Source organism: Amblyomma americanum, chromosome 6, assembly GCF_052857255.1.
Source record: "Amblyomma americanum isolate KBUSLIRL-KWMA chromosome 6, ASM5285725v1, whole genome shotgun sequence".
Taxonomy (NCBI): domain Eukaryota; kingdom Metazoa; phylum Arthropoda; class Arachnida; order Ixodida; family Ixodidae; genus Amblyomma; species Amblyomma americanum.
Genome location: NC_135502.1, coordinates 173,735,368 through 173,867,867, shown reverse-complemented (window position 1 = coordinate 173,867,867; position 132,500 = coordinate 173,735,368). Strand labels below are relative to the sequence as shown.

General features: G+C 45.7%; 1 protein-coding gene and 1 pseudogene across 1 annotated transcript; both read right to left on the bottom strand.

Moving 5' to 3' along the window:
* Window positions 1-41,141: 41,141 nt before the first annotated feature.
* Window positions 41,142-84,883, bottom strand: LOC144095609 (uncharacterized; annotated as a pseudogene).
* Window positions 84,884-84,987: 104 nt separating this feature from the next.
* LOC144095608 (uncharacterized) lies at window positions 84,988-115,548 on the bottom strand. Its single transcript, XM_077629282.1, has 3 exons — window positions 115,213-115,548; window positions 114,351-114,579; window positions 84,988-85,259 (listed from the first exon to the last, which is right to left on the bottom strand). Exons 1-3 carry the CDS (start codon window positions 115,546-115,548, stop codon window positions 84,988-84,990), a joined length of 837 nt encoding a protein of 278 aa, XP_077485408.1.
* Between the last annotated feature and the right edge of the window lie 16,952 nt (window positions 115,549-132,500).

Here is a 132,500-nt window from a genome sequence, read left to right as displayed (position 1 = left end):
CTTTGACGGGGACATAAGTGTCCATATGAACAGCAAATGACTGTATGGAATTATGAGCCAGAACAAGAGAGAGGACGCTATAGGTGATTCGGGCGGAGGTAAAAGAACTATATACATCTACTATTTACATTTATCAAATGAGAATACACGGAAGTATATTTAAGGACTCGCTGGAAGACACCGATTAACCTGGAAACCTGCCACTCACTTGCTTTTTCATTCTTTTTTCGTCAAGTCAGCGGCTGCATGTGTTAAAAGCTGGGCTAATTACGTCTCGCTGCTAATTGATCCAGTTTGCATCGAGTAGCCCTGTAATCTACTGCGGGGTTCCCCGTCACTCGAAATCAAAGCAGCAGCCGTGACGTAACCCGGCATGAATGTGATGAAGCCGTCTTTGTTTGAACCATTCGATGGCCGAGGAGCTCTTTCCCTGCTTGTTGGGTTGAACATTTTTCTTCGCGGCGTCAGACGTTCAAAGCTAGAGGGTAGACGTGAGTTACATGTTTCGCGCTCAAGCATCCAGCCCGTCCTCAGGTAGCCTGCATGCCAAAGGGGGAGGCGGGGCTCACTGCCACAGTATAGACATACTCCTTCCAAGAAGGCTAGAAGGGAGCACAACGACTGCAAAGAAATTACGGTGGAGTCCCAAAAAGGCAGAAGTGGGCCGCTTCGCCTGTTTTTCCAAGTGGGGTAACCGAACACCAAGCGTCACTGCGCACCGCGGCGGGGTGCTTGAACTGCCCTTCCGAGTAAACTGCGAAAAACCTCCAACTCAAAATTCGACCTCACCGAATGACGACCTCACTCAACGTCAACTAACGCGTGAGTTTGAGGTCCGGTTTTCTGACCTCGCTCCAAAAATTTCGAGCTGTCGCCGACCTCACCTCAACCTCACCTCACTCCGTGACGTTGAGGGCGACACCGTGAGATCGACACCTCATGACGTTTCCCACCTCTGGTGTCCACTGATCCAGTAAGACAGTCCCACTTGCTACTTAGAGGCTTCACACACAACACACACGCACCGCTGAAATTCGGGGAGTGCGGCTTGAAGCGCTTTCGCACTAAAACATAAGGAGGCATGTGAGCCAACTACTGAACTAGCGCGAATCAGTACTAAATTGACAGCCGTCCTGCAGGTGAAAGAGAAAGTTGACGCTCTAGGTAGCTTGAAGGAGCTATAAAGTCTCGAACTGTCACCGCAGATCACGTCTTCGAAATAAGACGATAATCTAGAAACCTAGAAGTGGCATGATCGGGCATACAAAATTTAAATAAACAGCTTGAGGTTGAGGAAGCAGCGGGATCTGAAGCTGGGGTCGGCCTCTTGAAAAAGGTAGGTAAACGACCTCGAGCAGTACGGAGACGCCAGAACCTTGAGATCCGTGGTCTAAAATGCACAATGAATGATACACGCAGAGACAGAGAATACGGAGTGAAACACAAATGGCGGTTGTAAACGAACTTGCATAGTCCATCAGACTCAATCCGGTCACTGAAAGTGACATTGAAGGCATGCACAAGGTTTGTGCAAAGGAAGAGAAGCCCCGCTTTTTTTACAACCTCACAGCCTTCGAAAGGCGACTCTTGCGTTTGGCGAGCGCAAAAACCATTGAATCTGACTTCCAATACACCTGGCAGTGAAATTTGCGAAATTTTTGTGAGAAGAACCATTCATACTGGAATCCCAATTTCTTGGGAAAATGACCTGAAAAGTTTTCGGTAGCTTTCGATTTTTGAGATCGCTGTTTTTCTTGAAAACGCATAACCCATCATGACCTACATTGATACTGAATCCTTTTTAGGATGTGTTTGATATAAGAAGTTGTTTACCAATTCTTACAGGGGCGTTCAGCTTAATGCTCTAGCCTCGGATGATGATTGCATTGTTGTCTAACCTGCGTTCACAATTTTGCGCATCAATGTTTTCGGGAACTTAGTCTAGTAGTGATACCGATGCTTCTAACATTGATAATTAGAAATGCGTATATCTGACGCGACCTAGGAGGTATATCGATCTACTCAAGAAATGACACTGCCTATCACTGTATTCCTTAGCGCTATATTACCTATGAAGCTCTGTGGGTGAGCAGAGGTAAAATTGTTCAGTGTAGAAGCTTGGGCGAGTTGGTGGCATATGATTCTCAAAACACAGCGAAAAAGAGACGGATGCAGACAACAGGCGTAGACAGGAGCGCTGTGCACGTCTGTTGTTGGCATATATAGGCCTCCTTCAGGTTGTGTGCCTGCACTTAACAACTTTGCTTAAAACGCTTTGGAATATGTCTCCTCTTAATAACTATGAGGTTTTAATTCTTGGTGGCACAAATGTTGACCTTTTGCTAACAACGGCTGTTACCACGAACGTGCTAGCTGACTGACACACAAGTAAAGGATTTGTAACCTTACTCTTCTCACAGACAAAAATTCCCGAGAAGTCTGAAACAATCACTGATGTGTGTTTGCTAATATTGTCTGTACATATGTCCCCTCTAGCGTTTTAACCTTAAGCGTTATTGAACATGTGCCTATAATTTGTATACTTCCAGGTCAACCTGAACAGCACACGAGTAAAATCCACGTTTCAGTTTTGCCGCCGCGGTGGCTCAGTAGTTATGACGCTCTGCTGCTGATCACAAAGACGCGGGTTCGATCCCGGCCGCTGTGGTCGCATTTCGATGAAGGTGGAATCGTAGATATCCGTGTGCTGTGCGGCTTCACTGCACGTTAAAGAACCCCAAGTTGTAAAAATTTCCGGAGCCCTTCACTACGGCGTCCGTCATAGCCTGAGTCGTTTTGGGACGTTAAACCCCCATAAACATATACATAAAAAGACTCCAATTTTCTAGACAATCGATAAAAGCAGCTTATCACAGTTTCGACGCCTTTGGTCTAAAATCGATTGCAGCAATGTTTTGAGAGAAGAGGACCATGTAGGCTATACCGTATACGCAATTTTCGTATCAACGGTTCGAAAACATTATAATGAAGCCTTTTCACAACGTACTCCCAAAATTATAATGAAGCCTTTTCACAACGTACTCCCAAAATTTATTGGAGATCGAGGAAGTCAAGGATTTCGAAACAACTATATGACTGCATACAGCAAAAGGATGACTTTTTCTCATTCTGGTAAAACTACGAACATTGACGTTCTTCGTAAACTAAATGAATTCTGTAATTGTTCTGGGGCCGTACTTATGAAAGCATGAACTGATTATTATGGTGCAATGTTTCTAAGTGTAATGGATCTAAGGGACGTGGAACACTCTTAGCGATATTTTAGGAAAAAGAAAACCAGCATACCCGCCTCACTTCCCAATCACGATGTGAAGTGTGACGAAGCTGTCGTAACTAATACACATTTTTTATCTGTCGTTGCTAGCAAATCTACTTATGGTTTTCACGACGATGCCTGAGTGTATATACCTGTACACAAACAAATTGTACGCTGCAGTCACCAGGCACTGATTTTGAAATAACGTGCCTTATAAGCTCTGTAGGTAGTAATATTGCACCTGTAATTGATTGCATTCCTCCAGTCGCAATGAAAAGGGAGCAGATATTATGGGGCCACCACTAGCACATACACTCAACCTTGTGTTCAAAATAGCCAGTTTTCCACATAAGTTGAAAATGGCGCATGTCACTGCTGTTCACACAGGGGGGTTAGAAAAACAATTTAATTTATCAGCCCATTTCCATTCCGCTGGCAGTGGATGAATACTTTGGGGAAAATATGAATACGCATTTAAAATAGTTTGCAAGCCCCGTGGAAGAAGGTAGCAAGGGGATTGAAGCGGCCCCAGACCAGCACACTAAGTCATATGGCCTGAAAATGTGGCTAAAAAATGTGGTGTCTGTCACAAAATTCGGCGCATCTTCGAAAAAACCCGGCGCTGCGCGTAAGCAATCGCGCCCGCGCGCGGTAAAATAAAACAAAAAAACAGCGGGGGTTGTAACTTTCCACTCAGCTCTCCGGCGCGGCGCCACGGGGGCCATGGCCGCGCGCGGCGTCGATTTTTCTCGAATGTTGAAGTTTTTGCTTGTTGTCGACGGAAAGGGGGTAACTTTGACAGCGTCAAAGTGATACCCTCTCCCCTTCGCTCCCGCACCGATGACTCAGCGTGCCGCGAATGACCTATGGTGAATTCCAATCGCAGGCCCGGAGCGGTCTGCACGCTCTGTGACAGAGCACCTGAATCCGGCGCAGAGCGCGCGACCTCAAATTGCGATTGGAGTACACTTGCTCTGGCCAGAGCATGTAGGTGCGCTCGCGAACTGCTGGCGGAAGTACCCGTCACTCCTTGCGCTTGCCCGCGCTTTTCGCGCGCGTCGTCGTCTGCTTTTCCACCGTTGCTGCAAGAGGTGAAGACTACACCCGCTGCCTTTTTAGATGGAGATGACGCCTGAAGTTTATGACAAGCTACCGCTTTTCGACTCGCTGTCGTCAAGCAGAGCGAGCGCCAGTGCGCGATTCACTTTTGAGTCCATAGCGGCGGGCGAAGGTGATCGTCTGCTACGCAGCGCGGAGAGGAGCCGGCGCGGCGGACGCTACAAGCCGCCGGAACTGGGGGCGCTTCTAGCGCCGCTGAAAAAGGACGTCACGCAAACTTCAGGTCGGATCCGCCGATTTCGGCGGAGCAGTCCCGACTACTCCACGGAGCAATCTCGGCTCGGCAACCGCTCCCTGTCTACGATTGGAAGACGCGATCCGGGGCTCAGATCTGCGTTTGGAATACGGTTGCTCCGAAAAGAGCAGCTCCCGAAGTGCTCCAACTCTGCGATTGGAAGTCACCACTAGACTGTTCTAGAAAGTGGTTTCCGCGCTCGACCAATGGGGTCGCGCGCCCGGCGCAAGAAGAAGGGATTTGTGCGGTTAAAGCAGTGTGTACGTGCGCGCCTGCCTTGGCGCGAAGAACAAACAGACGTGGTCCGCGCCTATAAATGAGGGGCTGCAACCGCCGTCTGCCGTCGGAGGAGCGCGCGCGCCCCTGCGCGCGCGTTCTTCCTTCTTCTTCTGAAACCCTACCTATCCTTCTCTCTATCTGCACGCCGGCAGTGGTTGTGGTGTTTTAACACCAGTCACAGGCCCGTGCATTTTCCTTTCCTCTTCCCCTTTCATCCACTTACTACCGTCTGCCGTCAAGCTTCCGAGAAGCGCGCCCGCTCGACTCCCGGGAGAGCACCACTCGACCAGCCAAGGACGGACCAGCGAGGCAACGTGCGCCAGTCTGCGGATCGGCCCCGTCGTGCTCCTCAGGTCGTCGGACTGTCGCAGTGCCCGGTGAACAAATTGTGTTTTGATTATTTGTCTCTGTGTTAGTGCACTTTAGGTGTAAAGATTTGGTTGAATTGTATCTCTCTCTCTATTGTGACTTTGAATGAGTTGCATTGTATTTGTGAATCACTTTGTATGTGCTCGTACGAGTGATTGTAAATTCCTCTGTATCGTCTCTTAGCTGTAAAACTGTTTTGTTTTGTGAACCTTTGGCTCCGACCCATTCTCTGGCTTGCGTCCGGCGAAAGCTGGGCACCAAACGACCAACCCCTTGTCACTTGGTAGCTGGTCTCCGGCTGAGTTTGCCACGCCGAGTCGAGGGCATCTCCTCTGTGTCCGAGGCCGCTACCCCCACACGCTCTAAGGGTGTCTGGGAACGCACGCAAAAGTGCGCGAAGTGGTGACAGTGTCACTTTGGTGCTTTCTGCTCCGCGAAAACTTCCAAGCTGGGAGGAACGTCTTAGGCAGCACCGAAAAACTTTGGGCTCAGGCACGGTAAGAAGCTTAGCATTCAATATCAAGGGCTGCCGCCATGGTGCGCTCGTTTTCGCTGCGCTAGTGTTATCAGTAGGAGGACATCAAGACATTCAGTCCAAGAGGAAATCTCGGCAGCAGTGGTGTGGGCTGCACGGTGTACGTCCCGAAACAAGGCTTTTTGTCTTTGCTCCAATTTCAACAGCTGACGGTCAAGTGCCGGTCCCTGTCCATGTGCAAGCTCCTTATCTAGGCACACATCAACTATGTACTACCACAGCTGCCGCAAGCCCCATCAAGGGCGCCGTGACATTGGCACGCCTACGACAGCAAATGCATGATCAAAGCAGCACTTCGCATCACTTGGCAGCTGTGATGTGACGGTGCTCGTCCCAGAGCTCAGCCGTCTTTCTGTCTTTATTGAAGTTTGATGGTTTTGATGACATGACTACCGTACTTTCCTTTGTTCCTAGACCTCAGCCGTCTTTCTCTCTTTATTGCAGGTTGGTGGTTAGATTACATGACTACCGCATTTCCCTTTGTTAAGTGTCTACCACAACGCTGCTGCTGCCCATAGCTCTCTTAGATTTTCGATTTTTCTACTGCTCTGTTTTTTTAAGAGCGTTAGCTCTTACTACCGACTGTTGCGGAAATAAACACGCGCCGTAGAATGCTTCTCCCAGCTAAACGGAGGTATAGTTCGATCTCAAATTTCGCACAGAAATGGCATTTGGTTGGCAGAATGGTTTTGTAATAGGTTTTTTTGGAGTACTTACCTGATTCAATCAGCAGAAGTCGGATATCAACATCGTCTGCGACGACGACGAAGGAAATCAAGCTGTTCTCTCTGTGATTCCACCTGTGGCGCCATCTCGTTGGTCGACCGTGTAGATTAAGCAAACGAGAGGGGTGTTTATTAACAGGAAAAGCAGAGAGGTTGGCCTGAAAAACAAATATCTGGCCTGCTACTCTGCTCTGGGGGACGGGAGGAGGAGATAAAAGAAGGTCACGATGGGGGACGATGATGATGGGAGGAGGCAGATGAAAAACTACTTTAAAAAAAAAACAAGGCACACTTTCTGACATCACAAACACCAGACAAGGTCCGTGTCGCTCAAAAAGCGTGAGAGCGCTCGCGTTGCCTTTACAGTTCTAAAACTATCTGGCCAAGCGCCGAGGATCAAATCCTCAGACAGGAGCGATGTGTCCATAGGCTTCAGAGCAGATGCGAGTATGAGTCTTTCACGTGCATACGCTGGACACGCCACTAAAACATGTTCTATAGTCTCTAGCACGCCACATGTGGTACATACCGGGGAGTCCGCTTGTCCTATTAAGTGCAAGTATTTGCGCGTGAATGCCACGTTTAAACGTAGTCTACGGATAACGCATGCAATAGGGCGAGGTATTCCGCGAGGAACTGAAAAGGACATCGTCGGATCTAGCCGTTAAAGGCGGATGTGGCGGGTGTCTGGCAGGGCCCAGTACCTAGCCGTCGCCCTCCTTATCAATTCCGAAAGGACACAGGTTGTGTCCACTATAGAGAACGGTACAGTTGTACGCAGGCCACTGCTTGAAGGCGCTCCTTGCTGCAGCGTCGGCGGTCTCATTTCCATCGAGTCCGCAGTGTCAGGGGATCCACTGAAACACTATACGGTGGCCGTTTCCCTGAGCAAATGATACGAGACTAATGATATCAAGAGCCAGAGCGTGGTAGGCTGTGTGGCGTAGGAAGCATGCTAAAATGTGTAGCGCAGGTTTACAGTCCGTGAAAATGCACCACTCCTGAGGCGGTTCTCTGCAGATGTGGCGAATCGATTCCCGAAGGCCCACAAGCTCTGCAGCGGTTGAAGTAGACTTGTGTCCCAAAATGAATCTGCGGGTCGTCTGTTGTGCAGGGATTGCGAAAGCTGCTGTTGATGCATTTGGAGACGCAGATCCATCCGTGTAGACGTGCACACATTTGTGGTATTCTGACCAGATGTAGGCAAGTGCGAGTTGCTTCAGTCCGCTAACCGGCATCGCAGACTTCTTGATTATGCCAGGGACATGCAGGCAGACTGAAGGCTTCTCTACGGCCGAGAAACGAGATGGCGCACCAGTGCAATTGCCGAGAAAGCGGCCTTTCTCTTGCGGTCGTAGCCGCAGACGATACGATTATCCCATTTTTTTCTTACTGATTCAGGAAAGTACCCGAAACAAATCTGGTATAAAATAATTCTGCCAATCAAAAGCCATTTTTGTGCGAAATTTGAGCTAAAACAATAAGTCTGTTTAGCTGGGAGAAGCATTCTACGGCGTGCGTTTATTTTCGGATCACATTGTACTTACATTTGCTCGTTTCGCGTCCGTGTCTCCGTCCGCTCTCAGATTTCAAGATGGCGGCTGAATCACGTGATCATAGCTGTAGCACCTCAAGTCAGCAAATGTAAGGTCAGAAGAATGCGACAAACCCAAAATGTGACCGCGCGCAGGCCGGCCCGGCGGCTGGATTACACCCTACCGTTGGCGTTACGCTATATATGTACAGTCTGAGAAACTCGTGCCACTTGGGTGTCGCAATTGGTGACGAAATTGCGGCTCATGCGCTGGGCGCAGAGCGTTTGGAGTGGTGGCAAACGAATTGCGCTCAAAGCTGTTAAGCCTTGTGCGTGACGGATTCGTACCAACCTTTGTTCCTCGAAAGCATAATGTCTGTGGGGGGAGGGGGCGGGCGGACCGGAGGTCGCAGAGGGACGCGAGTGGTACCAAACGAATCGCTGTTTCGTGTTGTACACGCTGGTATCCAAATTTATCGAAAGAATAGGTGAAAACAACTTAGCTAACGGTTTTCATTTGATATCGCATTCGCGAATCATTCCTTTTTTGTTATTAATTGTTCTGTTGTGCACTACATGAAATTCGCAGACGCTGCTTGGACCCGTAGCCGGTGGCCAGCGATGGGGCTAATGGAGAAAAGTACATTAATATATAGGCAACCATTTGTGAGGGAGGTCAGTACAAGGGAATTTACAACAAACATGTACAAGTTGGTTATCACTCTAAGCATTCGTAAAAAAGGCAATGAACCTAAGCCAAATAAAATATATACTAAAACATAGAAATCAAAGAAGAACGCGTGGAACTTATGCAAGGAATAGAAAAATGTTAAATGAATGGATAGTATCACCTCACGAAGACAACAGATAATATCGCATCACACAGATCACAAAGAGTACATAATATCACTTCATTCAATCACTAAGAGTGCAAAATATATAACACAAAGATACATCACATCGCACTTAATATGGGTATGTATATGGGGTTACGTGACGGTAATATCAAGCGAACGACATTAAGTTACAGTAGTCAAGTGCAGGTGTGAACTCAAAGTGCTTCATTTATTTGAAGCTGATGATTTTTTTATTGCAACTGAAAAGTTGTTCGGACGCTTTTGATCACACGGTAGACTGTTCCAGATTTTTGTGCCAGTAAACTCCAGAATACGCTCACCATAACCATTTTTTTGCGGGTAAGTTAAAATTTCCGTAGATATGGCTTCGTGTGGCGCGTGACGGGATATTAAATATAAATACATCTAAAAGGTAGGTTGTTACTAACTTTTTGTGGATGCATTCAGCAGTGTTTTTTTTCACAAAGCAGATCAAAAGGTAGCACGCGTAGTTTAGTAAATCATAACTGGCTAGGTTCAGTGTAAGCAGAAAACGACATTATTATAAGCGTTCGCTTTTGTAATCGTCCAATGGGCTCGAGGTAAGGATAGAAAGCGCGAGAGAAAAGAATCAAAATGAAATTTCGCGCCTTTTCTTCATTCTTTAACAGAAGTTGATGGCAGCGAAAGAATACCTTTCGAAATATCTAACGCAATTTATGAAAACTTTCTCACAGAGTTTTTGTCGTCACCTTTGGGCACTCTAGTATGAAGAAATCAGGTTTATTTAAGTGGCTGGTCGCGTTTTTACTGATAAATCAGAATTAGCTAACAGGAGCATTACTTATTTGCATTCTGCGTGTTGTGCTGTGTTTGCATTCTGCGTACAGCCTTCCCATATCGTCGCCTCAGAATTCTAGTAAAGAAAAATGCGCACCGAAGATGTAACGCTCCGGGATATTCTCTAGTTCGACCTGAAGAAAAGAATAAAATAATTTTGCAAAGAGGACCGAATTTTGCGTATCAGCCCCGTTTCAGAGAGAAAATATAGTTGTCGTAAATATGAAATTAATGCATTCGAAGTATACCTCACTTAAAGCATGTTTCGAGCACGTTTCAAACACGTGAAAAAATATGAATGCGGTTTTAGCATCTTGTCAATATATTAAAAGTATTCCCGTAAATATCAAATTAAAGCATTCGAATTATACGTCACTTAAAGCGCGTTTCGATCACGTTTAAAACACGTGAAAATATATGTATGCGGGTTTAGCATCTTGCCAATGTATTCAAAGTGTACTTTCGTAAATATGAAATTAATTCGGTTCAAGTACACTTCAATTTTAACAAGCGGGAAGTCCTTCTAAACATATTTTAAGCACACTTTTAGCTTCCGTAGAACAATCTAGTGCTCCTAATCGCGTTGCGGGAAATGGCCTTTGCATGTTGGCCATGTATTGAAAGTGTACTTTCGCAAATAGGGCATTAGTTCTTCAAAAGTACACTTCAATTCTAACGAATCAGCTGTCCGCGTTAACGTTTTTGCAGCACACTTCAAGCTGCCGTTGAACAGTCTGCGCTCGAAATCGCGTTTCAGGAAATGACATGTTGGCAATGCATTTAAAGTGTACATTCGTAAATACGAAATTAATCCTTGCGTGGTATACTTCAACTCTAAAAAATGGGTAGTCCGCGTAAGCATAATTGCAGCACACTTGAAGCTGCCTTGGAACAACCTAGTGCTCGAAATCACGTTTCCGGGAACAGTGAAAAGTCTCCCTTTTCGTCCTTTCGTTTATGTTAACTTCTAGCAGAAAGGCAACCATCACTCATTTAAACTAAGCGTGGACAGCGTGTTAGCACTGTACCGGCAAGGGCGCCATGCACACCTCCGGGCCCGAGCATGCCAGCGAAAAGGACCCCGACTGGCAGGGCCAACCAGTTCCCATAGACGCTGATGTATTTGTTGGCTGACAGTTCGACTCCTCACCGATGCCTGGCGCAAGTACAGACTAACAATTCGGTTCTAGATTGACCACAGATTCGAACGCGACCACCCCGACGCTTGTGCGACAATTTGGGGGCCCAAAGTCATTGCGCGAATAACGCCTCACCGGGCAAGATAATGCCCCTTCACGAGGGGTAAATATAAGCCAAGCCAAGTATTAGACTTGCCGTAGTAGTTCATGTTTGCTGACGTCACTTTCCGTCGGCATTTCCTGCGTGGCGACATCTTTCACGTTCAGGTCTCGTCACGTGACCTTGCATTGGCAGACTTCTTGATGACAACGCGTTTTATCTGGGATTGCCTGAGTCTTGATGCTTATAAACCAGTTCAGTCATTACTTCTGCTGTTGACAACATTGATCAGTATTATCCGGTGAATCCGACTACCCCACCTTTCGTAAGCCGAGCCGAAGTGAATGTATTTTTAATCTATTAATTGTATGCTTTTAGGGTATTTTTAAAGTAGCGCAGTGTAAGGTTTTTCTGGCAGGCTAGCTGGTGCTTCTCGTTCATGATTAAACTGTGCGAAACAAACGGGGACAGAGACAACAAAACACGTACACACACACAGCGCTCTGTGTGTGTACGTGTTTTCTTGCCTTTGTCCCTGTTTGTTTCGCGCCGTTTAATCGTGAAAGAGTGTGATGTAATTAATTTATATTTTTAGTATACTTTTAATGCGTATAATGTATATTTTTAGCACAATTTTAATATATTAAATGTACATTTATAGTATATTTTTGTTATTTTTTGTGTATATTTAGTATATATTTAATGTATTTCTTGTGTATTTTAAGTATATTTTAAATGTATAATTAATATACTAAGCGGACAGAAAATGCATTTTTGATGCATTTGTCAGAAAGTTGGCAATAGTACTCCTAGCATACTTAGAAAGGATTCATACTGCAGTTTAAGCATAGGGACAAAAAATGCAAAATAGATACGAAATTAATAAACATGTTCGAAATGAATTTTTAGCGCAGCATTTTTTCGCTAAGGGTATGTATATTAAAATATACTGTGGGCGCTAGATGCGGCCGCACATTTATTGCACATCACTTGAGTCCCTATAAGCGGCGACGGCCAGCGAACACGTCCGCTCAGCCTTCAACGTTCTAACCGGCGCGAGCCAATGAACCAGAACGCTAGGAACAAAAATATATAGACATATATGCGGGTGTAGTCCGTGTCCAGGTCGTAGTCCGGTGGGAAATGAGGGCCGCAGGAAAAAAGCAGTTCCGGCGGTCGCGGCTGGGTAAAACGCATCACCCGGGAAGGCGGGGCCACTGGAAAGCAAGCTGAGGAGCTATGAGTCGTCGTTATGCAGCAGGCGAAGCATGGAGACGAAAATGTCAACAAAATCTGGCTGCATCGTGTGAAAATGCGTGCGCTTTCGAAAGCATGCACACAAAGCAACCCATCGAGTGCATGCAACTAGTGGAAAAAGCCAAGATTTGTCGAGCCACAGAGGCAATAGTAATCGCGTTTTCGAAATTCTATAAGCTTGTATAGTTATTACTAACCACTGGCTTCAACTCTCAACTTGCAACTAGAAAACTAACTCTATTAGTTTAAAAGTTAATTGTTAAATATGAGTTGCCCAGTTTACTACTTAAGACGATTCACCTGTTTTCTCGTGTCCGTCAACATAGATAATACCGTCGCGAAGTGATGACCGTAATCCGGGGAGCAGAATGACAGCGAAAATGGCGCCTAAACAAAACTATTCATTTGGGCTGACTTGCGCCCACGATGGACTGAATCACACGGCGGCGGCGTAAAAACAAGCGTGATCGGCGATCGCCGAACAGAAAGCCCGCCGCTGTCGGCCGTGCTCAATTTAAAGCTTATAGCGAACTTTCGAGATAAAGTGTGCAAACTTACCAGAACATTCTGGAACAACGCAGAATCAGCTCTGCCTGGATGCGATTAATCGAGGTAAATCTGGTCGCATCCCGCATCATGAACAAAGCGATAAAGCGGCGTGCCGGAAGTTTTGAAGAATGAACAAACACTGCAAAGATTCGCGGCATTACTCCCCTCTCAAACAAGCATCGACCCGATGCATTAATACAAATAAGGCAACTAGCAACAAATAAAACAGATCGTGTGAATATAAACACAATGTGTGGAAGCACAACGTCCTTAGCGCGCATAGCTTGAGTAGATGAAGCGCACAAAAACACATCACACAGGAAAAGAAAAAACACGAATAACGCGCATAATGGGACTTTGGACGGATGACATGGACAACTTCTGGTCGTACGCGGCGTCGCTGGGATGCAGTAATTGCGTCACGGATGAGTTCATAATCCCGTTCACCTCTGATGTTGACCTTGGGAAGTCCCTGCCGATCTGTTGAAAGGGTCTTGAGGGGAGTTAAATGGGGTTCAGAAATGCTGCTGGTCGGGTAAGAGGGGTCCTTCGTCGCTGACAATCTCGGCAGGCTTTCACATAGTGTGTGACATCGGCAGGCAGTTGGGGCTAGTAATACTTACCTTGAATGCGGCGGAGGGTGCGAGAAAACCGAGATGTCCAGCTGGCGGCTCTTCGTGTGAACCCTGTAGAAGTTCTTCGTGGAGACAAGCAGGTACAACAAGGAGGTAGGTTGTTTTGTTCGCTGCGAAGTCCTTTGTCACGAGGACATCATTCTGTACACAGAAGGAAGACAGTCCTCGCTTGAATGAGGCACGGGGTGAAGAAACCTTGCTTCCAAGTACTCGATGAGACGTTTTAGTTTCGGATGTGAGTGCTGTCGCTGTGCAAAAGAGCTGGGGCTGATGGATCACACGAAGGCGTCCTCATCGTCGTCCGGCGGCGGTGCATCTACAAGGGCTCGCGAGAGGCAATCTGCGTCAGTGTGCTTGCGTCCGGAAGGACGGTGACATCAAACTCCTGAAGGCGCAGACTACATCGAGCAGGACGGCCAGAGGGTCCTTCAAATTGGCAAGCCAGCACAGCGCGTGGTGATCGCTGACCACCTTGGACGGTCGTCCGTAGAGGTAGGAGCAGAATTTCGACTTAGCCCAGATGATGGCAACGCACTCTTTCTCAGTTGTCGAATAGTTAGCTTCGGCCTTGGAAAAGGAACGGCTAGCGTATGCGCTGACTTTCTCCAGCCCGTACCTTTTATGAACGGGGACGGCGCTTGGGCCCACGCTGCTTGCGTCGGTATGAGCTTCAGCATCGGCGTTTTCATCCAAATGCGCGAAGATCGGTGGGGACTATAAACGACGCTGAAGTTCTTTGAAGGCTTCTGATTGCAGCGCTTCCCATTTAAATTGCCCGTCTGCCTTCGTCAGTTGGGTCAGAGGCTCGGCGATGCGCGAAATGGTTTTCACAAATCGTCGGTAATACGCGCACAGTCTGAGGAATCTGCGCACTGTTTTCTTATCGGCCGGCGGTAGAAACTGCTCAATAGCAGCTCTTTTCTGTGGGTCTGGACGAACTCCCACCTTGCTAACGATGTGGCCTAGAAATAGCAGCTCTTCATAGGCAAAGTGGCACTTCTCTGCCTTCAAGGTTAGGCCAGACGACTTGATGGCGTCTAGTACTGTTCGAAGTTTTTTCAGGTGCTCTTCAAAGTTCGAGGCGAAGACAACGACGTCAGTTAAATATACCAGACAAATTTTCCACTTAAGTTCTGCCAGCACTGTAACCATTACTCGCTGAAACGTCGCAGGTGCGGAACACAGACCAAATGGCATCACCTTGATCTCGGAGAGGCCATCCGGAGTGATCAATGCGGTCTTCTCGCGATCTCTTTCATCGACCTCAATTCGCCATTAGCCGCTCTTAAGGTCCATCGGCGAGAAATATTTGAAGTTGCAGAGGTGGTCTAGTGTGTCGACGATGCGGGGGAGGGGGTAGACGTCCTTCTTTGTTATGTTGTTCAAGCCGCGGTGATCAACTCAGAATCGAAGTGCGCCTTCTTTTTCACTAGAACCATCGGTGCCACCCATGGGCTGTTTGAAGTCTAGATGACGTCGTCGCGAAGTATTTCTTCCACTTGCTCCCGGATGGCTTGTAGTTTTCGCAGCGACATACGGTACGGCTTTGAGAGAGAGGTTGGGCGTGCTGATCGGTCATAATGCGATGCTTGGCAACTGGCGTTTGTCGGGCCTTCGGCGATGACGAAGAACACTCGCTGAAACTTCTAATGAGATGCGGATCTGGTCTGGTCCGTTCCGGGACAGGGCTGGGTTAACGTTGAAATTGGGCGAGTTCTCTTGGTCAGGCGGATCTTCTGCGGATGGGTTGGAGAGGGCGAAGGAATCTCGGACTTCGCATATTTCCTCGGAGAAAGCAATCGTCGTTCCTCTGTTAATGTGCCGGTATTCTTCGCTGAAGTTAGCCAGCAGTACTTCGGCCTGGCCATTGCGGAAATGTGCGCTGCCTGTTGCGATGCTGATTCCGCGGTCTAGAAGCAACTGCCTTTTTCCCCTCGTTGGCTTCAGCGTTAATGGCTTTCATGGCGCCCACGGTCACGATAACGCTTGAACGGGGTGGGACGCTCACTTCTTCCTTAAGGACACTCAGGGCAACGTAATTTTCCAGAGTTCTCATCGAAGGGATGGCGTCGTGCGTAGAAAGCGTGATCAGCTTGGATCGCAGGTCGATGGTCGCCTGATTCTCATTAAGGAAATTCATGCCGAAGACCACTTCTAGTTAACATTGCCGTGTTACAAATTACAACGAAGGTCGCAGGATAGGTATGTCCTTTGACAGTCACCCGCGCTGTGCATCGTCCCGATGGCGTAATGAGGTGGCCTCCTGAGGTGCGAAATTGTGGGCCGTCCCAAGCGGTCGTGACTTTCTTCAGCTGCGGCAGCGAATGTTTCATTCATCACCGAGTAATCGGCTCCTGTGTCTACTAGAGCGGTAACATTCCGGCCGTCGATAACTACTTCTAAGTCGGATGTTGTTGCTCTTGCGTTGCGAGCCGTCCTGGGCTTAGAGTCACGGCTTCATCGGGTATGGGAATTGTGGGTAGAGGGTGACGTCGAAGCTTTTCTCGGTAGCGGCGTAGTCGTTTCAAAGGCGGTTCGCGTCGTGGGCGACGTTGTCATTGTATGCGGCGTCTTCGTGCGGCATGGTCGTTGGAGGACCTCCGTTTTTCGCTCGGGAGCAACCTCACCTCCACAGGTTGCTGTCTTTAGTTTCCCTTACACGGACTGAGAGACTTCCCTCGTACCGCGGCTGCATCGCTGTGGCGTAGCGACGCAAAGCGCGAGGTTGGCGGCGATGGTGAGCGCGAATGACGGCTTGGGGTGCACTCCGCTCGACGCAGGTACTCGTCGATTTCCTGCGGAAGTTGGCCGACGTTGGGCGTCAACGGCATATCCTCGATGACCGATACGTCGGTACGGATAGTGACGAATAATATGGTCGGCCTCACCGCAATGGAAGCACAACGGCCGGTTGTCGGAAGTCCTCCAGGCGTCGCAGTTCCTGGTGCTTGAGCGTCGCCCGTAAGCTAAGCGGGCGGGGTCAGGGAGGCGGCGTTCGGGAACAAGTGGTTAATGTCGGAAAGGACGTAGGTGGTGTCGTTGGAGCTAAGAAGTGCGCAGTGCAGCGGCGTCGGTCATGTCCTGGGGTTCTGTGGCCATCGGGGTGCCAAGTGCCTGTTGCGCTTCTTCCCGTACCATAGCCATGAGAGTCGCTGCTTGCGGCTGTGGGAGGATGGCAGATATCGGCATGGCTCGTCGCGCTCCACTTCAAGGATCACTTCCCGCAAGTATTTGTCGCTGGTGGTGGCCGTCGTGTCCGGACACATTGCGCAGACAGCAGAAGGGTAGTTATACTGCTGATCCCGGACATCGAGGGTCTTCTCGATCGTGCAGGCTTCTTGCATGAATTCATCGGCGGTATTTGGCGGGCTGGCGGACGAGGCTGGTAGAGTTGTTTTTTTTATGCCGCGCATTAAGAACTGCTATTTCTTTTCCTTGGTCATCTCGGGGTTGACTTGGCGAAAGGAGCACTTCATCTCTTCTACGTAACCGCGGACGGGCTCGCTCGGAAGCTGAATCCAGCACTCTAGAAAAAATAAGAGTGTGATTTTAGTATTTTTGGGGGTAAACCACTTGTCGCTGAGCTGACACCTTTAGGAGCGCAGTATAACGCTATTCGCTCCAGACTGAGATTTTAGTCCACGACAAAGAGTATAAACGTTATATTCTCTCAAGTGTAAATTTACACCTTCAAAGGCAGTGCAAGTTTACGCTGCCCAAGACTATAGTTAAACCTTTTCATAAAGAATATGTTTTATTCCACGACAAACAGTAAAACGTTACACTGTCTCTAGTGTAATGTTACAATTTGAAAGGCGGTATAAGGTTATGCTGTCGAAGATTATAGTTACACCTTTTCAGGAAGACTATATTTTAGTCCAAAGGGGTCAACTCTTACTCCCGCAGCAGCGAAAATTTATGCCATCAATACCAGTGCAACGTAAGGCTGTCTAAGAGTATTGATACATTTTTTGAGAAGAAGTATGTTTTATTCCAGACAGCATAACTTACTTCCACAGCAGCATAAAGCTATGCTGCTATGGGTTAATATTTATCTCCAGAATGCAATGGCTGGCCTTCTAATCATGAAGAGTAGTGTTTCAATGTGTACACAAGAAGCAGTCATGTATAATGTGTAGTAGTTTCATGTTTTGGTTTAGGCACAGTGCAATAACAGAACAAGATCTTTCACAACTGTAAAGAAAACATACAACGAATGGCCTTTATTTTAAATAATGTTACAGCCAAACTGCTCACAACTCCACCTATTTCTTATCCTGGAGGACCAAAGAGCAGGAGAGACCTGGGCAGCAGATAAAAATACACACGCACTTAATACACTTGGACAACACATGAAGAGACTTAGAAAGACGAGATATTTTGTAATACAGTAATGTAAAAGAACTGAAGTTTTTCGGTCGCAAAATTTATGAAACTACCTGTGCTCAAGTTTTGACTTGAAAGCAAGGAAGAACTAAACCGGCAAAAAAATTAGTTCTCACAATCCCTCGTTTCCTGAAAAAGTAAGGCAGATAGGTCCATGTGCCACAACATTGTGCCAAATTAAGGTTCCATCAGAAAATGGCATCAACCGCTATAAGTAGGTGAAAACCATTTCATGCTCTGAGGCTACTAGATGTGTGCCCCAATAGCTTAGCTAGGGCTGTATAATGTAACAATGGCACTGCCTTGAGAAGAGCATTTTCAGATGCCTCTATATACCATAACGTCCTTGCAATAGCTACATAGAATTTAATTTAATAATTTTTGATGACAGCTAAATGGCGGCTCTAGACATTGCGAATGTGGCGTGCAGTGTGGCAAGCGCACGCAAAAGAAGGCCGCTGATTGTCATTTGATGCTGATTTATCATGTAATCTGGCTCGTCACTACCTCCTTTTTGCACCCTCTAGTGGATATAACCCTGAGAACAAGGCGCAGATAGCCCGACTAAAAAAGGCCCTCCACCAATGGGTCGATCGTTCTCACCACGTGTCTGTTAAGTCTCCTTAGACCTGCTAAGGGTGGACAAGTGCATGGGGCGGCAGATGAGAGCGGCTATGTCATGCAGGCATAGGCATCGATCAGATTTACTAAACCCGCTGCATGGCGAAGGCCTCTCCCATGTCTCCAATTAACCCTGTACTTTGCAGTTGCAAAGTACAGGGTTAATTGGAGAGACATGGGAGAGGCCTTCGCCATGCAGCGGGTTTAGTAAATCTGATGATGATGATGATGACATGCCGCTTCATCTGCCGCCCCATGGCAATGTCACACTAGCAGGTCTAAGGAGATTAACCAGAACGTGGTGAGAATCGATCGACACCATTGGCTGGAGGGCATTCTTTAGTGGGTATTTGCCGCCTCGTTCTCGGGTTATATCCAACTAGAGGGTGCAAAAAAGGAGGTAGTGACGAGCCAGATTACATGATAAATCAGCATCAAATGACAATCAGCGGCCTTCTTTTGGTGCGCTTGCCACACTGAAGAACATCTGCATATGTCTAGGCCGCCATAAGCAGTGCAATGACTGCACAAGGGCTTTTACCCCGCCTTAGTGCCACCACGTAGCCAGTTTACTTTGATGTTGCAGTGCTGTGTTACTTCAGTTTTGTACGCCACACAAAAAAAAATCAGCATTATGGTGAATTTTTTGTAGGCACTTTCTTACTCGGCGAGCCCAGGCTTGGAACTCCACCTCTACTAGGGTAAGGCCTTCAGTTGATAATGCCTGCACTACATACTGTCCAATGTTAGTACAAAGCACGTGGGCCTAAGCTATATGCAGCCAGGCGGGAGCTTTAGAAAATGTGATAGGGTGGGTGCACTCAATGGGGGAAGGCTATACAAAGCTACTGCTCTCACTTTTTATTTTTTTAACTTTGACTGCAATACTTATTATTCTCTTTGGCGCTTGCATTCAGTCGCACTGGTCACTGTCACAACCAAGATACTATGTGTTTCTTTACAGTGATGACTTCAGAGTAATAGTGGCAAAGCTTTGGTTAACCAGAAACGCAGGGTTTTTGGGAAACAATTTATGACTGGCATTATGACTGAGCAGAAATAAAATTCAAACGCAAATAACAACGTCAAGAGAAAGGACCACTGAGGGAACATTGGTCACAATCAGGAAAGCTAAGTGTGAAAGAAATCACAGTTCACCCAAAACGTCATCCCTCGACTGTGTCAATGATGGGTCATTCCAATTCAAACATCCCAGAGTTAATTTTAACTATATCCGATTTGTTCAAAAAAATTCATGTAAAAATTTTGCAACCTGTGAAATCTAAGCCGGATGCCAAAAGAAAATTTAATCATGAGGTGAGCGCAGTTTGAACAATTCGAAAAAATGTGAAACCGGCACCGCTCAATGATCGACCAAAAATCCAGATTTTAGAAGATACATCAGAATTGTTTTAATAACATTTAGAAAAATTCTGGCTTTTGATATGATTCAGATCTTGTATATTTGAACGGTATAATTTTTTCTAATTTAAATGAAATTTAAAATTTCCACTACTTTGACATTTAAAAAATATCAACTCCCCTTTGGAAATTAAGAAATAGTCATATTGCTTCTCTAGATGTCTATTACTCATAAAAAATGTTACAGCTCATGCAACCGAATGAGTCGAAGTGAAATAAAATGCTGAATTTGCAGAAAAGTGCGTTTGGGACCATAAAAACTTGGTCATTTCACTCTGAGGTGGTCCAACTAAATATACTACCAGCGATGGCAAGTTTAGCAGAACAGTTGACTGCGTTTCATTTCTGAAGTTTTAATCGAGGTAATTTTTGTTTAAAGCGAGAATAAAATTTTTGATGTAGTGCTCGTCCGCCGCAAGCTGCGTCGTCTCTTTGTGCATCTTCATCACAGAGCACAGCACAGCCCTCAATCCTAAGAGAAGTTTCTACTGCGGACAGGCATCAGAACATTGTGTAGACGAACAGATAATCGTGGGAAAATATATTTCTTTGCGCTGCCGGGGTGGCACGTGCACCAGTGAGATTGTTATTCAGTGTGTTCATGCCACACTAAGTCACTGTTGTCAGAGACATGACAGACATAATTGGCAGCGCTGCGGATGTAGTGTGTCCGCAAAACCATTTCACTCCACCACATATCTATTCTTCTCAAAGCCTCACTGAGTGTATGAATGAAAACAAAGCGGTATAAAATTAACTGGTATCACTGAAAACAACGCTCAAACCAGTGAGGCACTCATTGTTCTGGACCTCTGGCTATAATTTTCACTGAGTGAGGACTACTTTTTAGGCGCGGAGGGTGTATATGCGATTCGTCCTATGAGATGCATATCGCATCACAACATATCATTTTTACTTCTCGAAGTCTCGATGAGGCGCAGGACAAAAATGTGGCAAGAGGTAAAACGAAGGGCAGGAGGCAGTCACTCACGGTAATCGAGATTTTCAGCATGAAATATTCATGCGGTCACTGTGCTTCTATGGTGGACTACATTTTGGGCACGGACTTGACCTTTGCAAAAATGCGTGCTAGCTTTGGCAGCGTTGCCTGCTATGCAAGAAAAAGAATATACAGATTCATGGAGGAGCCGACTGTGTGCCGGCGCCGCGGTCGCAGTATGTTTTACCACTCGAGAGCAAGGCAGCTCTACGCGATCGGACCGCGCCAGCGCCAGCCTGTCTCGCGTTACCAGAAGCCGTGGTGAGGACTTCGTACCGTTATGTGCGCTCCGAGGCACATGCTTTCCATGATCTTATTCGGACATTAAAAGGACCGTTGTTACGATAGCTGTGCCGGGTGGTAGTTCCTTCTTGTGGCTCAAGCGAGGCAGCACACTGAAAGCTGTAGTTTTGCTGCTCTTGCCTGCCTTATGCCATAGCGGGTTCGTTTAAAATTCAAAAGCGAGTACGAACTCGCTTATCGCATGCCACCCGGCGAATGTCACGCGATACCTGCCTTCCATCCAGCCCTGAACATGCACTACAGTGAGTGAGGGTAAACTGAAGTGGATATGTGGCCATAAATGTGTCATGACAGGTGCTGTGTTACTCGATGAAGCGTTAAAAGACAATGCAACTTGCAGCACGACAGCTCGACTTGAACAAAAACCACCTCAATTAAAACTTCAGAAATGAAAGCCAATAAATTTTTCTACTAAACCCGCCATCGTCTGTATTTTGACCTGCACCACCTCAGGGTGAAATAAAAAAGTGTTTGCTTAGGCTCGGAAACTGACTTTTGTGCAACTTCAGTATTTTAATTCCCTTCGACGTATTCAGTTTCATCAGCTGTAACAGAAATCTAGGTACGCAAGATGGTCATTCTGAGAGGAAGTTGATATTTTTTTAATGTCAAATTAGTAAACTTCTTATTTTTATTTAAACTTAAACACACTTATACCGTCCAAAAATACACGATCTGAATCATTGAAAGCCAGAATACGTGCAAGTGTCATTAAAAAATTGTGCAGTGTTTTCTAAAAATTTGGATTTTGATCATTACTCAGCAGTGCCTGGTTTCACGCCTTTCAGAAATGTTCAAACGGACATCACCTCCCAAATAAACGTTTTTTGGCAAAATTATTTCAGCTCAGATAACGCACGCTGGGACTAGCTTGAATAAATTTTTTTCAACAAACTGGAGATGGTAGAGCGCAATATTTGGGACATTTGGAGAGTGCAGTGACAGATTCATAAATCTTACTTCTAACCAGTCAAACTAATTAGAATCTAATTAGTGCTCTTGGTACACTTTCTGGTCACTTCTTGGCACACTTCTTGGCACGTTTGTATGGCAGCCGGAACCAACTTAGGACTGAGGTAATTGAATTTTAATATTTACTAATGCTTGATTAAAACTCTTTATCCAAATACTCGATTCAAACTCCAGACGTACACACCCAAAGACTGGCTGCCACCGCTCACAAGTGAATGGTGGCGTAGCAAAGCCTCTGCTATCGCTGCCAAAATTAACTGTAGACACGCGCAGTTGCAAAACTGGCTGGCCATGGTTTCACTTGTATTTTGTTGTGTGGTCATCGCTAGCTTACAAAAGCTTCACTTATGGGGAGAGTGGTCTCGCTGGGTTTAGAATTACATATACTTGATACAGGTAAATTTCAATTCATTGTAAGTGTACCTATAATGCCTAAGTGAACATTTTCACAATCACAAAGGCATAAAAAGCAGCAGAATCCAATATTCATGAACTGTGAATGACAGAATGTAAACGGTTTTTAGTCTCTATACGCAGAAAATTAGTTAACACTGCTATCAGTTCATATCCTCCATCAGACCGCAGTATTATGGGAGTACATTGCAGTACCGAAAAAAATTACAGGGAATAAGTAACTGGTACTGCTACTGCGAACTTTCCATCAGCTGTTACAAGCTGGTAACGCAAGACCATGCTCTAATGTTTTTTCGGCTGACATAGCGAATACAGTAACAATAGTTTTTCAGTCACTCTGACCAATGGAGAGCAGGACTGCTGGGTTGTGTAGTCCAATGAGCATTTCACAGAGGCATCTTCTACAATAAATCTGCAGGCACAAGTCTTCACATACAAACATCTGAACATTGCTCATTTCAAAAGCAAATTGTTGAATGTGTTAATAACATCTTATATGTTCAGAAATCTGCAAGAAAGTTTTAAATGATGCACTCACTGAAGAAATCCCAGCTTTCGGAGATTTTCAAAGCGCAAAAAAGGGCAGCTGGGGCCTTGACCAGTGGTGGCAGTGGCACTGTTTGTAGGGCGAGCAGCAAAACCAGCTGCTGGAAACCTTCATTAAATATGAACACGATGATGTAGAACATGCTCAGCAAAATGCATACCATTTTTTTATCACCATAAATATGTAACACAATTTAATGTAAACAGGCCTGCTCATATAAATTTACTGCACAGAAGTACTGTCTAGGAAGACACAGAATTTTATTTCACAGGCAGCATTGTAACAGCTACAATTACATCATTATAGTGAACTAGAATATATTACAGGGGCTCGACCGGGAGGGCGCGTCTACCTTTCCGGCAGCCTGTTGCTCTCTGGAAAGCCACCAGAAGCGCTGCTGCTCTCTTTCATACTGCAGAGCGGCAGCTGAGCCCCCTAGGCATCATAGAGCACGGATAGGCAATAGTCGTTAATGAATGCTTTCGCCTGTTGGAATTGCGTTCCAACAGTGTACTTCATATCCTGGGCCACATTAAAAGAGAGTAGAAGACAGACCCTGGATGCCAAGAACACTGCGAGCAAGTTGCAGCTGGGGTTGCAGCATTTTATGCCACAGCATGCTTGCATTTTTTTTACGAAAAGCGTAAGCCACGCTAGCACCGAGAGTCGTGAAGGTGCACAGCTTAAATTTTGCCAGTGTTAAAGACTGCTTAGTGCACTTTTAATAAACCAAAGTTCAGCCCTTTCCTTATTTCCTCGATTTCTTGGGTGTACCATGTGTTGAGCACTGCATTTAAATTTAACTGCATGTGAAAAATTATGGTACAATCAGACATCGGATTCTACAATTACGCGAAAGCAGTTGGATTTACCCTGGATGATTACTTAGGTGCTGTTACTCTAATGAATGTTTTACTGCATGCTGAGGCATCACACACAAGAAATAATTGCCGCGGAGGGAGGAGTGATGCTAGCAGCAAAAGGTGCTAAATTGACCGGATGCCTCACATTTGGAAAGACAGACTGTCTGCCCCATCAGGCATAAATTTTAATATGCAGAGTGTTCATAATTTAGCTTTACAGACTTCTAAAAATATATATGCACTCAATGCTGAGTGGTGCGTGCGTGTACTGTGTGATGTCAGTGCACGTTCAAGAACCCGAGGTGGTCGAAATTTCCACAACCTTCCACTACGGTGTTCCTCATAGCGCGAGTCGCTTTGGTACGTTAAGCCCTATGAAGCATAAACCATAAGGTTCAAATAAAAGGAAAATGTTTCCGCTTGTAAAACTAACCGTACAATACAAAGAACAAACTTTTAACTTCACAGTACTTCACAGAAAAAAACGTGGCTGATTGCAAGCGTACATGACACCAAATAAACACAAGACGCAGTACTCACGCTTTCTCAGTTCCAGGTTACGGCTGCGAGTGGGGTCGACGCTTAATCACTGCGCCAAAAGGGTCATATATTTATAACTTTAGACTCATAACTTATCGCTTCTGACAGCTGGGTGATTCCAAGAGAAATATTCACTTTTAATTGTCTTAATTATTTCACTTATTATGCGCACGTTATTCAGTAGGCGAGCAGTAAATTTCGTTTTCTGAACATGCTGACATTTGAGGAGAAAAAAAAACTTATAAACGATATCATGGCAGAGGCAGCATTTTCAAGCACAGCTCAATTTCGCTAATTTGCCATGACGTAAGTGTCTAGATATGAAAGCCATAATGTATATATTATTCGTGCTAAATTTTCATTTCAGAAGGAATGTGTCGGGTTTATTCGTGTCATTTTGAGGAAGTTGTCGCTTAGTGAAAAAAATTCGAAAGTGACACAAGTCTGAAATGAGGTTATTTTAGTTTTTTTCTCCACGAATATATAAAATATATCCTTCAAATCTGCACAATAATTAACCATCGAGGTGCTAAAAAAGTATACCGACTTCTATTGTTACTTAATATTGGGAAGTGCAAGAAGTATTGCCCTTAATCTGGCATTCTTGAATACAGTAGTGTTCTTCAAAAATCAAAGGAAAAAAACACCCCATCTCTAATTTTTCTTAATACTCATGAAACAAGCCTCTAGAAGGAGGAAAAAAAGTGTACGAAAGAACGTGTTGCATTATTTTGTTTCCAACAATGTTGTCCAAGCTCAAAGTTGTAGTTTATGAGCATCATTCAGAGCGCCTAAATGATGGCGTGGAAGCAGCAAACGCTCTCCGCTGCTCCAAATTTTCCCCATATACCAAGACTAAGATCTTTTCCATCAAGAAAGAGCATACCTAATACTTTTTGTGTACTGACACCGATCTGTAATGTAAAAAGAATTCAGTAGCACCGCTATCGCTTAATGCAGATAAACAAAAGTTCTCAATGTAATTTTCTGACTGCACAGTACACCCATAAGGTTGTCTTTCATTAAGGAAGCCAACTACACAGTAGAAATGAATGTGGAAGTATACAGCACCATTTCAAAGTCAATGTTTTTTTAAAAAAGATGCCAATACGTGCTTGCCAGAGGTGCTTTACAAATCCACATTCTGTACCTTAGGCTTTTACCATAGGAAGTTTGGAGGCTCTGTGATATGCAAAAGCTTAAAGAAAATTGTACATAAGTTTAAGGAATGCCTACTGCAGCATATCTATCACCAATCCAGGATATACCAGCATAGCCAATCAAAATAAATTAACAGCGGCTAAAAAAGAAACCAAAATGTACTTTTAAAATCAAACGTGAATAAGAAAAGAAAATTAGCCAGAGTATGCCTGCAGTCAAACAACAAGGCGAGGGCCTGGGGACACACACAGCTTCATACGTGCACTGTGCTGTAATAGAATTACATACAAAACTTTTCTTTAGATGCATTCCTATGGGCCGCACTCCCTGTTGTTACCTGCATCCGGCAATAACGCTACTACCGAGTCCTGCTTAAGCCACAAATCAGTGTCTGTCCACAAACAGTATTAGGTATGCTCTCTCTTGATGGAAATGGTCTCAGTGTTTGGATCTGGGGAAAATTTAGAGCAGCAGAGGGCGTGTTTGCAGCTTCCGTCCCGTTATTTAGGCGCTCCTGCTGGTGCTAAAAAACTACAAGTTTAAGCTTCCATAACATTGTTGGAAACAAAATAATGCACCATGTTTTTTCATACTTTTTTTCACCTCCTTCTAGAGACTTGTTTCTAGAGTTTTAAGAACTGGCGATGCGGTTTTTGTACTAAGCTTTTGAAGAACACTATGTTTAGAAATGACACATTTCGGGCAATATTTCTTGCCCATCCCTATATTATATAACAATGAAAGTCGGTACACCCTTTTAGCACCTCAATGTTAATCTATTGTACATATTTGGAGGAAACGTGATTATCATTTGCGCAGAAAAAATTCCTTAAAGTAGTCTCGTTTTGAGACGTGCCGTTCTTCCAGCAAACAAATTCCTCAAAATTGCGGAAATAAGTCTGACATATTCCTTATCACCTGTATATTTAGCAAGAGAAATATATCCATTATGGCTTTCACATCTAGATTCTTACGTCATGGCAAATTTGCGAAAATAAGCTGTGCTTGAAAACGCTGCCTCTCCCACGGCGTCGTTTATAATTTTTTTTTCTTCTGAAATATTAGCTCTTTCACAAAACGAAATTCACTGTTGGCCTACTGAATCAAGAAACCTTAAAATTTGATATAGTTAGGCAGTTATATCTCGCGTGGAATCACCAGGCTTCGTCTTGATAACTGCGGGAAAGACGGGACGAGAAATATTCATCATTTTTGCTCATAGCGCAAAAGAATGGGACACGAGACGAAATAAAAGGCGTATATATACATTATCCGAGAGGGAATTCAATTATCTGTCCTCCCACGTGCCTTCCAGATAACTTTAGTCTTGATAAATCTTTCATTGTCTATACATATAAGCATTTCGTTCGATAAAAAAAAAACAGTTGACAGTTAACGCTTGTTTGTGTCTGTCTTTAGTCTCGTGTCCCGTTCTTGTTGCGCTATGAGCAAAAATGATGAATACTTACGAACTCGCCCGAATTTCCGCCTTGCTGTACGGGACGAGAAAGACCGAAGCGCTCGTGTTGTCCATCTTTAGCCCTGTTTTCAAGACGAACTCATGTCAACAAGCCCAACTTTCTACGCTTGTGCATGCACTGCTTGATGACTTACATGTATCGATGCAAAGTCAAGATGGAAGCAACTTCCACTCTTCTCGCGTGCTCGATTCGCCCTCGCTGGTGGCCTGACGAAGTCGCAGACGCCAAATCGTTGCCACCCAAATCCGTCTCCGCATCAAGCATCCTGAACTGAACACTTTCACCATAGAGGGAACAGTGGAAAAAGACAAGATACGACTAGAAGCAGCTACAGGCAGCAGAAAGACGTCCGTGCAAACACCGAATTGTGCCTGACATGAAGGAAAATTGTGCCCAACGTCCTAACGTACCGCGCCCATGCCGGCGGCAAAGATTGCCTTCGGCTTCGGCTTCCAATGCCGCCAAAATCCAGCTTCTTCGGGCACGTGACGAAAAAAAGTGTTATTCGCAATTTTTTAGCAGTGCCCGCAGCTATCCGCGCCATGGAGGAAGAAGAACTAGGAGGGAGCATGACGTCTCGCTCAGCCTCTGCAAGCCATCCTCCTCTGACGCCGCGGCCGAGGGCCCTTTTGCGCACTGACTCTGGGGAAATAGGGGCGGAAAATAGGCCCTCCACAGTTGCCAGACTGCCGACCAGCGCTTGGATCGTGGTGCTTTTTAGTCTGACGCAACACCGCGAGAGAGCGAACCCGAAACCGAAATTTGGTAAAGAGGTACCGCTACCTTGTCACGTGAGGTCCTATTTCCCATGATGCTTTCCATTATATTTTTTATGACTAGGCTTCAAGATTACGACGTCACGCTCCCTCCTAGTTTTTGTTTTCTCCGTGGCCCGCGTCCACGCGGCGAAAGAAAAAGAAAGGAGAAGCAAACGCTGTTTGGGCCGGCTTGCCGGGTTGTTTCCAAGGTCACGTCCGCTCTTCGGCGCTCCCTCCCCACAGGCTTTGCACAGGGGCAGAAAGGAACGGCGCCAAATTTGCCTCCTTTTCTTGTGCGTGTGGTTTAGGAAATTCCGCCAGCAGCTGAACACAGGCCCGTGGCTGCCTTCGCGTCAGATATCATGGCATTTTTTTTTTGCCGCGACGGCTAGCTTTGTTAAATTGTCCCTAATTCGAGTCGTCCATATTAACGGGGGTCGTATCAACGAGGCACAACTTGTTTTCTTCAGATGTTTCGGCTGACTTGTATTTTTGAGGTAAACTCAGCTTTACTCAAACCACGTGGCTGGCACGCTTACGTGTTTCGAAGAGACTCATGCAGCTCCGGTCTTGCTTTTTTTTCTTGGGGGGGGGGGGGGGGGTTGAAAAAACCCCTTCAAACCCAAAAACTGGTACCGAGGTTGCTCCGAAAGAAAAGGTTGCCCTTCCGCTCAGTGCCCGCTCAGTTCAGTGCGATATCCGTTCTATGATATATATGTCATTCGATGAAACGATGTCCAAGGTATACTTCCGGAATTTACTGACGTCGCAAAACCACAGTCGGAACTGGTTTTTAACGTTCCACCACGGAAAAACTACAAATCTGCGCTATTAACAGCTTCAGCTTTACACCATTAATCTACGATGTCCACAGCATGCTGCGGCCAATAAAGATAGCACCGTCAAGGAATGGCCTAAATATTGCTATTTTCGGACATTGCTATATAGCTGCGAAACAAAAATAAGTGTATAAAAGCGCTCATAACTTTTAAGTGCCCTGAAATAAGTAATTTAATAGAGTACCCCGTGACGGCCTGGCTCATCGTTGCTAAAAAAGTTTCTGATTTCTTTTTATGCGGGTTCGAAATTATTCCGGAGCCCTCCACTACGGCACCTATTCTTCCTTCCTTCTTTCACTCCCTCCTTTATCCCTTCCCTTACGGCGCGCTTCAGGTGTCCAAAGATATATGAGACAGATACTGCGCCATCTCCTTTCCCTAAAAAACCAAATATTATTATTTTTTTTCTTTTTATGCGAAACTAGTTATCGCCCAGCATATTGCAGAGGGCGCCTGGAAGCTGGTTGCGTGTGCCGACGTTGGGAGAGATGCTGCTGCGTTAAAATTGGTTCCATGCTATTTATTGACTTGTGCTTAAGCTGGAAGAATGCACGTGAGAATTCGGAAACTGGTGTTTAAAACGTTGTTTTAAATACAAAAACCTGAGCCCGAACTTTTACGCAGTTAAAAAACGCACCCGCGGGCTTGCACGTAATAACACTGCCATTATTGGAAACGGTCCGTGCGTGTTTGAACATAATATAAAAGTGCTTAGGGAGCCCGTCTCGATTTCGGCTGCCTTGCTTCAGAAGAGTGCACCAATATTACACGTCACGAGCCACAACGCGTCCTCAGAGTGAAGGTTTGACGCAGCTGCGCTAAAAAAAATTCTTGGCTGTTATAATTATAGCTGCATGTCATTGTGCATAACCTGCAAGTATGTATAGCAGATACTATATGTCTGGTAAAGGTGCCCAGATTGCCGCGTCATTTAAAACACTCAGACGGACATCTTTGCTTTCTACAATTTAATTTGAAGCCTTTTCGTCTTTTCGTTAACGTTGAAGTTTTTGATCGATGTGTGGCAAGATTGGTTTCCAGGTCTGGACATAACCGTTGAGTGTCTGTCAGTGCTGTCCAGCTCCCTCATTCATATTCTCCTAGCGATTTCACGCCTGTGGTCCGGACCTGCGGCAGTGTATTCCGTGACTATTCTGTAGTTCCCGGCCAGTTGGTCATAAGTTTTATTCTCATCTAGTTTTGCGCCGAACCTTCTGTGTTGAGTGCTTATGCGGGCGCTCAACCATGGGCCATTCCTCTCTAGGTCCTGAGTTATGTCTCGAGCAAATCGGAGGCTACTCACACTGCCACGATAGAACTCTATCTCCTGCTCTTATCCGAATCCATCGCTCAGAAGGAATCTCGCAAGGGGGCTGGAGAGCGACGAAAAAAATAGCGTCGAGTCGAACTACTTTCAATTCGTGCTTACCACTTTTACCACTTTTATGAAGATAAAGCAGTGTCTGCAACGAGGGCCAGCTCTGTTGAACTAAGTTTTGATACGCTTGAAAAGCGTTTCAATGTGGTGGTGACGCTCTCGTGATGTAGTTCTTTGTAAAGTGGTTTCCACTGACATCAGTTTGGACGAGAATATGAAAAGCAAAGAAATGAGCTTCAATATTTGTGGAAATAATCGTTGCAAGAATACAGGTGTTAACAAGACAGAAAGCAGTGAAAAAAGAGCCCCATTTTGTTTTTCTAAGATGCCGTGACGTCACGGGAGTCATTTTTGTCGCAAAGGCTACCTTCCACTGCGTACGCGGAAAAATGTTGGCGATAAGCGGATTACGGAAAGCGTATTGCCTTTCACCGCCGCTATCTAGCCCCAGAGGTGGCGGCCGCTAGGACGTTGGTGAAAACTGTATTGTGAAGAATACTACGGATGTAGGAACTGCAAGCTAATGAAACATGCAGCGAATCACAGGACAAAGCCACTAAGCAGGTACCAACTCGTTTCTTACCCCCCAGAGAGGAGTGCAGTGTGAAAAGATCGGGAGAGGAGCTTCCTTAAAAGTAGCACATTTAAAAAGGGCTGCATTATAAGGGGATTCCATGTCAGCATGTCAGCAATAGGAGCGGTGTTTTTCAAAAGCAAGGAAGGGTGCACTTCTCATTCACGGTTTTATCTCCTCCTAGAGTTCTTCTTTCTCTTTTCCTTCTTTATATACGCGTTTCCACTTTCCGCCACATTGCTGGCTGGACTGCTTTTTGTAGCTGGCGCTAAAATTCGTCGCGCCTGTGCTTTAACTTCCGGCGCTCTAACTTCATTCACCCCTCTGTACCTGTTGCCCGAACAATGAACAACCGACACACCACGGAACGGCGACGAAGGTCTCTTGCTCTTCTTGCCTAGCCTCTGCTGCAGACAGCACGCGACGATCCGGAGTTTTCCTTCTCAAGAAGAATTTGAGGTGTCGTTTGGGTTCGAGTTCTTTTAGTTGGAAAACAAGCTTTCCGGAAAAGATGACTTACTGGTATCTGCAAGTGGTCAGTTTAAAACTTGCAGAATAGTAGCACCCTCTTCAATATAGCACATATTTTTCAAACGAAAACCCTTGTTCACATTTCCGCATTCCTGTTCGAAAAGGAAGAGGGAAGATGCTTTCTTATCTGTATGAGAGGGAAGTTGTTGAAAGGACACAATGAATAGCCAAAAGTTCCAGTGAATCCGAAATTTATACTGACTCTCCTCCTCCTGTTCGCCTCCTGTAGCAGCACTGGTCTCAAGCTTATCCACAATAAATACTCGCTCTCTCTGCTTTTGTGTGCAGAGCATGGCTGCGAGCGCTAGGAACAGGTCGAGACAGGTACAATGGTGCACCATAGTACCCTTCGGCAGCTGCCATTTACACTCGATCTCGAAAGTTGGTGGTAACCTGTGGGGCTTCAGGTTCACTGAGATTAAGGGGCATCACTCTCTCTTCTTTTATAAAAAGAATAAAATGGAAGGCGATTGACTCACCTTCCCTCTGTTGGCAGAGAAGGAAATTAAAAGGCTGTCTGTGAAGGAGAATTATCGGTTTCAACTTTCAAAATTCCAGAAAAGCTGACAAGAAGTTGCTTTCCGGTAAAAACCCTCGTTCATAGACTCGTTTTCACTTCCTGCTCTACTCACAACCGGGGCTAGCGTTAAGAGAGATAAGTCAGTTTTCGGGAATGGAGAGGGGTATTAACCTTAATCTGTGCAAACCTGAACTCAAGATGGTTCCCATCGGTTTTGGAAAACTGGAAAACGCCGCCGCGACGAGAGGCGGAGTCGGTCTGGCCGAGCCGGCGGAGGCTGACGCGCTCGGAGCAGAATCGACACATGCTCCAAGTTACCGCTGGTGTGGTCGGGGTGCGCCGAAGCCGCCGAACGCGTCGGCGGTCAAGCGCCGTTGGAGGGTAGAGGGTCTCGCTGTGGCCAACGTCACGTCGCCGTGCCGCACGTGCACGTTACGTCGAAGTATAAACGCGTCCCGCGTACTACCTTGAGGATCCAGCTTTACATCGCTGAGGGTGTTCACCGCTTAAGAACAACTTGCTTCAAGGACGCGTTCACGCAACTGCCCTCATCCGACGTTCATTACAAACAACGTTGATCACTGCACCATCTTAAAGCTTTAAGCGAAATAATGTGCCACCTCGTATTTCAGAAATGAAGAAATACAAAAAGCTTGATCCGCTCAAGTTATGATCAGCAACTCTGGGAGGATATAAACAGAAAGGCTTCCATAAAAAGCTTTTCCTTCTTATAAGACATTTTGCTCTAACTTGAACGTAGAAAAAATGTTTTTTTTTATCAACTAGAACTGCCACGCTTCAGAGTTTACTTCTTAAAGGCCAAATTGACCGAAATTTTCCCAACATCAAAAATGTTACTTTTCAATAGTATACCTCTGGGGTATGTTACCAGCAAAATATTACTCCCCAGATTTCAGCGGTTACTGCGCAAGCGGCATGCAAAAAATCAGCATTTTTAAAACCGAAACTGGGAAAACGAGCGCCATTAGCGCGTGCCGGAAGTGACGCATGTTTGAGACAGGAAGTCCGAAGAGGCGTCTGCTTAAGGGGGCTGATGCAAAGCTCCGATAACGGCTGCTCACGCAGCTTGTGCTTTGCCTGACTTTTAAATACGAACGAACACATGACAGCGCCTTTTAACATCAACATTAGAGTAAAGCACCGGAGAAAGTTTATGTACGGTAGATTTGAAAGCATTTAACCTCGGCGAAAGTACTGCCACTATCGCATCACGCTGCTAATGAGCGTTGTTTACCCGGCAGTATTTGCTTCCAGCTTGTGCAAAGTTTGGACACCATCAAAAAATGAATCATAATCTATTATAGCCCGAATGCAAATAGCAGATTGCATCTTCAAGTTGTTTCTACATTCAGACGCGTGCGTGTGTGCGCTGCGGACGTTTCAATAAAAAAAACCTTCCCTGCTCTTTAACTCCCTTTTTCTCCCCATTAGTAATAATCTCCCGCCTTGTGCACGGCAAATGTAATTACACCTAACGAACGCGAGATTATTGAGTGACTGTAATGGGTGCAAACTGATCATGCAAGTCGGAGAGTCGTTCATTGTAAAGTGCAGGAAGAAAGCAGAAGGAAATTTTATAGGCCTCGAAATCACCGTCTTCTCTTTATCTACGAAATGAATACGGTGCCGTTGACAGGCGGGTTCATCCACGGGTTCATCCATCTGTGTATTGGTGCATGCCACTGCGCAGAATGAGCGTAATTTTAGCAAGCAGGGCGCGACAGCGTACCGCATACAAATGTGTTTGTCATTGCACTTACCTAGAACCACTTAAAGCCTGTGTACTCAGGCGATGGGAACGTTTTCCGTATCAGATTTACTGCGCAGCTGGGCAAGACGACGCGGTTCTCGGAACCTAGGCGACCGTACGCCCACCACGCAAACTGCCGGTACGCAGTGTATCTGTATCGACTGGGAAATAATGCAGAATATAGTCCAAGTTACTTAATGTCTGCCACTGCAAAAAAACAAATACCTTACGCATTCACTTCGACGACATCGTGAAAACGCGGATGGTAGTGCTGGAGCTTTTTATACTCGACGTTTGGCCCCCGCCAAAAGGCAGGGGGCCAAATGGCTGTCTGTAAGCTCTGTCGACTGGGGAAGACACGAATGCAATTCAAAACAAAGATGAAGTTGAAACTTTTTTTTTCACAATTCCCGAGGTCCCGTACAGCACGAGTTTGCCTCACAAGGGCAGACAGTGAATGAACAGTTGGTTTGCTGAAATGCATGCGAGAAGCACAGCGACACTGTTGCCCTGACATGAGGGCATGTGAACAAGTTTTTTGCACAATTATTGAAGGCTGCACACTGCCCTCAACATCATAATGTTTCTCGCAAGGCACAGCGTAGCTGTACTCCAACATCGGCAGTGCTCACATTATCTCTCTTTATGGAACTGTTTTGTTTTTGTGTGGAAAGGCAACCTCAAAAGCACGCTTGACGAAGAGCGTAAAGGCGACAGATTGGGAGCCATGACAAAGGACCTTACAGCCCTACAAAATGAAACTTTCCCTAGTGGCTTCAAAATCTGGAAAAGCATTAAAAGCTGTGTGTACACTGCAAAAGAGACTAAGCTGGTGAAGCACTGCAAAAACTCTTTCAATGTTGAATGCCTTTTCAGATAAGGACACAGTCTGGAAACTTTACAGAAAACGGTTGTGTGGGTGAACAGGCATGGCTAAGAAAGACATTCAAGATTAAGATTATGCTTCTCACAGTGGTCATAGATATAAATAACTGGTCAGCACTGAAATTTCAAAGGTGGGTGCGGTAGGTGCACTTTACAAGCACCAGTAGTGCATCAAAATAGAACCTCTCTGGTAGCCCTGGACAATGACTTGCTACTTTCAGATTGTTCAGAGAAGCCATAGCTTCTGAATGCTATCTTTCTAGGGCATGAGTGGTTTCAAAATGAGAATAAAAGTGAAGTCAATGTGACAAAAACACTGCGAATGAACGTAAGAGCAAAGTCTGAAAGCTCCATCAGAGTATACCCAACAAAAAAACATGGTGCTGGCAGAAAGGGAGTGCGAGATTCTAAGAATTTTAGAGTGGTAGCTCAACTCAATGCAAATGTCGAGCACGGTTCTGTGCCTGAATCTGATCTTCATTTAACCTTGGCAAATTCGCAAGGGAAGGTGCAAGAAAGCCGCAGTGTCTCATTTCTCAGTGGAAACCTGAACCCTACCAAGCCTTCCCTGAGGAAAGGAAAGGCGCAGTATCTGTTGCACTTCCCAGTAGACACTGAACTGTGTTGTGAGGGAAGAGAGCAAGGAGGCAGTCAAGGAGGAGAGAGCTGCAAACAGACAACAGAAGGACTTGGTCGAGGATGGTAAGAATATGAGTGCTTTCGCAGCACAAGCTCTGTGTGTAAGATGACATCCTGCTCAGCATCATTGAATGTGTACGTCAAGTACTTTGCATTGAATCCTGGGGAGTCGAATCGGCCATCCCCCATTAAACTCAGAGGCTTATTTGATGCTTCAGTGAGATGGGCATTCTGTTCATCTGTCCACGCCTATATAAAAACGTGGTTGCTTTGCACTTGTCCTCCGCATAACTAATAATATTGAACACATCTGAATCTGGCTTACCTTTCGCACAGAGGGGAACAATACGCACTTCTGTATTTTGAAGAATAGGTCTTCCCCAGGCGTTGCAACTCCAATGCATGAAAGAAGTCGAAGTGATTTTTTGGGGTTCGAGCCTGTGAACAATATAGCCCCTAGGGAGAATAATGACCACAAATAATTTGTAAGAACGGCCATATTGCAAATGTTAAAGTGCTTGGTTTACGTTTTATGGTGGTTTAACATCCGAAAGCGACTCAGGCTATGAGGGACGCCGTAGTGAAGGGCTCTGGACATTTTGACCACCTGGGGTTCTTTAAGGTGCATTGACATCGCACAGCACACGGGCCTCTACAATTGCACCTCCATCGAAATTCGACCACAGAAGCAGGGATCGAACCTCCATTTTTTCGTGTCAACAGCCAAGCGTTACAACCACTCGGCCACCACGGCGGCAATTATGAGGTGCAACTGTATCAAGGGTTGTGAGGAAAATGTGTGTTGACCAAATAACATATTGGCACAAATCAGTGCTGCAACAATGTCAGAGAAAATCAGACAGTGTACACTAATTTACCAGGTAAAACCAGGTGTTTTTCTTTGTAGATTGTGAAATGGTATTTTAAAAGAATGTGTATAAACCAATTGAAAGTACATCAAAGTTTCTTGCTTGCAATAATTTTTGCTGCCAAAATATAGCCATAAGCAGAGATTTAGAAGAGCGAGTTCACGGGCTAGTTGGTACTTTTGCATGGTGGTGGAACAGCGCAAGGGACGAAACACAGCGCACGTGTCTTTCTTTGTTTCTTCCTGTGTTTCGTCCCTTGAGCTGTTTCACAACCATGTACAAGCAGAGATTACTATAAAATATATATTGCTGCTGATTATATATAAATGCCTTATCATGCAATTAAAAGTTGGCTCAGCAATTATGAGGCACTTCAACAAAAATTTTAGAATAAAAGAGTTGATTATAGCAACTGCCACCTTTTGAAAAATTTCATGTCATGAAAATACGTATCTATTATATTGTACGAAGAAGTGGGGTACATGAACTGCCTATCCCATGCATGCACCTATTGTAATCAGAACTATACTAGTGCTCATTCCAGTCACAGGATATACTAACCATAATTATGCAATGGTCAAGACTTATTGTAATTACCATCATAAAACAAAACTACCAGTTAAATCTGAGATATGCCCACGGATTCTACATTACTGTAACTGAAAACAATGGCCATTACAAAAAAATATTAAGCTCAACAGAGATACCATATTAAATTAGCAACGATCAAAAGATGCTGCCCCCATAATACTTAATTCACATACCAGCTAGAAGGATGTTCCCAGCAGCCTTCCTGTGGAGGGATGGCTGACTCTGCCAGGACCACACATGCCAAAATGGGCAGATTGCTGTGACTTGCACCAGGCTACCAGACCTCTTCACTTCAGTAGAGCACTGAGCCAAGCATGTCCTGCAGGGACCAAGGAGCTCTACGAGACAGCTCTTAAAGACGATATATTTTGGCTCTGATAGAACATCAGTGGCCGTAGCTCCAGTTGAGCTGCAAGAATGTAATGAAACATAAATTTGTGAAACAAGCAAAAGAAGAAAAAGCTGATTGCACAATATACACACTTGCTAATTTCTGTTAATGCAAAACTTTCATCGCTTGCATCAAGCTCAGCAGTTGACACACTGTCGGCGGTGCTCTCATCACTGGCTTCACTCCACGAATCACTGTCGTCGAGGTATGATGCAGGCATATATCTATCTGGCACCATATCTATGCTGGGCGTAGAGCATCGGTCCACATTCTCAGAGCCTGTCTCATCAGTTTGCACACCTTCAACAACAAGAAAAAACTGTCATGTCTCAAGTCAAAGTAGCTAAAACTGCCAACATATTACCACAGTGCCTCAGCAGACTGCCTGTCATTGTTCCCTTGTTGCATGTGGCCTTTGGTAAGTCTACCTGAATATACTTGGAAGACTTGGAGGTTGCTGAGTGACCACACGCAGAACAAGTGAACTCTACCTCCATCTGGACATATTCATCTGCAAAAAAAAACGAACACTTAACAGTTCATTAGATAATTATGCAGGGAAGGAATGCTATATGTGCCACTAGGCACACACGGAAACTCCGGATTAGTTTTCACAACCTGGAGGTCTCTGAACTGTACACAAAATTCTTTGTTTATACTTCACTGGATGGTATGGTTTGGTTTTATGGGTTTAACGTATATAACAAAAGAAGAGTACGGAAGGTTTGTAAAACCTAGTTCAAGAAATCAGGCGCTAAAACGGGCAAATAACGTTCTAGCGAGGCTTCTATCATGTACAGGGTCGTCCACTCTTAGAATGCCGTTCCGTGCTGCCGGCGCTCCACGGGGCGCCTCTGGTGGACGCCGTAGAAACTATTGCGCAGGCGCAGTGAGGGCTGCAGGCGGGGCTTCATGCGTCGCCTGCTACAGTGCGCTCTGTATAGCGGTGAAGTGGGCTTCAATTTTGCACTGCGTGCGCATAACACCGATCGGAGAAATGTTTTTGACTAAACAAAAGTCTGCTAAGAAGCCTATCAGCTGCTTTTATTTTGTTGGAGAAACAGTACCAATGTGTTCTGCTTGCACGGTTAATTTGAAACCTACAAATAATGACACTCAGGAGAAAGTGCGCGCCACGCAATAGTTAAAGCTTTGCTACTGTTGCTGCAACGGGATAGAAGCGGCTTATAGGCTTCTCAGCAGTGTTTTGTTTCTCACGTTTCTCCGATAGGCGTTATGCGGACGCAGTTCAAAATTGAAGCCCACTTCACCGCAATAGAGAGCGCACTGTAGCAGACGACGCGTGAAGCCCCGCCTACAGCTCTCACTGCTCCTGCGCAATAGTCTCTCCGGCGCCCGCGAGAGGCGCCCCTCGGGGCGCCGGCAGCACGGAGCGACATTCCAACTAATAGTGGTTTCCATTGGGCGAACAGGAGCACTTTTAACTGCGCTCAAAGAGCTCTCGCTAGTTCCAGCGCCTACCAGTGGTCGAGCAGGTGCAGGAGCGTTGTGTTCCTTTGGCTGAGGAGGAGTGCTTTTGCGGCGCCGAGAGCAGCCGAGAGCAGTTCTGGGTGCTCCGTCGTCAGCGGCGGAGTAACAGGGGAACAGAGGAAGTCACGTGACCTTTTTGACGTCACTTCTGGTTTTATCTTTGGGAAGGCCGAGGAAGAAATGGCGGAAAGCAATAGCGGTGACAGTCGGCCGGTGCCAACAAACGTTATGTCAGTAGCTAAGCGCCGCCGTCTCGACGAGGAGTTGTTAATGCTGTTTGATGAAGACAGCAGCTGCAGCGTCGACTCAGACACAAGCTCGTCTTCGGACAGCAGCAGCAGCAGCAGCAGCGATGACGACGATTTGGCGTTGTACGAGGAGATGTTCCAGCAGCTGTTTACCCCGCCGGAGAAGCGACCTAAGGTCGAGTCGTATCTGGAAAAGACAGTTGCCGCGTATTCTGACGAAGAGGTGAGTCCTTGTATCCCATTTAAAACGGGCGATCAATAAGTTACCTGCGTTTGTTTCATTTTTTACTCACCAGTTTCGCAGGAACTTCCGATTGTCGCGGTCGGTTGCAAATGCTCTTGCAGCTGAGTTCGCGAAATCGCCACACTATCCCTCAAGGACCGATCGCGGAGGCCTGCCCCCAAAGTCGCCTCAAGAGCATGTGCTCTCCTTTTTGTGGTAAGATATTGCAATTTTTTAGTAGCAAAGAAAAAGGAGCTGTTATTTAGGATGCCTGATTGAAGAAATTTAGGAGCAAAAAAGTCTCGGCGCATCTAACCGGGTGCGAAGCCTGAAATTGAATGCAGTAATACGTCGCGTGATGGAGAGTTTAGCAATCGATTTCTCGCTAAATGCTTATACTGCCTGAAAATTGCTTTTAAATGTCACTGCTCTTCCGCAAGCGCCAGGCTCAACTGATCGCATTCTTCCCAAGTGCGAATTTAAATGTATGGGATCACAAATTCGACTTGCGCAGTTTTTTATTATTTCTGTTCTTGCCTGTGCTTCCGTTGTGACATTCAGTGGGAAAATATCGTATGGCAGTACCAAATGTGCCTGATGAACACGTGAAGCTTGTTCAGACAACTGGGCAAATGTGGATTTTTTTCTTTACGTCGCTGCAATGCTTGATGGTTAGATAAGATGCCAGTTTCACGATTTCGTGTTCTTATAAAATTGTAGCATTTTTTTTTGCAGGTACGCTGCCAACAAATCCTGCATACGGGATGTTGCAGGGCGCTTGGAGCTCAGAGAAAGCACGCATCACAGGATGATGTACCGCGTCATGGCGTTTCTTCTCGACATCGCCCCACGCATCGTGACCTTCCCAGATGAGTTGGAGAAGCTTGCCGATGAGTTTGAGCAGGCAATGAAAAAAAATGTCCTACTTTCAGTTTGTACTGTGCGTAGGAGTTGCACTAGTGTAGACAGTTGGGCTTGTTAGTGTGAGATCATCTCAAAAACCAGCTGTTACAACACATGAAGGAAAGAAGGCCTTTGTCCTGTCGCCTTCTTTCCTTCATGTGTTGTATGGGCTGGTTTTCAATATCATAGGAGTCGCCCTTAATCAAAACAGCATTTCACTTGCCATGTATATCACCCTTCAAAGAAAGCTGTGTGCTTTTCTTCACGAAACACATATAACTGATAATATAGTATATACAGGATACCCTTGAATTTAGTTTGAACTGTAAACTTGTGACAGGCAGTGTCGTCTCATCATTTCTGCTGTAAGCTGCATGAAGACGTTGAAGAGCTTGCGAAAGCAATGTTTTCAGTTCGATCACTTCAAAGAGTTAAGGTCTTACTTTCATGTACAAGCTTATATTCTGATAGGTTTGAAGAGTTTGAGCACGACTTCACTTACTACTTTGTTAGGTCTTCTGTTAAAATTTTTACATTTATTTTTTCTCAACTTTTAGATTTCAGGGTTTCCAGACACTATTGGCTGCATCGACGGGAGCTATATTCCTGTTAGGTGCCCTGCTGGCAAGGTGCGCTCAGTCTACGTAAACAGGCACCATTATCCATCCTTGACGCTGCAGGGAATATGTGATAACCGCAAGAGGTTTCTTGATGCCAGCACTGGTGCACCTAGCAAAATCCACGACTCCAGGATCTTCCGACTTTCAAATGTTTCAAAGAGACTGCCTCAGCTCTGCGCCGGAAAATATCAAATTCTTGGGGACGCTGCGTACCCATCTCGAGAGTTTTTGATAACGCCCATCCGAGACTATGGAAGCCTTGATGCCTCTGACAAGGCCTTCAACACCAAACTTTCGTCTACCCGAGTGCTCATTGAAAGTGCTTTTGGGGAATTGAAGGGTAGGTTCAGGCAGCTACAGCGTTCGGACCTCATGACAGTAGACAACATGTCGAAATTTATACTCTCGTGTTGTGTCCTCCACAACATCTGCATTGACAATGGGGACTCACCTGATAGCCTACTTCAGGACATGCGTCTGTGCTCCCAGGATAAAAGTGATCAAACCCCTTCTGCAGTTGAAGTTCACAGTGGCACCTCTAGAGAAGAGAGCCTCTTGCGGGCACTTGCAGAAGTCAAACGAGAAAAAATCAAGGCCAAGATGGGACTAAAAAGGAGGCAGCCACAAAATCTGCCATAATGCAAGCAAGCACAGTGCTAAACGTGAAATAAAAGTTGAGGCAATACTTAAACAAGCCTTGTTTTTGGCCGTGCACAGGAGGTGTATGAAATAAACAGTCATCAAAACATGTTCATTCGAAGTGCACTGTCTTTATTGCCTGAGCCCCAGGGCCTCGCGGATGAGCTGAAGTTTGTCTTCGTGCATCTTGCGACGTTCCTGGCGTTCTTGAGTGCGCTAAGCTCGCCGCTCAGCACGCCTCTTCTCCTTTTCATTTTCCCGTTCTTCCCTGCGAGCCATTCGCTCTGCACTAATAGCCCGCATTTGGTCAAAAAAAAATTGCATCTGTTGCATACGACTGGTGCTAGCGCGGAATTCCCTTTTCTTGACTTCTGCCGACCCTTTTGTGCTGTCCCCACTTTCTGAACTGTTCGTCGCAGTACTGGAGCTCTCATGTAGAGGTGAGGGCGGATCAGCTGAACTGTCAGCGCTTGATGATGCCCATGGCTTGTAGGTCACTCCAAAAGAGTCCCTTTGAACCTCTGGTTCAAGACTGTCATCTATGCTCTGAATTTTTCTCATTTCATCGTCAAATGGGACAGGACAAGGTGAAGCACCTGATTTGTAATTTTTATCACTTGCCTTTTTCTTCTGCCTCATCACCGTTTTGTAACGATTTTCACATTGCTGTGGCGTTTTGTGGCATCCAAGCACAGTGGCCAAATCCTGGGAAACCTGTTTAAAAAGCATCTTCTTGTTCTTAAACTTTTTGAAAGGGCCAACCTGAGGAAAGTATTTGTAATAGTAATCTAACATAAGTTTAGTTTCTCCTGGTGTCCACTCAGGAGCCGAAATAAAGAGAAGGCCAGTTTACTAAACGCGTAAAATGTTTTAAGCAGTGCAGTTGGCACAAGCTCACCTCCACCGCCTCTTTTCACTCCTGGCGCTGGCTGCAGTCCCCTCTCGCCGGCATCGGACCCAGCGGTGTTCTCTGCACGTGAACATACAATCATGGGCGTCCGGAAGAGGGGCGGTGCCCCCCCCCCCCCCCGCCCCCTCGGGAATTACGGATATCATTCATGCACTAGTAGAAAACAAATACACAGCTCTTGATCAGCAATCTTAGGTGATATTAAGTTATCAGATTTTGCTTATTGACTTCAATTCTTTGTTAATTAATAAATTCTAATGTTTGTTCTCCAAGCCTAGAACTAATTTGCTGCTTCTAATTTTTGTTTCATGTGCGCAGTTTAGACCACAAATAGTTCCTTTTTGGTGCTAACCTACTGCCTCCCCCATACCCGGCCATCGGGTGCACCCCCCTGGAAAAAGTTCTGCGGACGCCCTTGCATACAATTGCGACTGCGAAAACTCTGCCAAGCACCTCCTTTCTGCGCCGCAACGTAACCACAAAAATTTGTCAGTTGGCCCACCCGCATAATTAGATGAAGGCAAACAAGCGGATTACTATCGCACCTTGGTTAATAACGTATTTAGTCAAACAGGCATACACAGCAATCTGGGCGCATCGACAGATAAAAGGGGCAATAAACTGCATAAGAAGGTTTGACAGTATAGCGAGAAAGTGCGGCGCCGTTCTCGTCCGTCGTTGCGTCACGCCGCGACGCCCCCGTTATCCGAAATAGTCCATTCGGCGCGAGAAACTGTGAGCAATGAAAGAAATGGACGAAAACAATCGTCAGATATGGCCCCATGCATAGTAGTTATATTCACTTACCGTCGGGTCTCTCTTCAATGTTCTCACGAGAGGCCAAGGCATCGATGGCAGCTGTAGTGAACACAAAGAAAGCGCTGGTTTTAGCGCTGTTATGTTTCGCAGCCAATTTTTAGGATAGACGACGCTTACCTGGTGTAGCAGTTAGCGGTGAAGCATTTACCATGGCCATGAACAGCCGCTGCCCTTCTTCACCCATCGCAAGCTAAAGACGGCGACAGACACAAAACTGGCACGGATTGTTGACTGCCGCGAGCGCGCGACGGGATGCAGACAGCGCGAGCGCGGGAAAAAGTTTGGTCACATGACACTTGACGTCACGCGCTCTCCCGTGCTGCTCTGCTCTCGGGGCAGCGTGCATGTTCCATTCGCGAGACGAGGACCCGCGTACCCTCTGCTCTCGTGCACTACTCCAGCTGCTCGCTGCTCTCGCTCCTGTTCGCCCAATGGAAACCGGCATAAGAGTGGACGACCCTGTACCTAACGCCAATGCCCTCGCGAGCCGCGGCAGCGTACCGCTACAGGTGTACTCCTACAGCGACAGTACATTGTAGTCTATTCATACGACTCACCATGATTTGGTGACACTGTGGCGTTGCTGATAACACCGAGGGCGGTATCTGGGCAGTTTTCGGGCGCGATCGGCGTGGCGACGATTGCCGGAGACGAGCTCGCAGCAGCAGACGCCCTCAAGGCGTTATTCACGATCTAAAATAAAAATAATACATCGCGATAAAGGTTTCTGTGGCGCCCCACTGCGATATCAGGTGTCAATTATAAAGCATACTCACCTCTATACGCCGACGCTTCTCGAAGGGTGGTCGAAGGTTCTAAATGCTGCGCTAGCAGTGAGCGAAAACGGAAGGAATTGCTTCCGGTTTCAAAAGCCGTTTCAGCTGCCTGCACGGCAGACTTGCAGCAACGTCGATGTCGCGCACAAAGTCCTCCGGCTTGAAGTGCGCCGAACAAAGCACGCTTGCCTTGCTCGGCTCCCATCGGTCTCGCTTCAGCGCCAAGACCCATAACTAGCGCAGCTTATCGCACTTTGGAAAACGATGAAGGCTGATGCCCGGAACAGAGTGCGTGTTGGAGCAACCAACAGCGACGCACTGTGTTGGCATGATGACAGCAGTTAAGTCCAAAGCACTTAGCAGTGAGACGCACCACGAAACAACAGCATTGAAGGGACGCTCGTCTACGAGGCTCGCCGCTCCGGCATCGGTGTGTCGGCTGTTTCGACGTCTCAAACGTGCGTAATTTCCGGTGTTGCTTTTAATTGCTTAGCCCGACGCTAGAGTGCTGCGTCGTCTGCTATGAAAATTTTTAAGCGCGCCTAATTAAAACATGGCATGCTTTACAGCCTTGCAAATAAATAACGGTCTTTGCATGGATGTTATATTGGGGGCACAATTAGCCGGCTCGAAATTCTGGTCAAGTAGGCATTTAAGAAAAAAAAAACTGCGTTTTTCAGTAAAAAGAGTCCGCTAGCATGGAGATATTGCGCAACCGCAGACAATGCCGCAGTACTGCTTTGGCCTCCAACATTTCAGTCACTAAACCCAAAGGGCCCTCTAGGAGAAATCCCGGGATGCGTTTTTACGCCATATTTGTCATAAATAACGACACACAGTTCTCAACACGGACAAAAAGGAATAAAAAAGGCGCTACTAAACGTCTCGCAGCAGGTATTTCAAGGGTGCAAAGTTATTCTATGCCTGCCGAGAAGGGGTAAAATTCGAAGTTACCCCTTACTTACACCTTTCATGCACCTTTTTTTAAAGAGTGTGGACTCGAAGAGTCGTTCGACTCTTTCTTTCCTCTCGACACTGCTGAACACCTTCAAAGGGTTCTTCTTTAATAGCTCCTATGTCGTTAGGGACCACTCGTGGTTTTCGTACCACGTACGTGCTGAGCCCTCCAGTGAGAAAAATACGTGTCTAATTTTTGCCGCATCATCCCGCCTGTTGAATGGTGCTATGGGCACAAATTGGTCCAAGCATTCTTCGGGGTCTTCGCCTAGGGATCCACTTAAATTTGGCGACACCTGCGGCTGTTGCAGTATGATTAGAGTCGACATCTTTGGCGTGGTTCTCGTGCTCGTAGCAGCGCCTTCCCGTTGTCTGGTGCGGTCCGGCAGGGTCCCGAACTCAGGCTTCTCTCCCTGAAGACGTCTGCGGGCTCGGTTAACTGCTGGCTCGGCCTCCGGTGCGATGCGCAGAGGGCTGGTGTCACGACTTGACGGGGCCGGTCGGAATATGGAAGTCTACCCAGCACCTCCATGCCACGAAATCCATTATTTTTCTCCTGAAAGCCTATTTTTGAAAATTTTGGAAAGTGTTCGCTGAAACACCCGGTTATATGAAACAGGGTTCATGCTATGCGCTCACCCTGACATCGTGCAAAATGCCGAGATCCCCGAAAAGCTGTGTTGTAACCACCACAGGATGGTAAGTTCTCGAACTAGCCTAGACTTGAAGAGGGAGCGTATGAAACTAGTGAAGCGGAAGCTCAATATCTAGTTAGTGGTTAGAGGGAAAGTAGAGGAATTCAGCATATCGCATCAGAACGTATATTCGGCTTTAACTTAGGCCAACGGCCTTAATGTTCAAGCAGTAAACGATAATCTCACAGCTATGATTACAGATTTCGCCGTGGAAGTATAAAGTATGTTGGTGCTATACAGCTGTACAGGAGGCGCGCGTCGGCAGCCGGCGGAGGAGCGCTGACATATCTGCGTGCAAAAAGCCACGAGAGGAGAGGAAAGGCGCGAAGACGGGGAAATTGAAATTTTGACTACATATAGCTCAGCTTCCACAAAGCGCACCTAAAGAATTCTCGCTGAAGGATATTTGTGAAGCGGCGTCCTCAGCATCTTAGGCACATCGCATCTTTGTTAAGACCCCCTTTCACAGCCCCACAAAGTCTGCTTACGTGGAGGAATGCGAAATCGTGAATTTGAGGAAAGGGAAGGACGCAGTAGCTTTCAGATCTCGACATCTCGGTGGACACCTGAATCGCGCCTTAAAGCGTGCAACTGAAGGTGCATATGTCACCTGTCCAAACCCCTGCCGCAAGTCTCAGAAAGCATGCAATTGAAGATGCATATGCTTTTGATCCGAACCCCCATCGCAAGCTAGCCGCGAACTTGAAAAAAAAACGTCTAAACTATATGCAAGGAGAAATGCTATGACACCACCCAGATTGCTGTGCGATGAACGGTTGCTGAAAGTTTTGGTGAATTTATCCGGGAATACAGCCACCAAATTGTGGTAAACCAGTAATTATATAGCTGGCGTTTCGCCCGCACCTGCCGTATCTGTAGCTGAAACAAGCGTCGTTGTTTCGGCAGATGTGATTTTGCGCAGGGCGGGTCTTTGCATCATTAATTAATAATGACGTCACCGTTTTTCATTTATTTATTTTCAACTTTGCTCATTTTTTTTTCATTACACTGGCTAATTTCTTAATTACTCTTACTAATTAACGGTGCGGCGACATCATTCTTCATCACGGCATTGCGCAGTCGCAAACAATGCCCCTGAAACGTGCCGCTGTTCCCTACGCCGCTGGAGTCAGCGAGGCGTTGAGACGCATTCTGCGCACCTTCAATGTTGACATTGCACATACACATTCAATCATGACAAGTATACACTAGATGGCTAAGCACTTTTTGTCACCCATTTTGTGACCCATGATTCAGTACTTTTGGTGACAAATTACTAGCACTTTTTGTGTCCATAACTTGTGATCATGACTCGTGACTTTGATGACCATCACTCAATTCTTTCCTGAGAAAACAACTCCGGTCATCAGTCATGGCCTCGGACTAATTACTCAATTACAATTACTCAAATGACCATGACAATGACCTGGCACTATTTATATACCAGTTGTCATGCACATTCAATCTTGACTACTATCCCTAGCTGGTGATGTCATATCATGCAACACATTAAAGCGCGATAGTGGCAAACTATCATTCAGCGTTTTTAGGAAACCTACCCACACGGGACGTTATCTCAAATTTAGATCTGTCCACCCAGCCTCACATAAGAGATCGGTTGCTGCCACCTTATTAAAAAGGAGCCAACGCATTTGCAGTTCTCCCGAAGACAGGGCAAACGACTCTGATATGGTGCGGCAAGAACTTTCACGCAATGACTACCCAACATCTTTCGTGGCATCGGTCGAAAAACAGCTATGTCGACCAGAACGTGAAACTGCTGCGTCTTCCCCCCTGAAACGTGCCGCTGTTCCCTACGCCCCTGGAGTCAGCGAGGCGTTGACACGCATTCTGCGCACCTTCAATGTTGACATTGCCCGCGTTCCGACCAGAAAACTGCGACATGCTTTGGTCAATGTAAAGGACATTCTTTCAAAAGAAAAAAAAAATATCTAGGCGTGCTTTACAGCATCCCCTGCGCCGACTGCGACTGCGTCTACATTGGCGAAACTGGAAACTTCGAAAGGGGCCTTAAATATCACAAAAACGACGTCAAAAACAGGAAAGGTGATTCCTGGGCTATCGGCGAACACTGCATATCGAAACAGCACATTATCGACTGGGGCAAGGGACAAGTTCTGCGGCAGAAAAGAGGAAATTCTCTCGCCTTCATCTGGAATCTTTGATTATACAAACGACCTGTCACACATTGAACCGAAACTGCGGAAATCTGACAACTGCTTACGCACGCTTCCTGGTCCTCCTTTTCAAGCATACATAAGCTCGCGCTTCCGCTTCTCGTTTTTTTTTATACTCTGAACAAGGCTACCGTATGGGAGCCGAAACGTCTTTTGTGTGTTCTTTTCTTTGTTGTGGTCCGCGTCTTCAATGTCACATTTTATGATTCAAACCGACGAGACGAGTTTTCGTCCAACTCTTGATTTCGTTCGCAACACATTTTGTTTCCACATTTTGCGTCCACTTTATGAGGGCACGTCAGCTGCGAACATAGCCTAGTAATGCTTTCGCAATAATAATATATTCGCCCGCAAGCTTAAAAATCTGGACCTCAAAAACGGCAATGTTGTTCTCGTCTTCAGTATGATCTTTAGTATTCGCCACTCTGCGGCGCCGGGGCCGGATGGCATAACGTACAAGGCACTACTGAATCTGGACGAAGTCTCCCTCCAGGAACTCACCGAGCTCTTTAATAACAACTGGCACGCTGGGACACTCCCATCAGCCTGGACCCATGCCAGCATGCGATTGATACCCAAACTGGTCAAACCCCTCACCCTTCAAAATTTGCGCCCCATCCCCTTAACGAGTTGTGTCGGCAAGCTTTTCGAGCATGTCATTCTCAATCGCCTGCAACTGTTCCTAGAAACAACAGGCTTTCTCTCCAACGTTCGATTTGGCTTCCTTCCAAACATCTCGACGCAAGACGTACCTTTCGACCTTATAGAGTCTCTCTTTTACACTAAGCGCCGTACAGCCGCTCCGCGAGCCATACTGGCCCTGGATATTCATAAGGCTTTCGACACAATAAGCCATGACCACATCATGACGACATTAGCCACCACGGGCTGCGGCAATCGCATATTACATGTTCGGGCATTCCTTCAAGGACGCACGGCAGAACACCACAGGAATATCGCCTCCCATCCTTTTCCCCTGCCTAACCGAGGAACCCCTCAGGGGGCAGTCCTATCATCCTTCCTTTTAAACATTGCCCTAGCGCCAGTGGCAAAGGCCTTTGCTGCTATCCCAGGGCTCCGCACAGCCATATATGCAGATGATATAACCCTCTGTACAACGGGCGGATACCTTGGAATAGCCCAGGATATCATGCAATCTGCCATAGACATCGCCACCAACCATCTAGCAAACACAGACCTCCTTTGCTCTCCAAATAAATGGGAACTCTTGCAGCTGAAACCCCTCCCTAGTGACCCCCCCCCTTCCTCCATTTAACTGCACATGTACGAGAATCCAGTGCCTATTGTGTCTCAGGTGAAGATTCTCGGCTTTCTCATTAACAACACACTCGATGCAACCTCCACCCTTCAGCTTTTGCAAAGACAGACCAAACAGTTCGCTGCACTGATTAGGCGGGTGGCAGTAGGCAATCATGGGCTGCCTGAAGGGGAGAACCCTCAATATGACAAATGCATTAATCATTAGCCGCATTACATACCACCTCTCATAACACATACTCACTCAGCGCCAAACACAATAGGCAGACATCCTAATACGCACGGCTGACACCTCCACCCTACGTCTTCCACGGACGGCTTGCACGAAATGTCTCCTGCCCACTAGCACCCACAATACCGTGATCTAATTAATAGAGGCTCAACGCACCAACCAATTACTCCGTCTTAGTCGCGCGGAAACAGGACAGCGCCTACTGCGACAGCTGCGTCTCAATCCACCCATTCCTGCCAGAACAAGTCCTACACTTTAAATGATTTCTCTGCGCACGCATAATCACATATATCAGAAGCCTCTACCGCGCAATATGAGCCCTAGCCTCCGTCAGTATAGGCGGCAGGCTCGAGCGAGCTGTTACACCAAAACATACAGCACCCGCTCTGATATACTTTATGTCGACCGGGCAGAAAATTGTAAAGTAGGATTTTTCACGGAAGTCGCTGCCCATGAAGACGGCACCGTGGGGGCCGCCGCCACTATCCGAACTAATTCGCGTGCAAAGGCGGAAGGAGCCACCGTTGCACTTGCGCTGGCCCACTCCACGATTCACAAAAGCATAACCGAAATTTGCACAGATTGCCACGCCGCATACCGCCACTACCTGAAGGGCGTGGCGACGCCGGCCACAAAACGTATTCTTGCCATAGCCACCAGTCTCGACTGAAGGATTACTCTGTCGTGGATCCCTGGGCATGCCTCGATCCCCAGTAATGAGAGCATTCATGCGCTGGCCCGAGAACTCTCCTCCCGGACTCCGGACGATCAGGCGCCCAACCCTGCGCAAGAGGCCCCATCGGTCCTTTATACATATAATCAAATCACCCCATTCTACAAACTCAGCCGCATGTCATTGCCACCACCCCACAGTACCTTGTTGCCCTTATCCAGCGCCACATGGCGACAATTACAGACGGGCGGCTTTATTTCTCCCCACCGTCTCTCATGCTTTCACCCCACCTTTCCTGCTCATTGTAACACCTGTGGCATGCCGAGATCCACACTTTCCACTACCTTTGGTAATGTCCTTCCCCACAGGTAGTACCTCCCATCCACAATCCCACTCATTCTTCTTCCTGGGCGGGTGCTTTGCGGACCGCTCAGCCCGCCGGGCATAAATGGCTGGTGGATCGGGCTTTGTGTTAAGCTCAAGCTCGTGAACTCATGGACCAGTAAGGGACCACCCTGGAAGAGTTTTTTTCGTGTAATAAAAGTTGTTTCCGCCCACCAGCCCGCCCGCCCGCCCGCCCGTCCGTCCGTCCGTCCGTCCATCCATCCATCCATCTCCATCCATCTCCGGTCATGGTGTTCTCAAAGTTCTCAATCCAGCTGTGTGGTCGTTTTCTTCCTTCTGTTGCTGTTGCGCCGCCGTTTTTCAGTCCAGTTCGTGTTTGGGTCGGAATGATCAATTTCGTTTGTCCCTCTCGTCCTAAGAGCGCGCTAAATTTCGTTTGCCTTTGTCCTCCACAAAGCGCACAAGAGCAAATTTGGCGCTCCTTCAACGGTGATTATGCCAGAAAAGACGGGAGATGTTCGAATGCGCACCGCAATTCAGTACCCGTAGAACGATGTCGCGCTTAGACATCGTAAGTTTCGACGCGCAGAACTTGCCTCGTCAATCATGTGATTTTTTTTGGTACGAAAGCACTAGTTCAGTAGCGATCCGGAAAAAGACGTTGGGTCTCTGAATCCATGACCTTGCACCCTTGAGCATTGAACCTTGATACCTCTCAGGTACCTCTAGAAATAAAATTTAAATAAAATTAATGGCCGATTTTGCATTGCTAAGCATGAAACATTGCGCGAAAGCTGATTTTTCAGGTGGACACCACGGTCACGCACCTGAAAGCGCGATTGAGATGTGCTCTGAGCCAGGCAGCCAGGTATGCAGTTTTCCTTTCCTCAAACCCAACGCAGTCAGCGACGCTGTCAACGACGATGCCCATACAACCTAATTAACGCATGCGGCCTATTGCTACAGTGCCGCGTTTCTGTCAAAAATTCAGAGGGCACTTAGGACTGCTTGCGGGCTGTGAAGGGTAAAGCATTTGTGCGTCATCCTGAGCGTTCGAACGCGACGCAGGTTGCTCACCGAGAAATTTAACGAGCACGTGCCTCCAAGTACTGACCGAGGCCCATGCCGCTTAGCTTCGGTGATCGGACGAGAACCGGCGTATTCAGCATGGCATGGCCGATGCCGCGGTGGCTCAGTGGTTTGGGCGCTCGGCTACTGATCCGGATTGCCCGGGCTCGAACCCAACCGTGGCGGGCGCGTTTCGATGGAGGCGAAACGCAACGGCACCGGTGTGCTGTGCGATGTCAGTGCACGTTAAACATCCCCAGGTGGTCGACAATTATTCCGGAGCCCTCCTCTACAGCCCCTCTTTCTTCCTTTTTTATCTCAGTCCCTTATTTATCCCTTTCCTCACGGCGTGGTTCAGGTGTCAGCCGAGATGTGAGACACATACTGCACCAGTTCCTTACCCCAAAAGCAAATTTGCAATTTTACACGCCTTCGAACGCGGATTCCACAGAACGCTGTATCCATAACGATACTGATGAGCTTACGGAGACACTTTTTATCGCTCAGTATGAGCGACTTTCTCAACCAGCAACAGGACTAGCTATTCTATCCAAAGTGGCAATAGAGAATAGCACCATGCACGCCCACATACGTACCATTCCTGTAAATATAGCAGACCGTATAATTATACCCCATTACCCAAAAACGCGCACCCAACCCATGATCAGGGCCACTGTGCAGCCAGAGCCAAGGCCCTACATAAACATCACTCATTTATATACTTACTACTACCTCAAAGGCGTCATTGAAACGGTATAACACAAGCGAGTGTGTAACAGAGCATAACATTGTTTCAATTGATGATTTAAATAGTAATGGGTCAGTATGGAACACTATGTGGACGGGAAAGCCATACCTGTCTTTCGCAGTGCGTCCTAAATATGATGGCAGATGTGCACATGTGCGGGCAGGCGGAAGATAGGTGTGCTTTTCGTGGTTCGGGCCGCTGAGGTTGTGGTAGGCAGGGATGATAACAGAATCGTGCAGAACGTGAAGCAGGAATTATTTAGTGCAAAAAAGAACATTCTTATCATCTATGGCTGATAAAATGCGATCTAAAGCAAAACAATTGTGGCGATGTGAGAAAAATTACAAAAAGACAGCGTTGGGGTTCCGCCTGTTTGCTAAAAAGCTTATACGTTAAATGATGGTACTGCAAACGCTGATGGTTTCAATGTATATTTTCACTCAGCATTCACAGCTTGTCGCCGTGAAGCGGTACCTGAATTGTACGAAATTTTACCTACAATTCACAACAGCGTTTTAAATGAAGCTGGAGTAAAGGCGCCTCTTATGCAGCATTAATCCTCATTCTGCTCACGCTGCAGATGGGATATCGAATCAGGTCTTGAAGCGCTGTTGCCACAGTTATGCACCTATTTTGGTTGAATTGTTTACCAAATCATTAATCACGAATGTAACCGCTGTTTATGAAAATGGTCGTCATGACCTGATAAGGAATTATAGATAGTTTTCGCTATCATATGTCTCTTGTAAAACACTAGAACATCTTATTTATCCTTGTCTAATTAAACACATTATTGGCAATGATTTCTTCATTCTGACCCAGCAAGGATATCGCTCGGACTGATCGTGTACCACTCGACTTACCGAATTCATAAACGACATTGCAAAAAGTCATCAAAAATAACACTCAAATAGTTATTTGGGAGTAATTACTCATTGGCATCCACCAAAGCGCAGCCATACGGCTACAAAGGAAAGCTATGCAGCTTTCTTAGAAACTTCGCAGTTAAAGAAAAATTCGTCCTGGTCAGGGGTTCGAACTCGGAACCACCGCTTCACCGGAGCAGTCGCTCTACCAATTAACCTAACAGGGACGGCAAGCTTCTGGTAGAGCGAGCGTGAATTGATCTATAACGCGAAGTGAAAACAATGTTTGTCAAATGCTTAGGCGAAGCCCTAATGTTGAGTAAATTCGTAATAAGGAAGTAATTACTCATTGACATCCACTAAAGCGAAGCCATACGGCTAAATGTGGTGAAGCGGTGGTTCCGGGTTCGAACCCCGAACCAGGACGAATCTTTCTTTAACTGCGATGTTTTCGAGAAAGCTATATAGGTTTTTTTGTAGCTGTATGGCTGCGCTTTGGTGGATGCCAAAGAGTAATTACTTCCTCATTACAAATTTACTCCACCTTGGGGGGCTTCCCCTAAACATTTGACTAACACTATTCCCACTTCTATTTATTGATCCACTCGCTCTCGCCCTACCATAAGCTTGCCGTTCCGGTTAGATCAATTCGTATAGCGACTACTACGGTGAAGCGGTGGTCCCGGGTTCCAACCCCGGACAAGGAAGAATTTTCTTTAACTGCGATGTTTCTGAGAAAGCTGTATGGGTTTCCTTTGTAGCCGTACGGCTGCGCTTTGGAGGATATGCCAATGATTAATTACTCCCTTATTATAAATTTACTCCTGCTTGGAAGCTTCCCCTAAATAATTGACCAATACTCAAATAGATGCTGTACTCACTGATTTCCGAAACGCTTTTGATGTTGTCTTACATAATAATTTACTTTTGAACAAAGTGTCATTTCTTGGTCTTCCCGATTCACTCTGCGGTTGGATAAAAGATTATCTGAAGACCGTCAGCAATATAACGTCTGAATGGGGTAAAGTCGCGAGCGGTTCATGTTTTGTCAGGCGTGCCGCACGGATCATTACTTCGGCTACTCCTGTTCCTCATTTATATCAATGATTTAACTGCAGGCATTGCGTCGACTGTGGAATTGTACGCGGACGACCGCGTTGTATATGACCCTGTGTCATGATCCGGAGATATGAGCATGTTGCAGCTTGATCTTGAGCAAATTCACTCTTGGTGTGTCAAATGGAACATGAAATTAAGCATATCAATACGTGTATATATAGAATTCACGAACGAAAAGAAAAAGGCCTCTACTTTACTCTACTTAAATAATGTTCCAGCGTAGCGCGCTGACAAGGACAAATAGCTAGACGGCACATTCACTGCGACGTCGCACTGGACATCCCACATCCAGTTAACAATTAAGTGCTAAAGCGGGTCGCCTTTTGCATCTTTTCTAGAAAAACATCAAGTCGGTACCCAAAGCTTTGAAGGAAACTGCACCTTACTAATAGTAGGCCGGTATAAGAATACGAGTGCGTAGCGTGACATCCGTTCACAAATGTTTTTGAAGAGAAGCTAGAGCGCGAAAAAAAAAGGCTCCAAGGTTCGTTACAACCTTCTAAAACTGCGGTATTAGGGGTTCGCTAATCAGATAAAGCCTAGGGTGGAAGCTGCTTTCCCCACGCAGAAAGATGTTCGGATTAAAGTATTCACAGAATGCTAACAACGATAAAACAGGAATTGACATAAACATACCTTTAAAACAACATGATTATCAGTCCAAGAGACGAGATAATGCCAAAAAAAAAAGATCCGGCCATATCAAAGTCGCATCAATGTATGCAACTTTTCATTCCTTCCACGAGCAATGAAAGAATGAAATTCACTCCCGGATGGTATCATCTTTGCACACGATTTTTCATCTGCCATAGAGAACATCTGAACAATGTGATTTATTTCACATTTGCGTGAAACACCTTTTGTATTTGGATACCTTGCTACCTGGTCAATGTGCTCTCTCCCGCTTTTTTTATTTATTTATATATTTAATTATTTATTTTTATTTACATTACCCCTGAGGGCCAGTGGCATTACAGAGAGGAGAGGTAAATATACAAAAACAGTGAGAAAATACAGATGGTTACAAGAATATTTAAAAAGCATCTGAATATACAATGTTAGCTATTGCTACGCGGAACTGTTCATAATTTACAATGCCAGCAACTACTGCATGAAGGTGGTTCCAGTCACGTGAGGTTCACGGCAGGACTCACTGCGAGAAGCATTTCGTGTTGCATGACACAATTTCAACTTTGAGATTATGATCAATACGGCGGGATACATAAATTGGCTGGGGGATGAGGTGATCACGTAAAGCAGGATGATGAAACAGCTTGTGGAACAGGGCGCGACGAAACACTTTTCTACGCGATGTTAGTGTAGGGAGGCAGAGATTAGATTTCATAGCAGTTATACTCGCTGTGTGGTTGTAGTTAGCAAGGATGAAACGTACAGAGTTATTTTGAACCATCTCAAGATGATTAATTAAGTTGCAATGGGCAGGGTCCCATACAGGTGTTGCATGCTCAAGTTTAGATCGTATTAGTGTTTTATAAAGCAATAGTTTGTAATTCAAAGGGACATTCAAAAAGTTACGACGTAAGTAGCCTAGCATGCGATTAGCATTTTTAATTATGTTCTCGGTATGAAGAGACCAATTAAGATTTGAAGAAATGTGAACGCCTATGTATTTATATGACGAGACTGATTCCAATGAGATGTTATCAATGTAGTAGTGAGGTGGGGCGGATGTTTTTCTAGATACACGCATGACTTTGAATTTGTTAATATTTAGCTGCATCAACCAATCTTTGCACCAGTTCCCTATAGTGTTGAGGTCTGACTGAAGTAATGTAACGCCGTTAGCGTTGGTTATTTCTCTAAAAATGACGCAATCATCAGCGAATAGGTGAATATGAGAGTTAACAAGAGAGGGAAGATCATTAATGTAAATTAGAAACAGTAGGGGTCCAAGAACTGAACCTTGTGGAACCCCGGAAGACACCTCGGTAAAACTGGAGTTGAAACCGTTAGCAAAAAAAATTGTGAGCGACTGAGTAGAAAACATTCAATTCATTTCAATAAGTTACAGTCAATATTCAGTTGTTTTAGTTTGTGAAGTAAAAGTTTGTGACATACCTTGTCGAAACCCTTTGAAAAGTCTAGAAATATACAGTCAGCTAATGATGATAGGTCTAGAATATGATGCAATGCATGTGTAAACGATATTAACTGTGTTTCGCAAGAGTAAGATTTTCGAAAACCGTGTTGCGGAGACGTAACAAAGGAGTTAGATTCGAGGAAGTTAAGAAGGTTGGTGAATATTATATGTTCAAGCATTTTACAACAAGTACTGGTAAGGGATGTGGGGCGATAATTATTAGGGGAAGCTTTGCTGCCGGATTTGTAGACTGGAACCACCTAGTTAGCGTTGATTGGTCAAGTGATTGCTGGAAAAGTTTGGTTAGTATAATGGAAGAATAAGCTGAAGTGCTTTTTAAGAACTTTGGGTTAATGCAGTCGTAACCTGGAGCGGAATGAACATTGAGTGCATCAATAAGCTTATCGACACCAGGAATAGCAACAGCTATATGTGGCATGGATACATAGTTGAAGTGGTGAGTTGGGGGCATATGTACATCAGACATGGCTGTAAAGTTGTCAGTGAATGCGTGGTTCAGAATCGTGGCACAAATATCGGAAGGAATGGGGTTGCCTAACGGGTCGAATAAAGCGACGCTATCATCGGTGGAAGGATTAATGACCCGCCAGAATTTTTTCACATTGGTCGTTAACATAGAGGGCAGAACATGCGAGTGGAAGTGCTTTTTAGCGTCTTTGAGCGCCTGAACATACGTGTTGGAAGCTGCCGTATACGAAGCCCAACGCTCACTAGTTGGGGAGAGCTTTGCGATGCGATAGAGCTGTTTCTTTTTGTAAGTGCTTAATGTGATTATTGTACCAGGGAGCGTTTGAGTGGGTGGTAACAGTGCGCTGAGGAATGTATTGTTCAGTGAGATGGGAGACTTTAGTTGTGAACATGCTCCTGTTAGTTTCAGCACTACGGTTATCAAAGCTATCAAGGAAAACATCGATAAAAAGAGACAGCTCATTATCTATCGCATGAAAATTTGCTTTGCTGTAGTCGCGTATAATTTTTTCTTTCGATTAGAATTCGGAGGGGTTAGGTTAATGTTAAATTGCATTAGCAAGTGGTGGCTGATGCCCGGCAGGTATGTAATAGGTGAGGCTATGCCAGATCGATTTGTCAAGATTAAATCTAGTGTATTCGACGCGCTGTCAGTTATTCTAGTTGCTTGTGTGCACAATTGCACTAGCGAGAATACTGAGCACACATCTAAAAATTCGCGACCTTGAAAAGAGAACGGGGACATTAAAGGGGAGTCGGTATTCCATGTTATGTTTGAAAAATTGAAATCGCCGAATATGAATAGTGGGGGATGAAGGAAAGTGTGTTGCGACAATATTAATAGCCTCGTAAAGTTCGTTACTAAACGTAGGCGACGAGGAAGGTGGCGGTAGCATACTCCTATCACTACCCTCAGGTGATTAAGAGTGAGCGCAGCCCATACTATTTCTAGATTAGTCTGGACATGTATACATGATGATGGCAGCTTCCGCAAACGAGAAAACAGGAAGTGGACCTGGAAGAGCCCCAATGGTGAAACTAAAAATGAAATCGACTTCATACTATGCGCTAAACCTGGCATCATTCAGGATGTGTCCGTCCTCGACCACAGAATGGTAAGGTCTAGAATTAGCTTAGACTTGAAGAGGGAACGGAAGAAGCTAGTGAAGAAGAAGACCATTAACGGGTTAGCCGTAAGAGGGAAAGCACAGGAGTTTAGGATAGCGCTGCAAAACAGATATTCGGCTTTAACTGAGGAAGACGGTCTTGATGTTCATACAATGCACGATAATCTGACATCAATAATTACGGAGTGCGCAGTAGAAGTAGGCGGTAGGACAGTTCGACAGGATACCTGGAAGCTATCTCATGTGACGAAAGATCTGATTAAGAAGCGCCAAAGCATGAGGGCGTCTAACCCTACCGACAGAATAGAACTAACAGAGCTATCAAAGTTAATAAATAAGCGCAAGGTAGCCGACATAAGGAAGTTTAATATAGAGAGAATCGAGCATGCTCTAAAGAACGGAGGTAGCCTAAAAGCAGTGCAGAGGAAACTAGGCATCGGTAAAAACCAGATGTATGCATTAAGACACAAGCAGGGCAATGCCATTAGCAATATGGATAAGATAGTTAACGTAGCCGAAGACTTCTACACAGACCTGTACAGTAGCTAATGTAATCAGATCGTTAATGAGAAAGACAGCAGTGCACAGCAATGCGTCATCCCGCCAGTAACGAAAGATGAAGTATAGAAAGCCTTAGGAGCAATAAAAAGGGGAAAAGCTGCTGGGGAGGATCAGGTAACAGCAGATCTGTTGAAGGATGGAGGGGACATCGTGCTAGAAAAACTTGCCACCCTGTATACGCAATGCCTTATGACCTCGACTGTACCAGAAGCTTGGAAGAATGCAAGCATTATCTTAATTCATAAGAAGAGAGACGCGAAGGACTTGAAAAATTACAGGCCGATCAGCTTACTATCCGTTGCCTACAAAGTATTTACTAAGGTAATCGCTAATAGGGTCAGGGCAACGTTAGACTTTAATCAACCAAATGATCAGGCAGGCTTTCGTAAAGGATATTCCACAATAGATCATATTCACACTATCAATCAGGTGATAGAGAATTGCGCAGAATATAACCAACCTCTATATATAGCTTTCATTGATTACGAGAAAGCGTTCGACTCAGTGGAAACCACAGCAGTCATACAGGCATTGCGTAATCAGGGGGTAGAAGAGCCTTATGTCAAAATACTGGAAGATATATATATATAGCAACTGCACAGCTACTAGAGTCCTCCATAAAGTCAGCAATAAAATTCTAATAAGGAAGGGCGTCAGGCAAGGAGACACGATCTCGCTAATGCTGTTCACCGCATGTTTACAGGAGGTATTTCGAGGCCTGAATTGGGAACAGTTGGGAATAAAAATGAATGGAGAATACCTAAATAATCTGCGATTTGCTCATGACATTGCCTTGCTGAGTCACTCAGGAGGTGAACTGCAAATCATGATCAATGAGTTAGACAGGCAGAGCAGATCGATGGGTCTAAAAATTAACATGCAGAAAACCAAGGTAATGTTCAACAGCCTAGCAAGGGAACAACAGTTCACAATTGGCAGCGAGAGCCTAGAAATTGTGACGGAAGACGTCTACTTATGGCAGGTAGTGATAGCTGATCCGCATCATGAGAGGGACATAACTAGAAGGATAAGAATGGGGTGGAGCGCATATGGCAAATTCTCGCAGATAATGAGTGGCAGTTTACCTATTTCCCTCAAGAGGAAAGTGTACAACAGCTTTATCTTACCGGTGCTCACCTACGGGGCAGAAACGTGGAGGCTAACGAAAAGAGTTCAGCTTAAGTTAAGGACCACGCAGCGAGCCATGGAAAGAAAAATGATAGGTGTAACGTTAAGAGACTGGAAGCGGGCAGAGTGGGTGAGGGAACAAACACGGCTTAATGACATCCTAGTCGAAATCAAGAGAAAGAAATGGGCTTGGGCAGGGCATATAATGCGAAGGCAAGATAACCGCTGGTCCTTAAGGGTAACAGAGTGGATTCCAAGAGAAAGTAAGCGTAGCAGGGGGCGGCAGAAAGTTAGGTGGGTGGATGAGATTAAGAAGTTTGCAGGCAAAAGGTGGATGCAGCTGGTAAAGGACAAGGTTAATTGGAGAGACGTGGGAGAGGCCTTTGCCCTGCAGTGGGTGTAGTAAGGCTGATGATGACGATGACATGATGATGGAATATCGTTTGAAATAGCGAGACGCACCCCGCCGCCTTTCTGCGTGCCCCGATCACAGCGGAAGTACGAATAGCGATGAGCATCGAAAAAGATATCAGTAACGCGAACATGCGCAGTGAGCCAAGTTTCTGTTAACACGATGATTTTAGCGGAACAAGTGTCGATAGCTGATGATAGAGTTATACTTGTTAAGAACGCTTCTGATGTTAGTAAAAAGAACCGATACTGATGCTGTGGATGCCTGACCACTACCCCTCGCGCATGCCTAGGACGTGCGATCCGAGCTAGCGGCAGAGGCTGAACTGGCACGTGCGCTGTGTGTATCAATGTTAATTACGGTGTTTGTGTTTGGGTCATACATGTAACATTTCTTGTCCATAAGTAACTTGTAGCGCATCTTATGAGTGGGAGAATCAGGTTGGCTTTTCGCAAAATCGAGAAGCTTTTTACGTGTGAGGAGTGGTGCGACTGAATAATCTTCAGTAAGTGTGACCTTGCTTTCTTTTAGGCTGTTGCGCTTAGAGCGGATCAAATCTTTCGTTTTAAAATTCACAAATTTCGCAATGACTGGACGACATTTGTCAGTACTGAAGGTACCTAAACGGTGCGCGCGTTCAATAGCATGAGGGGAAAGGGAGTCGGAAAGGCAGTTGGTAAGAATAGAAGTCAGTTTTTCTTCAGTGTCCTGCCAGTTTTCGTCGGCATCTGGAATGCCATAGAAAATTAAGTTATTCCGCCGCGATCTGTCATCCAGCTCATCCTGTCGTGATTGTAATGACCTGACATGGGTGGAAAGTTCATCTGTTTGAGTTCGAATGTTTGAAACTTCGTCGCTGAGCTCTTCAATTTTTTTACAGTTTTCCTCCAGGACTTCTAAACGGTTCTGAATATCATTGATTTTTTTTTTCAGTGGCTTTCGGTCCGTTTTTTGTTATCTTTAACGTCAGCTGCTAATTCTGTCTGAGCTATAGAGCTTTGCAGGAAGCGAGTGTGAACGTCCTTTAGCAACTGAAATATAACTTTAATCTGTTCCGCGGTGTCAGAGGGTAGAGATTCAATGACTTGAAGCGAATCCGAGCGTTTGGTAGGGGGCCCAGGATTGCTTTCCACATCGCCCGCACGCAACAGCAAAAGGGTCATAGAAAAACATTCACAGAAAACCTCGCACAACACTTGTGGACACGGCAACAGTACTAAGCAGACGTTATTACTTTTCTTAGTATACAAAGGTAGGGCAGTACGCACCTGCATAGCAAAATGGAAGCGGTTCAGAGCCAGAATGCAAGCACTGTCATCGTGTCCACTGGAGCGGAACTTTCCGTGCTGGCTTCTTATATACTTGGAAGAGGATGATGTCGCTGTCGACCCGAAAGAAGGTTTGCAGGCTAGTTGTACAGGGCCGGGTGCGTCCAGAAGGGGCGTGAAAGCATGATGCGACGAAAGCACATCGTCAGACGCGCAGGCGCGGTGGAAATCCACTGTCGGTGGTGTCGAAGGATGCCATATCAGGCCGCACGAAGTTGCCGATAGCCACGGCAGAAAGACTGCAAGCAGGGCCTGCATAGCAAAATGGAATCGGTTCAGAGCCAGAATGCAAGCACGGTCGTCGTGTCCACTCGAGTGAATAGTTATTTATAATTTTGTTTTATAACGGATTCGTTGGTTTTCTTTGTGCTTATCCTTCTAACATTGTGTTTTCAAGCAACCCCCCTGTTATAACGTCCAACGTGCTGTAGGTATTCGTAATAAATGATAAGTTCTAATAAATAAATAGAATTTGTAATATATATATATATATATATATATATATATATATATATATATATATATATATATATATATATATATAGATTTAAGAGAAGTGGGCACTTCTCTTAAATCTTTATTCTGCGGAGCCAACGCAACCTACGTTTATATATATATATATATATATATATATATATATATATATATATATATATATATATATATATATATATATATATATATATATATATATGTATATATTGTCTTGCGATGTGACGTTGGTTAGTTTAGTTGAATTTGCGATATGGCATGGCATTTTAGTTCGGTGACACTTTCCTTGATAAGAATAAGCATTGTTCTTTTCTGTTGGGTTTAGTGGCGCATAAGCATCTAAAGCTATCATGCGCCAAGCTAAAGGTGTAAGAAAATTGTTTGCTGCACAATTTTACAAAAATGCTAGAAACGTTCGTTGTTAAAGGGCCTAAATGTTAGTTCCTATTAGCTCGTAATGTTGTGAAAGATATTTTACAAATGGCAGGTATTAAAATCTTTAAAGAAGATCGACTCCGCCCGCCCCGGTGGCTCACTGGTTAGAGCGCTCGGCTACTGATACAGAGTACTCGGGTTCGAACGCGACCGCGGCGGCAGCGTTTCGATGGAGGCGAAACGCAAAGGAGCCCGTGAGCTGTGCGATGTCAGTGCACGTTTAAGATCCCTAACAGGAGGAACGCTGAGGGAGCCGATCGGAGAGCACGCGCTCCACGTGGGCTCTGCGAACTTGTAGACTTCGCAGACGCAGTTTTCATAGGTCCGCCATGGTACGAAGCGCACGCATGCCCACTCGGACGCCTGAAAACTAACTTGCAAGCTAACTCGCGAGCTAAAGGCACGCCCACACCATCGCGGCTATCGAGAACCGTAAGGGACGCCGAAAAACCACCTCTGGCACGTCAAACGCGTCGGCGTAGCAGCGCGTCGCTGGCGATTGACCATCTGTGCACATGAGCAGTTTCACGCTGGCAGACATTACACCCGATCATGGGGCAGGACGCTTCAACAGCTAATAGAGAGCTCTAGAATAGGAAATGCATGTTTGCGCGCAGTGAACGAAAGTGTTTTGCGGGTCATTATGCTTTATGTTGCATCATTCAACACACGCAGACTAGATAGCTCCGGTGATAGTGGCGCCATCCGGTTTGAATGAAGAGAGTAATTTCTATAACAAACTGGTGCTCGTTAGGCCTAAAGCTACTGAATCGTCCAGCGAAATAAAAATAGACGAAATTTATAGTCCTCCCGATTTGTTATAGGTAAGATAAGACGAAGCGAAAGTCCCGTACCCTGTTTATAGCAAGGTCACGGGCCGAAAAAAACGCAGTAACACTTCGAAGTAACTTCGAAGCGAGAGGCTCCTCTTCAGAGTGCGCAGCCATGTTGGCTGTCCTTCAGCATCTGCTGGTAAAGGAGTGTAAGCTATGTGTCTGTCGTTACCGTCCGACTTCTTCGACTCTTTTCGCTGCATTCGAACCACTCTACCAGCTTCCGGCGTTTCGACCAATCAGTTGTAGCCGCTGTGGCAGATTATGACGTTTTTTATTATATTACGAACTCGGAATACGAACCTAGCATAACAAACACTACAGCTGCTGAACAACTGAGAGCGATGCAGCAACAGCTTATGCAAGCCCAGGCGCAGCTGATGCACTCCATTACTCACAGTATAGAAACTACGACCAACTCACGCTTGGAGAACCATGAAGCCGGCATCAACAAGCTTTTAGAACTTCTACCTCATCAGGAATTGACTCGCAAGCAGCGCGCAGTTAAGCGCGCATTTCAAACCGCTGCCTGTCGTCATCCAATATCTTCATATCAGCAACATGGCACAGAACGATAGCACGCGACAAGGTCGGCGGCGACGCCAATGCACGACACCAACAGAATCAATTATATCGCAATGGAACTGTTGCAGCATACGCTGAAAACAAGCGCAGCTAGCAGGACATATCGCAAACTTACCTAATCCCCCCATGTCATTGTTCTGCAAGAGACGGAAACAAATCGCATTCATATCCGCGGTTATATCACACGGCGGCCCTTACGCCACGTACGGCAATCCTGACACTCGCATCAATGCCGATGCTAGACCGCACACCGACCAACACGCCCGACAGCAAGGACACTCAATATACCACGATAGAGCTCAGCTCACCCGGGCAAACATATGGCCTCACTATTCTTAACATGCTTGAAAAAGTGATTGCTTGAAAAAGAATTTGCTTGAAAAAGTGAATGATGTGGCCCACTCAATTGAGCTTCCTGAGCTGTGCGAAGGCGATGTGGATGCCGTACACAGGCTTCCCGCGAAACAAGGCAAAGTTCCAGGTGTGCTAGTTCGTTTCACTTCCCAGAAGCTCAGAGATCAATGGTTTTTGAAAGGCAAATCACTCAGAATGTCTGACTCTGAGGTCTCAATCGTAGAAAACCTGACTCGGTTGAACAGAACGCTTCTCGATTCTGCAAAGAAATGGGCTGATGCGAATGCCTACAAGTATGCCTGGCACCGGAACAACAAAGTGCTTGTACGAAAGGCGAACGGGGAACTGGCACACGTGATTCGATGCGATGACGATTTGAGGAGGCTGTTGCAGTGAGTCACTGCTCTTGATTGTAATTAGTTCCTTCTAGATGGCTGATACTTACCTCTCTCCGAATGATATTAATAATGAGGTTCAGGGTCAGTCTAACCATTTTTCAGTGCTATGTTTGAATATTCAGTCTGTTCGCGATAAACATGACATTTTACGTGCATTCCTTGAACAGTTTAAATTCATGTTCTCTGTGGTAATGCTTACTGAGACATGGGTCAAAGACAAAGTTGATTGTCCTGAGCTGCTCATCTATCAGTCTTACTTCCTAAACAGAACAAGCAGAAGAGGTGGAGGCGTTTCTTTGTTTGTGCTTGATAGTGTTCAGTGTGAAAGGGTTGATGAGATTACTTCGGTTACACCTGATTATGAGGTGCTCTCAGTTTGTAGCAATAAGAACCTCTTCACTGTTGTGTATCGCCCCCCGAATGTGTTGAGAACTTTTTTCACTATATGGAGCATGTTTTTCAATTTGCCACTGAATATAATTACACTGTATATATATAGGTGGTGACTTCAATGTCGATATGCATGAAAATACACCCAGAAAGTCACGATTATCACGACTAATGGAATCATATTGTCTTGTAAACGTTGTGGCATTACCTACACGCATAACACCCACTACGGCAACACTTCTTGATTTGCTGATTACAAATAACGCAACAAATGTGCTCTCAACCGGGGTTATTAATTATGCTATTAGTGACCACCTGCCTGTTTACATCGTATGTAATAGTGTGCCTGTATTAAAATCAACCTGTAAACAAACAAATGTAAAAATACAGCAGATCACCCCAACCACGTTAGAAACATTTCGACGCAAAATAATGAACGTCAACTGGGAACCAGTTTTTGCTGCATTGACTGCTGACATAGCGTTTAGTTGTTTTCTGAAGATATTCGCTTGTATATATCGTAACAGTTTTCCGTACAAAGATGTAAAGAAACCAAAACGAGCTCGTAAACCCTGGATTACCTCGCATATTCTTCGAATGATTGCCAGGAAAAATTCCCTCTATCAGAAATTCTTACAAAGTCGCAGTCCAGAATCGTGGGCAACGTTCAAGAGGTACCGAAACAAACTGAACTTAACTTTAAGAAAAGCGAGAAATGCATATCACCTTAACATGTTCGCTGGTCTGACCGATCAAAAGAAAGTTTGGAATAGGTTGAATCGAGTCTTGAACCCTAACTCTACAAATACAATTGACAGTATTACAATGGAAGGCATTAGTTATAGTGGACTCGCACTCGCAAATAAGTTTAATAGCTATTTCAGTGGACTTGTTGATAGTGAACACAACAATATGGCATTGGATTACATTACGAATCATACAAGTAACAGTATTTTTATAACATCTTGTGACGAAAATGAGGTGCTTAATATATATAAAGGCATGAACAATACAAACAGTGAAGGTGCTTTTGGACTGAAAATGAAGCCTGTTATGTACGTCTTGGACATTATCTGCCCAATTTTAACTTATATTTATAACTTGTCTTTGACTACCGGCATTTTCCCTTCGGACATGAAAATAGCAAAAGTAGTTGTTCTTTTTAAAGGTGGTTCGAAAAACGATCTTGGTAATTATAGACCAGTGTCTATATTGCCTATTTTTTCTAAGGGCTTGGAAAAAACAATACATTTACGACTTTCCAATTTTCTTGAAAAATACAACGTGATAACTCCAAGACAGTTTGGATTTAGACCTAAGTCCTCTACTGAAATGGCTCTCTTGAAGCAAAAAGAAATAATTTTAAATAACATTGAATGTAAACAAATAACCCTTGGAATATACATAGATTTCTCCAAAGCCTTCGATAGGATTCATCACGAAACTCTTCTTCGTAAACTTTCTGCATACGGTGTCCGGAACAAAGCACTATCTCTTATCACCAGCTATTTAACTGACCGATATCCGTACGTTTCTATAGATAATCATCGCTCTACTTAAAATAAAATAAAGCATGGTGTACCTCAAGGTAGTATCCTTGGTCCCTTATTATTTAATGTATATATTAAGGATTTAGTACAGATTGACTCCGAAACAGAATACGTAATTTACGCTGACGACACTACTTTATTTCTGACCGGCACCAACGCGAATGATATAGTAGAAAAGGCTAATAGCGTGTTGGGAAAACTTAACTCATGGTCTGAAAAAAATTCCCTACTAATAAACACACGGAAAACGAAGGTGATATTTTTTAGAGCTAAAAATGTCAAATGGGCTGTACATACAGATTTAGTATTGGGTGGTAATATAATAGAAATAACTAATGTTGTAAAAACACTTGGCGTTCACTTCAATGAATTTATGTTATGGGACTACCACATCGAGCAAATAGAGAGTAAGCTAGCTCGCGTTGTCGGCATACTCAGAAGGTTAAAGTGCATGATACCTACTAGGACAAAACTTGTTATTTACCATGCCCTCTTTGACTCTCATGTTAAATATTGTCATTTGGTTTGGGGTACAACGACGCAAACTAATATTCAAAAGGTTTTGACATTACAAAAAAATGCAGTCAGAGCAATTGCGGGCGCCACATACTTAGCACATACGAGTGCTCTATTTGCAAAATACCGCATTATGGATGCAAGGGTTATTCATCAGTACCGTGTAATTCAGCAGTACAAATCTCAGGTACATAGTGACACCACATTTTTTTCTGACCTTGCGAATCTACGGGAAAATACCGCTGTTCACAACACAAGACACTACGAATATTGGTATGTACCTTGTCCACGCACAAATTACGGTTTTCAAACACTCAGGTATGTGTTGCCATCTTTCCTTAATAGAAATGCTTTCACTAATCAATCCATTCTTTCCGTTTCATATAACGCTGTCAGAAATATGTTCTTACAAAACAATGAATCATATCCAACTGTAAAATAAACTAAGTATCCATGTGCTGTGATTAAACTATCATTTGCGTGTGTGTAACAGTACCGAGACTATTCTGGTGATCTGTTATGAAGATATTGTACATATTTGTTATTTCATGCATTCTTTTGTTATTGTTTTACTGCTGCTTGTCATCGCCGTGCCAAGCCGCTACGGGAGATGGGAGCTTTGTCAAGCCGCGTGCGCGGCTTTTTTTCCTTTCTCCTCAGCCATTGTACACACTGAAATAAATGCAAATGCAAATGCAAATATACAGCAATCCTAAAGATAGATCTATTCGGGGCATCCTGGGTTCCTTTCACTCTTCAAACTCCTTGTGGTGGGTGATTTTAATGCGCGTCACATGCACTGGGGTTACAAATCGTATACACCCAAAGGTAACCTCATTGCTACCGCAAAGGCTGCTTACAACCTTGGCCTGATCACAAACCCCACCGTACCCACTCGCATTGGCACAAGTGTCACCCGCGACACCACACCCGGTCTCAGATGGGCCACGCCGAACATAACCGTTAAATCTCCCACGGTGCTCCAAGACAGCCTTGGGAGTGACCACTTTCCAGTCTCCACTACTATTGCTTACGATTCCAAGATTTTCAACCCTCGTTCAGAGCTTCTCACTGACTGGGATAAATTGCGCTCATACTTGCCAGCTGATTCAAACGAACACCGTATTGCCACCGACTGGTGGACAGACCGTCTTGTAGAGGCTATCCAGGCAAACAGCAAACGCATTAAAAATACCTCTACGGCACCACAGGTATTTTTAATAATTTATTTATTATTACCTAAAAGGCCTCATTGAAAGGCTATTACACGAGGTAGTGTGTAACAGGGCGTAATATTTCTTCAATTGATGACTTGAGTAGTGATGGATCAGTATGAAGCACGACGTGGCCGGGTAAGTCATTCCAGTCTTTCGCGGTGCGTACAAAAATGAGGACAGATGAGCAGATGTGCGGGCAGGCGGAGGATAGGTGGTCTTTTCATGGTTCGTGTGACTTGAGGTTCGGTAGGCTGGGATTATATCAGACTCGTGTGGAGACTTGTGGCATAGACAATCTTGCGATGTGACGTCAGCTATTTAAACTTGAGAGATGAGCATTGCGTTTTAGTTTGGTGACACTTTCAAGATAAGAATAAGCAGAGGTCAACCCAGAGGCGCGGTTTTGAATTGCTTCTAGCGTATTAGAAAGAATATTTTGATTAGGGTCCCAGATAGCGCATGCATACTCAAGTTTAGGCCGTACAAATGTTAGCTAGGCTAGTGATTTAAACGATGGTGGTGCTAGACATAACGTTCGCCGAAAAAACCCGAGGACGTGTTCAGCTTCCTTTGAGATTTTTGTGGCATGGTATGACAACCTAAGATCATGCGTTAAAGGAAGACCTAAGTATTTGTAAGTTGTTACAGCAATGATTTCTGAGTTAGCAGTAAAGTACTTGGAAGATGTGTCAGAGTGGAACCTGTGTAAGGAAATAAGTTTTTTTTCACGTTAAGCGACATTACCCATTTATCACAAGTTAATATGCTATCAATGTCGGACTGAAGGAGCTGGTGATAATTGTTAGTGAGTATAGGACGGTAAACAACACAATCATCAGCGAACAAGCGTACGTTAGAGCATATGTCAGTTGGTAGGTCGTTTATATAAATGAGAAAAAGAAGCGGCCCGAGGACCGTGCCTTGGGGTACCCCGGAAATAACAGAGGAGCGGGAGGATGAACATTTATTAGCAAAACAAACTGTTGCCGGTTAGTTAGAGAGTTACGAATCCAGGCAAGAACAAGAAAATCGATATTGAAATGTGAGGGTTTCAAAAAAAGCCGCTTGTGTGGAACTTTGTAACAGGCTTTTTCGAAGTCTAAAAAGAGGGTGTCCACTATAATGTTGAGATCAAGTTTAGCGCTTAGGTCTTTAATAAATAGAGCTAATTGAGTATCACAAGGAAGGCTCTTTATGAATCTGTGCTGGTTTGCGTGAAAAAATTAAGAGAACCTAGAAATTTCATAATGTGAGAGAAGATCACATGTTCCATTAGGTTTGATGGAACGCTACTATTGGATATCGGACGGTAATTGGGACGAAAAAAAGGGCCGTGCGCTGTATTCGGGCAGGGGCGGCTCTGACACCATCTGTCCGTCATCGGTGGCGTGCGAAAGATCTGCCAGCAACTGACAGGTGCCCTCACTGTAGCGCTGCACCGGACATTTGTGATGTGCGGCACTTGTTGTGGACGTGCCCAGCGACGGCTGCTAGTAGAAAACGGCTCCTCAGGGAGGTGGGCCTGCGGTGGAACCGCGAACGTGACTATGAGTGCTGGACTATGTACAATCGTTTTATCAGCAACCACTGCGACTACCTCAGCGCAACGGGTCTTCACTCCTTCTTTTAACTTTCAATCTCCCGCATTCCTTCCCCTTTCTTCACCTTATGTCCCATGGCACACTTTTCGAATAAAAAAAATTGTGACGAGAAGATGAAGGCCCTTTTTTGGTACTGGAATGACTTTACCCACTTTCCTGTCGTGCGGTACAATGCCTGATGAAAGAGATTGCTGAAAGATATGAGACAAGGCACTTGTGACATGTTTTGTGTTTTTTAGTACCTTAACATTAATGTCATCAATACTTGCTGATGAGGTTAGTTTCAAAGAATCAGTTATTTTAACAATACCATGGGGTTCGAATGATATAACGGGTATAAGAGGAAAACCAAAGGACAGAAAATCACGTAGATCCCCGTATAGTTCACGAGCAAATACAGAACTGAAGCTTTTCGGCAACATCCTGTTCGGAAACTGCATCGTCGCGAAGTGTTATTGTGTTCCTAGGGTTAGGATTAATGCATTTCCAAAATTGACGAGGGTTTGTGCGCAACATTCCGGGGATTGTGGTGTTAAAAATGTTTGGTTAGATTTAAAAACTTGGGCGTTTTAAACCTTTTCGGCTTCGTAATATTTTTTGCACGTGCTAAAGTTATTACTTCTTCTGGCTGCCCGCAAAAGCCATTTCTTCTTATTATTAAGGCGTTTTAGTGTATTATTGAACCAAGGGGAAGAAACGCGCTCACTCACAGTAATTGCAGGAATGTACCGCTGGATGAGGTTAATCATTTTATTCTTAATGAGAAGCCAGTTACTCACGGTAGATCTTTGCTCAATGTCAATAAGGAACCAAGCACAGAAATTGTCAAGTCCACGGTTAGTGCTGCTGTAATCGCCTTTATCGTATAAAGTGATTGTTTCGGTTGCTTTTTTTGGTCTTGGCACGTGGCTGAGAAATTTGGCAAGGATTATCACATGATCACTAAGCCCTGGAATATATGAGAGGGGTAATAGTTTCTCTGGATGGGACGTTAGTATCAGATCAAGTATGCTTGATGATTGTGCAGTTTGTCTTGTTGGGGAAGAAACTAGTCGGGTTAAAGCAAAGGTTTGACACGTGTTCATAAAATGATATTCTGCGGAATTTAATGCGATCTCAGAAGGGCAAGACCAGTTTATTGCAGGGAAGTTAAAATCGCCTGATATAAAGACAGTAGCATGCGGAATTTACGAGGTTACACTGTAAATAGTGTCATGAAATAGTGGAAAGAACGAAGCGTCGCTGCCTGGAGCACGGTAAACACTGCCGATTAAAATGGCCGAGAAAGAGGCGGTGGAGCAGATGAATAATATTTCAAGGGGTGAGTCAATTTTTAAATTGATGCATTGAAGGTTGCGGTGGGTGGCTATCAGCACGCCGCCGCCTCGCTTGGCTTCGCGATCGTGTAGAAAAATATCGAATTCTGGTAATATGGCCTGCACTGCTTTGTAATCTATTAGTTCATTAAGCCAGGTTTCAGTTAGGACAACAATATTCCATTGAGTGGCATCAATGAGACTGATGAGGGCTTCGCGTTTAGGAAGAATGCTTCTTATTTTAGTGTAAAGGAAAGATGCAGAGTTAAGAGCCGCGCAGTGCGAGGGACTAGGGGATAGCTATAGGGTGCAAGGTAAAACCTGTTGATAATACTGATGTAATGTGTATGTGGTATTGCCTATGGTCATCCTGTTGTGCCGCAGGGTGAATTTCTCACGTTAGTCTTTTGCAAACTGGACGAGGTTTTTACGAGCTAGGCGGGTGTTCTGGCAACAGTCTTCGGAAATGCTGAAATTGGTCTCTTTCAGTTTGTTTGCATTAGTAAGTACCTGTTCTTTAATTTTCAAGTGCGCAAACCTTACCATTATTGGTCTAATTTTCTTACCATCAAAACGCCCGAGTCAGTATGCTCGTTCGATGTACATTGGTTCGACTGAAACCCTAAGCTTGGTATAACAAAATTTCATAATTAACTTCTCTGATTCCGCCCAATCTTCACGATCGGTATCCTTTGTACCAAAACACAAAAGATTAGGACGACGAGACTGATCCTCAGAGTGATCTATTCTACGCACAAGGTCCTCTAATTTACTTGGGTTATTCTCAGCGAGACACTGGACGCTATCACACTGCTGTTTAAGAGAGCTTAAAGAAGCACAGTCGTTCTCAATTTCAGCAAGTCTAGCTTTAATTTCTTGAAGTACTTTCTCGTGATCAGCCAGTTGGTTAAGAATTACTTTCTTCTAGAATTGATGCCTGACCAGCCTTGATATTGTCCAGTGCCACTAACACGTCATTATTTCTATCGGCGCCACCGCGAGTCGTAGGCCCAGGGCTTAGCTCGACATCCCCGCAAAGGACTAAAATATCGAGCAATACACGTGTGCCCTCAACGTGGGCTCGGCAGCGCAACCAGACTTTAAGGTTGAACCACATCTCGCTCATCTAAGGGAAGCCCTGCAGGGACTTCTTAAGCGCTGGCCTCACCAGCGACACACTCGTAAATTGAGATTCCGCATAGCCGCTCTCACTCGTGAGGCAGAAGAATACGCAAACACGCTAGCCCGCGCAAACTGGGCAACCTTTTGCAACAACCTCAAGGATGCACTAAGTAATAAACGCACGTAGTCTCTCCTACGCGCTCTCTTAGATCCAAAAACCTCTAAATCTCAGACAGGTAAGCACCCAACGTCTAATAAAAATAGAGCTCGAAAAGGGCACAGGCGATATTGGCCAACTACGGGACACTTATATACCCACATCCCTTCAGTCGGCAGATCCACCGAATCTACCTCCACCTAAAACGGAACTTGATGGCGACATTACCTTAATCGAAGCCCGCCGAACACTCTAGTATTAACCCCTCTACGGCGCCGGGGCCGGATGGCATAACGTACAAGGCACTACTCAGTCTGGACGAAGTCTCCCTTCAGGAACCCACGGAGCTCTTTCATAACCACTGGCACGCTGGGACGCTCCCATCAGCCCGGATTCATGGCAGCATGCGATTTATACCCAAACCGGGAAACCGCTCACGCTTCAAAATTTGCGCCCCATCTCTTCAACAAGCTGTGTCGCAAGCTATTCGAGCATGCCATCCTCAATCGCCTGCAACCGTTCCTAGAAACAACAGGCTTTTTCTCCAAAGTTCAATTTGGCTTCCGTCCAAACATCTCGGCGCAAGACGTACTTCCCGCCCTTAAAGAGTCTCTATTTTACACTACGCGCTGTACTGCCGCTACGCGAACCATACTGGCCCTGGATATTCATAAGGCTTTCGAAGCAGTAAGCCATGACCATATCCTCACGACATTAGCCACCACGGGCTGCGGTGCCCGCATATGACAATATGTTCGTGCCTTCCTTCGGGGACGCACGGTAGAACTCCACCTTGGGGATATCGCCTCCCAGCCTTTCCCCCTGCCTAACCGGGGAACCCCTCAAGGGGCGGTGCTATCACCTTTACTTTTTAACACTGCCCTGGCGCCAGTGGCAAAGGCCATTGCTGCTATCCCAAGGCTCAACACAGCCATATACGTAGCTGATATAACCCTCTAGATAACGAGAGGATCCCTTGGAACAACCCAGGATATCCTACAATCTGCCATAGACATCACCACCACCCAGTGAGTGAGGGCATGTCACAAATTTTCCTATCTGTTCCCTTTTACCCTCAAGATAAATGTAAAACGACGTGTCGTGCGTACAAGCTAGCTGCTTTTTATTTACCATAGTGGATCGACGGCTGTAGCGGCCGCCTTCTGTCACTGAAAAGGCACGCGTATTGCGTACAACATTTCCTCTTAAGTACCCCTCCGGCCTTTACAGTGCAGAAATGAGTATGTGAACTATTGTTTTTGTAGTCCATTGTGCAAATAAAGCAGCTTTCATATTACCCCTTTACAGTGGAATCCGATGGGAAACTAAACTCTTGGCTGAATGTTTCTGCTCTCGCATTTCTCGCGTTCCATTTGTCGGCAAAGTGCAAAAGCGCCACTGGACGTTTCCCTGCGGCAACCCCAACGCAGTGACATATTGCCACCGCTCACAGTCGCTACCGAACCGACATCTCCTTCCGGCGTTTTGTCCAATCATGGGCGGCCGCTGCGGCAGATTATGACGCTTGTTATTATGACACAAACTCGGAATACGACCCCTAGTTATTTCTGAGCGAAATTCAGCGGAACGTATTTATTGCTGTTCCGCTTCTTGAGGTGTAATTTGGGGGAGGGGCGGCATCAGGGGTTGGATAAGGGGAAGTAGTGGAGGCTGCTTGGACGCACCACTCACCCTTTTTAGCAGGGCCGGTTCCTTTCTCGGGTATATATAGAGTCCCAGAGTGACTGCGTCTCCTGGATGCGGGCTCCGGAATCACTGGCTTTCGAGGTAGAGGCCCGTGGCTCGGTGGCGTTCGTCTTGGTACCACTGGGCCCCCGAAGTGGTTGAAGTTTAGCAAAATCGCGTTCCAGATTTTTATATCCGGCGTTCACAGTGACCACAGTGTCCTTTTCCGTGTGTGTTTTTGTTATTTTGTTAGTGCGACGGTTCCGGGTTCTCGGTCTCCATGGTCTGTTCCAAAAGTATCTGGGGGGCCATGGTGACCGCCGGTTCTCCTTCGTCAGCGGTTGGAGTGGTGGCCATTCTTTTGTGCTTCGGTTCCAAGGTTTCTTTGGATTGACGGTGAGTGCCTTGCTTGGACCGTTATTCTGATTCACTTTCGTGGGCAGTGTTGTGCTGTTGACGTATTTTTGCGGTTCACTCGGCCGGTCGACTTAGGTTTAATTCTATCTGGGCCGATGCTCATTCCTGGGTCGATGCTCAATCTTGTGCTCCTGTTCAGTCTTCTGCTTTTGCGCAGTCTTTTGCTTCTGCTGAGTCTTTTGGTTCTGCTGCACATCGAGGAGTGTGCTCTGTGCGGCAGCGTCTCCATAAGGATGGCGTAGGATTGCGGCTTCATTAGTTTCGCCTGTGTTTTTCCTTCTTTTGCTGTAATTCTTCTGTCTTGCCAGACAGTTCGTGTCAATGGTGGAGTGGTTGGATGTGTGGCAGACGATGCAGTCGTTTTGCAATCGAGATGTTCTAGTGGAGAATTGTGTATTCCGCAATTGTAGAATATTTTGTCCTGCTGAGTGGGGCAAATGTCAGCACGGTGTCCTGTTTTCAGGCAGCATCCGCAGGCCTGCATCACTGGTCGGATTGGCTTGCACCTGTATTCTATGCCGCTGAGGTAGATAAACCATGATACTGCTTTGCCTTCAAAGGTATATAGACATGCCCCCTTTGTGCCGAAAGGCCTCGCTTGAATGATTTTTGTTTGTTGTTGATAAGTTTCCGTGCAGTTTAGCAATTCCTCTTCTGATGGTATCGGTAAGGCACCGATAATGACTTTACATGAGCTGTCTGGAAAGGCAGCATAAGCATTTGTTGATTATTCCTTTCCTCCTAGATTGATTGCCTGGATGTTGCGTATCTGTTTAGTGAGGTCCGGATCCGAGGTGCTCAGAATAGCGATGTCTTGCTCCGGCTTGACTCTGACCCCGGCATCCTGGGTTAATTGGCGGCTGAGCTTGAACTGCAAAGCAGCAAGTAGTGACCTTCCGGAGTTGTTCTGCAGCGTCACCTCTGTGCATAGACGCATTGCCACCTTGTAATCATCATGCGGCAGCCTCGGTAATTTGACGATTCGTGCGGGTCGTGATATATGAAGGGTCATCGGGAGAATAAAGCAGGAAGTTCGCAGAGCCCACGTGGAGCGCGTGCTCTCCGCTCGGCTCCCTCAGCGTTCCTCCTGTTAGGGATCTTAAACGTGCACTGACATCGCACAGCTCACGGGCACCGTTGCGTTTCGCCTCCATCGAAATGCTGCCGCCGCGGTCGGGTTCGAACCCGGGTACTCTGGATCAGTAGCCGAGCGCTCTAACCAGTGAGCCGCCGGGGCGGGTGGAGTCGATCTTCTTTAAAGGTTTTAATACTAGCCATTTCTAAAATATCTTTCACAACATTACGGGGTAATAGGATCTAACTTTTAGGCCCTTTAACAACGAACGTTTCTCGCATTTTTGTAAAATTCTGCAGAAAACAATTTTCTTACACCTTTCAGCTTGGCGCATGATAGCTTTAGATGCTTATGCGGCACTAACCCCAACACAACACAACAATGCTTATTCTTATCATTAAAGTGTCACCGAACTAAAATGTCATGCCATATCACAAATTTAACTAAACTAACCAACGTCACATGGCAAGACTATATCTATATTACACATTATATTTATTTATTTATTAGAACTTATCATTTATTACGTATACCTACAGCACGTTGGGCGTTATCCCAGGGGGGTTGCTTGCAAACACAATGTTAGAAGGGTAAGCACGAAGAAAAGCAAGGAATCAGTTATAAAACAAAATTATAAATAACTATTCACTAAAAGCGGAAGAGAGCACATTGACCAGGAAGCAAGGTATCCGAATAAAAAAGGTGTTGCGCACTTCACACTCGACGTATGAAATAAATCACATTGATCAGATGCTCTCTGTGGCGGATGAAAAATCGGGTGCAGAGACGATCTCATCCGTTAGCAAATCCCATTCTTCTATCGCTCGTGGAATGAAAAGTGTCATACATTGATGCGACTTTGATAAGGCCGGATATTTTTTTTTGGCGTTACCTCGCCTCTTGGAGTGATACTGATGTTGTTTCAAATGTATGTTCTTGTCAATTACTATTTCATCTTTGTTAGCATTGTGTGAAAACATTAATCCGACATCTGCGTGGGGACAGCAGCTTCCACCCTAGGCTTTGTCTTATTAGCGAACCCCTAATACCGTAGCTTTAGAAGGTTGCAACGAATCTTGCAGCCTTTTTTTTCGCGCTCTAGCTTCTCTTCAAAAACATTTGTGAACGGATGTCACGCTACGCACTCGTATACTAATACCGGCCTACGATTATTAAGGTGCAGTTTCCTTCAAAGCTTTGGGTGCCGATTTGATGTTTTTCTAGAAAAGATGCAAAAGGCGACACGCTTTAGCACTTTATTGTTAACTCGATGTGGGATGTCCAATGCGACGTCGCAGTGAATGTGCCGCCTAGCTATTTGTCCTTGTCAGCGCGCTACGCTGGAACATTATTTAAGTACAGTGAAGTAGAGACCTTTTTCTTTTAGTTCGTGAATTGCATATGACCGCATATTGATATGCTTAAATCCATGTTCCATTTGACACACCAAGAGCGAATTTGCTCAAGATCAAGCTGCAACATGCTCATATCTCCGGATCATGACACAGGGTCATATACAACGCGGTCGTCCGCGTACAATCCCACAGTCGAAGCAATGCCTGCAGTTAAATCATTGATATAAATGAGGAACAGGAGTGGCCGAAGGAATGATCCTTGCGGCACGCCTGGCAAAACATGAACCGCTCGCGACGTTACCCCATTCAGACGTTATATTGCTGACGGTCTTCAGATAATCTTTTATCCAACCGCAGAGTGAATCGGGAAGACCAAGAAATGACACTTTGTTCAAAAGTAAATTATTATGTAAGACAACATCAAAAGCCTTTCGGAAATCAGTGAGTACAGTATCTATTTGAGTTTTGGACAATTATTTAGGGGAAGCCCCAAAGCAGGAGTAAATTTGTAATGATGGAGTAATTACTGATCGGCATATCCACTAAAGCGCAGCCATACTGCTAGAAAGGAAGGCTATACAGCTTTCTTTGAACCTTCGCAGTTAAAGGATATTTCGTCCTGGTCCGGGGCTGGAACCCGAGACCACCGTCCCCTCCTCCCCCGTAAAAAAATCCTGGCTACGTGCCTGGTTGCGACTATGTGTGAAGTACAACAGGAAGGTCTCTGTTTTGTAGTTGACGTTTTCGTATTTACTTGAGCGCTTTTTTATTTCACTTTATATGCGACCATGTTGTATAGAACGGTTTCCGAGTATGAAAATTCGTTTGTGTGAGTCATTATAGTGAGGGGCGTACCTGAAATGCGCACCAGACAAACATTATTTTATTAACGCTTGCATTAGGAAAAATCCTCCTCTCCCTCAGTTTAAAAAAGAAAATTTTGTTCGGGTGCCCCCCTCCGATCTACGTGCCTGACCAAGAACACGCCTCTATCAACGCCCGCAAGAAATCGACGATTGCCTGCGTCAAGATGAGCATGTGCGAAGCGAACTTTCCCGCTCGGCATCGCCGTCAGCCTCGCGATTTACGTCGCCACGCCGCTTCTACGAAGCCGTGGTGCGACGAAGGTACCGCGGCCAGCCTTGGGGAAACTAAAGGCAGCATTCGTAGGAGATGAGGTTGCTCACGAGCGAAGCACCAAAGATTGTCCAGCGACCATGCTACATGAAGACGTCGCACCAACTACGCAGACGCCGCATACAAAAAATTGGTAGTGGCTTAACTTGGCTAACCCTGGGATTCAACAAAAAGAGAGTACGCTTGATCAGCGACTGAGCCTCGTCCATGGCAGCTTCGCTACACGCTCGCGACAGCCGTTCTACATATACCCAAGCGACCACATGGCTATGATATGGTATCATGTGGTCCTATGTCATCACATGGCTGCACATGGATATTCCCGATCGGATATTCTTCATATCAAAAGTCACCGAATGTCAAAGGTCAAAAGTCGAATGTCAGATCTCAAAGATCAACTAAAGGTCATGGGTCAAGGGTTCGACACGTTAACTGCGCCACATACGGTCATGCACGGCTAGCGTCTATCCGTGCTGTGTGTTTAAATTAGTAATTATATTTTATGTTCCTTTATTTTTTGTGCTTTCACTATTTATGTGACTTGCCCTGCCTTGTAATTCGCTGGGCCATGGGCCTCGTCAAGCTGACAAATGCAGCTTTTAGCCCAGGTGTACCACCAGAATTTTTTTTCAGGAAAAAAATTGAATTGAGCTGAAGGTCATGCAAGGTCGATCATCCGGCCTGCGCGACGGCTGCACCACCTAGCGCAGTGAAGCTTTTGGCTTTAAAATGAGCTCGATGCCGACGCCATCCGACTTCAGAGTGATGCCGCCACCGAGAAAAGCACCGGCGACACGCCCTGCCCCATGATTCACAGACCCAAAGAAACCGTGACCCGATGCCAGGACGACGCGCAACGCAGGACATCCGAATTGGACGGCCGTAAAGATTGCGCTCTAGTGGACACATTATTCGGTGATGATCGCAGAGTTCGCCACACAGCGCAGGAAAGTCTCTTGGGACGGCCCACAAATCCGGACTGCAGGTAGGCCACTTTATTGCACCATCTGGACGGTGACCATCGACAGGAATACCTATCATGATGAATTCGTAGTGCGACAGTAATGTTTCCGCGGCGTTATAGTGAGCACCAGGCTATCATCGATCTTCGAGCAGAGCTCTTCGCGCTTTCGACGGACAAAGCCATCCCTTCGATGACATAGCCGCCGTTGTGGCTCAGAGGTTGTGGCAATTGGCTGGGCTGCTGGCCCGAAAAACACGGGTTCGATCCCTGCCCCGGCAGTCGAATTTCGATGGAGCTGAAATTCTAGATGCCCGTGTACTGTGCGGTATCAATGCACGTTAAATAACCCCTGAAGGTCGAAATTTCCGGGGCACTCCACTACGGCGTCCCTCATAGCAGGCGTTCTTTGGGCCCATAAACCCTAACACGACAGAAGTCTCAATTGAGGCTATTTTCATGAATTTTTTTCTCAGCATATATAGAGCATATATTCCTTACAATTCGCACAGGTAAGTATCTAGGGCATAAAAGAGAACGAAGCAACAACATCAGGAACATAGATTTCGATTATAATGAACAAATCTCGCGTCGCGCTGAGCGCCGCTGCATCGGCTTTCATTTTTATATAGTATAGGAAAACAGTAAAAGCATTGCCCTAAATATGGCGTTTTTGAATATTGCACTGTTTTTCAGAAAACTAAGCAAAGAAACCCATCCCCAGTTTTTCTTAAAACTCCTGAAATAAGTCGCTGGAATGAGGCGAAATAGGATACGAAAGAACATGCTCATTACTTTTTTTCCGACATTGCTAACCAAACTCAAACCTGCAGCTTCTCGAACATCGGCAGGCGCGCCTAAATGAATTAGCGCAAACAGCAAACACTCTTTCCGTTGCTATAGATTTTCTCCATATCCCAGGACTGAAACTGTTTCCGTCAAAAAAAAACAAACAAACATACCTAACTACCTTTTATGGGCAAACACCGATCTGTGCGTAAGCAGGATTCGGCGGTGCCGCTATCGCCGGGTGCGGGTGGCAGCTGGGGGTGCAGCCCTTAGAAATGTATGTTATAAAGAAAAAGAGTTTAATATGGTGTTCTGAGTGCACACTGCAGCTATGAAACCATGCGTGTTCCCAGGCCCTCGCTTTGTCGTTCCGCTTCAGGCATACCGTGGTCAGTTTTTCTTTTGCGTTTGACTAAAAATACAGCTTGGTTAGCCGCGGTTCATATATTTTGATTCGTTTAAGCATGTGATAGCTATGCTTATGTAGGCATTGCCTCAATTGTTGAAAGGCAACCCCATAGGTGCACTGTGCAGTAAGAAAATTGCGTTGAAAGCTTTTGTTTACATGCATTCCCATGGGCCGCACTCCCAGTTGTTACCCGCGCTCGGAGATAGTGGCACCACCGAATGCAGCTTACGTCACATATGGAGGTGTGTCCACAAAGAGTAATTAGATGTGCTCTCTCTTGATGGAAAAGGTCTCCGTCGTAGGATGTGTAGAAAATTTTAGAGCGGCTGAGGGCGTGTTCGCTGCTTCCGCCCCTTCATTTTATCTTTCCTGTCGGTGCTCAAGAAGCTACACATTTGAGCTTGGATATTATTTTTCACTTCCTCCTAAGCAGTTTTTTAAGGACTTTAAAAAAAATGAGGAATGGAGTTTTTTTGCTTCTATTTATGAAAAACATTATTATATTAAAAAAAAACAGATTTACGGCAATGCTTCTTGTGCTTCCAAATATTGAGCAACACTGAAAGTTGGTGCACTTTTCTAGCACCTAAATGCTTCTGTAATGTGCAAATTGGAAACAAATGTTCTTTATATTTGGAACAAAAATTCCTTAAAATACCTAATTTGAGACTTGTGCCGTTTTCGAAATTTTTTCTAGGATTCGACAACTACCTCATAATGGCGGAAAAAAGCCTTACATACATTTTCTCATCTGCTGCACCTTTAGCACGCGAAATGTATCCATCATGGCTTTTCTAGCTTGATTCTTACGTCATTGCAAAGTTTTTGCTTGAAAACACACCTCCACATTGTGCATGATGTGGAGGTCCTCGGAAAGGTGGGTTGTAGCGACGACAGAATGGTGAGGTCTCGAAATAGCTCTGACTTGAAGAAGGAACGGGAGAAGCTAGTAAAGCGGAAGTCCATAAATTAGCACCACCATCATCATCAGACTGACTACGCCCACTGCAGCGCAAAGGCCTCTCCCATGTCTCTCCAATTAACCCTATCTTTTCCCAGCTGTGGCCACGGTACGCCCACACACTTCTTAATCCCATCTGCCGACCTAACATTCTGGCGCGTCTGCTACGCTTGCCGTCTCATGGAATCCACTCCATTGCTGTTAAGGACCAGCGGTTATCTTGCCTTCGGATTAAATGCCCTGCTGAAGCAAATTTTTTCCTCTTGATTTCGAAACGGTTGTCATTAACCGGCATTTGTTCCCTCACCCACTCAGCCCGCTTCCGGTATCTTAACGTTACGCCTATCAATTTTCGTTCCATAGGTCACTGCGTCGTCCTCAACATAATCTGATCCCTTTTCATTATCCTCCACATTTCTGCCCCATAGTTAGCGGTAAGAGGGAAAGCAAACGAATTCAGGATATCGCTGCAGAACAGATATTCGGCTCTGACTGGGGAAGACAATCTTAATGTTCAAACAATGCACGATAATATCAAAGCTATCATTACGGAGTGCGCAGTAAAAGTAGGCGGTCGGATGGTTCGACAGGATACCGGCATGCTATTTCTGGAGACGAAAAATCTTATTAAGAAATGCCAAAGCAGAAAAATTTCTAACCTTACGGAGAGAAAAGAACTGGCAGAGCTATCAAAATTATTCAATAAGCGCAAGGATGCCGACATAAGAAATATTAAGATGGAGAAAATCGAGTATGCTCTAAAGAATGAAGGTATCCTAAAGCCAGATGTATACGCTCAGAGAGAGAAATGTCACTAGCAATATGGATAAGATAGCTGAGGTAGCCGAGAGGAAGAATAAACATTTATTTGTTAAAAGGAGTCCGGAGCGGATTGTGGGTGGGATCCTCAGTCCAAGCATTCAGTGACTTCCGCCTGCGCTTTGGCGATGGCGACTGGTGCCTCCTCGTCTTCAAGGGTGCCGCTGGCCAGCGTTAGCTCCCACTGCTCCAGCGCCGCGTTGGGCTGCTTTAAGTGGCTCGGTTTAGCTGAGCATATGTCCATGTAATGTGCACGAATATGGAAATATCGCCTCACCAAGGACACGCATCTGCGTATAAAGTTTGGTGAATGCGGTGTAGGTGGTGGAGATTGGGGAAAGCAAGTGTTTGGATGCGTCTTAGGTGGTAGGAGTCCCCCGGGGAAAGTTTCTTATGTGGCGGAGGGTAGAGACGCCTATTTAGGCGGAGGGTCTCTACAGTAGTGTAGAGTCAGTGTGTCCCGCTCGGTTGATATGGTCTCGTGCTAGGGCATCTCCCTTATATTGCCATTGAGATCTGCATGTTCTGGGACCCAGGTGATGACATGATCATGGTGGAGATGGCCGCCCAGTAGGCGGAGAGCTTTGCGCGGAACACGTCCACCTGTATAGCCCTCCGGCTTGGAGCTTGTAAAAATGTGGGTACCGTGGCGCTGGGTGTCGATCATTTTGATGGTGCTGGCTATTGCAATGGCTTCTGCGGCCGCCGGATTCGGTGCCGTGAAGGACCCTCCAAGATTGAAGGTGCTAAGTCGCGAGTGTTGCCAATCAAACCCTTTAACATCATCTTTTGATCTATTGGTCGAAATCTAGTTTTTTTGTGTTCTAGTTAATTGCGTTTCTTTATTTCTTTTCTATTTATTTTGAAAAATTAATTCCTGCTACTCTGACCAGGTTCATGAAGTTTAATGTGATGGTTTGAATATCTTCTCTAGTTGCCTTTTAATTTACCATGTGCATTACTCTTTTGGAAGAAATGCGAACACTTTTCACACTTGGCAGTTTTCCACTAGCATGGGTCCTGTTTCACAACAGAACCCGGGTGTTCTTGCTGAGGTCAGCAGCCAGGTATGAGGGTGTCGCATAGTTATAATTATTATGTAAGCTTGAAATGTTTTTAGCTCTCATTCTTGATAAATGCAGGCAAATAATCTAGAAACTGGAAACATGGGGCCCATCATCACTGCACGCCTCTTGGAAATGAGATATTTTCCGTCCGAATGATATGAATTAGCAGAAAAAAAATGCCTGGAGAGCAGCCCTAAGCACAATTTTATCCCGTGGAAGCTCAGAGCAGCTTTGCTTAACGATGGCTTTGTGGTCGAAATCTAGTTTTCGTTTGTGTTCTAGTTGTTGACGTTTCACTAAGTCTTTAATCAATATTTTCCGAAATTATTTCTTGCAACTGAGACAAGGTTTAAGAAGTGTATTGGGATAGTAAACTCAAAATGTTTAAAAATCCTCTGGAGATGCCTAGTCCTGGTCAAAAGTCTTAAGGCCACAGCGTTCAGCTGCCGCGAAATGAATGTTGCTGGTATGCTCCGTGTAGCGGATCATTCAAAACACTAGTAAGTCAGGAAGCTTCTCTACCGCAAGAAGAAACCTTCTGCTAGCATTTTAAGGTCACTCGGTCTTTAATAGCGCCGTAATGGCTCCCTTATGTGGCTGCTGAAACGGAAAGCCTTTGGCCTTAAGGCTTCACCAACACTGTACATTACTCTTCTTGCAAATGCGAACACTTCTCACACTTTGCAGGCTTCCACTAGCATGGGTCCTGCTGCACCACAGAACCAAGGTGTTCTTGCTGAGGTCAATGGCCAGGTACGATGGCTTCCAATATTTAGAATTAGTATGTAAGCCTGAAATGCTTTTAGCTCTCGTTCTTGGTAACTGCAGGTAAACAGCCTAGAAACTGTGGAAACGTACGGGGCTCAGCATCAGTGCACACTCCTCGGAAACGTGAAGTTTTTCGTCTGAATGGTATGGAGCGGCAAAAAAATAGTGCCGGCACAGGAGCTCCAGGCACAATTTGAACCCGTGGCAGATCAGGGCAGCTTTGCTTAATGAAGGCTTAGATCACTAGACCACCACCACAACCTCTCACCTTTCATTCTGCAGTTGTTGAAGAGAGATTACCTGAAACTTTAAGCCGGTATTGTGCTTTATATCAGGGCACACTTAATTTAAATAAGGAATAAAACTTGCTGGTTCACTTTGAACGCGTTTGCATTTGATATTGAGCACATAGAAAAGCATTTGTCTCCATCTTAAGCACTAATGTAGCTACATTTCATCAAAATGTTTTTCACATAAGCTTACAAGCACATTGCATGGCTTCTTGAGCAAGACATTGTCAATGGCTAAACGATTAAAAATAGGCACTCAAACAGAAAAAACCACAACATTACTGCAGACACAGGCTATAAAAGCAAGTAAGCAGAGTATCCGCAGTTTCAAAAATTCATTTGGATGCTTGCTGGTTTTCAGGTACTATGGATGGGCAGATGTTTGTGAGGGCACAGCACACCAACACAGTTTTGTCTAGTGAAGAGCACATGTGTCCCGGCTTGCATGTCACAAAGTCGATTGGCTGTACAGCCTTCATGATAGTGCACTTATTACGTACCAGACCAATCACTCGTTCTACATGAATTCGTGCATTCTCAAGCCGTCTGGTAGTTTCCACTTCTAAAGCAGTAAGCTGCCTTGTGCCTTTAGTGAAGACAGGAGTGTGCAGTTCAGCGCAGTAGAGCCCTAAAGTATCGGCTATATCAAGACCCCTGTCTGCAAGGACAACGTCACCTTGTGTTAAATTATCTAAAATGCCACAGTTTTCAGTGATGTGTTTGTCACCTGTCTTGCCAGCCCAGCCTTCTGAAATGAAGGATTTGACTCCTTGTGGGTGAATTCCAATAAGATACTTTTACCTGCCGCCCTTGTAGTTGGACCACGTCTCACTCCTTCCCTCAAGCGATGATGGCCTTTCAATCCTTATTTCAAAACAGTCTTTCATGACTGCCACCTTTGACCAAAAAGAAGCGAGGAATGGCTGAGGCATAGTGTTTTGAATCTCCTGTATTGAAGGCCATCTAATTTGCGGTTTCAAACGCCAAAAAGCTGCGTGCAGCCATTTGTCAAAAATTCTGCTCACTGTCGTGTCTGAAACAGAGAAACGGTACGCAAGATCTTGCATAGGGAAATTCCACTTAGGCTTCATAAGGAACACAATAAATTCCTCAAACTTTCCAAGGCCATCTTGTTCAATGTGCTTTACATGACATTCAACAAGCTCGAAAACAGCAAACAGCATGGAAAAGCTATTGGATCCCGTATAAAACGTAACCTTAGCGTCGTCACCATGAAATGATGACTGACATCTCTACCTTCTTTTTTTCTGACCCTGTGGCACGCAGCTCAGCAGCAAGTCGCTTGTTGTCGTGCTCAACAGCTTGGATGTCTTGTACAGTCATCTCAGTCTGTACTGCTATCTTTGCAACATGGGAATTAAAATTTTTAGCTCTACAGGTTGCAGAAATTGTAATATCTCACTTATGAGAAAGTTGTGTTTTGTGTGTCAGAACCGACCTGCTCTCGGCTCCAGGCGCAAGCTGCAGCTGTCGTGCGGCGGGTCATCGGCAGGCGTCGCCTCTGCAGTGCATTCGTCTTCCGATGACTGGCGCACCGCTGCATCGGCGATAACTTTAGCGGCTGCTTTCTTCTGCCGCGCCTTCATCCGTGCAAACCGGGCGGACATGCCAACAGCTGGTCTTTCGGCGGGCCCGTAACCCAGGGGCTGCGTCGGCGTCCAGTTCGGTTTCGCGTCGTCCATAAAGCCTGAGGGTCTTCCTGGAAAATTTAAAGTTGGTGCCGTGCGCACAATGTTACACACATTCACTCAATTTGCTACGAACATTGTCTCAGCAAACACATAGGCGACGGCGAGGCTCGTGTACCACAGTTATTTACCAGCTGCAGCACCGCGGTAAACATCTCCGACAGCGACCGTATGTAGGCTTATGTCAATCAATAAAGTTTACTTTTTCTCACCTGTGACAAAGTGCTGACCACATACGCGAACGTTGTCCAGGTTTTTCAAGTCTTTCCGGTTGATCCGCGCGAGCCAAAGGCTCCGGCGCTCGCGCTGCCAGATAATCAGTTTCGATAAACAGTGAAGTCCAACGCCCGGCTCGGTGTTTGTTTTCTGCGCAGAAGACTTCCTTCTGCTTGCGCAGCCGAACATGGCACACATCGGCATGATGACACCGTGGAGAACCATAAATACGAACCCACGGATGGACCGCGTCCCCTGTAGGTTTGCGTGGCTTGGCGCTCTGCGCCCGCGGTTCCGCTCAGTACCTAAAGATGGCGGCACGTATCCCAGAAGCCCTCGTATGTGACGTTCGTAAAAACTCTGTATAAGTGGGGGCCCTCGTGCCCTTTTCCGCTCACAAGTGCCGAAAACTATTGCACCGGAAAGTTTCTGCTACACGCTTATCGTTGCTTCTTCACTCTATATGAAGACCGTTTAAACATTATTTAGCTGAGTGGGCTAATTTTAACGATGTAGCGCACTAGTAGAGCGCGGCTATTTACCACTCAAGTTTTAGGTAATAACTTTCTCACGCCGTAAATGTATGAGACGTGATGAAAGGGCGCGTTGTATCATGGACCATAACCAAAAAAAAAAGATTGAGAAAACGGAATTTTTATTCCGATGCAAATTATCATAGAACGGGCATAATTTTCAATAAGCTCCTTTCCACTGGAGGATAAATGGCGAGGCGGTGTATTCGTTGAAGCACCATCAATTGCCACACATGACATCAGAGTGGCAGTCAGAGTCAAGATGCTGTCGCTTAACCGCTGGATGCAAGGCTGTTTCCGGATCTGCAGGCATCACAGCAGGCAAGGAAGCTTGTACACGCTGCATCGCACCGTTGTCGTCGACTTTCGGCCGACGTCACTTGGATGCTTGCTCAGGAGGCTTCCTCTTCCAAGGTGGCTTTCTATGTCTCTCTGGCTGCGTGAGATACTTGGGACTGTTCGGAAATAAGGTAGGAACTGCATCTCTGGAATGCACAGGCCCCTTTTCCGCGTCCAGTAGCAGTCTTCCATCGAGCTCCGCGTAATATGCCCTGGATATCCCGTCCTCTGCAAAATGCTTGGCGCAGACATGGTCAGTGGGCATTGACGTCTGGTCTGCCCTGGGAATTGCACGGCACAACTTCCGGAAAGGAGCATTGACGGACGGAGATTTGAATAATGGCACACGCTCCGCAGAAATCCGGTAGCCCGAATTGCAGTTAGGCACGAAGCACTTTCTTCCCATTGCGCAGCACTCACGTGCTGTGGGCTACTCTGCCGACGATAGCCAAACACAACGCCTTGGTGCAAAATAAAATAACTTGTTAAAAACAGCACAGCAGTGAAGCCGCACACACCGAAATGTGGCAAAAACACGTGCGCAGTGCCGCGCCACGCCGGACCGAGCCGCCCAGCGTGGGCCCGCCTTTTGCAGCGCCATCATCATCATCATCATCATCATTCATTAACCAAGGTTCCCGTAGGGACATTACATAAGATAGTGTCCGACGGTAATATATATGAAAAGGCCAGCAAAGTTGTGAAAACTAGGCAAAGTAACAGAGAAACAAATTAATATAGTCAATCAAAGAAAATATAAAGAAGAAGCCCACACAAATACACACTACAGTTATAGAACGTGCCCAAACAAAGTGTTTGGTCGTTTAACATGAATTAGTTTGAGACAAGGCTATGGAGTTCAAGGCGTATGGAAAATAGAGATTGGAGCGTTTGACGGAGCAAGCACCGATCATTGGGGGACCCCGGAGACTGGTCGTTATCTCAATGCCGAGGTACCTGTATGAAGTAGTTTGAGACAAGGCTATGGAGTTCAAATCAAATCAAATCAAATCAAATGCAGTTTATTTTCCTTCAGAAAGAAATGAACGGAGGAGGCTCGAGCAAAAAGTGAAACATGTTCACTTGATTGCGCTCAAGCCCCCTTTTACATGGCATGCAGTGACGACACACAGGTGGACATTATATAAAGCATTCTCGTGGAATATGGAAATATGAAACAAAGCAAGCAAAACGTACAAGGTTAAACAATATAGAGTGGTTTTACAAAGCTCTCTTGTGGAACTTAAACAATTTTTTATATGTACAGCAAGTACGAAGACAAAACAAAATAAACTGTAGTAATTTACAAACAGAATGGAACGTGCATAGGTACATATTCATAAAGGCAAACGGTTTTGCAACAGAATTGCATGTTATTATTTCAGGTGCACTAATTAGTATGGGTTGTCTGATGCTTGCTCCGACAGGAAAGACCTAATTTTTGAAATACTAATGTGGTTAATGTCAATTCCGTTATGTTCAAGATTGTTTAAAAGTGTTGGTAATGAATGACGTAGCATTTGTTGCCCATAATTTGTCCGGGAATAAGGAACTTTCCAAGGTTCTGAAAAGCGTGTATCACGTACATGTGTTGTTCGAGTTAACTGTGCCATATATTTTAATTCTTGCTGGCTCTTACGAAGTTGTTGTTTGTATCTTTTTGCCAATGTATATAGGTATAGATTATGTACACTTGTTACATTAAGCTGCATAAAATATTCGCCTGTGTGGGCTTGCGAGTCGACCCCTACGATACGCCGAAGGGATTTTTTTTTGGAGTACGTGCAAACGATTTAGATTTGTGACGGTTGTTCTCCCCCAAACAAGAAAGCAGAAACTTATATGTGATAGAATCAAGGCATTGTATATGTGCAGTTTAAATGCTTGTGGTAGGAAAGAGTGGAACCTCGCTAGTATTCCGACAGATTTAGATATTTTTGTTATAGCATAATTAACGTGAGTGTCCCATAGCATATTTTTGTGCAGATATACGCCAAGTGTTTTAACTGAATCAACAAATTCTATTGGTTCGGATCCTAATGTGATATTTAAGAAGTGTGGTGCTTTCGATTGCCTGGGAGTGAACATGACTGCCTTTGTTTTTTTCGTATTAATGTCCAGGGAGTTCGCTTTACTCCATTGGTAGAGATTTTGAAGGATCGCGTTAATACCAGCCTCTAAGGATTGAAAGTTACGCTCGTGGAATAATAAGGTAGTGTCATCTGCATAGAATATATAATGTGGAACAGGGCTAACAGATGTGATATCATTTACGTATATGTTAAATAGGAGAGGGCCAAGTATGCTTCCTTGAGGTATGCCGGTGGTTACAGGACTGTATGATGACATGTTGTTATCTATTGAAACGCTTTGCCTTCGATGTTGTAGATATGATGTTATGAGTGCTAGTGGTGTTCCCCTTACTCCATATATTTCTAGTTTCTTTAGTAATGTTATGTGATTAAGACGATCAAAAGCTTTAGAAAAATCAATGTAGATGCCAATTACTGCTTCTTTTTCTTCAAATGCTTTTAGTATAATTTCTTTCTGTGTGAGCAATGCTAGTTCTGTGGATTTGCCTTTGCGAAAGCCGAATTGTGTCGGTGTTAACAAATTGTGCTTTTCAAAAAAATTGATGATGCGGATATGAATTACTTTTTCAAGTCCTTTTGAAAAGATAGGTAGCAAGGATATTGGGCGATAGTTTGATAAATTGTTGCGATCGCCGCCTTTGAAAATTGTTATTACTTTAGATATTTGCATCTTTGCTGGGAAAACGCCTGTGGAGAGAGCTAAATTGTAGATATGAGTGAGATGTGGTGTAAGCAAGTCAAGTGCACCTTTTATAGGCCTTAGCTGAAGATCGTTTATGTCCCGCGCCGAACTGTAGCGAAGAGAACTAAATGCATCATGGACTTCACTTTCACTTGTGGGAACAAAAAAGATGCTGTCTAAATTTCTAGCAATATTTCCCGTTGCTTCTACACAGTGAGCACTAGTAACCTGGTTGACTAGATGGTTGTTAAATTCTTCAGCTAGCTCTTGTCCACAAATAACTTTCTCATTTATAATTAATTCATGTGTATTCTGACAATGGGGGTTTCGATTAAGTAGCTCATTTAATTTCTTCCACATAACGTCAGATTTTATGGTATGACCCGTCTCAAAGAATAGGTAAAGATACCGCTGTTTTTCTTTCCGCAGTATGGCGTTTGTTTTGTTTCTATATTTTTTGAAGGCTTTCCAATCTTCTGTATCGCGCGTGCTTAGAAATCTATGGAAGAGTTTGTCTTTCTTTTTTATCATTATTAGGGACTCCTTGGTAATCCAAGGTTTGCGTGATTTCTTGAATTTTTTGCAGTAATGAAGGGGAACGACTGCGAATATGCATCTATTAATTTATTTAAAAAGTTATTATATGCATCATCAGCTGATGTTGTGCTATAAACATCACTCCAGTTTGTCTGTATAAGTTTACTACGAAAAATGGATATTGTAGACTCACTGATGTTTTGAATTTTTCTGCTTGGAAGTGATACAGTATTCGTACGTTTAGGTGTTGTCTTACAGAGTAAAACTATTGCCAAGTGGTCGCTGATATTTGATGAAACTGTACCTGCTGTTGTTTCGTGCTTAGGCAGGTTTGTTATGAATAGATCTATCAGTGTGGATGATTTTGTGGTTATCCTTGTGGGAGTCTGAATCATATTACTGTAGCCTTGCGAGAAGAGTGTTGTCTGTAATAACTGCTCAGAGGTGGACGAGGTAAGCAGGTCTATGTTAAGATCACCTCCCAGGATTGTTGTGTAGTCATTCTTATTTGAAAAATCAAGTAAGGTTTCAAGAAATTGAAAGAAACTGCTCATGCACCCATCAGGCGGCCTGTAAATCACAGCGAAAATGTAGGGCTCACTAACTACGGCAAGACATTCGATGTAGTCATTGATAACAGCGAACTGATCAAGTAAGTCACACTGAAAGCACTTCCTAATATTCAATTGAATTCCGCCACCACGCTTTTTCGATCGGTTCAAAAAGAAGGTTTTATAATTTGCATCAATTATAGCATCACATTCTGCTGTAGACCACGTTTCCGTTAACATGACCACACCAAAGGGAAGGTAAAGTTTTCAAGAAAAATATTAAGTATGTCTTCTTTATTACGACTTGATCTTATGTTCAGATGGAAGCATTTAAGACCTCTCATGTTTCCAGATGTGATAAGATTGTTAACTTCAGCAGGCTGTAATGCCATTCTGAATGACAAGATGGGATACTAGATAAGTTGTTGTGCTCACTGAATCTTTCCAATGTCTTTTTCGCATTGTATGCGAAGAACTTTTGACGTTTCATGTCTGCGAGCAAAGATTTTTCCGCCACGAACCCACACGAACTTCCAGTTTTGTTCTTTTTTCTTTTGTTTGGCCAAGCTGAGAAGCTTCTTCAGGGAGGGGCAAAGGTGTTCATTTATGTACATGGGATCGGAGCTATCAAATCCTAGATCTCTGTTTGTGAGGCGAGTGTTTTTGGCCTTTTCAAGAGCGCTGTCGCGTTTGGCGCGGGACTTGAATTGAATAACTATGTTCTTTGTTTTGCCGTCATTACGAGTGGGAACACGGTGACATATCTCAACATCACTGTCTGTGATTGATTCATGGATAGCAATCCCAACTTTGGTAAGGATTTCTGGTATGTTTTACTCTTCTTTCTCTTCGACTCCCTGAATATCCAAGTTCACGTTTCTTGAATACTGTTCTAATTGAACTACTCGCTTTTCAAGCTCCTCATTCTGTTGTTCCAGAGCCGCACATTTCGCTTCAGCGTTATCTTTTTCAGTGCTTAGCTTTGCGTTTTTTTCAACCTCACTAGTAAGTTGCTTTTTCAGTGTTTCAATTTCAGCATGTGCAAATTCAAGACTTTCGGTCAAACTCTTTTGCTCGTTGCGCAGTTCGCGAAGTTCACTTCGTGCATCCCTTTCCAGGGACGCCTGAGCAATTTTTATTTCCAGCTGAAGCTCTGCCTTTAACTGGGTGAACTCTTGTCTTATCTCTTCCTTTAACTTTGCTAGTTCTTTCGCCATCTGTGCAGGACGCCCCACGGCAGACAAGGGTACACACAACTGTGAACAACTTGGCAATGGCGACGACCGAAGCAACAATAATGGGTTCAAAAACTATATCCAAGCACTAACCTGCAGAAAAAGCAAGCTGTGCTTAGGCGATGTTCGTTCCGTGTCGTCGCCAATGCCAAGTGAAGCACCCGGTGGTCGCAGGCGGCTTTTGTAGATTCTGTTGCTGTGACGTCAGAACCGATGCTGGAGATTGCAGTTTTCAGTGATTTGACACGCCCCCGGATCTTTGATCTTCTTTATCCGTCGCTGGTGCTGACACGTGCGGGACGCTCATACAGCGGAAGGCACTGAATCTGGTATCCAGGGCTCGATCTGCAGAAAAAGCAAGCTGTGCTTAGGCGATGTTCGTTCCGTGTCGTCGCCAAGGTGTATGGAAAATAGAGATTGGAGCGTTTGACGGAGCAAGCACCGATCCCTGGGGGACCCCAGAGATTACTCTAGTAGTTTCGGATGTATGATCGGCGATGACAGTGAACTGTTGGTGGTTAGTTAAGAAGCAGTGGATACAGGATAAAGACGGTCGAGTGACAGAGAGGAGTGTTTGGACATCAGACGTTGGTGGGGGACGAGAACGAAGGCTTTGGCAAAATCTAAGCAGATGATATCGGTCTGGAAAGATGAATCTAAATTTAAGTGAAGATCAGTAGTGAGCTCGCAGAGTTGTGTTTCGCACGAAAAGCCTCTCCTGAAGCCATGCTGATTGGTAAAGAAAAAGGAATTCTGATCGAGGTGAGATGCAATATGTGAGTATAGTATATGCTCGAAGAGTTTACACGAGATACATGTCAACGAAATCGGTCGGTAATTCGAGGGGTCAATGCGATCTCCAGCTTTGAAAATTTGCACTACTCTGCTTATTTTCCAGTCCTCCGGAAGTTGACTAGTTTCGAGAGATTGAGCGAAAATCAGTTGTAGGTTTTGGCTTGTAACGTATTTTGTTTCTTTGAGGATCTTGGCGGGGATGTTGTCTGGTCCAGGAGAAGTGGACGGTTTCAGATTGTCAATGAGATTTGAGATTCCCTCCGATTTGATGACAATAGGTGGCATAGGTGCATAATTAAGGTTAGGCAGGGCAAATTTGTTGCTTTCTGTGGGCTCATGGGCGAAAACGGAGGTGAAATATGCGTTCATTACGTCGGAGCGCTCGAGAACTGTAACATCAGAGCCGTCACGCGCCTTCAAAGAAATATTGTAGGAACGGTTTTTAGTAGGCATGAGTAGGTTCCAAAATTTTTTCGGGTTCCCCCGTATTATGTTCATGAGGTCGTGACAGTAAAATTTTCTTTTCGAAGATCGTAATAATTCCTCTAAGTTAGCGACCAGTTTCCATGGCAACCCCTCCCCACGAACATATTGTGGCCGCGAGCGGGCGGCGCTCTCGCGTGCGACGGGGGGAGAGTGTCAGCGCCTCAGTATGATGGCAAAGCAGATGGAAAAGCAGCAACTGTTTACAGTCTTGATTTGCTGGTAATTTAAGTCTTGTTCACTAATAATGAAATCTATTTGTAAGAGCATCAAAGCTTTAGAACATATTGGCAGCAGTTCCTTGCTAAAATAAAATGTTTTCACAGGTATAGGTAAAATGTATTTCTTTTAAAGCCAAACCTTGGTGAAACAAAGCTCCGCATCACTTCGCTTTTACTGTACAATTTCAAGGCTGCCAGCCGTGTCCTAAATTTATTGGCTCATGACATATATAGACTGTGTTGCTATTCTTTTACTGTACCTCCTTGGTGACTCAATCCTACCTGAGTGAAAACGCCAAAAAATTTACTAGGAACTGAAGGAGAGCATCAGTCTGCTTCGAAACATTTCGTCAAGATGACTGGTAACAAAGACAAGTGCTGTGCTCGAAGTGGATAGTTGACTGAGCAGTCCCGCTGACCATTTCAGATTTTTGTTATGTCAAAAAGCAGCTTCCTGCCTACTCTCTATAATACATGCCACTTCACTGGGAGAACACCAAAACGTGCTTAGGTAATCTGTAACCTCTTGGGCATGCAACTCAAAGGATTACAATAAACGTCAGTCTTAAATCAGTGTGACAGTTCGCTGCTCGTTCTCTGGAGCACGTTATACTTAAGCATTCAACTAGTCAAGCCCCCCCCCCCCCCTTCCGCCACCCAAGAGTGACAATATCGCTGGTGAGAGATGAAGAGGTCCGGGCAAGTGGGAAAATGCAGGCAGATACCTGGGAATTTTGCAGGCGCCAGCGCTGAGAGGAAGACGAGGGAGGCACTTGTTCCTGGAAAAAGGGATCGCCCGAATTGACGGGAAGAAAAACGAGAAAAAGCCGATTAGTTGGCGACAAGCGAGGCGCCAGACAACAGCGCTGGCAAGCCTGTACGCCAGCACCGAAGCGCCCACGCCATCCGAAAGAAGAGAAGCCTGTGCGAACGAACAAGGTCTACTCTGCAGCCCCTCCGTTCCTTTTGACTCCGAAGCCAACGCAGCGACATGTAAGCCTGGGCACCCCAGCTTCGGCACCATGTATTAGTTAACCTGTAATTCTAGAATATAATTGTTTTGTTTTAACTGAATCCAGCGGTGTCTCCTTGTCTCTGCTTCCCGTGTGGACCCGCGCAGTATGTGGGGTCGTCACAGCATCTTTTCAAAATACTTTCACACAATCACCCATTGAACACTTAAACGCAAAGGTAATTAAGCGTGATTAAACACTCTGTACTCTTCATAGACGTACAATACAAAAAGTGGAATAATTCAAAAGATGAATTTTTATCTTTCAAATATGGCAACACACAACATCCTGCTTTCAGCACTTGCATCTATGCTCCAAAAGTACGAAAAGAAAATGAGCGGGAATGAAGGTTGGATGCAAGAGATATGAATGAATATAAAAGAATGTTAGAAAATAAGGTGGTATGTAATAGTGAAATTACAGCCGTTTTCATGTTCCTCCACCGAGTGGCCTTGCAATAATGCTCTTACACAAAAAAAAACCGAATCAGTCAACTTGTATTTCCTACTACAACCACCTCACATTTTCTATTAAAGATTCCTGCCTAGAAACAATTTTGCTGATGGGCTGTTTGCAGCCTCTCTAAACCAGGTTGAAACACACACACACACACACACACACACACACACACACACACACACACACACACACACACACACACACACACACACACACACACACACACACACACACACACACACACACACACACACACACACACACACACACACACACACACACACACACACACACACACACACACACACACACACACACACACACACACACACACACACACACACACATATATATATATATATATATGTGTGTGTGTGTGTTATGTGTATATATATATATATATATATATATACATGTGTGTGTGTGTGTGTGTGTGTGTGTGTGTGTGTGTGTGTGTGTGTGTGTGTGTGTGTGTGTGTGTGTGTGTGTGTGTGTGTGTGTGTGTGTGTGTGTGTGTGTGTGTGTGTGTGTGTTTCAACCTGGTTTAGAGAGGCTGCAAACAGCCCATCAGCAAAATTGTTTCTAGGCAGGAATCTTTAATAGAAAATGTGAGGTGGTTGTAGTAAGAAATACAAGTTGACTGATTCGGTTTTTTTTTTGTAAGGGCATTATTGCAAGGCCACTCGGTGGAGGAACATGAAAAGGGCTGTAATTTCACTATTACATACCACCTTATTTTCTAACATTCTTTTATATTCATTCATATCTCTTGCATCCAACCTTCATTCCCGCTCATTTTCTTTTCGTACTTTTGGAGCATAGATGCAAGTGCTGAAAGCAGGATGTTGTGTGTTGCCATATTTGAAAGATAAAAATTCATCTTTTGAATTATTCCACTTTTTGTATTGTACGTCTATGAAGAGTACAGAGTGTTTAATCACGCTTAATTACCTTTGCGTTTAAGTGTTCAATGGGTGATTGTGTGAAAGTATTTTGAAAAGATGCTGTGACAACCCCACATACTGCGCGGGTCCACGCGGGAAGCAGAGACAAGGAGACACCGCTGGATTCAGTTAAAACAAAACAAGTATATTCAAGAATTACAGGTTAACTAATACATGGTGCCGAAGCTGGGGTGCCCATGCTTACATGTCGCTGCGTTGGCTTCGGAGTCAAAAGGAACGGAGGGGCTGCAGAGTAGACCTTGTTCGTTCGCACAGGCTTCTGTTCTTTCGGATGGCGTGGGCGCTTCGGTGCTGGCGCACAGGCTTGCCAGCGCTGTTGTCTGGCGCCTCGCTTGTCGCCAACTAATCGGCTTTTTCTCATTTTTCTTCCCGTCAATTCGGGCGATCACTTTTTCCAGGAACAAGCGCCTCCCTCGTCTTCCTCTCAGCGCTGGCGCCTGCAAAATTCCCAGGTTTCTGCCTGCATTTTCCCACTTGCCCGGGCCTCTTCATCTCTCACCAGCGATATTGTCACTCTTGGGTGGCGGAAGGGGGGGGGGGCTTGACTAGTTGAATGCTTAAGTATAACGTGCTCCAGAGAACGAGCAGCGAACTGTCACACTGATTTAAGACTGACGTTTATCGTAATCCTTTGAGTTGCATGCCCAAGAGGTTACAGATTACCTAAGCACGTTTTGGTGTTCTCCCAGTGAAGTGGCATGTACTATAGAGAGAAGGCAGGAAGCTGCTTTTTGACATAACAAAAATCTGAAAGGGTCAGCGGAACTGCTCAGTCAACTATCCACTTCGAGCACAGCACTTGTCTTTGTTACCAGTCATCCAGCACTTGTCTTTGTTACCAGTCATCTTGAAGAAATGTTTCGAAGCAGACTGATGCTCTCCTTCAGTTCCTAGTAAATTTTTTGGCGTTTTCACTCAGGTAGGATTGAGTCACCAAGGAGGTACAGTAAAAGAATTGCAACGCAGTCTATATATGTCATGAGCCAATAAATTTAGGACACGGCTGGCAGCATTGAAATTGTACAGTAAAAGCGAAGTGATGCGGAGCTTTGTTTCACCAAGGTTTGGCTTTAAACGAAATTCATTTTACCTATACCTGTGAAAACATTTTACTTTAGCAAGGAACTGCTGCCAATATGTTCTAAAGCTTTGATGCTCTTGCAAGTAGATTTCATTATCAGTGAACAAGACTGTAATTACCAGCAAATCAAGACTGTAAACAGGTGCTGCTTTGCCATCAGCTTTGCCATCATACTGAGGCTCTGACACTCTCCCCCCGCCGCACGCGAGAGCGCCGCCCGCTCGCGGCCACAATATGTTCGTGGGGAGGGGTTGCCATGGAAACTGGTCGCTAACTTAGAGGGATTATTACGATCTTCGAAAAGAAAATTTTACTTTCACGACCTCATGAACATAATACAGGTGAACCCGAAAAAATTTTGGAACCTACTCATGCCTACTAAAAACCGTTCCTACAATATTTCTTTGAAGGCGCGTGACGGCTCTGATGTTACAATTCTCGAGCGCTCCGACGTAATGAACACGTATTTCAGCTCCGTTTTCACCCATGAGCCCACAGAAAGCAACAAATTTGCCCTGCCTACCCTTAATTATTCACCTATGCCACCTATTGTCATCAAATCGGAGGGAATCTCAAATCTCATTGACAATCTGAAACCGTCCACTTCTCCTGGACCAGACAACATCCCCGCCAAGATCATCAAAGGAACAAAATACGTTACAAGCCAAAACCTACAACTGATTTTCGCTCAATCTCTCGAAACTAGCCAACTTCCGGAGGACTGGAAAATAAGCAGAGCAGTGCAAATTTTCAAAGCTGGAGATCGCATTGACCCCTCGAATTACCGACCGATTTCGTTGACATGTATCTCGTGTAAACTCTTCGAGCATATTCTATACTCACATATTGCATCTCACCTCGATCAGAATTCCTTTTTCTTTACCAATCAGCATGGCTTCAGGACAGGCTTTTCGTGCGAAACACAACTCTGCCAGCTCACTACTGATCTTCACTTAAATTTAGATTCATCTTTCCAGACCGATATCATCTGCTTAGATTTTGCCAAAGCCTTCGTTCTCGTCCCCCACCAACGTCTGATGTCCAAACTCTCCTGTCTGTCACTCGACCGTCTTTATCTTGTATCCACTGCTTCTTAACTAACCACCAACAGTTCACTGACATCGCCGATCATACATCCGAAACTACTAGAGTAATCTCCGGGGTCCCCCAGGGATCGGTGCTTGCTCCGTCAAACGCTCCAATCTCTATTTTTCATACACCTTGAACTCCATAGCCTTGTCTCAAACTAATTCATACAGGTACCTCGGCATTGAGATAACGACCAGTCTCCGGGGTCCCCCAGGGATCGGTGCTTGCTCCGTCAAACGCTCCAATTTCTATTTTCCATACACCTTGAACTCCATAGCCTTGACTCAAACTAATTCATGTAAAACGACCAAACACTTTGTTTGGGCACGTTCTATAACTCTAGTGTGTATTTGTGTGGGCTTCTTCTTCACATCTTCTTTGATTGACTATATTAATTTGTTTCTCTGTTACTATGCCTAGTTTTCACAACTTTGCTGGCCTTTTCATATATATGACCGTCGGACACTATCTTATGTAATGTCCCTACGGGACCCTTGGTTAATGAATGATGATGATGATGGTGCTGCAAAAGGCGGGCCCACGCTGGGCGGCTCGGTCCGGCGTGGCGCGGCACTGCGCACGTGTCTTTGCCACATTTCGGAGTGTGCGGCTTCACTGCTATGCTGTTTTTAACAAGTTATTTTATTTTGCACCAAGGCGTTGTGTTTGGCTATCGTCGGCAGAGTAGCCCACAGCAAGTGAGTGCTGCGCAATGGGAAGAAAGTGCTTCGTGCCTAACTTCAATTCGGGCTACCGGATTTCTGCGGAGCGTGTGCCATTATTCAAATCTCCGTCCGTCAATGCTCCTTTCCGGAAGTTGTGCCGTGCAATTCCCAGGGCAGACCAGACGTCAATGCCCACGGACCATGTCTGCGCCAAGCATCTTGCAGAGGACGTGATATCCAGGGCATATTACGCGGAGCTCGATGGAAGACTGCTACTGGACGCGGAAAAGAGGCCTGTGCATTCCAGAGATGCAGTTCCTACCTTATTTCCGAACAGTCCCAAGTATCTCACGCAGCCAGAGAGACATAGAAAGCCACCTTGGAAGAGGAAGCCTCTTGAGCAAGCATCCAAGTGACGTCGGCCGAAAGTCGACGACAACGGTGCGATGCAGCGTGTACAAACTTCCTTGCCTGCTGTGATGCCTGCAGATCCGGAAACAGCCGTGCAGCCAGCGGTTAAGCGACAGCATCTTGACTCTGACTGCCACTCTGATGTCAACGAATACACCGCGTCACCATTTATCCTCCAGTGGAAAGGAGCTTATTGAAAATTATGCCCGTTCTATGATAATTTGCATCGGAATAAAAATTCCGTTTTCTCAAGCTTTTTTTTTTGGTTATGGTCCATGATACGACGCGCCCTTTCATCGCGTCTCGTACATTTACGGCGTGAGAAAGTTATTACCTAAAACTTGAGTGGTAAATAGCCGCGCTATACTAGTGCGCTACATCGTTAAAATTAGCCCACTCAGCTAAATAATGTTTAAACAGTCTTCAGATAGAGTGAAGAAGCAACGATAAGCGTGTAGCAGAAACTTTCCGGTGCAATAGTTTTCGGCACTTGTGAGCGGAAAAGGGCACGAGGGCCCCCACTTATACAGTTTTCACGAACGTCACATACGAGGGCTTCTGGGATACGTGCCGCCATCTTTAGGTACTGAGCGGAACCGCGGGCGCAGAGCGCCAAGCCACGCAAACCTACAGGGGACGCGGTCCGTCCGTGGGTTCGTATTTATGGTTCTCCGCGGTGTCATCATGCCGATGTGTGCCATGTTCGGCTGCTCAAGCAGAAGGAAGTCTTCTGCGCAGAAAACAAACACCGAGCCGGGCGTTGGACTTCACTGTTTACCGAAACTGATTAGCTGGCAGCGCGAGCGCCGGAGCCTTTGGCTCGCACGGATCAACCGGAAAGACTTGAAAAACCTGGACAACGTTCGCGTATGCGGTCAGCACTTTGTCACTGGTGAGAAAAAGTAAACTTTATTGATTGACATAAGCCTACATACGGTCGCTGTCGGAGATGTTTACCGCGGTGCTGCAGCTGGTAATTAACTGTGGTACACGAGCCTCGCCGTCGCCTATGTGTTTGCTGGACGATGTTCGTAGCAAATTGAGTGAATGTGTGTAACATTGTGCGCACGGCACCAACTTTAAATTTTCCAGGAAGACCCTCAGGCTGTATGGACGACGCGAAACCGAACTGGACGCCGACGCAGCCCCTGGGTTACGGGCCCGCCGAAAGACCAGCTGTTGGCATGTCCGCCCGGTTTGCACGGATGAAGGCGCGGCAGAAGAAAGCAGCCGCTAAAGTTATCGCCGATGCAGCGGCGCGCCAGTCATCGGAAGACGAATGCACTGCAGAGGCGACGCCTGCAGATGACCCGCCGCACGACAGCTGCAGCTTGCGCCTGGAGCCGAGAGCAGGTCGGTTCTGACACACAAACCACAACTTTCTCATAAGTGAGATATTACAATTTCTGCAACCTGTAGAGCTAAAAATTTTAATTCCCATGTTGCAAAGATAGCAGTACAGACTGAGATGACTGTACAAGACATCCAAGCTGTTGAGCACGACAACAAGCGACTTGCTGCTGAGCTGCGTGCCACAGGGTCAGAAAAAAAGAAGGTAGAGATGTCAGTCATCATTTCATGGTGACGACGCTAAGGTTACGTTTTATACGGGATCCAATAGCTTTTACATGCTGTTTGCTGTTTTCGAGCTTGTTGAATGTCATGTAAAGCACATTTAACAAGATGGCCTAGGAATGTTTGAGGAATTTATTGTGTTCCTTATGAAGCCTAAGTGGAATTTCCCTATGCAAGATCTTGCATACCGTTTCTCTGTTTCAGACACGACAGTGAGCAGAATTTTTGACAAATGGCTGCACGCAGCTTTTTGGCGTTTGAAACCGCAAATTAGATGGCCTTCGATACAGGAGATTCAGAACACTACGCTTCAGCCATTCCTCGCTTCTTTTGGGTCAAAGGTGGCATTCATAATAGACTGTTTTGAAATAAGGATTGAAAGGCCATCATCGTTTGAGGGAAGGAGTGAGACGTGGTCCAACTACAAGGGCGGCAGGTAAAAGTATCTTATTGGAATTCACCCACAAGGAGTCAAATCCTTCATTTCAGAAGGCTGGGGTGGCAAGACAGGTGACAAACACATCACTGAAAACTGTGGCATTTTAGATAATTTAACACAAGGTGACGTTGTCCTTGCAGACAGGGGTTTTGATATAGCCGATACTTTAGGGCTCTACTGCGCTGAACTGCACACTCCTGTCTTCACTAAAGGCAAAAGGCAGCTTACTGCTTTAGAAATGGAAACTACCAGACGGCTTGCCAATGCACGAATTCATGTAGAACGAGTGATTGGTCTGGTACGGAATAAGTGCACTATCATGAAGGCTGTACAGCCAATTGACTTTGTGACATGCAAGCCGGGACACATGTGCTCTTCACTAGACAAAACTGTGTTGGTGTGCTGTGCCCTCACAGACATCTGCCCATCCATAGTACCTGAAAACCAGCAAGCATCCACATGAATTTTTGAAACTGCGGATACTCTGCTTACTTGCTTTTATAGCCTGTGTCTGCAGTAATGTTGTGGTTTTTTCTGTTTGAGTGCCTATTTTAATCGTTTAGCCATTGACAATGCCTTGCTCATGAAACCATGCAATGTGCTTGTAAGCTTATGTGAAAAACATTTTGATGAAATGTGGCTACATTAGTGCTTAAGATGGAGACAAATGCTTTTCTATGTGCTCAATATCAAATGCAAACGCGTTAAAAGTGAACCAGCAAGTTTTATACCTTATTTAAATTAAGTGTGCCTTGATATAAAGCACAATACCGGCTTAAAGTTTCAGGTAATCTCTCTTCAACAACTGCAGAATGCACGTTTCCAGCACCACTTGGTTTGCACTGCTTGTGAACTGAGCTGTTTTCACTTCTGGTGCGTTGCCTTTGCAACTCAAAAGCACAGCTGTATGTTTATATTGCCCTTTTGTTCACTGCAGACAGAAAATGGTCACCTATATAGTGCTCTAAATGAGACAAATGTCTTTTGTTACTTTTACGTGCACTCCTTGAATTCTCATTATTGATTCTGTTTGTGTACACGTGTACCCATTTTATTTATTTACTAAAAGTGGGCTTAAAATGGCCATCTTCATAGTGCTCTAAATCAGACACGTCTACTGTTTTGTGACTACTGCATGCCTTGCGTTTGAAGTCTCATCAGTGCTTCTCTGTGTACATGTGAACCCATTGGAAAGGGGTAAAATTTTGTTCCCTTTGTTTTCTAGTTAAAGTCAAAGCATGGAACAAGCTTACCTAGTAATTATGAATCTTGTCAGATAAATGTTTGCTGCATACATATCAATCAATATCTGCAGTGCAGTGTTTTCATTTGTCTTTGTTATGAACTACTGTGAATTAACTGAATTAAGGTGCTTTTGACCAGGAGGAGATGTACAAAAAAAGACCAATTGGTACCATGCTTGCTTAGGTGTTTTTGGCTGCAATGCATGGTATGTTACATGAGGCTATACTTGAAGTATATGCTATGTTTATTAACAATACATTATGTCAGGCGTAAAGCTCTGCAGCTGGAAACATTACAGAAACAATGCAAACAGCTCACTGCAAGACGTTATTCTTGCCTGTGGAACAATCTTGGCAGAACCATTTTTTTATAGCGTTTTTTATTGCCTCTGGACATAAGGAAGGGTTAGGAAGAAAAGAGAAAAGTAAAGAAAAGAGTTGGTGGGTGTTAAATAAAGCAGGAAAGATGTGCCGACCTAATGAAGGCGAGGAGGGAGCGGTGATATGGCCCCTGTGTCCAATCAATGTATGAGGACGGGTTGTCTGGGTGGGGACCCGCTGCTGCCAGGTGCCGAATTCTAGTTGGCTTCAGTGCCGGGCAATCCCACAAGTGGTGAATGTCAGCCTCAGTGTTTTGTGAGTTGCAGACTGGACATCCTGGGCGGGTATACAAGTGGCGAAATTGAGGCCACGTCCGAGTAACGGCAGGAGTGAGGGCAACTCCGACCCGGATCCTCCGGAGCACAACCTCCTCTGCACGGGTAAGACCGCGGGGAAGGGTTATCGCACACGGAGGGACGAGAGCACGTGTGCGGCGCCGGAGGTGTTCCTTTCTTGTGAGTAAGAGGGTAGCATCATCCATAGTGAGGAATTGAGGCATTGACGTGGTTAGGGTTGGCAAGCGGGTTGCAGAATCAGCAGATCTTTGTGAATTGAGTAGGTCACGTGGGACCCACTCAATTCGAATGGCTTGCGGGATGTGATCCGCCAGGCGATGTATATTCTGGCGCATTTCTGGGCTGCGGCTGACCCGTCGGAGTAGAAGAATTGCTTGAAGGGCGTCAGTACGGATGATAATGTGAGCTGTAGGGAGCAAAGTAACTGCGACTACAGAGCGAAGCACATTTTGTATAGCAAGCAGCTCAGCACAGAAGGAAGTAGGTGGTTCCTCGAATCGAAACCTGGTCGTCTTGTTAAGTGCAGGCCGGCAGGGACAGTGAAGCGCTGTCGTCGCTACAGAGCCCTGGATACTGGCATCAACATATATAATAATTGAGCCGTGGGGTAGGTGGCTGTCTTGTTCCGCGATTCGCTCGCGAAGGGACGATGCCGCATAAGGTGAGGTTGGGTGACGTAGATCGGTAGGTTTGTTGTCGCTCAACTGCACAAAGTCCCACGGAGGAAGGACTGACGGTGGCGGCGGCAGTATGGTGTGTGATGAAGCAAAGGTCCGGAGTGCTCGCGGTGAATGCAAAAGGGTGGCCTTAAGGCTACGAGCATCACGGCGCTGCTGCACAAGCTCGTCAATGGTATTTAACTGAGCATTTTCTTGAAGTGCCACGATCGGCGTGATGCGTGGAAGGCAAGTAATAACTCTCATTGCCTCACGATTGACAGCTTCCAGACGATCCCACTGAGCTCTGGTTAAGTATAGGAACTGTGCTCGGTAAATGGGGCGCGGTTGCAAAACCGCGTTCGCCAAATGTCGTGCGACATGGGAGCGAGCGCCGCCGGTTTTGGGAGCAATACGTCTGATTAGGCACAAAGTCTGCAACGCCTGCTTTTTAGCCTGAAAAAGCCAGGCAGTACCCGTTCCGGACTGATGTATCGACAAACCCAGAATTTTCAATGTCGAAGATTCTTGAACTGGGGTTCCAGATAGTTGGAGACGGATTGGCGTGGCAGCAAGTTTACGGCTTCCCCAGCGGTTGGCCACTGACATGAACGTAGTTTTGATCACTGAAAGCTGAAGGCCGACAGACATATCGTAATTGGAGGTAATATCTAAGGCTGACTGTAGGGCCGCCGTTTGAGTTAGAAGGTCATAGTTAGTGCTCCATACCGTGATATCAACAGCGTACAGTAAGAACTTAACGTCAGGGACATCATGTAAGCGCCATACAAGAGGAATGAAGGCAATATTGAACAGTGTTGGTGACAGCACCAAGCCTTGGGGTACACCGCGAACAGATTGAAATGATCCTATGGAGTCACCACTGAGGCGTATGGCAAATCGTCTGCCTTCAAGGAAGGATTTTATAAAATTGTATACTCGAAGAGGGAAATGCAGCATGTCAATAGAATGCAAAATGGCAGCATGACTCATATTATCGGAAGTCTTTTCGATATCCATGGCGAGGACGGTACGTACACTGTGGCTGCGAGTTGATGACAGAACTTGTGACGCCAAGACAGCCAAACCATCTTCAGTGCCGATGAATGGACGGAAGCCAATTTGGGCGGGGTAGTAGAAACCGCGGTGCTCTAGCCACCACGACAGTCGTGTGGCTAACATTTTCTCTGTCAGCTTGCACAGTGTTGATGTTAGAGAAATAGGCCTGAAGTTGCCAAGATCCGTCGGTGACTTCCCGGCTTTTGAAATTGGGATAACAGTGGTTAATTTCCAGGTATCAGGCACAGGGCCGTTTAGCCATACTGTGTTAATGGTGTCGAGAATTTGAGGGAGGACAGCACAACTCATGTTCTTGTACACCTCATATTGAATGGCATCCAGATCGGGCGATGTCTTTCGTTTAGCCTCATCTATTGCTGCAAGCAGCTCAGGCATGGTAAAAGGAGACGCAATACCCTCGGCATATGGTGCTGATGGCTGTGTATCTACGTGAGCTGGAATGCCTGCCAAGTTAGACTGGTTAGCTGAGTGGGGCAACACATCATATTTTGGAAAGAATTTCCGTGCCGCTTCTCTGGCGAAATCATCAGGAGACAAGTTAGCTGCGAAGCATGCGGTGCTAGCTGCGTCGGGGCGACGGTGACCGTGTTCCATTGCATGGAATGTTCGCCAGAGAGATGGATTCGACGACTTCGCAGAAAACTGCTCGCACCACGCATGCCACTGCCTTCGTGATAGATCGCGTTCATATTTGCGAGCCTTGGCAGTAATATAATTCTGTCTTATACGTGCCTGTGCAGATGTGGGATCACGTGACGCTGCCAGCTCGGCCTCTCGGCGAGCAGCCCACAAGTTTAGCAGACCGATATCCGGAACCGGCCGATCGATGTCTGCCAAGGTGCAGGTGGTAGCCCTGTTTAACGCGCATCGTACGCGGTCAACAAGCGATGGTGACTACTCTGCAGGGATATCCTGGAGAATAGCACGGAAACAATCCCAGTTGACCACCGTGCACTTGCGGCGTAACCGGCGAGCACGTGATGGATGGACACCGATGATTATAGGGTGGTGGTCACTACCCCAACAGTCAGGCTCAAGGTGACACGAGGGAGTGCCGGGGCCAGAACACCACGTCAGATCAGGAGCTAAGGTGGCACTGTGACTGTGACGCATAGCCCGCGTTGCTTAACTGTGGTGATTTAGAAGAATAAACAACGAATCGGCGAGGGCATCCCGCACACGCCTGCCGCGGGGGCTCGAAGTAGTGTACCCCCAGTCTGGGTGTGGGGCGTTGAAGTCACCTCCGACTAAAATCGGACACCCGGGGTATCCCCTACGCACAGTCAATAACCAGCCCAGATTCATACGGGAGGGAGCGCCACCCGCTAGTCTTACGTAGAAGGATACCACCACAACAGTTGCTTTCGGTTATTTTACAGCAACTGCAACTACCGCCTGAAACGAGGTGCACCAAGTTTCTCGAGAGAGGCACACGTGAGGGAAACTCGTCTTAACGTACACCGCCGACTTTCCCGGAGGGGAAGCATTGTGCACACGATGGTCGTTCATCGAAGGCGACGCGTAACCACTGAAGCCCGAAATTGCTGGCAATGCATTGGTCTCCTGCAGTAACATGGCCCACACCTGGAGCTTGTGCAAGCGAAGACGGGTTTTGAGCTCTCCCACTTTAGTGGAGAGGCCTCTACAGTTCCACTGGAGCACACCAGGAAAGCCGGAACGCGCCATCTTCGGTTAGTAGCCCAAGCGTTGCAAGAGAACAGATGTCAGGTTGGATAACTGGGTAACTATGAAGCGGGGCAGGGACGCCGCAGAGTTATCTGGCAATGTAGCAGGTACTCTCGGAGGAGCTGTGAAAGGAGCTGGTGGGCGGGACATGCTCGGTGCTGATTCATAATTTCTAGTGGCGGTGCCAGATCATGCTGCATGTCTACGGCGGGCAAGCAGCTCACGGTGTTGTCGAAGCCTTGAGACCTCTGCCAAAAGGCGTGCAATTTGGTCATCAACTGCTACCATATCGTCGTTGAGAGGTTCCGGGATGCTACGCTGTTTTGTAGCCTGCTGATATCGGCAGCCCTTACTCACTTTATCGCTATAAGTCTGCTTGGTAGCAGATTCATGCGTGTGCAACATGGGAAGTTCGGGCCACTCGTCATCATCCGACTGGAGAGGTGCAAACCGGTTGGAAGTCTGCACAAGGGGCGTATTCACATTCTGAGCCATTTGTTTAGAATACCCACGACGAATCTTTTCTGTTGCCTTCTGCTTTGTGGGGCAAGTGGGTGATGTGATGTCGTGGTCGTCAATTTTGCAGAGGCCACATCTGTACGCCGCTGCGCCTTCTGACGCAGGTTCCACTTGAGTTGTGAAAGGGCAGGATCTACGCATATGGCCAGGTCTGAAGCAACTGTAGCAGTAGACGGCGGTTGGTTCGTATGGCCGAGATCGTAAAATGCAGCCATTATAGTACAAGCAGGCGGGCGGTGTTGGTGGGCCTTGCAGGGTGACGATGCATGAGCGCCCTTTTCCCATGTAACGTGCCTGGATCACTCGGTGAGTGGGACAATAAAGCTCACGCTGAAGGGCGGCCTGGTCCTCACTAACATCGACGTTGTATACAACACAACGTTGAATGTCGGATCCATCAAATAGGTACACCTGTACCGGTACCGAGACCTCGCTGCTAACTATAATGCACTGTAGCGTTTGCAGACGTTCCACGGCAGCTAAGGTCGGGAGCCACGCAGCAATGGTATTGGACTTCTTTCTGGCCGTAAAGCCGCGAAAACCTTCCGTTCCGAGACATGCATCGAGATTTGCCTGCAGAATTCTGGTCGGTATATCTGTAAGGCTTTTCGTTGCCAGAGAGTTGATAGTGGCTTTGTAACTCACTGAGCCGTGGGTAGACACAACTGGGCGGTCTGTGGTTAGGCAGGAACGTTTGCCCTGTGAACCGCCGCTGGCCGAAGAGGAACCCGTAGTAGCGTCTCCCGAAGGGCGCTTTTGAGGGGAGCGGAGGGCAGGCGGCCCGATTGGCGGGGCTGATGACAGGTCCATTGGAGCGCTCAACGTGCCATGTGGTATTGGCAGAGGTCGATCCAGAAGTACAGGCTGAGCAGCCGTATCTGTGTTCCGTCCAGAGGGTAAACCACTCACGAGCTGTTGTACATCTGGAGAAAGCAGGGCAGGCGCCGTATCTGATGAAACAAAGGCACGATTTTGGAGGTCTGGCCCATGCTCAGTGGGCTGTTGTACTGGCGGGAATGCCACCGAGGCAAGCGGTGCAGGCGGAGCTACCCCCGCCAGCACGTTACCGGAGGCGCTAGGCCTAGACTCGGCGCGCAATTCAGGTCCAGGAATAACTGCGTGACATCTGCTGTGTGAGACGCAACCAGTCGGCGATTGGGCGTACGTAGCCTCCTCGGATGGCGTGAATCCAGTTCGTTTGCTATAGGGAACGTGGTTACGCGGCAGGCGAGATTTCCACAAGAGCGATGTGAAGGCACCTTAACAAGGACACTTCGTCTTCCTTCCTCTATTTTTTCTCCTTCGGGGCTCGCTTAATTCTCAAGCAACTAATGAAACCACCAATAGCTGCACTGTGGGCCATCACAAGCAAGCATCTTCCCTGCCTCTGGACCTTGGCAGTAGCAGAATATGTTGGCGTCAGCTGTTGGCTTTCTTGTTATCCTTTTTGAGAAGTGTTGAGCGAAAAGTTCTGGCAGGATTGCACGAGTAAAATATCTAGTGCTGTTGGCACAATATTCTGAAAAAACGCGTCATCTCTCCCCACCTTTTCTATAAATACTGACAATGGAGTCCATATAACAGAAACACAGTATTGAACGAAACACACTGCCATCTGCGTTTGCAATTGAAAAAAATAAGAGTGCTGTCGCTTTAAACGCAGGCAGCCATCAGTTTCCTCCAAGCAGAAGTTGCGGTCTTTCGTTGCTTCTAGTATCGTACAGTTGCGAAGTGAAAAGGGATATTTCACTTCCACAATGCCCATTCCGCAGCATGTACAAGAGACAGAACTGTCTGGACTAGCTGCCATATACGGGTACTTCACACTTAAATAAACTCCAGTCTTTTGATGGGTGAAGCCTGTGTGGTTCTTTATTATTTCCTCGGCGTAGCTTGCGAGTGCAGCAGCCTCGTGTTGTAATCCCCACGCTGTGGCTTGAGTGAAAAAAGTGTGTTGCTCTGGATAACATATTTTTTTAGTAAACTCATTGATGGTTCATGCACACTTGTAAAGCACACATTCCTCATGACTAAAGCAGTGATCCTGCCTGCACGATAAGCGTACCATTTTGCACACTTCGATTGCTCCCACGTGCATTCCTCAACGCTCTTCGCGATCTCTTTGCTGATCGAAAGTTCGGCAAGTTTTCTCAGCACGGCAGATCAGTGTGGGCAGGTCTTCCGGCGTGCTTCTAAGCATAACAAATCATGAAGGAAAAGATGTTCTCTTCGGCGCGGTGGCTGAAACATGGCGCTGTACTGTGGGCGCGGCATGAAGAATGCTGATGTAGCACCAGCATCCGCAAGTTTACTGTGAAATGACTTCAGCTCTTCTTCTGTTGGGCGCGGCACAGGTGGTAATGCTTGTGGTAGGCCTTCAGGTACGTGTTTAACGCCTGGCTTGTTGTTGTTGTTGTTGACCTCACACAATGGCACATACCCACAAGGGGGATTGGCCATAACCAGGCGGTGACTATTTAAATGACCAGTTGCATGTGGCAAGCATGGAATGACCTACCAAAATTTGGATCGCACAGTTCCCGTAGCCCAGGTGGTTGCAGGAGGTTAGGGGGGTCATACAAACTAAAATTTAGGCAAAGAAGGGGTAGGGATTACTATAAGTGGTTGTAAAGACCGAAATACAGAAGCTGATAATGGGATGGGCAGGACGAAAGCTCATGATGGTAGACGTTTTGATTCTAGGAGATAATTTTGAACGGCAGAGCAAACATTCCCATTGGTATGGCCAAGCATAGAAGCGCCAAGAGACAGAACAACCGCAGAAGACAGGCGCAAACTGAGATTCTGTATTGGAACTTCTAATAGTCGCCTCCTAATCGATGAGTAGTGACGGCAAAAAAGAAGAAAGTGCTCTATTGTTTCCGGCTCCGCACAATACGGACACAATGGGGAGATCGCAAGACCAGGCCTGTAGAGGTAAAAATTTAGTTGCGGCACCCGGCAACGAAGCCTCGTGAAGGAAACTTCAAGATTGCGCGATCGCCAGACTGAGCTTCTCCAAGGGAAGAGTAGGTGCTGGAAGTCGTCCAAGGAAATAAGCGCTGATGCGCCCAATTCGTTCATTACAGTGTACCGTCGAAAGCGTGCCGCCGTGATGTAAGCAGTTGTTGGAAGCGGGTCAACAATCGGTCCCCTCAGGGCTGCCTTCGCTAAAGCATCAGCTGATTAATTTAATAGAAGACCCCTGTGCCCAGGAACCCAAAGAAATCGAATTGATGTGATGTGTGGAGGGATCAGGAATTTTAGTATCCGAAAGAGCTGCGATTCAGTGGACGTCGAGAGGGAAGTGCATAAAGATAACGAGTCCGTAATTATTATTACTGCTGATAAAGAAATTAGTACCTTGCGCAGAGCGAGAACCACTGCTAGAAACACAGCCAGATAGATAGGAGTAAAATCTTGGAGACGGAGAGAAAAAGACCAGTCAAGGGACTGGGAGTAAATACCTACACCTGCCTTTTCTGCACACACCGAGCCATCAGTCGCAATTGCAACATGTGAGCTGAAGGTCGACAAATAACCCTGCAACATACCATTTAACCATGAGAAAGGCAGTAATTTTGCATTACATAGATAAATGTCATCTTAGATGACAGACACAGTTGCAGGGATGGACCGCACCGGAACAATTTCAGGTATTCGCACGTTGAGTGGGCCAAGCAAAGATTCAACGAAACAGATTTGGGGAGTTTGAAGGCGAGACCATCCGACACCCAAGAACTCCGCTCGCTGCCCTAGGAAGATCAAGTGGGATGCATGCTGCTCCGAGTCGCAACACTTTAAAAACGTTTGTACTGTCAAAAGGCGAAACCTTGCAGTAAGAGACGGCACCCGCGCTTCGAGATACAAAACATTGTTTGCCACGTATTTAGGGAGACCCAAAAACAGACGCAGAGCTTCTCGCTCTAAGAGCAGAAGTGGGCGCAGTTTGTATGCAGCTGCTCCAGAAAACAAAACGCAACCGAATTCTAAGATTGGCCGGATATACATTTTGTAAATCAGCAGAAGAGCATGTCTGCGCATACCGCAGCGAGGGCTACTCATCCTTCGCAGAAGGCCTACCGCCCGAATTCTTTTTGCTCAGCAACCTGATCTATATGTGACCGCCAAGAGATAGAGGAATCATAAGTTACCCCGAGATACTTTAGGGAACATACCTGAGGAATGACATGATGACGATAAGACAATGAAATGTGTACCTGTTGAGTAACCGGAAAAGGTAACAAAGCGCAGTTGTTTACATTAATACTTAAGTGTAATTAAGATAACCATCGGTCAAGGGAATTCAAATATGACTGTAAAACCATATACACAGAATGTAAATCACTCGCAGCAGCAAAGAAAGCTATATCGTCTGCATACACGTACGTAGTCACGTCAGGGGAAGTCGGAATCGAACTGAGTAAGAGGTTGAATTGAACAGGGGAGAGAACTGCACCTTGAGGCACACCTCTAGATTGATGAAATTTCCTTGTAGAAACTCCGCGTTGACAACAATAAAATTCTCTGTCAGCCAGGAAAGCTGACACCCATTCCACAAAATAACTTGGCAAGCCCACAGCCCGTAGTCTGTACATCAGAGGCCCATGTTCGACACTGTCATATGCTTTCGAGATGTCTAGAGTTACCACCGCAGCATACTGTCGACGCAGGCGCGCTAGTCGGACATGGCTTTGGAGGTCAGTATGCGCACACCATATAGAGCACCCAGGCTTGAAACCAATCTGACAGGGGTTAAGTAGTCCCTTTTCAGTAATAATGGGCATGATTCGTCCATACAGCACGCGTTCAACCAATTTCACCAGATTCGATGTCAATGAAATTGGTCGAATGTTGTCTAAGACCAACCCTTCGCCTGGCTTTTTAAGCACCGGGATAATTTTGGAAACACGCCATACATCCGAGATCCATGGGGTTCTAATAGAGTAATTTACCAGCTCCAATATAGCATTGGGGGATTCGTCGAACAGTATTTTAATCATCGCAGAGGTGACATGGTCAGGACCAGGAGCTGCAGAAGGTAACCGATTTATCACCTGGGAGAGCTCAGAAACCGAGACATTAAGGAAATCATCGTAGTGATTCCCAAGCAGTTTTGGGCAAGAGAGCGCAGCCGAAAAACGGTGTTCCAAGCCTTTGCCAATTTCTTCTAATGACCTGGCAAGCTCTACTGGAGTCAGCACATTAGAGGGAATGTTGTGAGGCGGTGGCAGCCTGTTCCTTGACCTCAGAAAGCGAAACAAGGCTTGTCTGTTATTAGATTTTGATAGATGGTCATAATTCTCTTCATCATATTTTTCTTTTGCCCTAGCGACTGTGCGCTTGAAGGTAGCTGCAAGAAACTTATAATCGATCCAATTCTGGGGACATTGATTATGGATAAGTTTCTTCCAGGCTGCCTTGCGCCGCCTATAATCCTTTGAACATTCTGCATTCCACCAAGGGCTCAGAGAAGTGCCTATGCTATCGCACACTGTAAACTCTGATTGCCTCCGTACCCGATCTAAAATAGAGCATAAGCCTAACACCCTGCTCTCCTGAGACAAATTCGGCAAAGAGTGTAGTTCTGAACTGAGTGAACTTTTGAACTTGTTGTAATCGACTAGGGTGCAACTGAATCCGCCGATAGAAGTCATCGGACACACAATGTCAAAAGTGAGTGGGAAATGGTCACTGTTTGTTGCAGAGTCAACCGGAATCCAAGAGGAAACTGCTACCCCTGGGGTTGAAAACGTTAAATCCAATGCTGATCGGGAGTGCCCACGGAGAAAGGTCGGAAAACCCGAGTTATGACAGTTTAGGTTATTCACACAAGCCCAATCCCATAAACGCAGACCGCACTGGTCTGTTCGATAACCCCAAGTCAAGTGATGCAAAATTGAAATCCCCAACAAGCAACACATGTGATCTGCTGACAGAGAGTAAGGAATCTAATGGCCGTGTGTCATGAGCCCCAGATGGAAAATATACATTTGCGACAGTAATGGGATGGAAACCAGGAACTGAAAGATCCACTGCCTGAACTTCGCAATGAGCGTCCACACGCTGAAACACCAATCGTGCCTTGCGACAGAATCTGGATAAAACCAGCAGAAGCAAACCGCCCCCCCCCCCTCCTTGATGGGCGGTCCATTCTAAAAATTCGATAATGTTCCATTTGAAATGAAAACTCTTTCGACAACCAGGTTTCTTGAAGCGCAATGACATGAGGAGAAAATCGATTTGAAAGAGTTACTAAATCAGTGAAGGCTGATTGAATAGAACGGCAGTTCCACTGCAGCACTCTCAGAGACCCTATTCTGCCGAGATATCTGCAGCAGCAACTGCCTTTTCCAAAATGCTGTCGTGACCAGTTTTTCCTGAATTACTCTTTTTTGTTTTGGATTGAGGGGAGCTAGACGGACCAGCAACGGCCAAAGGAGACCGGCTACGTTTCTTAGCTCGAGCATCGAGCTCCATCAGCTCAACACACCCATCAATTGCTCCAGTCGTGACTTCAGGTACGTGAGTTGGAGGCGTGCGCTCTTTTTGCGGCTGCATTGAAACAAGCGCAGGCGTCTCCGCACTGAGTTCAGTAGGTACTGCAGGATCCACGGATGACTTCAACGCAGCATTGGAGGTCATTATTGAAGAGGTCATTTGTGCCACCATGACTTGCGATATGCACTCTGTTACTGAATTCACTAGCCGATCCATGACCTTGGCCACTGCCTTTTCAACCGCTGTAGCAATCGCATCTGACAGGCTTGAATCCACGACAGCAGTCGTCTGCCGTGCTGCCACACTTGAGTACCCGTACGTCCTTTCCTTAACAATAGCCATAGCCTCGCGCCTTGAGCACCGGCGCTTTTCTAACACTTCCAGCACCTTAACCTCCTCAGCCCTTGCAGGACAATTAGAATTTGTGGCGGAGTGACTACCGCTGCACAAGAAACACATCTTTTGAACACCTTCCTTCACGGTCATGATTACCACCACACACACTGCACCTTGAGCTCGACTTGCAGGCGTTCGCGCTGTGGCCAAACCTCCAGCAGTTGCGGCATTGAAGTGGCCTTGAAGAATACGGATCGACCCTGAAAACCAGGGGCCACACCTTCAACTCAGATGGACAGGAGAGACCCGCAAAAGTGGCAGTTACCGTTTCAGTTGGAAGTTTTGTTTCCTAGACGACCCGAGTGCACCGATGTACAGAAATCACCCCTGCGGAGGAGAGTTTCTCTAGCGTTTCCTTAGGGCTAAGGCGTGGGTCAACCCCTCGCACCAGACCTTTAGAGCACGCCAAGTGCGGCGGTATAAATGCGCTTACCGACTGGCTTCCAAAAGCTGTGCACGTTAACAAATCCATGATGCAGGCCTGGTAGGCCGACCTGCACACCACGCCTCCTCTGCCGTACTGCCGGACATCACAGATTTTTAAGAAGTGAGGCATAATCGCCTGTAGCGCAGTCTGAACCATATCCGGGTTATTGAGTCGAATGGCGCCACCATCCGATGGAAGCAAGGCCACGGGAATAGTGCCGACGCCACCCCGAAAGAAGGCGTCCAGGGGGAGTTGGTTAGGGGGGAGGCTGGCCGACCAGGGGGAGTTCCCCTGGCCAGGAGAGGACGTCGACATGCGCCCCTAGCGACCTGCAAGCGCCTTGCAAAAGCGAAAGACAATCAAGCAATCAGAAGCTAGTGATACGAACAGTCACCGCCCAGTGAGACCGTCTTCCTCAGCTCTGCGAACAAAGAACGACCTGCTCCTTCTTCAGCTACCGTTCTTCACGTGAATACTATCCATACGCTGCTTCTTTTTCTTTGATGAAAAATCTGTCTCTGATCCTCTTATTGCCAGCCCCAGAGCTGTGCGCAGGAAGCCACATGCTCTTTTTGTCCTTGCACACTCGTGAGTCTCTGAGACGTACCGCCGTCTCAACAGCGAGCAATGTAGCACCAATGTGAGAGCAGGCTTCGCCTGCACCTGCCATGCAAGTGCAGTGCGCTGTGACGATGGCTCCGTCAGGCTCAGCCAGAACCCACACCTTCAGTGGTGCCTCCCTTAGCCTTTGCGAATGGGTGACCTGAGAAAAAATAACCAGTAATTGGGTGCTTACAGCAATCTACATCCTTCATAAGAAGTCACTGATCTGAGGATTGCTAGCACGATTCCGGCCTCAGCAGCCGCATTTCGATTGGGACAAAATGCAGAAACTTTCTATCGCCCGAAAAAGTTAACGGGATGCATGTCCTCGGGGAAAAAAATACTGTACACCACTGCCTTGGGACCCAGTTGCTTGGTAATGTTACCAGCTGATGAAGCATGCGCGTTCATACACTCTCTCGGACATTTCAGGTCAGTGGCATGCGAGACTCAACGGCATCACTAGTTTCCCAGCTGCAGCATGAGCACGTCAAACACCCAACTACGAATTTCATCGATAATTTAAGGCTGCAGTGCATTCAAACATTTAATCTGAGGCTGTAAGCGTATGTCGATAGCTCCATTTCTTTCAATTCCAATCATTTTGCACTCGCACGTACCCTACATACACGAACTTGTATCCGCCATTCGAAACAAAGCGACCGCACAGTCTAATGAGTGCTGCGGGCGGCACGTTAGCCACAAATATTAGAGTACAAATCTATATTTTAAATACAAGGACACACAAACGCGCGCTTCCGCGCATACATGCTTCGACGTTAAGGAAGCTCACCTCGCTCAGAACGACGACACGCTTCGATGGCACTCGCATGGCAGTCACAGTTTTTACCCGTCCACTGGTGAAGTAATTATGGGCCTCAAGAGACTTGTATGCCTTCATCTGCTGATGAGACAAATAGCTAGTTGATAACACTAGGTAACTGATGATATCATTGTGCGTCGTGCTTGGCAGCAAGCCGGCATCCGGAGCAGAGTCCGTCCCAACGCGTAGTGTGTAGGGGTCCAGGCCGCCGCACATTTCCACCTTGGATTCATAACGAGCCCGCGTACGCCCCACAAGCTCGTAGAAATAGGAGCGGCAAAACTCATGCCGGTCGGCGTTGGCCATCGTCTTGCGTAGAACCGAGCAGCGAACGAACGCGCAGGCGCCGCGAGCCCAGCCAGTCTAGCGCAGCTATCTTCAGTACCTGCCAATGGCGGACATCCGGCGGAAGTGGCTGGCGTGACGTCACATGAACACTATTACATTTATTATGCTTAGATCTATAATTAGATCAAATGAAATATGAATTCAGCGAAGAAGCGAAATGTGAATGCGCTACGAGTGCTGCTCGGCCGAGTCCATATCATTAAGTGCTTAACACAAGATAATTTCATGCAAACAAAATTTTAAGACTGCCACACTGCTGATTTTAATTTCGAACGAATTTCCTTAGCGTTTTGAATTCAATTGACGCCATTAAAGCGAAATTCGAACTTGGAGAGCGGAATCTCAAGGCGCCAGAGCCGCTCAACTGGATGCATGGATGGATGGATGGATGGATGGATGGACGGACGGACGGACGGACGGAGGGACGCACGGACGGACGGACGGACGGACGAATGGATGGATGGATGGATGGATGGATGGATGGATGGATGGATGGATGGATGGATGGATGGATGGATGGATGGATGGATGGATGGATGGATGGATGGATGGATGGATGGATGGATGGATGGATACAGCTGAACCCTTCAAATCGGGCGGTGGCTCAAACCACCTAGCCATGACTTATAAAATTTTACTCTTCTCTTGATTTTAGCCACCAATCAGATAACCTTCGTTTGGCTACTTCTACCCGCTTAAAATCTACTTTCCCTTCACTGTCCTTAAACCCCAATGCCTTGGATAAATCAGCCGCGCTGCTTTCCACTGTAGTGTGAAGCCCTTTACAGAAAAGTATCAAGTGTTGAGCCGTTTCCCCCTCCTCTCCGCACGCAACACACAACGTGTCTTTCTCAAGGTACCGTACTCTATATGTCTTAGTCCGCAAAACTCCCGTCCTGGCCTCAAACAACAATGAGCTTCCCCTACAATTGTCATAGATATTTTCATTGGAAATTTCCTGCTTAAAAATCCTGTAAGTTCCCAGTGCTGATTTATACCCCTGTCATACGGGCACTTGTAAGGCCTTAGAAATTAAGGTCCTTTGCCCCAAAGGTGAGTGACGCGCATCTACACGGCAAAGCGTCGAGACCTTTGCGATAAAGTTCCGTAGCAATAAAGGCGGCCGTCAGCGGCCTTAAAGTTGCTTAAAGGAGCAACCCAGACGGCAGCGCCAGCTAGCGAGCTCAAAGAATAAAAAATTGACGCAATTTTTAGTTTTGAGACCGTAAAAAATATCTAATTTATCTTATTCAATGGTTAATTTTGCGTTACAGTGCACATCACCGTGGAGGAGGCTATGACTAAAGACATCCACACTGCTAAGAAAGGATTTGAACGCTTTTCAGCAACCGCATCGACACACACGTGCTTGCGCATCTCGCTTTGCTGTTTTTTCTTCGTTTGCTCTTTGTTGAGTGCGTGTTTTGAGTTTGCTTGTGTGCACAAAGACACAAGCAACAAAGCACGTTTCTCGAACACAACGAGGAGCCGAACGGAAAAGTGCGCCTACCGTGGTCGGACCGAGAACGATGAAAAAAAAAGAAACTTTGTTTCAAAATATCCGTTTCTCACCGTCAGAACGCTCGTTTATTATCGTGATAGCTACTTTTTCCAACATAAACGAATGCACTCTTAGCTGAAGTGCTACCGTCTGCTTTAATTTCATAATGTTACTAGCGCCGCTTCACACACAGCGGTGACTTTTGGCATTCACGGAGGCCGCGTTCTAGCTCCTTTGGATTTGCCGTGTAGCAGCGTCGCTGCTCCTTTTCGGTTTTCCTCCTTTAGTGCAATAAGACAACTTTACGGCAAAGGCCGAGAAAAAGTCCCGTGTGACAGGGGTATTAGTCAGCATCCCTGTTTTCCACAAAGCTTTCTCTGTTTCTTTAACCTTTTTCTTGACTGATAACTGCTGATTTGCCCCCCATACCGCTGTCCAGATATTTGTTTGTCAATTTTCTAGTCCGCTTTCTCCATTTCGTATCAACATTCCTTATATACAGGTATCTGAAAACTTTTCTAGCCCACTGGTTTTCCGCCAATTTTTCTCAATCGCTCCTCAAATGCTATCTTACTGCTAGCTTCTCTGCTCTAGAACGACGCCCATCCCATATCACCCGCGGACATCGGCGCCATCTGTCGGCTTGCAGCCGAACTGCAAGGTGCGCTCCGCCACGGCCGAACATAATCGGGACGCTCGAGCGGGCGCTGTGTCAACACCTCATTATTCTTGCACCATGGTGGAGAGTGCTTGTTACCTGATTTGTGGAGTGGAATCCCCTTCCCCACCTTCCATGCGGCAGGTAGCGAACCCTGGTAAAGTGACTGCTGAAAAATTTTCGTTAGTATGACAGGAGAATAAACACTTGCATTTTTTAGGAACTTGTCATTGATTAGGTCGTATCCTGGAGCAGCGGATATTTTTAGTGAGTTTATCAGTTTTGCAACGCCATCAAGGTCCATTGTGAGAGGATACTTGGGCGTATAACCGAATTACACGGTGCTGGTAAGCGGGGGATCGGCGGTGATAGAAAAATTGGAAATGAAAACGTCGTTTAACACAGAAGTTTGCAGTTCGGGGGGAATGGTAGTTCCAGAATTGTCAACAAGAGATATGCTATCGCTATCAGTCGGGCTGATGGTGCGCCAAAACTTTTGAGGAGCAGTGCAAAGCATGGACCTAAGGGTACCTTGTAAAAACGTGTTCTTCGCCTGTTCTAGCGCTGTAATGTATTCACGTCAAGCGGTTTTATAAGCATTCGATCGTTCGCAGCTTGAAAAATGTTTTGCAAGTTTGTACATACGCTTTTTCTTGTTAGACAACGGCTTGGTATTAGTGCTGTACCAGGGAGCTGTGCTGTTAGACGTAAATATACGGGTTAGTATGTAGTTATCTGTTAAGTCTTTAGTTTTCGCCACGAACAAGTTCCAATTCGATTCAACGTTGCGATGGATGAAACCGTTTAAATAGTGTCCAGAAATACACGCTGCTCACCGTTTATGGCGTCAAAGTTGGCCTTAATTAGTTATAAATGGTTTTCGTTTTCTCCAAGTTTTTCGGCGGAGGGAGGCAAATTCCGATGCTTATGAGGGTATGGCGGCTCAGGCATGGCAAGTAAGTAATGTTTGAAACAAAGGAAGGTTGCGTTGTAAGGACCAGGTCGACCGTACTAGAAACAAAATCTGTAATTCTGGTAGCTTCTTTTACAAGTTGTGTTAGAGAGAAGACGGAGCATAAATCAAGGAAGTTTTTAGCTGGTGTAGAGAAAAGATTAATGGTTATGGGGTGAGTATCCCATGCAATGTTTGGGATATTATAGCCGCCAAGTAGCAACATAGGCGATGAAGGGTGCCGAGATGTAACAAGATTGATTGCATCACGCAGTTTTTTCACAAAGTTAGAAAAGTCGGATGGAGGACGACAGCAAACTCCAATCACAAGTTTCTGGTTATTAAAAACAATGTTAGCCCAAATTATCCCTAAGGAACTGGGAACCTGAATGCACTGTGACTGCAAGGCTTTATAAATAGCTAAGAGAACACCACCTCCCTGTCTGGTAGTGCGGTCACAAAGATAAAAGGAAAACCAGCGGGCTGTCGGGAAGAGTTCCCAGTCGTTAACTTGAGGTCGAAGCCAGGTCTCAGTTAACACAATAATGTCGGTGTTAATAGCATCAATTGCAGAGGCTAGTTCATTAGGCATGTTAAGGATGCTACGTATGTTGCAAAACAACACCTGTATGTTTGTCTGCCGTGTTTCACTCCCCTCCCGTTTTCCTAGCTAGTATCACGTGATGGCGCTCCGCCGTGGCAACCATCTCTATTCTGTGGCGTGGCAGACTCGACTGTGCTATCAGTGATGGCTATACTATGTTGCGGCGCCCCGCCGTGGAAAGCATCTGTTTTCGATGGCATGGTAATCTCCACTATGCTATCAGTGGAGGCATTGCACGCGTATAATTTCTCAATTACTGTCATTTTTTTGTAGCGCAACTGAAAACTAAGGAAGCCTGGCAGATTCTTCGCGAATTCCACTAGCTTAGTTCTGGCAGTACGCATGACGGGGGAAAAAATCTTCGGACACTGTTATACGCTGATCTTTAAGTTTACTGCGTGTCGAAAGTACACGTTCTTTCAGTAGGAAGTTGTTGAACTTGGCTATGATAAGGCGACATTTTGAGGGAGAATACTGGCCCATGCGATGTGCGCGTTCTATTGATAAGTGTGATAGGTTGTCGATGATGCCCGTGAGGTTTCTTTCACACTGACTTCAGTTCCCTTCCAGGATTCGCGTGAGTCAGGAATGCTTCTCTAAAGCAGATTATTGCGCCGTGATCTGTCCTCGAGTTCGTCGAAACGAGTTTGCAAAAAATCATGCTGTATTGACAGGGCTTGTAGGGAATTTTGAATGTGGGTCGCTTATACAGGAAGCTGGTATTGCGCGTCTGTTTTCTCTTCCGGAGTGTCCAGCCTTTCTTGAACGCGACCAAGTTTGTTCTCTACGCTTTTTGGCTAGCTTTTATGGCTTTTATGTCTGCGGCAAGCTTAGCCTGATTCTTTGTAGACGGAACAGAACGTGCGCGCACAACCTTAAGAAGGTTAAAAACGGCAGCCATTTGTTCGGAACGCTCGCTCGGAAAAGACGGGCTTTCGAGCGCAGATTTGGAGCGAGTGTTGTGGCCTGTGTTGTTTCTACATCGCCGGAACACAGTAGCAGGAAGAGCATTGAGAGCAGTCACAAACAAACTCAAGAAACACTTGTGGGCACGGGAGCAAAAGCAAGCACCGATTACTGCTTTTCATAGCATAGAGGGAAAAGTGCCTAAATACCTGAGGAATGCAGAAGCGCGGTCAGGGTTGCTCCCGTGCCCACTGAAGATGTTGTCAGGTTGCCGGTCGTTTAAGTAGCCGGTGGGAGCGCACGACATTGTCGATGACGTCGGTGCCTGATAGGCCGTGCGCAGTGGTGGTAGGAAAACCAGCCGCAGATGGTCTTCAGGAAGCGCCAATCTGTGCGTATTCTCTGAAGGTGACGGCGGAAGAACCGGGCTGGATGATAGGGCGTGCGCCGATGTCGAAGTGCACAGGAGCTTGAATGCCAAGAATGCCTGCGGAATGCAGAAGCCGGTGCGTGAGACACGCTGTCAGCGTTGCTCTCGTGCCCACTCCAGGGTGAATGTGTCCAGCCACGCCCACCAGCGAGATGGCGAGAGCGGTTGGAAGATTTGTGAAACATTTATCAAGGTGCCTAATTGATTTTGCATGTGCACGCAGTACACAAGTGTTGCACTTCAATGAATGCATAATTATTCTGCAGTGCCGCGGTCACCCAATTGTTTGTTGATCAGCAAAACTAGATTTCACTTTCTCTTATTGAAAATTATTTTTTAAGCAAAATGAAGTGTTCATTGACGGGTTTGCCAACTCAAGGCAGGTTTCGCGCTACCTGATAACTTGTAGAAGGTATTTTCTTAGTTGTTTCTCGCTAGAGCTGGAAGCCTTGCAGCCGGAGAACTGAAGAGCCTAGCTTAGCTGGACATTGCTTCTTCAAGGTTTTTTCTCATCCAGCTGGAAAGCTTGAAAAAGCAATGTCCAGCTCAGCTAGGCTCTTCACATGCTATATTCCAGCTGGATCAGAGTCCAGCGAAAAAAGAACGACATTCCAGCTCGTCATTACCAGTGCCAGCTACGGTTGTTTTATTTGCAGCCGTACCAGCTTGGTGGACAAGGGTTCATTCGCCCATATCTTTCATCGTGGCGGCCAGCACTTCCCCAACATGCCGTTTCTGTTGTACCGTCCTCTGAACCATCGAGCGCATCTCTTCGTCGGTGTCTTCTATCCACGATCGGGACAATCGCTCGGGCGCCTCGGGTACAGTGCCATGAAGACGACGAAGCTGCCAGTGGACGGGACGGAGCGCTCGCGCTAAGCCAGCAGACATTAATATCATCTCACTGCCATCATTCATCTCGCCTCACTCTTCGGCTGGTCGCCACATAACAATATATTCATTCCAGCCGGAATCAGGTAATCTAGTTTATAATGGAGCTGAAAAATGTGATTTTGATCTCTAGCCACAGTGCAGGCAGCTATTTCCATCTGCGGGCCGCAGAAAATGCGTCTTAGGTCTGCGCAGGAAGGCTTAGCACCACAGATTGGGCACAGTTGCGCTTGCGAGGTGTTGCGGCAGGAGCACCATATAATATTTACGGCAAAACCGGAGTTCCACTCCGTCGTCTGTCGCCAGATCGAGAATCACCTTCAGCAAAGCCTGGCGCTCTTGATATTGTTATTCGTTTCTTATTTGGAAAGTGAAAACAGTCACAAAGGCACATAAACCATATTTAGAATACTCATTGCAACATGCACAAGTAGAAAATTGACTTGGACAGACTTGCTCTATTGTTGGCCGCGTTGGGCTCCAGCAGAAGCTCCGTCCTTTCATGGACGGCGCGAAGAGCATAAGATTTTCCTGCCATAACTGGCAACCCCAGCAGGATAGCCGTTCTCTGTAAGTGAGGTTTCTTTATGCAGCAGTTGTCTTCCAGGTTATCTACCCTGACAAGCTATGTTGCGTTTTGTATAAAAAAGTTATGTCTCCTACAAGCAAGACATTCCATATTTTTTAGTTGTCTTATGTAACATTTTGTTTTCGCCTGCAGTTGACGAACTTATCTCTTGTCCAAGTATTATGTGTTACACTTTCACGTGCGCGCGTTAATAGCTTCTGTCGCTAAATACTGAAACGCTCTGACGTACATTTCACGTAGGATGTTTTGACTGATGTGGTGTTGTTTGTACTAAAGACATCGGGCGCCACCAGACTGTTTTGACAGAGCAGTCAGGCGCCCATGCCTGAAAAGGGATGGAAGAGCTTTGTTCTTTTTGCGGCTCATGTCTCTCGCCTGCCGCACTCGCGCGCGTCCTCCTCACCGTTGTCAGGTTTCCACGAGCACATTCGGGAAAAAATGCTGGAATACACTGATCTTCTTTTACCAGTGTGCTCCTTCACTTATGAACCGAATCCGCGGCAGCAAAGCAAAAAGGTTACTTCCGATGCGGTTGGCCAAAGCACTGTAGCAGATAATGCGCACACGTGCCAGCTACTTGTAATCGTTGTGGGAAAAAATCCCACAATCTGCTGTGCGCGGTTTCTGCTCATGTGCAGTGTCAACCACACTTAGCGGGAAGAAGGCTGTGCGTGGCCACTCACGAGTGGGGTGCCACTGCATCTAACGCGTTCATGATTCACTGCAGTGTGGCGCACGAGAAAAGAGTCCTCGACGCGGTGCTTGGCGACTAGTGCCCCTTTGCACGAATTTGCTACAAGCTTGCTCGCAATGGGGCTGCACATGCGTGCAGCCACGCGGAGCCGTGCTCACGCTCTCTGTGGCTGACCCTGTACTCAGTCTTTATTGTATTCCTGGCTAATGTGTTCCAGTGGCGCGAAACGCACGTGCCTGCGGCTTGCTAACTGAACTGTGATATGCAGCTTCGAAACAAGATATTATAGATGATCAAGTAATGCGTCGTTATGAACAAAACAGAAACGTCCGGATAGGATCGGTTGAGTTTGAAAGAAAAGAAGCGGAACTTGGTGAAAGCATAGACTAAATATAAAACTCGTTTGAGGATTTGCAGGAAATTCTTGTCCAATGCAGGGTACATTTGTGGTGTATTAAAAATGCTGTTTTATAAGCTGCGCGAACCATTAGCTCTCGAAAAAAATGTATGAAATGCGCTTGAAAGTCCTTAAGAACCCTTGAATTTCTCCACTAAAAGAAAGCTCGAACCCCGCAAATGTTTGCAAAAGTGGACAGATCACGAAACTCGTCTTCAGCGAGAAAAAAAGGCCTTATTTTTCTCACAATTCAGAAGAGATATCCGTCTCTCATTAAGGAGCAAGGAGGGCATAAGCAGGCTGCCAGGAAAACATACAGAAGACTGCTACATTAAATGAATTTAACAATCTTATTCCCTTGGGCCTTTGAATATTCTAATTACAGAATCTGCAGCTACCGACAGTAATCCAAGCTACAACACCTCATGTATACGCATACAAGGAGCATTCTTGGAAAAGCACCGAAACAGAAGTCATTAATTTTGAACAGCAGAAACATTGACAGAAACAGAAGCACTTTCACAAACGCTTATTCTGGTTCAGATACTTCTGAGGCCTGAAGAAGAAATTCCACGTGGCTTGATTTTAAAGCGATTGAAGTACTTTTTGGGATTCTTAAAAAAATTGTCTGATCAGTACAATTACCCAAGAACGATTCTGCACAAGAGATTTAGAACTGCCCATAGAATATTTTTTAGGAAAAACTCGCTTACCAGGTGTTCACATAGTGAATGCATACTTTGGATTTTAAATAAAGTGTGTCTTATTTCTTTATTTCCCTGCAATAATTTGTTTCGCATCTGGGCAAAGGACCTATGCACTTGCATGTGTAATGCTTCTGCGAATAAGCTCATTATTGCATCTGTAGCCGATAGGCTACCGTACAAACGCAGACATTATAAATTTATAGGTCACGCAGGTGATAGAGCCCTAGGACAATAAAAAAAATTCAGGGGGCACTTTGTTGACCTAAAGTGCGGTGAGGCGAAAGCCTTTAGCGCGGTGTTGCTGCTTGTGTCAGTGATGTGTGGTTAAGATGTTGATTAAGTACACAGCTCTTTGTGAATGTTAAATGCTGGAGACACTGGAGGGCGTTTGGGAGGCATCCGTCTGATTCGACGCCTTTCCGCAAGCACTCTCCAGCGTCCCAGACAAGGAGAACTACACATGCGTTGGTAGGAAGTAGCGTATACTCGTTAGCACGCTCGGCTGCGGAACGGAAGGGTGGGGGTTCGAATGCCATCGTGCACAAAGATTTCATTTCTTATCGAGTCGATGAAGAGCGTGGCATCGGATGGACATGCTCGTGGCCGCGAGTATGAGCCATGAAAGGCTTTCGCCTTAAAAAGCACGGTTTACTTAACTCTGTCAGCCTTTAAATTAAGGGCACTAATCCTATTTATTACACAATGAAATGAAAATACAGTTCACCGGAGCTGGTATATGAACGTACACAACCTCTGCTTGTCCTATGCGGCGCTCTCGGTACAATGCCAGGGCTTTGCACGAGCGGAAGTTGTGGCTTCGGATCCCATGATGCTATGGTGTTCTGCATTTATCTTAAAGGTTAAATTTAAATGTTTTGTAGCATGAATGCTGCGGAAGTGTGCCACCGCCGCGCGAAATCCTCCCCGTTGTCTCCCTTGCACGTCCATTACGTGGGAATCGTATTCCGCCTGCTTTTATGAACGTTGCCCTTAAAAACGCGCGGAAATAACGCTCTGCTTGAGTTTTTTGTTTTCTTTGGCGCCATTCTTGTCCTGAGCTCGGAAAAGGGTGTGTTGCGCGATGAATTTTGTGTGCTCTTAATTGCGTGTATAACTGCAGCAAGCAGCCTGAAGATGGCTGGGCAGTTTTTGTGATACCTAAAGGAAAACATGACGGCTTGCGCAAGAACCAGTGGCTGCTCTGTATTCGCTGAAAAAACTTCGCTCTGATAAAAAACAGCGTTGCTTGCGAAGTAATTCGTGTTTTCTAATGCTTTTATAAAGCTCTTCATGATGCTGCATTTTATTCGTCCTACTTGCTCCTGATTCTTCCCGTGTGTTTGCTGCTGTAATGTGTGCGTTAAAAGCAAAATAGTCTGGTTCTGGGCATGTTGAATTTTCTGCTAGAGCTCCGTCACCTCTAACGTGTCCGGCTTTTACTGATACATTCTGTTTTCTGTAGCAATATGTATGTAGGTACACCCTCTCGATAGCACTTTCCATGCAAGTCGTGCTTCCTCGGGCCAAAGTTTTTTGAAAATTGAGAAATTGTAGGACACTGTTATGCAAATATTCAAAGTAATGATCCAATATTCTGATATGTAGCAAAATCTTTCTTTTACAGCGCTTCCAGCGATCGCATGGAGCAGTTAAGACTGCCATCGAAATCCAATGGCTAACGCTTTTGACGATAGCAAAAACGTGAATAGAAAAAAAAATACAATGCAGTGGTGTGATCTGCGCATTCTTTGATTTTTATAGTGAAATTTTGAATTATATGAAAAAATTGCATTAATAAAAGGTTTCCCGCTCAAAAATGTTTTCGTCAAGAAATGCTGGGCATGTTTACTGAAAATCAAGATATCGTATTGTTGAGGAGCTATTATTTCTAGCTTACACTTATATACAACGATGGCCCTTAAAAAATGAATGACGGTTACACCTGTGGTAATGCAGATTATGGGCGTTATATAGTTCACATTGAGCTTTTCCAATTCTTGATTATCCTTTCAGTCATGCTGACACGCGTGAGTGCGTGACGCTTATGGTTTTCGTTTGTCAGGGATATCGGCGATGTGCAGAGGGTGTAACGCCATTGTGGACGCTTGATGTTGATATGCACAACTAAACGGAGTTACGGAACAGTCGTTTTAAGAGATAATTCTGTAAAAGTTTTATTCTCCGGCCCTTTTTAAGGCGAAAGCCTTTAATGGCTCATCGCTGACCGTCCGTCCACGAAATATGTCACAATATGACGTCATCAATGGCATAATTGCTATAAGCCATATACTCTTAGCAATTTCTATGGAACGGGCGAATAGTAATTAGTCATTAATTAGTAACTTGTGATTAAATTAGTCATTATTCAGTAATCATTAAAACAATATAAATCATAGTAAAGATAAGAACAAAGTAAAATAGTAAAAAATAACAAATAAAAACTGATAAAAAATTTAGAAGAGATAAAAAACATGAAAATAGGAGAAAAACAAATAAAATGAATGAAAAATTAAAATTAACAGACAATAAATGACGAAAAATTAAATAAAAAATAACACAACAGAAAAAAATGCAATGCCTACAGGCGTCGTGGAAAAAAACCCGCGTTCTAAACAGTTCCATACCTTCCTATTCCTGTACGTAAGCAACCTTAAGTGGCCTCTGAATTTTTTGTGGGACTACTTTTTTCCTTCACTGTGACACAAGCCTCAATTCATTTATAAATACACTGTGATTACTAAGCTTAAGAAATCTATAATGACTTTGGTTATGATGCAGTAATGCACTGAATTTTCTGCCGGCAATACAATCTTAGCTTGACAAAATATTGTTTTGCAATACTTGCAGTCCTGCCTGAGTGGTTAATTACTTGCTAAGCCTTATAGGTACATTTCAGTGAAGATAAATTTTAGCCTCGCATGTTACAAGTACTGGGGGCGGATAAAGCCGAAGCCCTTTGCAGTTCAGAGAATGTGTACTACCTTCGAATCGGAACGAAAGCCTGGATTTGTACTACGTAGAAGACGACGGAGAACAGGCAGTGCCGCGGGACGGAGCAGACGGAAGTTGATGAAGACGACGCTCTTCAATGCACAGCGCGAGAGTGTGGTGCAGCTTAACATGAGGTGCGCTGGCGATAGCCTAGTGGTCTCCTAGGTAGTGAAGGAGACCACTAGGTCTCCTTCACTACCTATGTCACTAGGGGTTCCTCTTCGCCAAATTCGCAACAGTGGCGCTATCAGTGTTTGCTCTGGCTCAAGTCTGCAACATTTTTTTATTTGCAAAACTTGCCAATGTGTTGCAGGTTATCCACTGTGCGAGGAAGAAACTGCAGGTGGTGCAGAGAATATATGCTACATTCGTATGGCGTTCCCAATTTGAGCCCATGCGTCGCGATAGCCTATTTCTTTCTGTAGAGTCTGATGGACTCGGCCTTCTTCACTTATTCGTGCATCAGCTTGTCTCGCGTTTTTTCTTTTTCAAATCGTCAAACCTCCCTTTTTAGTAGCTGTGCTTATTAGGCATCTCAGTGCTCATTTGTCTTTCCTAGTCGCACCGAGTGGACACACTCGTGAGGGGCCTTTATGGGGATTCCTTAGGGAAGTTGCTGACACCTTCCATTTCCTCGCTGTACGCTTTTCTTCAGACTACCTGTATAGCCTCTCCGGAAGGCAGGTGACTCAGGCCCTTACAGAGTATTTGTTCCCTGTACCGTTGTAACGGTAACCTTTTCCGCAGTTCCTTGATGCCAGTGTTTTAAAACGTGTTAGGCGAATGTGCATTTATTCTGCCGCGAAAATTCTTTTTTAAGCTACACACATCAACGCTGCCTGTGAAGGCATGGCTTCATGCTAAGGAGATGCTTGCCCCATGGACGGTGAAATCCCGGCTGTGCAATACACCAGAGACAATTGACCGTTGTTTTATTCTGTGCATTGATGCTATATTCTTCTGGAACATTTTACAACGAACAGTTAACAAGGACATTGACATCACACCCTGCAGTATCCGTTTTTTGCCTGTGGAGAAAAACAGTGCTGTGCCATATGATCTATTTATGTTGCTGGGACCATTTAGTCTCTGGAAGAGTCGCATGATAGACCGCCTCGCGGAATCGCAGCGGTCGTCGAAATCATCGTTTCGTGAGCAATGTGCTTTGATGCAGGGAGTATATGCTGCCCTGCAAGAGCCTCCTTGCTGGCTCCCCTATCTGGACGCGTGTGTGCCTCCCAGACTTTTAATGTTTTCGAATGTTGGGTCGAGCAGGGGTACGGTGGCCTGGTGTTTGTGGCGTAAGCGTGCTTAGAATTTTCTTTTCGGCACAATTTACATGCAAACAAGAAAAAAAAGATAGCCTAGTGGTCTCACTCAGCGGCCCGTAATGGAGATCTGTTCGCGCAGCCGCGGGTTCGACTCACAGTCATAGATAATAATTCAATTTCTTTTTTTGTCTTTCATGGTTTGACCTCTAACTCAGCTGAAGATCAAATTTGCTTGGTCCGCGGTTGAAGTTCGGGGTCCAATGGTGAAGCTGTCGCTTCAAAAGTTCTCTTCCACCGACCTGCCTAGAACCAAAGGAAGCCTTACGACAGAGGCACGAAACTTTCATTGAAAGAAGTGATTGCTGCTGCGTGCTTCTTTTTCCGCCTCCTTGATTTATTTCGAAAAGGAGTTTTCTCTAGTTTAACGGAGCAGCCAATCACACTGATCTTTCAGGCAGCGCCAGCCGCCACTGCATGCTTCCCCGAAAACTGCAATCCATAGGTAATATGGCGGGACTGAAGTGGCACAGACTGTTCAACTGTGGTTTCCAGAGAACATCCTGGCCGTCTGAACGAATAAGATTTTTTAAAGCTCTCTTTACAGTTGATTGCTTTAATTATCTTTATGCTTTGTGTATAAGTGCATGCTGTACGTTTGTTAATGCTCGTTTCACAAGCGTTATTGTTTTTTCGACCTTTAGGATTGCTACTATTTAGGACTGTTAGGACTGCTACTTCAGATTAGTTACATGCAGATTCATCGCAGCGCTTTGCGCTGGATTTTTCAGATAGTATTGAGAAGGTTACCTTTGTAGCTTGATCTAGAGATAGCGCGAGTTCGGCGGTGAACATTGGGAATAATGACTCTTGTTCAGTGATGCCTGTAGTGCCTGTGTATGAACTATACCATACAGATGAGAGTGGATCTGTTTAGTGATGCAGTGTCAGTGCCGTACACACATACGCAACAGTATTTGTCTTATGTTTCAGATACGCCTTTGTGCGGATCCCAAAGTACGCTCCAAGAGCTAACCCACTTCTGGCATATATTGAAGTGATGCGGGTATTACCGATACAGGAGCATCTCTGACTATGTGTTTGCACAATGGCACAGGAAATCAACCATCAGCCACTTCTGTCCCAGGTACATGGTGCAGGCAAGAGACGCATGTTTTCAAGACACAAAGGCACTGCTCAGGAAGTACTATGTGGACAAGCCTTTCTTTTGCCTAAATCTATCACCGACTTATATGACAGGGATCTTTTCCAGTTCAGCAACAAAGCTCAAAAGGCCCTCTCATTCTCATGATGAAAATGCGAGCGCAAAAAACGGAGACAAAGAAAGACCAGAGGAGAAGCGCGTTGAAAGGAAAAAAATTCTTAACTACAAAACGATACCAAAGGCACCGACAAAGAACACAGTGAACATTTCAAGGTAAAAAAAAAGAGACAAAGAACACAAACGACCAAAAATGGCGCATAAAGTCTATTTCACTCTTAGACAACGAGAGCGAAGGCTCCCTCACGCAGTTTCCATGCGAGGCTATGTAGAATGCTTCCATCACCTCTCTGGTTCTTTGCTGTTGATGACGATACAACACCCGTGTGGCCTCAAAGAGAAGACGTCAACTGTTGTATTCTCGGAGATGTTCACTCACCCCTAACGAACAATCATTTTTGTGCCCTCTAAGGCGAATGTTCACATCCCACCCGTTTTGGCCTATGTACGCTAATTCACACAGGAACGGAATTTTGTACGCCAATCAAATCGCAAAATTTCACTCTATGCTTCACTTTCCAGGAAAGGGAACTAGTGTCAACATGCGAGAACGTTCTAGCAGGCTAGTTGGTGCTTACTGACAGGGGTTTACAACGCAGAGAGACAAGCACAGGAAGAACCGAAGAGCGGTCTGTTCTGTCTCTTTTTTTCTTCCCGCGTTTGTCGTTCTGCGCTGTAAACCACTGTCAGTATACTATCAACACTTTCCGCTTTCTTTGGACAAGAGGACAAAGTCTTCCTAATCTCAGGGGGGAGGTAGGGCTACTCCGACGACATATCTTTTTGCAATATGTGTTAACCTGTAGCAACATAGCATAGTGGGCGAGTTGGTATTGCATCTTACGGCAAGAAACTGAGCAACTAAAACGAAGGGCCACTGACTTACAACTGACCGCTATAATCGGAAAGCCACATATAAATAATCTCTAATAACTGCGTCACATCCTCATGTCATCATCACAAACTTACAAACCTAGAAAGAAATGAAAGTAACAATTGCTGAATCTTAAGAACCTACAGGATCCCACGTTGTTCCAACAGCCATATCTCACGCTTAGACAAGGCCATCGAAGTGCTGCTCGTGACTCGTGTGCGAGCAGCACTTCGATGGCCTTGTCTAAGCGTGAGATATGGCTGTTGGAACAACGTGGGAGCCTGTAGGTCTTAACCACCTTTGTCTGAATCATCTCTCGCTCCGCCTTGTACGAGGTGCTAAAAAAAAGTTGCACTGCTCTCCAAATAACAGGAACACCTCTTGGTTTATTTCTATCCCTGGTGAAAAGTACGTAATCAGGCGCCTGATTTCATGAACCATTTTTCCTGTAGGCATGGTAGGGAATTGAGATTAAGTGTCTGGGTATTGCTTACACGTGCAAGCAAAAAAAAATCCTGGTGGTTTAGCTTCGTTTAGCACGAATTATCATGCGCTACCACCATTGGTCCTGGTTTTGCACGCTGTATGTTGACTTCATATGCTTTTGCTTGACCTGAACTGGCTTACTTCGGTTGGTATACAATGTGATGTTAGTTTGCGTGTTATTGCATCATTTTAGACTTTTGCTGAGATATAATTGGTCAATTCGCTATAATAACAAATCCATGGGCGTTATGATTCTGCTCCTAGCGCAGAGGTGCAGCGGTTATGCTACCCGCTACTGCCTTGCGATGACAGGCGCTGCCATCGTTGGGGCTTATGAGATCCATATTGTTCCTGAGGGATCTCTTGCCACTAATCGTAAATTGAACTGCCACGGTGGGCAGTTTGCTGGCAATCCGGTGGGCAGCATGTGGTGACGTAACAATGTCACGTGACCAAGGTCACCCATGTGCTAGAAGCAGGCTTCGGGCAGACAAACGACCCTTATTGGCGGGGTGGAAGCGCTAAGGCACTAAAATAAAGACCGCAGGAATCGTTCACTCCAGACTCGGGCAGTCTGGAGTGATCGCCATTATACAGCCCAAATGATGTATTTGAGTGTGCCGTATGCTTTCCAAGTGGCGTGAATAATTTTCTTCATTTTAAGCGACAGCATAAGAGCCTCACTGCAGCGGAAAGCTGTAATCGCACTGGAGGAAGACACTGAAAAATGAAAAACTTCATAGCTGTGGGAGCGGGATCCGAACCCGCGGCGGCGCTAAAAAAATCCGTTCCGCTGGCCGCACTTCAGACCAACATGCCATCGCCACAGTTTTTAAGCATGGCATGTAATACATTGGAGATATATTATATTTATATTAAATAAATTATTTAAAAAAAGCTTTTAGGGAACGTCACGAGACACATTGCAAGAACAGCAGATCACTAGATGCGAGGTAAGGCTGAGCAAATCACAAAGAGGAAATGCCACTCCGATTTCAATTGGGTCGGTTCATACAATTCCCTCAGATGAACAATCATTTTGGAGGAATCTTAACATCCTGCCTGCATTAACTGCTAAGCAATGTCGTCGTCATCGTCAAGTACCCGCGTTCACGCGTTGTTATGCTGCCAGTTCCTCACGCTGCAGTTTGAAATCGTGGTCTTCATCATCTTCCACCCGCGTGCCTGGAAGCGTCTTCAGAGGAGCGTGCAGCAGACCACACGAAATGGCAGGAGAATTCAGAAGACCTAGTGCTATATCAGTGTCATCGGGTAACGATAATTAAATGAACGATAAATGTTTCTTGTTCTCAGTTTATTCTGTGCTCAGCATTTATTATAATTGGCGTGGTAAACGCTACTGCGTTGTTTTCTAAATATTCTTGGCGTACATTAGTTTTCATTCACAGACACAACTCCTGTTTTGTTATAGGAGTGCATATAGATAACAATGAAATGTTATACGTGCAAAGCACATGTATGCATGCACTACGCGCCAGAAGTAAAGGCAGAGTGATATCTTGGGGCTGAACTCGTAGTAATAATAATAATTGGTTTGGGGGGAAAGGAAATGGCGCAGTATCTGTCTCATATATCGTTGGACACCTGAACCCCGCCGTAATGGAAGGGATAAGGGAGGGAGTGAAAGAAGAAAGGAAGAAAGGTGCCGTAGTGGAGGGC

Coding starts and splice junctions, on each gene's coding strand:
- LOC144095608 (XM_077629282.1), bottom strand. CDS start 115,548: ATGGCCAACGCCGACCGGCATGAGTTTTGCCGCTCCTATTTCTACGAG. Junction 114,580..115,212: donor GTGTCGTCGTTCTGAGCGAG/GTGAGCTTCCTT, acceptor ATTTTTTCTCAG/GTCACCCATTCGCAAAGGCT. Junction 85,260..114,350: donor TGCGCACAGCTCTGGGGCTG/GCAATAAGAGGA, acceptor TAAATTTTCCAG/GAAGACCCTCAGGCTTTATG.